General features: G+C 39.6%; 1 protein-coding gene across 3 annotated transcripts; it reads right to left on the reverse strand.

The window, feature by feature from the left end:
• Nucleotides 1-21,187: 21,187 nt before the first annotated feature.
• MKX (mohawk homeobox) lies at nt 21,188-87,143 on the reverse strand. 3 transcript variants are annotated; one of them, XM_032847125.1, is made up of 7 exons: nt 86,843-87,143; nt 84,383-84,649; nt 82,469-82,628; nt 74,667-74,820; nt 73,904-74,242; nt 23,355-23,388; nt 21,188-23,248 (listed from the first exon to the last, which is right to left on the reverse strand). In XM_032847125.1, exons 2-7 carry the CDS (start codon nt 84,568-84,570, stop codon nt 23,062-23,064), a joined length of 1,062 nt encoding a protein of 353 aa, XP_032703016.1. In that variant the 5' UTR covers nt 84,571-84,649; nt 86,843-87,143; the 3' UTR covers nt 21,188-23,061. The 3 variants fall into 3 exon arrangements, with proteins under 3 accessions (XP_032703016.1, XP_032703017.1, XP_032703015.1); XM_032847126.1 differs by lacking the exon at nt 86,843-87,143 and adding an exon at nt 85,955-86,130; XM_032847124.1 differs by lacking the exon at nt 86,843-87,143 and adding an exon at nt 85,622-85,766.
• Between the last annotated feature and the right edge of the window lie 57,036 nt (nt 87,144-144,179).

Here is a 144,179-nt window from a genome sequence, read left to right on the forward strand (position 1 = left end):
TATTGCCACTGTATATGTTCTCTAGTGAAATGTCTCTTTATTTTTTGTTCATTATGTTCTACTCAGATTACTTTATTAATGTTAAGTTCTGAGAGTTCTTTATTCTGGATATCCTTAATTGAATATGCAGTATGCAAGTATTTCTCCCTCTCTGTAAGTTGTTTCTTTATCCTTTTAGTAGGGTCTGTCATAGAATTAGGTTTTAATTTTGATGAGGTTCACTTTATCAATGTTTTCTTTTATGGGTTTTTGTTTTTAAAATTTTTTTTCCGTATTTATTTTTTTTAATCTTATTTTTTCAGTGTTCCAAGTTTTATTATTTATGTACCACACACAGTGTTCCTGTTTATTTTAGAGAGAAAGAGAGTGCATGGGGAAGGGAGGGGCAGAGGGAAAGGGAAAGAGTCTCAAGCAGACTCTGCGCTGAGTATGGAGCCCAATGTGGGGCTCGATCCCATGACCCTGAGGTCACGACTTGGGCCGAGACCAAGAGTTGGATGCTTAATTGACTAAGCCACCCAGGTACCCCTTTATTTACTAGAGATGGATTTCTGGAGATTCCTACTCTACCCTCTTCCCTGACTTCATTCCTCCACCATCAGGTTTTGTACCATTTCCAGCAATATCATCACAAAATCAGGCTTGATTACTGTATGACTGAGCAAAGAAATCACTCACATCATTATGTTGGTTGATATTTTTATTTATTTTGGTTAAGAAGAAAGTGAAGGAACATAGAAGTATGGTGGAACATCACTTGTTGGGTAACGATGTGAAAGATTTCTTTGTTGGATTGGATAATAGTTTCCAAATACTGCAAAAATATTTCCTCATTTTTTGTACTATTCATAATGTAACTCTAAGAGACACAACACTCTTAATTTTAATGTTTAAGAATCTGCATTCTTAACATTTCCTTCTCATTTTCCTAAATCTAGACCAGATCAGAAAACTATTTCTGTAAAGAACCACATAGTAAATATTTCTGCTTTGCAAGCCATACTCTCTCTGCTGTAATGACTCAACTTTGACAACATAGCACAAATTAGTGATAGATAATACATAAACATGGCTACATTCTAATACAACTTCATTTATGGGTGGTAAAATTTGAAATTTTTTATAATTTTCACATATCATGAATATCACTCTCTTCCATGAAATGTATGAACTAAACATTCCTGACTACTCTTCTAATTGCATGCCTTGCCCCAACTCCTAACATTCTTCCATAAACCCACTGTTCATAGTTCTTCATACTGCTCAGCTCAAACTGAAATTATTTTGTTCATTTCTATGCTTTCTTGTTTACTCTCTTTCTGTCCACATAGAATGTGAGCTTGAGAACAGAGACCTTATCATTCAGCTTCTCATCTTCAGCACCTATAAAGGTGCCTGGTGTCTAGTAAGTCCTTATAAAATTCTTTTTTTTTTTTTTTTAAGAAAGAGTGAGATTCAATAGTAAATTCATGTTCACCTCACCATCACTTTTGTTCTGGTATGTATTTTTATGTAACAGAGCCAAAGAATATTTCACATTACAAATGATGTGGAGAATTCCCACTCTATTTTTCTCCTAGAAAAGCTGTAAAGAGCCATGCCCTGAGAGCATGCTCATCTCTGCAGGAGGTCCTATAGCTCCTCATAGAACGAAAGCAGTGTTTCAGTCAGGGCAGCTGTATAAGGCCATGCTCTGTTGGAAGCTGGTTAAAAAATATTTGTGAGAAATGTTTTCCTTAGTGTTCACAGCTTAATGGAAAGTTGTTATTTTAAAGGTGCTGTACGAAGCTAGTCATGTTCCTCGAACGGGTTCTCTCTGAACCAGCTCTAAATGAGTTTCAGGCTCTCTGGGGACTTTTTTGATAGAGACCAAATTTCACAGTTCCTGACTTGGCCGTGTTTGCTCAGGGAGACAGTCTTGTTTGTCCTGCTCAGTAATTGTGAGGCAGGCCTTCCTGAGAAACCAGCCAGTTTCTACTGTGCATGTGGCTGATGCTTCTGCCCTCCTCTTCTCAATGCGTTTTAAATCTGTCTTGGCTCGAGGTGGACCTGCTGACCTGCAGAAACTCTGAATAGGTGTCACTACAAGACACACACTCTAATAAAAATTGCCATCTTTAAAACTGACCTGTGTTCCTGTCATGATCGTGGTGGAAACATCTGGAATCATATCCAAATGGCATATTTTCAGTATTCTTTGTCATTTGTATCATACTTTATAGAATTCATGGGGTAACACAGCCTTGTTAGTTGGAAAGCCAATGTTTCCTAGATGAACAAGCATTCTTAAAATCTGTAGGTAGAAACTGCACCCCAGAACCATTCTAGCTTAAGCAGATTTTCGACAAGTGTTTCAGACTCTTCAGGTTAGAAGAAGAGGGAGGAGAGGGAGGGGAAGAGGAGGAGAAATCATCAGATCTTCCTTCCCAATCCTGCTGACCTGGTTTCCATTCAGTGTCTACTACCACCTCTGTCTTCCTTTTATTCTTCCAGCCGCCCAAGTTAGCAGGGCCACAGTGCCGTTCCAGTGACCCCTCTCTGACATTCCACATCCAATAAGCACCGAGGGCTGTCATTTCTCTGGAACCATCCATCAGAAGGCTCCCCACACTGTTCAACTCTCTGCCCCTCTCCCCGCCCCACAGACCCGCCCTCACTCCGGCCTTTCTTCCAAGCTCAGGCCTCTGTTCCTGCTCTGCCTTTGCCCTCCTTCCCCTGGGAAGAGGAACTTCCCTACTAAGAAGTGCCCAGGCTACTTCCGTAGTAAGTACGGTCTCAGGTCTCCCCTCCACAGTCCCCACACGGGAACCTTCCCGCACCACCGCCACCCCAAGCCAGGCGAGGTGCCTCTCCTACCTGCACCTTCTGCAGCGCTGCCTGTCCCTGTTTAGCTCTTCCTCTTCCTCCTTGTTCTGTCCCCATTTTGTGTCCTTGGCGCTTCACGGAGACCCTGGGTGTGATGGCCTTGCAGAAAGTAAGCAGAGAGGATCTCAAACTCCATGAACACCGACTGAGTCCCAGGGCGAGGAGAGGCGGCCAGAGAAGGGGCAGCCTTGTCCCAGTGCTTTCGGCCGGCGTGAAGAAGTTCGGTCCCCAGCCCCAGACAAAGGCAGCCATACTGAGGGGCCTGGGGACCCGGACAGAAGCACTGGGGCAGGAGGCCACTGCAGAGGCAGTAAGGGTCTTCTGTCAACATGTACCTTTTAGGAGCTGGGTCAAGAGCAAGGGTGCGGCTCTGGGAGCCCTGCCAGGCCTTGGTCTGTGGCGGGCATTAGAAGGTTTCTCAGGCAGCAGCAGCAAGCACAAGGCCAAACAAAGAGTTTGCGGGCGCTGGGAGGCTGCGGGGGCGCCACAGCCTGGAGAGGCTGACCCAGGAGGAAGCTCCGCCTCCGGGAGCTGGGGAGCCGGAAGCGGGAGCCCCGCGGAGCAGCTTCCCGGAAGCAGACGCGCGTCCCTCGGCCAGGAGCGCCCCACATCCTGGCCGCAGCCCTTAGGGGCATGGAGCGTAGCATGGAAGACGCCCTGCGAGAGGAATGGCTTTGACACAAATACGAGGCCTGTATAGAAGGCTCCTGGTTCAAAAAACTGGACACAAAAGCAGCCCACGCGGTGCAGGTCCTTGCTGCCTGCTTGCTCTCAGATCCTTGCGCCAGAAGACCGCTGGGGATCCACCGTGTTCTTGCCGCTGCGGGGCGGGAGGAAGGCAGAAACCTGGCGGCTCCCCGGCGGCTTCACAGGGCCCCTCCGCAGTGGCCCCTGGGGCTCCAGTTCCCCCCGGACAGGTCGTCCTGTCCATCTGTGGCCCCAGCTCCCGATGCAGCCCCTGCCAAGTAGCCTGGCTCCGGGCTCCGCTAGCGCCTGCCATGGTTCCTCTAGTCCCCCACCCCTGCAGCCCGTTCCCTGTATGTAACTTCCCTGTTGAAAGGATCCAGGGTGTTCAGGCTTTCCGGCTTTCCAGATTGAACCCCGACTTATCCAGTCCTCGGAAGACATTCTCCAGCACAACAAGGGTATAGGACTCAAACGGTGGAGGGAACATAATTTTGTAAAAGATTTATTGCAGAAAAAGGAAGTCGTATTTAGGCAGGATCTGCTACGGACTCAATCAAATGTAAGAAAACATGGACTTTCTGAAATGGGACTGAAATCAGTCATCCAGCTAAAATTTTCTGTTTAAAGATTTTGTTTATTAAAAGAGTGAGTGAGAGCACCAGCGGGAAGAAAGAGCAGAGGGAGAGGGAGAAGCAGACACCCCACTGAGCAAGGAGCCCCATGTGTGACTGCATTCCAAGACCCTGAGATCATGACCTGAGCCAAAGGCAAACGGTTAACGGACTGGGAGCCACCCAGGTGCCCCAAGATTTCCTTGAAAAGATAAACTGGGGGGGGGGGTGAGGGAGGTGCCTGGGTGACTCAGTCGTTATTAAATAAATAAAATAAATAAAATCTTAAAAAAAAAAGAGAAAAGCTAAATGGGATAAGGAAGGAATGCTATACAAAATGCAATACAAAATGAAATAAAAGATCTGAATTGCTATCTTGGAATACCAACTTAGTAATATGGAAGAAAGGCTTTACAAAACACCCTCACAAACTCAAGAGAAAAGAAGGAAAAAATATTCTGATAGTAGAAAATTTTAGAAGCCATTTTTTGTAAACTTATTAAAGGTTTTATGTTTTCATAAATACGAGATGGATCATTAATTAGAAAGCCAAGTATTTTGGCTAAAATTTTTTAAAGATGAATTTTGAACAAAATATAAATGTGTGTCATAGTTTGTATCAAGAATTCTAAAAACCTATTGTAAATCAGATTCACCTGAGAACTGTTAAACAACAATTTATGAACCTTGTCCTTGGAACTTTATTGAGTAGGTCTGGAACAGAGCCTGAGAATCTGCAATTTAAAAAATTATCTCAGTTCCCTCTGACACATCTGGTCCTGACCAGGATTGTAAAATTATTGGTTTGAACAAAAAGTTATATTACAGTACCACCCGGCATCAGTAGACCCTGATTACGAATTTTGTGTGTTGGGAATGGTGGGGGTGCTTCCTGGCTAGAATAGGACCTGATTTCCTCTTCTTATTTCTCTTCTTCATCTTATATTTAAAGTTTGTTTGTTTGTTTGTTTGTTTGTTTGTTTGTTTTTAGTAACCTCTGCACCCAACGTGGGGCTCAAACCTTGACCCTGAGACCAAGAGTCCCACCCTCTTCCCACTCATCCAGCCAGGTGTGCCAGACGTGATTTGTTTTAACTGAATTAATTCTATTGAGCAAAATTTAGTAACTGGCTGTAAATGTGGGAAGGAAGGAGATTATTAAGGGAATTGGGCATGAAAGGACAAAAGAAGTACCAACTGCCATGATGAATTAAGGCAAAAATACTCTTCAGTTAGTGTTAGGATGGGACTCTGTTTTTTGAGAGAAATTCTAAGCCTGTCCTTGCCACAGATTCTCCTCTGCAGGGACATGCTAACCTCACGGACTCATTGAATCCTTAAAACACTCAGACCTAAACAACATCAAAGAGGTGTTTTCTTGACTCCCTGAGAATAATTCTTTAATCATGGACAGGTAGAGTGTGCAGCCCAAAAGTCACAGCCACTGGTGGATACCTGACTACCAAATCCAGCCTTGTTTTGAGACTTTCTTTTGTTGGTGTCAGTTTGAAAAGCCACATTTAACAACCACCATTCAGGAGTGGGCTCCCTGTCCCCCACAGATGTTAGACTCTGTGATGTCCAGACCAAGAAAAGCTGAACTCTATTTCACACCTACCTAGGTCCATGCTCTTGGTTCCAATTTCCTTTTTGAAGCTCAAGCTTCTTTCCTAAAAAAGCTGGCCAAGGAATCACTCCATCTTTCCAGTGAGACTCGCCTACACGAGGGTGCCATCCAGCCCTTGTAGAATTAGCAGTAAAACTGTGTTAAAACGCGATACAACCATGCATTTTCACTCAACAAGATACCCAAAAACCATAAAGAGTTGTTTTCACAACAGGGGTGGTGGTGGTGGTGGTGGTGGTGTGTGTATATTAGGTTTGTTTTTAGTATCAGAACTCTCACTTCAACTCAGAGACACAAATTACCAAGTAGCTACATAAGGAAAAAAAGAGGAGAGAGAAAGGGAAAAGAATGAATTAGAGAGGGGCTAGAAAGTTTAAAAAAAAAAAAAAAGTGTGAGGCCCAGTTAGAGAGAAATCATGTTCTTGTCTCATATATTTCTGAGGACAACAATGGCAGAAGAGTGAAATGTAATTCCAGCTACACTTTGAGCTAAGCATGCAGTGCAGGAAGCAGCTCCGTTCTGGTTTAACATGATCAGGAGCCTTCTCTCTGGGATGAGATGCTAAATCCACTGGCTCCTTTCTGAAAGGTCTTAATGAGCCAGCTCCAAGCCGAGGCTGTGTCTCCATTGGTCAATAGCAGAAGTATGGAAAATTCCAGACAGTGGGTAAACAAAGACCTTCCAATGTATTTGGCTTTTGGGGGTGCGTGATATACGACGGTAGAGTTTTCGGTAGCAGATTTCCTTCCTAATGATGTTTTTCTTAGGCTAACAAGGCTGTCCGCCTCTATGCGCCAGCACATTTGCAGCCATACCAGCCTGCACAACATCAGAAGCTGTGCCACTCTGGTTTTTGCCTCTGTCACCTGCTCATGTGCAAATTCGTCTGATGATTCTTAACACATATAAGCAGATCAGTGCAGTTAAGCTCTGTGTCTCATGTTCCCTGGAACCTGGACTTGTCTGTTTGTTTTTTTCTTTTTTTTAAAGATTTTATTTATTTATTTGACAGAGATCACAAGTAGGCTGAGAGGCAGGCAGAGAGAGGTGGAAGCAGGCTCCCCACTGAGGAGAGAGCCCGATGCGGGGCTCAATCCCAGGACCCTGGGATCATGACCTGAGCCGAAAATAGAGGCTTTAACCCATTGAGCCACCCAGGCGCCCCGGACTTGTCTGTTTTGACTGGGTAAAATCACTTAAATATTTGGTGTATGTTATCTTTCTCTCTTGCTTGTGTCTATGTGATGAGTACTATTTTCTGAGAAATCTGGAAACAAGCTTTATATGAACCAGCATCAGTTCTAACTGGGAGTCATTGGGTAGAGATTCCCATGACCTGAAGGCAAATTCATTAAACATCCATTCACTTGGTGACCCATTTCCTCAACGAGTGAGGATTCTCCCCAAGTTTGGTTTTGCTTTGTCTTCTCTGCAGGTCTCTGACCCTGCCCACCTCTGTCCTTGTCCCTGCCATTTTTGTATACCAATGGGTGGCTTTTGGGTAACTACACGAGACTCTTTCTGTCTTCTACACCAATAGATTTTGTCTCTGGCTTGGTTTTTGCATTTTCAGCAGGATCTGTCCCTGCCTCTATGGTGTTTTAGAAAGAGAGGCGATCCTTCCCTAAACACTGTTTAGGGCCTTCTCCATTTTTGCTGACTTGGCCATGCAGCTAGCTGCTCTTGAGGCCCTGCTCTTGCCAGGTGCCTGTCCCTGTCCCCTGCCTATGGCAGTGAACTGATCACCTGGTGTGAGGGATGAGGGCAGGGCAGTGGTGACATTGTCCAAAGCCCACTAGGTAATTTGGAACCCTGGTTCCATGCTTCATAGCCTGCCGCCTGCCTAGGCTACTGCTTTTCCTGGTCATGGTTGCTCCATGTGCCATTTCAGAAGGGGCTGCAGTGGGACATGAGCTCCTGCGGTGCCTGCCCAGGCCTTGGTGCCTGCACAGAACTGGGAGCGTGCTTTTGTTAAATCTCAGTTGGTGTTGGTGGGAATTGTCACACCCACCTTCCACCACAGGGAGGACTGCTGAAGGGGGTGTCACAGACTGCAAGTCAGGCAGAGGGACCTGGGGTCAACTGTTCTGAGAGGGGGAGTGTGGGAGAGAGAAGGCAAGGTGGCTCCTCTGGGAGAGAGGCCCAAGATTGGAGGAACGAGGAGCCGGGTGGCGAGGGATCCTCTTGGACATAATCAAAGGGCCTCCCAATCTTCATGAGTAGAGAGGATCCCGGGACAGGACCCTAAGGTTGTGTGTTTACTCAAGTTCGCTCAGAAGAAGGTAGAAGGCCTGAGGTTACTTTCTGATCTCTTTTTTAAAAAGTAATATATCTTTTTTAAAAAGCCACATAAATGTCATTTTTAAGGGTACAATTAAACAGGATTAAGTACATTCACAATGTCATACAACCATCATCCCCCCTAGATCCCGCATCTCATTACTCCCACAAAGAAACTGTACCCATTAAGCAATAACTGTCCACTGACCCTTCCCCAGCCCCTGCTAACCTTTAATCTACATTCTATCTCTGTGAATTCATCTATTCTAGGTACCTCAGTTAGGTGGAATCATACAATTTTTATCCTGGCGTTTGGCTTCTGTCACTTAACATAATGTCTTCAAGTTTCTATGTCTTCAAGTGTCTATGCTGTAGCATGTGTCAAAATTTCATTCCGCTTTACAGCCGAATAATATTTGATGTCTCTTTTTTAAACACTGGATTTCTCCCACTTCGCAAAAACAGAGTGTTCCATGGTATATATGAAGCCATGCATCTCACTGAAGGATTTATCTTAAAAAAAGATACCAGGGCTGGTGGAGAAGTAGTCCCTGGCAGTTTAGGCTGGGGAAGAAAAGAGATGCCATTTTAATGAATCCACGCTTTCCTTCCACAGACGTCTCCTCCCCATTGAGAACTGACCACATTTGACCTTTCTGAGTTGGGCAGACTTGGAAGAATGACCCGGCAAGGAGTTAAATATATGGAGAAAAATGATTCAGAATCCATTTTAATCTTTGCCTACACCTTAAAGGAATAGAAGTGTTCCTAATTTGTGGTTATTTACAGCACTGTAAATCAAGCAAATGCCATGAAGTGCCAATAAAAATTTTTAAAAATCAGCCTTAAATAGCTAAACTCTCAACAGCAGCTCATAAAGTGAGGTTTGGCAGTTGTTAGGTAGTTATGGTTAAATTGACAGTCCTTTGGGGAGTTAAGATATCCAAAAAGCAGAGGTAGTTAAGACTATAGTGATAAATGGTTGGGCTTGTTGGTTGAAGAGATTTTATAGCTCACATTTAAGCTTAACCGCCTGTGAGAAGGTGAACAGGAAATCGAGGTTATCACTTCTTCGTAGCTCCTCTGTTCATTGCGGACCTCAGGGAGTCTTGGGGCGCAACGGGAAAGGCAAGACGGAGGCTATTGAAAGGAGGAAATCATTTCTAGGTAATATGATCTTGTCAAGCAGAGAGGGATAGGGAGGGAGAGAGAGAGTGAGTGGTGCAAATCTAGTAAAGGTACCAAAAAAAAAAAAAGGAAGTAAAAAAAAAAATCACAAAAGGAATGTTGAAGACCACAATAAAGAAAAAAAACAAGAATGTAATTTCCTCTGAGGCTTCTGACAGAAGATGGTGGTACAAAGTTATAGTTACTTTGCCAGAGCCTCCCCCAAGTACCAACAAGAAGAGAAGCAGAGGGCAAAGTTCCATATTTGATGAAACAGCTCGGGCTCAAGCACAGAATATGATGAAGATCTAGTGTAGGCAGTGGCATTCTGACCAAAGGAGTTCTGCCTCTCAGGCAGGGTATAGATTACTCTCCAAGTAAGTGAAACAAAATCTGAAAATAGCCAGCCGACAATCCCTTACTTAGAAAGACAAGGACTTGGTTCATGAGCAGACCACAGGACAAGGGGTAAACCCGGACGGGCATTTATTTTCTTAACATAGACCTAGAAGGGGGAGAGGGTTGCAAGTCTTATTTTCTCCTATCCAGAAATGGATTAGAAGTGAGACAGACCTGGAAAAAAAAAAAAAAAGACAGAAAACATGATCTGGTTTGCAATTGCTGACCTGAGTCAGTTGAACAAAGAAGTCATCGGTGAGAGCTGCTGTATTTCACTCTGCACCTTTTCAAGTCCTGCCTGGGAGACATGCTCATCCCGGAGAGGGGAATTATGCCCTCACATAGATACAGAGCAGATTTGTTGAGAAACAAGAGCAGGGTGTTGTTTTGAAGCAATACCTGGACTGAAGTTGCCAGGGACACTGTGGCCTCCCCTGTTCCACAACCATTTTTGAGCAAAGAGTAGCAGTAAATATAAAGGACAAAAAGTGGGACCTGAATGTTATTTTCAAAAAGGACAAGATCAAATACCAACAAGCAAAAAGCAAATGAAGAATCTATATGAAAAGGAAGTTTTCCAGGAAAAGAAGAATACTTATGACGGAATCCTACTCTATCTAGACACTAAAATGGAAATAGATTTTGAAATGCAGTCTCTAAGAGGACATAAATGATTTAACTATCACAGCAGAGAGAATAATAAAGACATGAAAAGTGAGCCTCCTAAGGGCAAGAAATGCAAGATAATTTAAAAAACAAAACAGAACACAGAGATGTGAAAACAACAATGCGAAAACCTGATGCCACTAAATTTAGGTATGAAAGACCAGCAGAGGACATTTACTTGGAATTCTGCTCTACTCTGCTAGTACATGTTACTGACGCTCAACACCTGGCAGAGTGTCTGGTGTAGGACAGGTTTATAGTTGAATAAGGAAAATAAGATAAATGGCAATTCTGAAGAAGCAAACAGAAAAGGGAACTTAAGAAATAATTTAGACATAATTTTTTTCCTGAAATAAATTAAATTTCAGTCTGTAGATCCAGAAGACATGGAATGCTCCATAATGCTTCAAATACATTCTGAACATTAAGTATAAACAAAGACTTGTGTGGGCATTCAGGCAAAAAATAAAAGCACATAGCGTACTGGGGGGACTATAAGGCTGCATCAGAGTTTCCCACAGCAATATCTAATTAGTTAATTCGTAGTGGAGGAGTAACAAGAGTTCCAAGCATGAAAGTAAGACCCAGACTTGTATGTTTTTCTAGATATTATGAATGTATGAAGGACAGCTTCAACCTCAGGGAATGCAACAGTCATGGCTCATCTAAAAAAAAAAATAAAGTCTATTCAATCAAAAAGTAAACCTGAATAGAGAACTCAGAAAGGGGAAGCAGCAAATGAAAGGACTCACAGTAAGCATTAAACCCATTTCTGCAACAGTGGGAGTTAAGATTTCAGAGAATAATTTAAGTAGCACAAATATCGACAATGCAGAATTAATTAGAAAATTGTTTAAATGACATGTGAGAATGAAAGGAAATATACAAATTTTAGCATTTCTTCATACCAAGGATTCAACATCTTTCATATTGAAGACTCAGCAAATAGTACTTAAAGTGTGTAGCTCGAGCAAGATATAGAGATGGGGAAATGGCAGTCCATATGTGTATCTCAGCTGCCCGACCGTTCCTGCCCATTCCTATTCAATGCCTCAAGAAGCTGCTCTTAAGTCATTAGGCAGAACCTGTGGAGTTAAGGGGACAGAGAGAGAGAGAGGGGGAGGGGGAGTGCAAGGAGGAGAGGAAGAGAAGAAAGAAAACCAAGAAAGAGTAGGAAGGGGAGTAGAGAAGGAAGGGTGGAGGGAGATTATTTATTTGTTTGCTTTTGTGCAGACTAGAACCTGGAGAGCGCCAAGGTCTTCCTACTTTTTGCAGTTCTGCAGGTCTGGAAGAGAAGAGATGACTATAGGTGCCTTAACAGGGGATTACAGCTTGCCAGCTGGTCTGTCTCCTGATCAAGAGGACTGATAGTGTCTGCTCCACCCTCTCCCTATTCATAAGCTTTTTACTGCCTAAGGTGACCTTGGGCTTCATGTTGAAGAAAATCTTGAGCACACAATGAAAATGGTGATTGAGCAGCCAGAGAAAGAATAACAAACAATAAACAGAACAGGCAGTTTGTACTGAAATGATGGATAGGAGAACTATAATAAACAAACAGACAATGCATTTAAAGAGATTCAAGCATAGTATTTACAAGATATTTTCTGGAAAATACATGCTACACACACACACACACACACACACACGAGCACAGACACGTATGCATCTGATAAAGGATTCACATCCAGAATGTATTAGGAAATACTTTGAAATCAAGAAGAAAAGAACAGAAAACCCAATACAACAATGGGCAAAAAAGTTGAACAGGATCTCCACAATATCCAAATGGTATATACATATTAAGACCACAAATTACATATTAATTAAATTTAATATTAAATAACACTAATATTAAATATGAATATATTTAGTATTACTTTGTTTTAATGTTAAAAACACAAATAAAAACCGCAATGAGATGCTTCTGTGAATCTACCATAATGGCTAAAACATTAAAAACTGCCAAGTTTGCATAATGATTTGAAGGGGCACCTGTACCCCAATGTCCACAATAACCAAATTATGGAAAGAGCCTACATGTCCATCAATAGATGAATGGATAAAGATGATGTGGTATATATATACAATGGGATACTATGCAGCCATCAAAAGAAATAAAATCTTGCCATTTGTGACAACGTGAATGGAACTAGAGGGTATTATGCTTAGCAAAATAAGTCGATCAGAGAAAGACAATTATCATATGATCTCCCTGATTTGAGGAAGTTGAAAGGCAACGTGGGGGATTTGGGGGTAGGAAAAGAAGAAATGAAACAAGATGGGATCGGGAGGGAGATAAACCATAAGAGACTCTTAATCTCACGAAACAAACTGAGGGTTGCCGGGGGGAGGGGGATAGGAAGAGAGAGGTGGGGATATGGACACTGGGGAGGGTATGTGCTATGGTGAGTGCTGTGAAGTGTGTAAACCTGGCGATTCACAGACCTGTACCTCTGGGGCTAATAATACATTATATGTTAATAAAAAAATAAAAAATTAAAAAAATAGCACTAATATTAAATAATATGTATATATTTAGTATTATTTGTTTTAATGTTAAAAACAGCGAGATGCCTCTGCGAATCTACCATAATGGCTAAAACATTAAAAACTGCCAAGGTTGCATAGTCATTTGAAGGGGCACCTGTACCCCAATGTCCACAATAACCAAATTATGGAAAAAGACACGATATCCATCGACAGATGAATGGACAAAGAAGATAGGTATATAGACTGGAATACTACTCAGCCATTTTCAAAAAGAATGAAATCTTGCCATTTGCAACATGACATGGATGGAACCAGAGGGTACTATGCTAAGTGAAATAAGTCAATCAGAAAAAGACAATCATCATATGATTTTATTCATATGTGGAATTTAAGAAACAAAGCAGATGATCATAGGGAAAGAGGGAAAAGTAAAATAAGACAAAATTAGAGAGGGAGACAAACCATAAGAAATTCTTAACAGAATGGAACAAACTGAGGGTTTCTGGAGGGGAGCTGGGTGCAGGGATGAGGTAACTAGGTGATAGGCCTTATGGAGAACACTTAATGTAATGAGCACTGGGTGTTGTATGAAACTGATGAATCACTAAATGCTACCTCTGAAACCAATAATATACTATATGTTAAGTAACTGAATTTAAATAAAATAATAATAATAAATATATAAAAATTTTTTTTAAAGGATCACATATCCTGCTTGTGGAGGTGTAACCTGGTAATCACTGTGATGGAAAATTGTTTGATAATATTCACTAAAACTAAAATATAACTCAAAAAGTCCACTTCTACCTAGTAGAAATACATACATAAATTTATCAAAAGAAACGCACAAGAATGTGTTTATAGTAGCATTATTTGTCATTGCTTCTCAAATGGGAAACAATCCAAATGTCCATCAAGAGTAGGATGTATTAATAACTTGTGGTATATCCATATAATGATGTAGTGGTATATAGCAATAAAAAAGAATGAAATGCTGCTGTATGCAATGAGACTAATGAATCTCACCAGTCTAGTATTGAGCAAAAGAAGATAAGAGTATAACTTTATAACTTCATTTATTTAAATTTCAAAAGTAGGCAGAAGTCAGAAAAATGTTTACCTGTAGGGGGATTTCTAGAATACTTCTATTGTTTTTTATCTTTATCTCTGTGTTGGTTATACAATTATATTCCCTTTGTAAAAGTTTAATTATACATCTGTGATTTGTGAAGTTTTCTGTTATAATTTAATTAAAATGTTTAGAAAAAAATCAACATGTTTATAATAAAATCTTTAAGTAAATCAAGAATGAAAGAATATTGTTTTAAAATATAAAAAAGATAACACCTCAAATCAACATCTTTTATTATATATAATATTTGAATACTAGAGGTGAGACCATTAATGTAAGCAAAAAATACAAGAAATTACCTCTATCATTAAAAAATTATTCTGGAAATGTTAGTCAATGCCACAAGGTAAGAGAAATAGAGTATAAATATTGGAAAGGGGGCAGTAAATTTCATCATTTAGAAATAATATGATTGTATGACTGGAAATCCAAATTATACATTTGGAAAAATAATTCAAAGAATAGAATCCTAACTGAGGTGGTTGGCTAAGAAAAACATTTAAATATCGATAGTTTGCCTATAAAAATGATAATTAAGATTATAAAAAATGGAAAAATCTCATTCACAATGTAATGCAAAAATAAATACCAATGAATAAAAATTAAGATACATGAAGGAAAATAAAACTGTTGAGATCAAATGAAAGAAGAAAATTAGACAATAAAACTATTGCACCGCGTCAATTGACCTATATATTCATGCAATCCACAAATGCCCACACAATTTTGGGGGCAGTGGGCGTCTGGTAAAATAATTTATCATGTATATCTTTACAAGTTAAGATGAGGAAAGAGCCAGGAAAATTGTGAGAAGGAATAATAGAAATGAAGGACTCTATACTCACTGCCATAATTAGAAACTGAATAAAGTGTTCAAAAGCAACTATTTAGATCAGTGGATTATCTAGCAAATACTTTTGAGACACGAGTTATGTTTCCTTTTGCAGGATGGAGGCAGGGTGTTCAGTGAAGAACCAGATAACTAGTTCACTTTTTCTTTTTTTTTTTTTAAAGATTTTATTTATTTTTTTGAGAGAGAGTGAGAGAGAGCATGAGACGAGAGAAGGTCAGAGGGAGAAGCAGAGTCCCCACAGGGCTGGGCTCGACGTGATCCCGGAACTCTGGGATCATGAACTGAGCGGAAGGCAGTGGCTTAACCAACAGAGCCACCCAGACACCCCACTAGTTCACTTTTTAAAATTAAAAAATTTTTATTTGGACCCTTTATTTATTTATTTATTTTAAAGATTTTATTTATTTGACAGTGAGAGAGACACAGAGAGAGAGAGAGCACAAGCAAGCGGGAGTGGCAGGTGGAGGCAGAGGGAGAAGCAGCTTCCCTGTGGGTCTCTATCCCAGGACCCTAGGATCATGACCAGCAGATAGTTAAATGACTGAGCCACCCAGGTGCCCCATAAGCTTTATCTTAGAGCAGTTTTAAGTCCACAGCAAAACTGAGGGGAAGGTACAGAGATTTCCCATTCGCTCCATGTCCCTATACATGAATATCTCCCTTCATGTTCAACAACCTCTACCAGAATGGTATAGTTGTTACAACTGATGAACTGGCATTGAACCAATCATTACACCCAAAGTCCATAGTTTACACCACTCTGGGTTGGACAAATGTGCAATGACACCTGCCCATCATTATGGCATCACGCAGAGTATATTAACTGCTCTGAAACTCTCTGCACACTGCCTACATCCCTCTTCAACCCCAACTCCTGAAAACCACTGATCTTTCTGCTGTCTCTGTAATGTCACCTATTCTAGAATATCATATTCCTGGAATCATATGGTATGTAGCCTTTTTTAGATTGGTTTCTTTCACTTAGTAATATGCATTTAAGTTTCCTCCATGTCTTTTCATGTCTTCATAGTTTGTTGCTTTTTAGCACCGAATCACTCCACTGTTTGTACCACAGGTTACTTAGCCATTCACCTACTGAAGAATATTGGTTGCTTCCAAGTTTGGACAATTATGAATAAAGCTTCACCTTTATGTGTACGTTTTTTGTGGACATAAGTTTTCAACTCATTTAGGTAAATAAGAAGGAGCACGATTACTTGTTCACATGGTATGCTTAGTTTTAAAAGAAACTGTCAAACTTTCTTCTGCAGTAGCTATTACCATTTTGCATTTCCACAAGCCATGAATGAGACTTCCTGTTGCTCCACAGTCTTGCCAGCATTGGGTGTGGTCAACATTCTGGACATGAGCCATTCTAATAGGTGTATAGTGGTATCTATTGTTGTTTTAATCTGAACTTCCTGATGACATATGATGGGGTGCGTGTTTCCCCATGTTTATTTGCCATGTGGGTATCTTCTTTGATGAGTTTTCTATGAAGGCCTTTGGCCCATTTAAAAACAGATCAAGTTTTCTCATTGTTAAGTTTTAAGAGTTCATTGTATACTTTGGATAACAGTCATTTTTCAGATGTGTCTTTTGCAAATATTTTCTTCCAGTCTGTGGTTTGTCTTCTCATTCTCTTGGCATTGTCTTTCCAAACTTTTTAATTTTAATGACGTACAGTTTACCTTTTGTTTCATGTATCATGTCTTTGGTGTTGTATTTAAAATGCCATTGTCATCCCCAAGGTCATCTAGATTTCCTATGTCATCTTCTAAGAGTTTTATAGTTTTGCATTTTACATTTAGGTCTGTGGTCCATTTTGAATTACTTTTTGTGAAAGATGTAAAGTTTGTGTCTAGATTTATTTTTTTTTTTTGCATGTGGATATCCAGTTGTTCCAGTAATTACATTTTTGAATTTTATCTTTTCTTTTAAAAATTATTTTTAAATTTTACCATTTTATCTTTTCTCCATTGTATTACCTTTGATACTTTGTTAAGTATCAGTTGTCTGTATATGTGTGGGCCCATTTCTGGGCTCTGAATTCTGCTTCATCATTGAATTTGTATGCTCTTTTACCAATACTATGCTGCTTTGATTACCGTAGCCTTAGAGTAGGTCTTGAAATTGCATATCAGTTCTCTAACTTTGTTGTTCTTCTTCATTGTTATATTGACTGTTTCGGGTCTTTTGTCTCTCCATATAAACTTTAGAATCAGATTGTGGATATCCACAAAATAACTTGCTGGGATTTTGAGTGGGATTGCATTGAATCTACAGATCAAGTTGGGAAGAACTGACATCTGAGTAGTATTGAGTCTTTCCATGCATGAACATAGACTATCTCTCCATTTACTTAGTTTTTTAATTTCACTAACCAGAGTTTTGTCATTTTCCTCATATGGATCTTGTGCATATTCTGTTAGGTTTATACATAAAGATTTCATTTTGGGTGGCTGCCTAGCTCATTTTTTATAAATAAATTGAAAATAGATAAGATTTAAACATGTAAAAATAAACCATAATACTAACAGCAGAAAAAATGGATTTTTTTTATGATCTTGGCACTAAATACAAGGTAATATGATTATAAGTGCTTTATATATAATAACTAATTTAAGCCTCACAACACTACCAAGTAATTATTATAATCCATATTTTATAGATGAGGAAACTGAGACTAAATAGGTTAAATGTCTTGTTCAAGATTGTAGAACTAGTAAGCAGGAGAGATAAGATTTGAATCTCAGAAGTTAGCTCCAGAGTTTGTGTTCTGAACTACTATACTATAAATATATCCAGTACTCTCTTTGACATTCTATGCATATGTACAGATTACATTTAAGCTTCTGAACTCAAAAATACTATAAGTGAGGAAAATATATATAAAAACATTCTTGGAAAATATTTACAGCATATATTGTAGACAGAATAGAAGAGAATTTTAAAATATACAAATAATGTACAAATCACTAACAAATGGATGAAAGGAAGGTAAGAATGAAAAAGAAATGAAGAAACAACAACAAAAAAGACACAAACAAGCAGTTCATTGAAAACAAATACATGACCAATAAACTTATGTGTGCCACTCATCTTGAGAAAGTTGCAGTTAAAGCAATGACAAAATATCACTTTTGCCTACCACATTGTCTAGTATGGAAAAGCTTAATAATACTCAATGTTTTGAACAAGTTGAAGAAAAACAGACATTCACTTTCTACTGTTAACAGTGTAAATTGGTAGACCTTTTACTTGGAAAATTGGCAGCATCCATCACAAAATTAAATTTACCTATCATTTGACCAATGAATTCCACTTTCAGGTATTTATTCCATAGACATACAAGTGGCTGAAGTCACATATATACAAGAATGTTCGCTGCATCAGTATTTATATCAGTGATGTTGAAATATGGTCTGTTTGATGATGACAATTCATCAATTGTTGGTTATTAGTCTGGGAGGAGATAAGGGGTCAGAATATAAATCAACTAAGAGCTCTGTGAGTTCAGGTGACAATTTTTATTCATAGAAGTTTTTCTTGCAGTATGCTAATTTATATTCTGGGGTAAGCTCCTTATCTCAATGTAAAACAGCACTTTGAGTAGCACTAGTTTATAATAACCAAAAATAGGAAAAAATCCAGAAGTCCACCAAGGAGGTATTTGCTAAGTAAATTATAAAAGATCCAAAATAAAATCCTGTGCATTCATTTAAATAATGAAATCTACATAAATATAGATATGAAACATGTATACACATACACATGATGGAATGGAAAAAATATTACAGGATCGTATGAATACGGTAAGAAGTGCAAGATGAAAAAGTACAAGTTTGTATAAGCATAGAGTTTCTGGAAATAGACACAAGACATTGTTAAGCATGGTTATCTTTGGGATGTGGGATTGGGATCATGGAGAGATAGGGTATGGGTTTTTGTTTTTTATTTTAATCTTATGTCCTCCTACACTGCTTAAATGTTTCTACAGCTAGCATAAGTTATGTTTATACTTTTACAAAACATGAATTAAAATTTTAAATTTTGTTTAAAAGTCATGAATACAAGTCAGATTAGACTCACTACTGATCAAATTTCCAGAAGCTGGCTTTGGGCTGAAATTTATTTCAGAAGACTTACTGAGACAAACTTTACATGATTTTCCATGGAGTCATTCGTGTAAAGATGTAAAAAGCACATCAGCTTGTTTGTCCAAACTTAGAAACTGGTTTTTCTCACCTTAAAAAAAAAAGAGTTTATTATGGGCAATACATACACTTCTGCAACCAAATTTTTAGTCCATCTCTAAGATGTATCTCCAGCCTAGGAAGTGATAAAGTTAGGATTCTGTCCCTGCAATATGACAATCAGTCACCTAATTCTGATCATAACTGTTAAAAAAAAAAAAGGTGAAAAATAAAAACAAAACAAAACAAACAAAAAACAAACAAAAGAAGTAGAAGACCAGAAGACTTTGCTCAAGACGGCCCAAAGATGGTAGATCACAATATGAACTTGACAAAATCTGGTGGTCTTCTATGCTTCATGGAAACCACAGTTTATATTGCCAAAAATTATAGGATATTAAGTGTTTCAGAGTCATCTGGAACACATTAATAATCATTAACATTTGTACAGTACATGCAGTTTGCAAAGTACTTTTATATTCACTGCCTTATTTGATCTTCACAAGAGATCTTCAGAGTAGGTAAATTTCATAGATCAAATTTTATAGATGCAAACACTGGGTACACAAGGCTTATGCTTATTCCCCAAAGACACCAAGCAGTGAGGAAGCAAAGCCAGGTTATGCCAGTCCAAGTCCTTACCACCACACCACACTGCTTTCCAAGGCATGGCCGACCTAAGCCGCCCCAGACAGAAGAGTCTGGGTGGCTTGCTTACTCTCTGTGTTTATTTGCATGATGTTATGCTGTTGAGCTGGATGAGTTTAAAAGCAGACCATGGCTGTTGCCCCTGTTTGTTAAACACTGCTACTTGGAGCAGGCAGGGATACAGAGAGCAGCTTGAGTTCTTCGTCATCTTGAACAAGATCAAGCAGGATGAAGAGAGGGAAAAGCAATTCTAGCCGATATGGATGAAGGAAGCTCTCCCACATGCTATGTTTTCTATTGGCATTTCTGTTCTTTCCTACATTTGTTATACTTTATTCTTTACTCTGGGAAGTTCAAGGTAGTAATCATAAAATGATCTTTCTTGAAGGTCTCTCTAACTCTGATCCCAACTATTATTATTCCCCAGCAGTCTTTCATGTCAGACCTCTTTCCTTTCCCAACGCTCCTCATGCAACTCTCCGTATCCCAATACACTGTGTGTATTGCTACTTTCTTGCACACAAACCCTATATAGAGGAATTATAATTATGTGATAATACCTTCCATTTATTAAGCACCTATTAAATGCCAGGCACTGTGGTAGGCACTTAGAACACTTTATGTGATCTCTAAACCTTGTAGCCAGTCTACAAGCTATGACTCATTCCTTTCACTTTGCAGATGAAGAAAGCCAAGTCCAGAATGACTGAATCTGAATCTTATATAGTGGGTGACGGAACTGAGATACATAGATCTGTCTAACTTCAAAGCCAAGATTCTCTCCAGTACATAGCACACAGTGATAATGCTTATTGTATTAGCTATTCAAAGAAAGTATTTAGTGCAAATGTTCATTTTAAATTTATGTATGTATTTTAACAGTTAGCATCATACTCTCTTTTTCTCGGCTCTTAAAAGGTAGGTTGGTGGTCTAAGGTGATGAAAAGCAAACCTAATACAAATGCAGTGCTCCCATATCATATCCCTTACCAACCTAAAGAGACTTACGGCATATAATGGACCCTTCTGTTCTACTTCTTTCTCCACCTGGTCAACTCTCAAAGGAAAACAAAATTCATATGATCATTGAAGTCTAGAAATTAACTTTTATTTTCAATCTGTCAAGAACTCCTGGCAGTTATTAATTTTATTAAAATGATTACATATGGCAAAACAAAGAATAGAGGTAATTCTATTTCTCTACAACATAAATTATGAGTTAGATTCTTAGCTGCTGGCTCAGCATTGTTCAAGATTCTTTTAAGGATTGGGGGGAACTTTAATTTCCAGAAAATGTTAAAGCAGCAAAAGAAAAAATAAATTAAAAGTAATTGCAATTGGAGATATTGCCAAGGATATGATAATTATAAAATCTTCTTGATGTGTTTATAGGCCAGATTCCAAGCTTTGGTATTTAAAAATAAAAATTATGTGAAAGCTCTCCTATAATGCCTTGTCATCCATAGTTTATAACACAGAACGAATTTGCTGATTCTTTTTAAAAGGATGGCAAAAATGAATTATGACTAATTCAAATAAAAAACAACCAGCATCCATTCATCTAACTGAAATATGTCAAAACAAAGTCAATTTTATTAAAATATTTAATACCAGAATAACTTATAATAGTATGAAAAAGAGTGAAGTACTTGTCCTTAGCTTTCTTTGACATGATCACATTATGACAAAATTAACTGGTAAAGATTCGAAAGTTTTTGTCAAGGATCTGTAACTATTTAAGGATGTAAACCAAATGAACTCATACTTCATCTGATCATACAGTCATAACTTAACATATCCTGCTTTGCACTTACTGTTACTGCAAACAGCAATTTAGAAAACAAAGTAAAAATATATATACAAAATATTTTTATATCAAATTATTTTCATTACACTAAATAAACCCAAACCCCAAATACTATGTTACATGAAAAAGTGTCCTACGATTTATATCAAGATTGATATTGTCCACATATCAACTAGAGCAGCCTTTGGTTTGAAAAACATTTTGCAAAATAAAGAAAAATATCACCACATGGCTGCACTAATGGCTCTCATTCACACTCACAAAAAAGCTTTCCAGTTAAAAAAAAAAAAATTACAAAATAGATTACATACCCAGAAAAAACATCCCACCATAAAAGAGTCAAATCCTTTTTACTTCTCTGTAGCACATATTCTCTCTTATATTTGGCATCTCCACTGTTTATTCAAGTTTCAAGTCTCCCCCAGCTGATTAGAATATTATTGTTTGGTTGAAAACTATATTCTTCTTTCCTGATACTGATTATTCTCACTCAGTGATAGTCTAATTTAAAAACGAAACGTTCCTTCTTTTAATGCATGAGTTCACTTAATTTTTACTTTAATGTCCTGCTTGGCAAAATGCAAAGACTGTCAATGTTTGTTTTCCATATGTTTTAAATTTAAAAACCAGTTTTATGAGTGTATATGTATATTCACATAAAGATACATTTCTTTCATTGTCTTGTTCTCGTTGCAATACAAATTGTCCATCAGCAATTATAATTTGAAATGAACCAACTAAAAGGTTTTTTAACCATTCCACATGAAAAGCTTTCCATCACAAAAAGCACTGAACTTTAACGCAAACAGGATTATGTGTTAAAACTAAACTATAGGTTTAGTTCTACACGGCAACATTTTGAGTAATTTATATAATAAAATTTTTAAGAACTTCAGCGAAATTTAAGAAAAAGAAAATCCAAATGAATTCTAAAAGGGCATTGTGGTATTTTCCAGCAATGCTTGGAAAAAGTTCTTCAGATCACAATGTATTCACTGGATTCTTTTTACGTGTACATGTTATGTGATCACCGCTCCTTTCCTTTTGGAACTTTGTAGTGTGTCTGATAGGCAGGCAAGATACATGCATGAAATTCTCACTGTCACTCTGAAAAGCATGCTCAACAATTTTAAATGCTGCAGAAGTTGTTTTTTTAAGAGGAACGTTTCATTTGGGCTGAATAGATGTCCAAGTTGTAACACGTGAATTACTGAATACATTGTGAGGCCTTTCAGCGCGTGTGGTTTCAGTCCTGGAATGGTCAGAGGCCCGTCTGGAGTGACACACAGACGAACAAGCATGGCGGTGTTGTCATTTGAGGCATAGCTGCTCCACTACGCCCACGTTGCTGCTGATTTTTGGGAAGCAAGGCACTTACTGTAACGGCAATGCAGACACCTGATGCATAGTTTGAGTAATATAAAATAAGTTACTATTTTTGATTAAAGTGAGGTTTTTATAATTTATATGTCTTTTATAGAAGCAACTAAATGATATAGTTAGGATAATTAAAAATAAAAAGAGGTTTGAAAGGGAGTCATTTCCACTTCTGCTTCGGCTCGTAGGAGGAGGCTTTATGGGAAAACACTGACGTGAAGAACAGCCATTGGTCTGAAAAGCAACAAACCCTTAAAACTGGTGGACCAGTGGCACTTTGACGGTCTTGACTTCTGCTATATGTGACGACTTCTGGATGATGCAGCTGGTGGTTCCCTGCAGTGTGTCTTTGCCCTGTGCAAGATTTGTTAAGGCCATAGCGGCATTAATCTCCTTCCAGTATGTGTCATCCTTGCTTGGTCCCTTCCTGTGGGCTGCACTGGATTTAAGCAAGAAAAGAAAGATAATGATCAAACCCACTGCAGTGTACACAGAATATGCCATCAGTGAAAAGCACAAATGGCGGATAAAAACATATTTCTCACCTGTCACCCTTATTGGATCCATTTTCCAGAGCGTCTGTAAAGACAAGCAAAAACTCAATTATTTTTCTTTCCTTGTTTCTTTCTGTTTTAATCTCTGGAGTTGTCTCATTAATGACCAGGAATAGAAGCTCATCAGGAAATATGGTTGAAAATCAGTTAATTTTTTGTTTAACAAAGATAAAGTAGTTTAAGATACTAAAGAAATCTCTCTGCAAAGAAGCAGGAATAAGATGAGAACAGGTAATAAAAAATGCAAAATAGCTTTCATAAATATACAAAAATCTGACATTGATTTATTCCAAGAAATTGGATTTTTTAATGAGGAGGCAAACAGTAGAGGGACAAGAACCCTAACTCCTCCTGCGGCCAGGTTCTGATCTCACTCCCCCACTCACCTGCTGTACCTTCGGACAGGCTACAATGCTCCCACAAAGTCTGGGATGCAATTTCCTCAACTATAAAATAAGAGAGCTCTTAGAACTTCAGGGTGCCTCTGGTTCAACCTTCTATGACTTCGTGGGAATCAAACCGTGATTTCAGAAAACAGATTGACAAATAGTTCCCTCTGGCTAACTAGCAAATGAGTGGCAGATTCAGTGCAACAGCACAGGGCTTCTGGCCCTATTAGAATAAGCAGGCACCAGTCTTCTAGCTGCAAAGGAATCCTTCCCACTGCAGGAAATGAGCATTATGGGGTGAGCTTTGCTTATGCACTCTCTCTTTTGGTGTATATTTCCTCCCTCTCTTAGGCACTAATGTCTACCAGTGCAAACATCAATATCAAGAAAGATGAAATGGGCTACTAATCTTGATTAATTCTCCCTAGGTAGCTTTTAGGGTAAAAGAATATGGTACTGGGAACCCAAAAATAGAAATGCTGGAGGGAAAGATATACAGAGGGTAAAGAGGATCTGCTAGCATGGCATGGGAAATGGGGACAAAGGAACAGGGTTGAGACTCCCCATCAGCCTATGAGATTTCAAAACTAAGTTAAGTTACGACCACCATCACTACCACCACCATCATCATCATCAACAACAACAAATAACAACAACAACAACAATAAATAACAACAACAACAATAAATATTACCAAGTAGTTATGAAATGAGGCACTTTGCCCTATACAGGAAACATGAAAACCGGGGTATTTACTCAAGACCTCCTTCCAGTTGTATGGCTTTGGAAAGCTGTATTTTCCCGCCCTCCCTCCTCTCCCTTTGTTTTACCTCTCTCAACCCAATATTTTTTGAAGACATTTTTTTCCCCTCTGCAAGGCTCAAGGCTAGTAAGGCGAGGCAGCATAATTTTCCAGTTCTGGGCTCTAAGACAGTAATGGGACTTGAGAATAAGAGCATCAACATGACCATAATACAGTGTGACCAGGGTAAAATTTTCCAAGGAAGATATGTTCAGGAGAAAAATGATTATATGTCCATGGAGAGGAGGCAGCTAAAGTCCTGTGTCCTCTAGGAAGGAAAAGAATTAGGAAAGCCTGTTAGTGCATCCTGAGTCAGGCCTCCTGGTGTGGACCTGGGGGAAATAAAGGGTCACTATGGGCTCTTTGTAGAATCCTTCCTAGGGTCCCAGGGAGCTTTAAAAAAAAAAAAAAAGGCAAGCCAACAAAACAAAAACACTTAGTGCATAAATAACAAGGTTCTTACGAGGAATAAATGAGATGCTATGTGTCTGGCCCAAAACAGAACAACAAACATTAGTCCCTTTCTTTGATCTCCTTTCATTTAGGAGTCCTTTGGGGAAATAGCTCAATCTGTGAGCAGCTGGATGGTCACCGACTGTATCTTCTGGTCCCTACTAGGTTGGCCTGGATGGTTAGCTATATTTCGGTTGCTTTTGATATTTTTGTAACTATGCAATTACTTATGTAATTGAAGAAAGAGAATGACAATTTTTAATTCATAGAACTCCAATAATCCCAGTTTACAGATCCCTTCCTCTGTGCCAGGCACTATTCTAAGCACTTTGTGTCTTAGCTTATTGTGTATTAGTGCCTCTGTACATGGATAGCATGTCTCTGTTATGTCTGTTAAGTCACTCTTTGTTTCGTACTATTATCTGTAAATCTTTACTCAGGAATGACAGAGACAACGTACTACAAAAACAGAGAACAAGTCAAGGTCTTTGTTTAGGAGGAGGAAAGCCAGCAACACTGGATATTTTACAGAGGAAAAAAGAAAGAGTTAAGCCTTTGCTCAATTTTGCCCACAAATTGCAACAATTCTGTTGCCAAAGTGAAGCAATAGGTTATGGAGATATTTATTCAATGGAAAGACTTGGCAAAAGCAGAATAAGTTCCATGAAGCTTAAATAACATTAGGGAAATAACAAAACATAATTTAGAAAAGACCATGTAACTGATGCTCTGGCTTACAAACAAAGCAGTCTCACATATTCAAAGGGGACCAGAGGCGAATTCCCTACCTGAATGATCAACCCAAGAGTGATTACCGCACAGACGACAAGAAGGAAGCCTGTGGCCATCAAATATGTAATGGGTTACAGAACCCAGAAATGCCATAAGTGAGTGGAGCCTACATGTGAATTCACCGTTCAGGTCCATGGAGAGATTCTGTTTAAGAGGAAGAGTGAACGCATACGTCGTGCAGCGCGGTCAGCAGCTGGATGCTGGTAGCACTGCGGCTAGTCTCCCTGAAGTCCTTCCACCGAGAAACAAGTTTACTACAGCCAACTGCGAAATTATAAAATTCTGCTTACTCTCCGGGTGTATGAGTTTTACAGCTCAGTGCCTATGAAAATACCTTTGAAGTGTAAAACCTAGATTCCAATCCCTGTTCGGGTATTCTTAATTAGTTTCACGATTTCAACAAGGTCCCCCAGCAACATTCAAAAGACTGCCTCCTGTGTTTCATTTCTAAAGCTGACGGGTATGTTCAGTGTCATTAGGTATGGATTCAGGTTCTTTTCCCAGCAATAGAAGAAAGGTCTTCATAAAAAGTAAGGAACAGAAGAGACATTTTGCATCTCTAGCAAGAGCAACGCGAAAACAGGGTGTAACAAAGCTCAGTGTCAAACATTTCAAACCAACAAGAAAGAGGTGACTACTACTATTTGGGGCGGAGGGGGGTGGGGAGAGTCTCTGTGTCCAGGGTGCTTCTGGTTCAAAACATAAATTGGTGTTAGAAGGGCGTGCTTTCCCTGTTGCTGTTATTGGTGGGTTGCCCAGTGTCACTAGGATATTCTGCGTCCAAGAGCCACCTCCTGCAGAGTAGTGTGTTCTAGTTCCCAGAAGAGCTAGCAGAAGCAAGATAGCAAACAGGGGTCCTTTTACTCTGAAACATTTGTGCTCTTGCAGGAAAGCAAAGGGCAATAAAGATCTGCTGGTTAGGGAAGATTGTTTTTCCAGTCCTTATTCTGAGATGAAATCTGGGGAAATACCCCAGCTATTTTAGAGAACTGACATCATTGAGGGGAACTCAGAAAAGGTACCCTCTACTCCTTACATTAAATAACTCCATTAATTGTGAAGATGCTTTTTTCTTATGCTTTTTTCTTTTGAAGTGTAAACTAGCTGGCTTTTATCTGATTCAAGTGTTTTGCTTCTTTTCAGCCAATAGATACGTGCTCGGTGGGGGGGGCTCAAGCCACTTCTACACACAGCAGACAGGTGGTCTCCCTGGCTCCTGTCCAGAAGTGGCATCCAGTCACAGTCTGCCAGGAGAGGGAAGGATTCTGAATGCCGCTGGAAAGAGAGAAATCCGAAGTCTGAGCCAGAGCAGACGTTTCCCTGCTGTTAATGAGCATGCACAGACTTGGGGTCTGACTGCCCTACATTCAGCTCAGCTGTATCTCTCACTCTGCAAGTAGCTTGGCTCGGCCTATCCGAAGTCTGGGCTAAAATGCCTTTTTAGATTCTAAGTTTCCAAAAATCAGCTACGCTGTCAATTACCATAAAAGCAACTGGTTGGCAGGAACAACTTATTGAACCAGCCAAAAGAGCGTGTTTTAAGACCAAAAAAGAAAAGGAAAGAAAAAAAAAAAAGAGGTGCGTAGTTAGGAAAATCTTGGATGCCGTAAAACCCAAACCATGCTGAAACTTAAAGTGGGGCTATCCTCAGTTTGGACATGTGTTTCCTTATAAAGTTATGTAGAGAAACAATTACACTGAAAACCACTTCTATTGCCATTCGAGATGTGGAAGCACCAAGCTCTGTAGGCAGAGTCCACTCGACTTTGATAAACGCAATCTAGAAACATATTAATTCTGATATATATTCCTGAAGTAAGAGTTATGGTCATAAAAAGAGATAAAAATATGGTCAAATCTCTGAGTTTTTTTTTTTTTTCAAATTGAATCAATAAGCCCTTAGATTAGGAATGTTTAAAAAGATTCCACAAATGTGGAGCAGAAACTCACATCACTTAGGTGTAGATAAAAAATATGAGGATTTTAAAAAATTAAATAATTTAAAAATCATGCACTACGTATTTCCCTAAATGGAGATGGAGTGATTCAGAGATGCAGATGCTTGACCACCGCTCCCCCTCGCAACTGTGTCCGTTTTGGGGCCATCACTGGGGACAGCTGATGTGGACAGCCAGGGTTTGGTGTGTTTCTGATCTCAGAGGTCCCAAGAGCCCCCAGGACACCAGATCAGTTTCTGGAGTTATTTACATACTTGGAACAGTTGAGATAAAGAGCAAGGCTCTGGCAAACCGGACAGATGGAAAACCTTCCTGAAGATTACGAAATGCCGACGGCTCTAAATCTACAGGACCTTACCCCAAACGGACGGGGCCATCCCTGAGGCTCCCTGCTCCCACCTCCATAGTCTCTATCTTTACTTCCCCACATACTGGATCCAGGCGGGGGTCACACACACACCTAAAGATTGGTTCCACTATAACTCTATACTGTCCTTTTAAAAACAGCATATGCTGTGTTTTTTTTTTTTTTTAAGATTTTATTTATTTATTTGACACAGAGAGAGAGAGATCACAAGTAGGCAGACAGGCAGGCAGAGGGAGAGGGGGGAAGCAGGCTCCCTGCTGAGCAGAGCTCGATGCAGGGCTCGATCCCAGGACCCTGGGATCATGACCTGAGCGGAAGGCAGAGGCTTTAACCCACTGAGCCACCCAGGCGCCCCTATGCTGTGTTTTTCTAATACGAAAGTCATATAGGTTCACTGCAGAAAATCTAGGAAAAAGGTATAAAAGAGAAAATACAGGAAGTTTAGGGATAACTAATATAATATTTGAATATATGGTTTTCCAAGCAAGTTTATATACATTTTAAAAAATGGGGTCATTCTGTACATGTTTGCTTTTTTCACTGAACTTCGACTTTTGCCTTATGGTAATCTCTTTAATAAATAAGATAGTAATCTACCATGTGGCCTTCCCTGATGTGGCAGTGGTTTTGGCCTGTGAAATAGAAACAGATTGAAAGAATTCACAATCCAGCTTCATCCAGTTCAAACTTGAATATTGAGAGACTCCAATGTTACGAGAAGGGGTTATCTTTAAAGTAACAATTACTAATATTGATTGGAAGGTTATTCTTGTGCCAGGCGCTATGCCAGGGGCTCTAAAATGTTATTTGGCTAAATGCTGATAATAACCCTGTGAAATAGCACCATGGGCCTTATTTCCAAATGACACTGGAGCTTAGAAGGGTCCAGACACTCGCAAAGGACTCATTTTGGCAACGGGGGTGGTGAGTCTCAGCTCCACGTCAGCCGACTCTGAAGGTCATGTTTTTAACTACTGCATTCAATTACTCGAGTGGTCTTCCATCGATAAAGCTACCTTCGAAGACCATGACAAGGCTTAATGCACTGTTTACACAGGAAGCCTGTTGAATGACAACTTAATAAAAATCAGTTAAACACCTTTTCTGTTCTTTTTTTAAAAAAGTATTTTAGACCACAGAGATGCAAAAAGAGACTTTTTTCTGCTTATGATTTAATCTAAAATATAAAAAAAAACCCTGCCCAAATCACAGAATAGGGACTCTGAGGTCTCTTGAGTTCTCTCCCAGGCTTTAATTGGATTGACGTTTTAATAGACATGATATCCTTATAATCACTCTTCTATTGCCCAGAGTGAATTACTGCTAAATAACTCCTAGACAGCTGTGGCTGCATCACTTTTAGAGGAAATTTTTGTGGTTAGCCTCTCTTTGGGGTAGTCAGAGCTTCCGAATGAGTAACGATAAATCATTCTAAGTGATGTTTGCCCCAGCAGGAAGGAAAAAATACCCAACACACTGCAACACGTATCTGGATGACAGAGCTGCTTCTTCCAGGCCCACTATAACCCGAGGGGAGTTCTTTAAAACTCCAGCATGGCGGGAAGAGACTGCATCTGAGCCTGGTGAGTACCAAGGATGCTGCTCCCAGAAAAGCAGTGGAGCCTGAGTTTTGAGGGCCTTGAGAGGGGTGGTGGGGCAAGAGTTTGGCAACCTTTCTGAATAGTTGAGAATTATAAATGAAACCCACCTCTTCTTCATGGATAGCGTTTATAATTTTTTTTTCCTTTTTGCAATATACTAGCACAATTATTTATCCTGAGGCCTTAAAGAATGAGTGGCTTCCAAAATCACTTCAGGGTTTGAAGAAAAATCTTTTCCAAAAATTAAGCCAGTGTTTCCTCCAGCCATGACTTCGAACATCTGGCCAAAGATTCTTTTCCTTCCTGCTGCCTCTCATGTGGGCTGGCCCCTCACTATGGCTAATGATGCCCAGATGTCCCGGATCCTCAGGATCCCCACCTTCGGCTGCCTCTCTGTCAATGCATCGTCTCCTCTAACGCCTCCGGGAAATAAAAATGAGAAACCACACCCCTCTCTTCCGGACCAATAGCGAAGAGCTCCTCCGTCTGGGTGGGGGTAAGCTGACGTCGCAAAACTTTCGGGATAGGTTATATCTCCATTAACAACAACAAGATCTTCGTTATTCCAGCAGTACCCATGTGTGTGTGCAAACCCGGGAATCAGTCAGGGAGTGGTGGCCTTGTGGCCTTCCTTAGTGGGCTGAGAATAAGAACTTGAGACTAATGGCTCCTTATCAATTCCAAGTGGAACTGTTACTGTAAAACGCACCGGTGTTCCCGACTTCAATCTAAGCCGGACGACTGAAGTTGTAGGAAGCGGGATTTAACAATTTGAAAGTAACTTTTCAAATAAGCCGAGTACGACCCAGTTATAACGCCTCCACTTCACTTTCAATCTTTTTCGCTAAATACATTAAATATTCTTGATGCTAAGTTGTTCTGCATGAGCCCATCTACCAAGATTGCTCCTCTGTGATCTCAAAGGCTCCACCTTTCCAAAGCCAAAAACTTTCAGCCTGAAACTTCACTTTGAAAATTAGAAAGCAATCTGTGGGGAGGAAATTGTTGGTGAATGACCAGAAAGGGGGTCTGGAAATGTTAAATATTCTCATTTCTGTTCTGAGCTCATCGTTATTAACTACTAGGGTGGTCTGAAATGAGGCACAGAGGCAGCCTAGTGCAGTGGTTGGAGCCCAGACCCTGGAATCAGACAGCAGGAGCTGGATCCCTGCTCTACCACCTACTGTCTGTTTGACAGCAGACCAGCTGCTCAACTTCAACTTTCTCACCTATATAATGGGGCTAACAGTACTATGATAATATGCTTCTTCTGAGGACCACGATCGAATATTTTCTAAAACAGAAGAGTGCTTGATCACGTATACCAAGCACCAAAGGAACCTCGTAAAATGAAAAAAAAAAAAAAATTAACCTCCTCTCTCTACTTTTTACATCTAGAATATGGGGTTGAATGTAGACACCAGAAAAATTGGTATTGTTCAGAGATTTAATAAGAAAGCCATTATGTAAGAACAGAATGTTTTAACTCTGGGCAAAGCCCATCAGCTCAGATTAATGGATTAAGTGTGCAGAATCTATCATCTTCAGGGACAAAATGGTTTTTCTGATGCTATTTTGTGCCAAACTATCACAACATGCCAAGACAAAGAATACTGGATCCACATGAAACAAGAGCTGCGAACTTTAAGTGTCTAATGGATTTCGTTACTTCATTTTTCTCAAGGGGAATATTGGAGATGTTACCCAAAATGTTTCATCCATGAAAGCTAGGTTTCTAGCCAAAGTCTCAGAAAATGACTTCCTAACTATGCATGAATAACTTCTGTGTGTGTCTGTGTGTTGCAAGGAGCATTAATTGTTTATAAAAGCACTCCTTTTGCATGCCAGTTGGGCTACTAGTTTTGGAAACTGGATGGACTTACCAGTTCTTAGCTAAATCTTAATTTTGGCCCAAAGTTGATATTGATATTCATCCTCTAAGTTCTCCAACAGCACCAGCACTCTTTCTCCCGAGATCAATTTTATAGCTGCTACCCTGCAATTCTAGAAGGTTGACTTAATGAACATGTATCTATATGATGTCAGGTTATGAAGTATTAATATGTCTTTCTTCAGCAAAAAGAAATGGAAGAGTATGCATTTGTAATAGTCTAGAAACTGGCTGGAGAGTCTGGCTCCGTCTATGTATTTTCAAGTTCTTGAGTATCTCTGAAAAACCATCGACAAGTATTTTTGCTTTGATATATGAACCGTAGTGTATCTTTAAATTGGCTCACATTTTTGCCATGCTTTGCAAATTCCTCAAATTGCCATCTCCAGAAATGGCACTTGAGACGAGGAGACCTAGCTGTTAAACCTGTCTGAATGCATTAACACCAGAAATGACACAAGAAGGGAGATGACGCTCGCAAACTTCTTGGATCTTTCCGAGGAGTGGCAAATGACAGCTTCTTTACTCACAGTTCATCTGCTGTATTTATTAATAGAAAAGAAACATATTTTAGACATAAGATGAACAGGATTACCAGGCCTTCTACTTTTCAAATACATCTCAATGTTCTTAATAAACTTAAAATGTTACAACTGTACTTGGCATGTCAGTGTTCTATGTTCGCACATTTCTACATTTAAAGGTTCTGTGATTTTCATTTCAGACACAGTCATTTGAAGTCTGAAGTAGGGTGGGGAAGGGCTTTGAAATGAAGACTCGGAAGATTTTTGCTGATGATACTGAAGGGCATTAGAATTTAAACAAGGAACTAGGTGTAAAGGGAGATAAAATGCCTTCTGGGGGTCAGAAGGGCCCCAGAGTACTCCTAGTATAAAGGTCTTCTGATGACCCGTTTGATCAAGGGCATACCAAATCCCACCTCCTCCCCACACCCCCCCCTTTTAAATCTTGCCAGGAGTATCCACTCAAGATTTTGTCTAGGCATTTATATCCCACAGCATTTGTTGAATTCCAATAGTATACAGATCCTAATCCACTAGTATCACTTACATTTAGAATACAACAGATTTCTAGGAAAAAAATGGAGAACAAATTGCTGAAGAGTAACAAGTTGATTTGTTGGGAGGGAAAGCAAAAACATTTTATAGATCAAAAACCATCTTTTTGTACCATAATTTGTAGAAGTGCAGGAAGTGTGGAAAAGAGCTGACTCACTAGGTATGCGACCTTGGGCAAGTTATTTATGCACATGGTGTCTGAGTGTCTTCCCCTACAGAATGGGGACAACAGTAATGCCCACTTCTCTGGGCTGCTGTGAGGGTTAAACAAGGTCATGAGTGTTGAACTTCTGGAACAATGCCTGGCCCATAGCAAAGGCTAAGGCATCATGATTCCTGAAGTAGAGAAACAATGCTGTCAGTCACCCTTCACCAGTCACAGGGGTTGCGGAGCTGTCAGCCTCATGTGCAGTTTCCACTATCACACCCTAGCCTCTAACCCATCTTCTTCTTTTCTTTTACTTTTTAAAAATTTTAATTTTTTTTATTAACATATATTATTTGCTTCAGGGGTACAGTTCTGTCAATCATCAGTCTTACACAATTCACAGCACTCAGCATAGCACATACCCTCCCCGATGTCCAGAACCCAGCCACCCATCCCTCCCCCCACCTCCCCTCCAGCAACCCTCAGTTTGTTTCCTGAGATTAAGAGTCTCTTATGGTTTGTCTCCCTCTCTGGTTTTGCTTTGTTCCATTTTGCCCTCCCTTCCCCCATGATTCTCTTTTTTCTCAAATTCCTCATATCACTGAGATCATACAATACTTGTCTTTCTCTGATTGACTTATGTCGCTTAGCATAATACCATCTAGCTCCATCCACGTCATTGCAAATGGCAAGATTTCACATTTTTTGGTGGCTGCGTAATATTCTATTGTGTGTGTGTGTGTGTGTGTGTGTGTGTGTGTGTATACACCACATTTTCTTTATCCATCAACTGTTGATGGACATCTGGGCTCTTTCCATAGTTTGGCTATTGTGGACATTGCTTCCATATACATTGGGGTGCACATGCCCCTTCAGATCACTACATTTATATCTTTAGGGTAAATACCCAGTAGTGTGATTGCTCGGTCATAGCGCAGCTCTATTTTCAGCTTTTTGAGGAACCTCCATACTGTTTTCCCGAGTGACTGCCAGCTTGCATTCCCACCAATAGTGTAGGAGGGTTCCCTTTTCTCTGTACCCTCACCAACACCTGTTGTTTCCTGACTTGTTAACTTCAGCCATTCTGACTGGTGTGAGGTGGCATCTCACTGTTCTAACCCATCTTCTTGAAATGCTGTAGAGAGGAGAATAACATACACAGGGGAACTTCTCAAAAGGGCAGGGGCACCTGGGTGGCTCAGTGGGTTAAAGCCTCTGCCTTTGGCTCAGGTCATGATCCCAGGGTCCTGGGATCGAGCCCCACATCGGGCTCTGTGCTCAGCGGGGAGCCTGCTTCCTCCTCTCTCTCTGCTTGCCTCTCTGCCTACTTGTGGTCTCTTTCTTTCAAATAAATAAATAAAAATCTTTAAAAAAAAAAAAAAGGGCAGGCTCCGGGCTACAATTCTATAGGTCACAGAGATGTTAAGGAACATGCCTCTGAATGAGCTCCCCAGGTGCTCTAATGTAGATGGGAAAGGGCAGCCTCTCAGGAGAAAAAGTGCTGTGGAGCATAAGAAGTGGCTGTGTTTAGTGATGGAATTCCTGGGGATTCTCTCCAGGGTAGCAGCATAAGGCAGCGTTTCTTTAGTATTTTTCAAAAATCATTCTGGATTCTTAGTATTCCAACAAGGGTCAAATAACAAGGCTGTATTTAACAAACCAAGTTCTTGAGTCTACCTTCACGTGAATAGGAGATATAACATTATTGTTGGAAAACACTGTTCAGAAATGGGCTTCAGAGATACTTTTCATTGTGTCTGTTTTTGCTGAAACATGAATATAATACCGCTAAAAATGTTTTTTTGGGGAGGCGATAAAACATTTCACTTTACTTGTATTGCTTTTCCCCCAGTTATTATAATTTCTAATATACTATGGCATATAATTCAGGGACAGTCATTACAAATACAAACTGGAGAATAAAGAAACCCAAGATTTTCACTGTAATATATTACAGAATACTTCAGAATAATCAAATCATCCTCCTTCTTCTAATTGGAACAGTGATGGAAATAATATACTGTTATAAGATCTGTGTTTTCTGTTTTGAAAATAAACATGTTGGCCCGGCTCTATATTGCTGTGATGGTGGGGCTTTTATTTTTGAAACTCTTGTATTTTTTTAATCTTTCCTTTGGGAAAATAGGGGACAGACAGTAATCCACATGGGGTCATCAAAAACTAATTATTCAACCTAACATAGAATTTTTTCTTTCTAGGGTAGGATAACAAGCTTTTTCAAACTAAAGTAAACTTAGTTTCTGCTGCCCTTAGTAGAATGTTTTATTCAGGCCTGCCTCAAAAAGAACAGAGCATTGTTTTTTTATACATCAACAGAGTGATGAGGTTTTACAAACAGTTTTTGGTTATTTTTAATGTTATTTTTACCACAGCTCTGAGATGTAGCTGGAGCTATATGATCTCTAAAGAGGAACAAGGATAAGGAGTACAGAACAACCATGCAAAAAGCAGGCCACCACTAAGGTCAAATCACTAAAATTGAATGTAGTGGTCATGATGTTGAATACGGTTGTGAAGAAGGATTGAGAGGATCCTGTCGAGACCTGCCAATGGCTTTGCTCTTAAACAATGGCGGAATGTCAGAGCACTTTGGAGCAAAGGACTGAAGAGAACCAAAGTTCTAATAATGGTGGTCATTTCAAATCCATGTAATGGTGGATAGGCAGGCTGAAAACTGAGAACAGCTCTTGGCTGGGTGTCCACAGGAGGGTGAGCTGAGAATGTTCTTTCCCTAGAGCACACAGAATCATCCTATGCTGAGACCACCATTGCCAATGGCTTACCAAAATTCGACATAGCAAGTCTAAAATAATAAGGTTCCACACCAAGGCTTAAGAAATGTAATGTTTAGGAAGAGTACTTCTGTGAGCATCACAAGGTATTAAAAATATAGTACTCACACATGGAAACAAAGAAATGATAAAGAGAAAGCAAGCACCCTTATGATCACATACATCAAACAAAACAAAGCAAAACAAAATGAAACACCAGAGCTCAAGGACTACCAGGAAAGAGGGAGAGAACAAGTGTAGTATAGAGAAAAATTCTTGCAAAGCCATTTCATGAACATGTAAATACAAAAGAATGGCAGGTTTCATGATTTAAATATATTTAAATGCAAGCAGCTGCCATAAATACTGTCTTACAAAGGTCACATGCTGTTATAAGTAAATATGGAACCTTTAAAACAAAAAAGAAAACATTTATTTTAGTCATTAAAAATTATTTGATTTAGAGAGAGGAACAATGAACTTAATACTTTTCTCCAGGCTAAAAGTAATTCTCTCCTATTCCTTATATTTTCTACCTTTTCCCGGACTTTTTGAAACTTTAGAGAGAAATGTATGTTTTGACAATCAATAATATAAACCAACTTTAAACAGAAGAGAGAAAGGGAGAGAAAAGGCAGAGGGCTGTGCAAAAGGGAAAAGACAGCAAAAGTCACATGTCCAGAACAAACTAGATCCACTTATCCACATTTTTGTTTCTGGTGATGGAATACACTATACATTCTCAAAAATATTTTAAAAATTAAATTCTCTAATTCTAAATTCTCTCCAGACATCCAGAAATATGGTGAATCAGCAATGAGAAAAAGAGTTATTGCCTTGAATCAAAGGATTATATGATAGAACTTGGCTCACATATATAAGAGAAAACAAACTATGTATTTTCATCATGAAGGCACCAAAAATTACTTTTGGGGGGTGGGGGTAGGGAAGGCTAATAACAGCCATTCCTTGTAAGATTCCCAAGATCTTGTAGGTAAGTCACTCTCTCTCCTTCCTAATAGGATGTGGTAGTTCTAGTCACTTTTCCACACTCAGGAGGTGGAAGCCAGAGGGGTTGGTATTCAAAGGCAGACTAGTTTTTCACAAGAAACCAAGAGTCATGAAGGCCCCTGACCCTAGGAAAGTGCCACAGCACCACTGTTCATGACATCTTCTAGTATTTCAGATGTCTGTCTACTTGGAAGCACACTCAGTTAATGCCCAGCACTAGTGTACCACTCTCTGTTATGCACAGAGTTCACACGTAGGTAGAAAGCCAAGGGAGCTTAGGATATCTACTGAGCATAGGAGGAACAACCATGCTTCCCAGGATACCCACAAAGGAAGTTGAACACAAGACATTACAGAACACACATGAAGAAGTGAGTCATTGTTTCAGGCTTCAGTTCAGTGGTTAATTATACAGCCCTTAGCATAAGGTGAAAATAGGAGGGAAGAAGGTGAAGTTGGCCAGCAAGATTTTTTAGAAAAAGTATTTCTCTTCTTTTCCAAACTTGAAGCAGCTGGATACTTCATCCAGTTGATTTTCAGCCTACATTAGGAGGTTTATAAAAGCCATTCTATAAGATAGTTTATTAGACAACATAATATATTGATCTTAGTTGGACAAGAAGATGGCCAATCATATTCTCAAAGTGAAAGAAGCAAGAAATCTGTATTTGAATTGACTTATAGGAGGTCCTGGGAGAAGAATAACGAAATGAAAGATGAGCAGTGATAATGAGCCCTAGGTGAAAAGGCACTTAGTTAATTATTCACACGACGAATCCTTGTAATAATAAAAACTGGCAGGGCTAGAAAAGCAGAAAGTGGGCCCAGAAATAGAAAAGAGATTGTTTTTACACTGAAGAAAAGAGGAAGTAATGGGAGTTGCATGGGGCAAGTGTTGGAAACATCTATCAAAAGGTTGCTTTAGAAATGGGAGCCAGAGTTTATGATTAATTGAAGAATTTTTCAAATAGAATTCCAAGCTAATTTTAGCAGTCTTTGAGGCACAGAGAGAATAAACAATTAGTTACTCAATTTCTCCAGCTGCTTTTAATGGGATTTGTGTCTTTGTTTTGGTTTATCATGAATCGAGTACACCTGTTCTCTGCTAATCAGTGCAAATTTTGAAGGGTACCTTCACTTAACCACACTTGATTCCCCCAACAGTAAGGTACAGTGGAAAGGGAGTAGATTTGGAAGCAAAGAGCTTGGGGTCTGAATCCCAGTTCTGCTACATATTAGCATGTGGTGTGGAGCAAGCTACATAATCTCTCTGAGCCTCATTTTTTTTCCCTCTGTAAACTAGATACAAAAAATATTGAACAATGAGGACTATTGTAGAAATTAGAAATAATCACTGTAAGACACAAGGCTCCCAGTAATACACAATACATAACAGCTACAATTATTCCACAGTTGGAAATACTCTGTAGTGGCAGCAACCCTTGATGAATGTGGGAAGTTTTACCTTGAAGTGGAGCAGATAACAAGTAACACAACAATTCAAAATAGCTTCTGTATTCGAATTATCTAAGCTAGGTCAAGGGCAGCCATGTTATGTCTATGATGCTTGAGTGTGGAGAATTCTCACAGGAGCAGGACCACATATTATGAAGGCTTCAGTGTTGCAAGGGCTCGGAGAATATCGCTTCAGTTGCTTGGTAGCCATAACATGCAAAACATGAGGATGGAATCTTTGGTGAGAGCGAGAATGAGCATACCAAGGCAAATTCCAGGATTATGTCAGCGACTGGTCTTCTGCTGCTCATTCTGGGGCTGGCACATGTAACTGCTACAGGACCAGTGGCTTACACGTGTTACCCATGCAATCAGATAGGTATGTTGTAGTGTTTACTCTTAAATGCCAGGAGAAAGTTTTACATGGGACGGCCCTTACTTAAATATAGCACTTGAATTTGGGGAAACAGCTTTGGAAATTCCCTATTTTTATAAGCTACTTCCCCAGTATTTGTTATGAAGAATTTTCTATGACGATCTAACTAACTGGTATACCCGTCCTTTTCACAAGGAATAAAATAACGACTTAAATCATACTTAAAAGACCTTAATCATATCAGGGCTTCATCTTAAACAACCGTACCTGATATTCTTAAATTCCTGATTGACTGAAGGAAGAATGTATAGAGTATTTTAAATATTCCTGATATTTTACAGAGAGACTGAAAATTATTAAACAGTTCTTCCCGGTGCACAACAGAATGGGAGAAGTACTTGGTTTCTCTTGAAAAAAATTATTCCCCTCTTCGGAGGGCTGGCACTTTGATAGAGAATGTACCACTACATTACAGTGAATCTGAACTTATCAAGTAAAAACCAAATTATCTTTTTGTATCAAATGGAAAATTATACTTTATACATATCATTTCATCCTCCCAAATCCTCTCTGCCTTTTTGGGGCATATAATTAAGGGCTAGGTCAAGTTAACACAATTCAGGTGATGATAATATTTATTGAACACTTGCAAGTCATAAGTGAGCAATTGGTCTCATTTCTTTTCTGTGTACACTTATCATTTCCCCCATTTTACAGTATGGAAATTGAGACTGAGAAAAAATGAGAGGTCCAAGGTCAAATTGTTAGTAAACAATAGAGCCAGGACTAGAAGCCAGATCTTTTAATTTTAGGTGCAGCAGATTTTTCTCCAAGTTGTCTTTATTTACTTATTCATGAGTCCATGGGTCCCACAGCAAACATTTACTGAATGCATGTTACAGACCAGACACTGTGGTAGGGCCTAGAAATACAAGTCACAAATGGATCTCATCCCTAAGTAACTCACACTTCGAGAGAGAAATGACAACAGCTCCTTGTGGGAAGTGCTGTGGGAGGGAGCAAAGGCAAAGGCAGGGAGTGGGGGTCCTGAAAGGAGAAGAAAACCTTGGGCAGCAGGCAGGGGCCCTGGGCAGTTGTTTGCAGCTGCAAGGAGCCTCCTGCATTCATGCTAGCAGGCCCAGCCAATGTCATCACTATCTGAGTGCCTAGTCCTGGAAAAGATGGGGAAGCACAGGCCTGGGGTAAAGAGGAGCAGGAGTTACTCAGATGAAGACGACGGGGAGAAGCATTTCAAGGAAGGGGAAAGGCTGACTGTGTGAAAGCACAGTGTCATGACACGGTACAGCTCCTTTGGGAAACTCTTTTTGGCATTGCTGAAATGAATGAGGTGTGTGACAGGGCAGCAGAGAACCAAGCCAAGAGAGATTTGCAGAAGCTAGGCGCTGCGGGGTTTATGGTTTTGTGTGCAAGATAAGGAGTGTGAACATGATCCTGAAAGGTATGGGAAGCGAGTAAAGATATTGAACAGTGGTATGATCAGAAGTGGATCTTAGAAAGCTCCCTCTTGCCCTACTGGAAGACCAGATGGGAGGAGCCAGGCGGGATCACGGCAGAGACCTAAGGCATAAGTGAGGAGTCCTGGGATTAAGGAGCGAACAGTGGGGATGGCAAGCCAAGATCTGAGAGATAAGGGGGCAGACAAGTTCAATGACTAGATGGGTGTAGGGATGGGAGGCAGGAGTCTGAGATGCCCCTTAAATTTCTGTCTGGGATGACCGGGGTGGGGGGGTGGGGGAACAGTGATGACATTATCTGAGTGAGGGAAGAATGGAAGAAAAGCAAATTTCCCTTTGGAGGAGGCAGGCCACAGAAAGCGATTCTGACATATTAAGAGTATGTGGTGCTTCGAGGACCTTCAAGTGTACATGTTGATGTACTGTTAAGGATGGATGCATGCCGCCACCCTTAACACAAAGAGAAAGCTGTTTCTGGATTACATCTAGAAATTTTTTGATATTTGCTACTGAAAGCAATTTATTTTAACATGGAATTCATCAGCATATAGGAAAAGCAGGTATACAAATAAATAAGGTTAGATCTTACATGAATCTAACTACAGAATAATATTTTAGCACATAGATCTAAATATTTTCCCATATGCTCTGTTAATATTATTCAACATGTGATTTAAAAAAAAAAGTGTAAAATACCAAACTCCTGAAAGATGAATTATTTAAAAATCTTTATTAGTCGCAGACCCTTAATACATACTGCATTTGCTCTGAGAAGGAAATGCACACCCGAAGGGTGAAGGGGAAAAAATAGCTTCCTTAAGTGAAGGAACGGGAAGAGCAGAGGATCTATCTGGCCGCTTGCCAGTCTGAGAATATTGAAAAACTAGATGTTTCAAGACAATTCTCCACTAATCCATCTTTTACCAAAATTCTTGCTTAAAGTCCACTTTTTGACATGAAATATTTAATAGGAACTTATTTTAGTCACAAAGTGCCCGTAAAAAAATGTAATATTGGCCTCCATACTAGGCTAAAAGAAGAAGGTATTAGGTGACTGAAAAGAAACTTGCATTTAAAAAATGGGGGGTGGGGAGGGGACTTGTGGAAGGCCTAAAGCAGTTAATGAGAGTTTCTACTGAAATCTGAAAGCTAATGACAACACAAAGGTTCTTTGCTATTGAGGACAGATGCTTTTTAAAGAATGGATAAATCAATAAAATTCATTTTCTAGTGGCATCTGGAACCACAACTTTAATCTGCTGAAATGGCAGAAGGACAACGAACAAAATACAAATAAGCACAAAAGGGTTTTCTTTTAGAGAAACACCATTTAATTGGCTTCCACCCTCGCTGTTTATATGCAGCTCCCAGACGGGGGTAACTTCTCCCCACCCCCGCCCGACCCCTCCCCTCCCACCCCGGCCCAAGGTAGCTTTTTGTTGGGTGCATGCATGATGTTCTTTCGTCTGGCATCTAAAAATTAGAACATAACAAGCTTCTAATCATCACTTGTTAATTCAAAACAAAAAGAATTCTTTTTTTTCCACTGAAAGCAGATTGTATTAAAAAAAAAAAAAAAAGCAGCCTTCTCCAAGGTCATATGCTGTTGGCAAAGCTTAAAAAAACCCTGTAGTCCAACTTGCTTATGTTCAGCTGTGTTTACTTAGACTTAACATGACAAAGTCTGCCTCTGATTATGCTGTGCAGTCATCTGCCCACAGATAAATAGATATTACACAAACTTTTGGAGAGAATGACATTTGGCCTCCATAATTTTGGAATAATTTACTATGTACCTTCAACTTAAAACACCAAAATGATCCACAATATGTTTTTGAGAATTAAACATAAATATTTCATTTTGCAAAGGGAACAGTCTCCATGACCTATACAGATTTTAGGTGATTTACTAACAGAGTATGGTACTGGTTTGGAAGGTGTGGGGTAGCTCTGCGACAGGCAGTTTGAGGCAACCTATATCTCAGTCTTTTCAATAACCATCAAGATTTCAAGGAATTTCTGTAAACAATCTGTCACTTAAAGAAAATAACTTTCCATCAATTTTTGCAACAAGTCTGGAGAACAGAACATGCATATAAAAATAAGAGTTAACTAAATTATTTCCAGACACTGCATCTTGGAGAAATGTTTACACTATTGGTAGAAAGCAAAAGCTCAATGTTTTACCACCATATCTTACACTAAATGCAAAATTTTGCTTTTGGAGTAATGTAAACCATTTCCGCAGCATACAGTCTGTTCCTGATTACCTAAGAATTGATTCTGGCCCATCATATTTACTTTGCTTGCTGTTTTATTTACATAATAAAAGATATACATACTTTCCTCTCCAAACGGAGATTGTTTCAAAGGTGGAAGTACTTATTCTATTCCCCAGCTATCAATCAATAAACCAATCAATCAACAGATCTTTAGTTCATTTTGCTAACAGCTGGTAACACAGTAGTGAACAAGAGGAAGATGATTCTGTCTTCTGAAAGTTATCTAATGAGAAAAATGACAAGTGGAACACATGCTGTCACTTTCTGGGTTGCTCAGTTTAATTTACAGAGTTACGAAGAGTTTTCCTCCATGAAAATGAATATATTTTCAACCCCGAGTCTGGCTTTATTATTGAATTAACTTAGGGGTGGGTCCCTGCACTTGGGGTGGTGGTGGTCTGTCAAGGGAACCATGAATGTTCTGCCGTGCCAGCTCCCTTTGCCAGTTCATGCACGTCTGTAAAACGGTTAGTATTTGACTGATTCATTTAATGCTTTCTAGGGTGGCCTTTATTCTAATTTACTAAATTTGCTTGGATAGGCGCTCCGTAAAGTGGACTAGCGTACAGGATGGCACTGCTGCTGTTCTAGCAACTGCCGCTTATATTCAATAAGCAAAGATTTCCAAAAAGCCTTTCCCTCTAAAGATCCGAATCAATCCGCGTACCTTATGCCATATTCCCCCATTGTTTTCTCTTACTGACTTTGAGATTCACAAAAGATGGTTCATATATATATATATATATATATATATGAATATGTTTTCAAATGTGAATGCCTTTAAGGTCAGCAAACAAATCCATAACATATGCTGGAGATTAACATCCTGCTCATACCAGTCTCTGCAAGAGCATACATGTAGGCCTCATTAGCTTTTATTTATTTTATTATTATTATTAAAGATTTTATTTATTTATTTGATAGAGAGAGGGAGATCACAAGTAGGTAGAGAGGCAGGCAGGGGCCGGTGGAGCAGGCTCCCTGCTGAGCAGAGAGCCCCGATGCAGGACTCTATCCCTGGATCCTATGATCATGACCTGAGATGAAAGGCAGAGGCTTAACCCACTGAACTACCCAGGCGTCCCATTTTATTTTTTTAAGGTTTTGTTTTTATTTATTTGACAGAGAGAGACAAAGCAAGAGAAGGAACACAAGTAGCGGGAGTGGGAGAGGGAGAAGCAGGCTTCCCACTGAGCGGGGAGCCTGATGTGGGGCTGGAGCCCAATGCAGGACTCCATCCCAGGACCCCAATGCAGGACTCCATCCCAGGACCCCAGGATAATGACCTGAGCTGAAGGCAGACGCTTAATGACTAAGGCACCCAGGTGTGCCTTTTTATTTTTTACTTTTTTTAAAAATTAGGTTATGTTAGTCACCATACAGTGCATCATTAGTTTTTGACGTAGTGTTCCATGATTCTTGTTTGTGTATAACACCCATACTCCATGGATTATGTGCCCTCCTCAGTATCCATAACCAGGCTCACCCATTCCCCCACACCTCCCCTCTAAAACCCTCAGTTTCTTGGAGTCCATAGTTTCTCATGGTTTGTCTTCCTCTCTGATCACCTCCCTCCTTCATTTTCCCCATCCTTCTCCTAATGTCTTCTGTGCTATTCCTTATGTTCCTTAAATAAGTGAAACCACATTCTTGAAAGAAATTGAAGAAGATAGAAAAAGATGGAAAAACATTCCATGCTTATGGATTGGACAAATAAATATTGTTAAAATGTCTATACTGCCCAGAACAATCTATACATTCAACATCATCCTGATCAAAATACCAAGGGCATTTTTCAAAGAGCTGGAACAAACAATCCTAAAACTTATATGGAACCAGAAAAGATCCTGAATCACCAAGGAAATGTTGAAAAGGAAAAACAAAGCTGGGGCCATCATGTTGCCTGACTTCAAGCTATATTACAAAGCTGTGATCACCAAGACAGCATGGTATTGGCACAAAAACAGACCATATATCAATGGAACAGAATAGAGAGCCCAGATATAGATTTTTTACTCTATGGTCAAATAATTTTTGACAAAGCAGGAAAAAAAAATCCAATGGAAAAAAGATAGTCTCTTCAATAAAAGGTGCTGGGAAAATTGGACAACTATATACAGAAGAATGAAATGCGACCATTCTCTTACACCATACCCAAAGATAAACTCAAAATGGATGAAAGACCTCAACGTGAGACAGGAAACCATCAAAATTCTAGAGGAGGACATAGGCAGTAAACTCTTTGACACTGGTCACAGCAACTTTTTTCAAGACTTGTCTCCAAAGGTGGGGGAAACAAAAGTGAAAATCAAGTTTTGGACTTCATCAAGATAAAAATCTTTGGCACAGCAAAGGAAACAGTCAATGAAATGAAGAGGCAACTCAAGGAATGGGAGAAGATATTTGCAAATGTCATTACACACAAAGGGCTGGTATCCAAGATCTATAAAGAACTTCTCAAACTCATTAGCTTTCAATGCAAAACTGCATTTGCAGTCATTCTATAAAGGGCAGGTTCCTTAGATTAAAAGTGTCATCAGAGAGCTGAATCCAGAAAAATGAGTGAGTATGAAATTCTCTTCTGAAGCCCAGCCACACAACCAAGCCACTGATGAAACAGCGAGCCCAGTGAGGAAGGCTGTTGCTGCTCAAAAGAAATTACTTTCACAGCTTGATTCCGAGTTCCTTTGAGAGCTGCCTCAAAGAGGAAAGTAAATGGTGTTAGAAAACATGGGGGACACAGATTACCATGCAGTTTACTTTCCGAGCATGGGGGCTGTGGGGCCAGTTGATATATTAAAGTAATGAAAACCCTTTTAAGTTATAGAGCTACTTGCTGGGAGATTTCTTACGAAGGAAAAGTGATTTTACCAGATTGGACCAAAACATAACACTGCACAAAAATTAGCACAGAAGCTCATTTTTAAAAAAAGAATAAGGAAATCCTATATGCACAAATTATCTGACAGGGCTATTCAGGCAGCAATGTTGTGTCTAAGAAAGGAATGACAGCCATCAGTATCTCCAGGCACGCAGTTCATGCTCTAAAACACAGAATTTAACACAGAGGAAAATGTTAGTTAGCAGATCACTTGACAGGAATTAGTTTGCAGAAGATGTGTAGTTGAACTGAACTTACATGGCTTTCTCATTGTTAACCAAAGTTGGAAGAAAAAAAAAAAAAAAAGGAAAGCTTTCACAACCAACAATCTTGAAAAATTTCCTCTATTTTTTGGTTTCATTTTTCCCAGAACTGAAACACCACAAAATAACACCATCTCAGTGCACTCAATTCCAGCTCAGTCAGGAAGTACTGAGGTACATAAACATTTTTTATTTCACTTTTTTTTTACAAGAAGGTGACCAACATTTTCTTAGCCTTCCAAAAAGCTTCAGGTTTGGAATACATTTTGGTTAAATGTCAGCGAAGGAATTTGCTCATCGTTCTAAAAGCACTTTTTCTTTCCAACCTTGGAATATATGTAGAAACTGTGTTGTGAATGGAATTACAAAAAATGCTTGGAGCCACAAAGGGAAATCCAGTTTTATAATTCCGAAAAGAGTTGCGGAGGGAAGCATTCTGAACAGGAGGAAACAGGAATAACAAGGGACATGCACATTGCACGGCTTGCCACCTGCTTTCACGACCATTAGCAACAGCGCTGGGAGGTAGGTGATTTCCTTTCCCTCATTTTACAGATACGGAAATAAATCAGAGAAGTTAGATGACTTATCTAACGTTTTTCAGTTAGTTAGTGGTAGAGAAAAAAATATCAGAACCCAGATCTTCAAAGTCTAAAGCCATAACTGGAAGGCAAGGATTGAAAACCAAAAGCCAGCATCATGCATAATGGGAAAGAACTGAAGTGTTGCCATAAACATCAGAAGCAAGATAAGAATGTGCACCATCATCACTATTATTTAACACTGTATGTGGAGGAGCAAGTCAATGCAATAAGCCAGGGAAAGAACTCATGGCAAAAATTTCAGCAGGAGGTAAAACCATCAACGTTTGCATGTCATGTAATTGTATTACTAGAAAACACAAGGAAGTCAACTAACAAACTGCCCATAATAATTTATGGTGGTAGCAGAGTATAACATTAACATACAGAAATCAATGGCATTCTCATATAAAAAACAACAACCAGTTAGAAAAATGTGATGGAAGAAAGGATTCTACTTACAGAAATAAAACAGCAAAAAGATAAAATACCTACAAATAAATTTAACAAGAAATATTTAAGACCTATTTAAAACATTTTAGAACCCTACTAATGGCCACAATGGAAGACATGGACAGACATACCAAGTTTTTGTATAAGATGATTCTACAACCTAACAATACGATTTTTCTGTAATTAATTTGTAAACATAACACAATTCCAATAAAACTAACAAAATGGTTTCTTTTAGTAGACAAAATTAATATGGAAAAATAATCAAGCAATAATAGCTAGAAAAAGTATGAGAAAAGAAGAATGAGAATAAACACAGCCAGATATTAAATATATTCTAAAGACTCACTAATTAAAACAGTGTGCAACTGTAACAAGAGGAAAAACAGGAGTCAGTAGAGAATAGAGAGATAAGATAGGCTCAGTTTAAAATGTGGTATACTTCCACCAGGAAAGGAGAAAGACCGACTGATGCTAAATGGTATTAGGATAACGGAGTAGCTTTAAGGACAAAAAAAACCTGAATATTTTTTTCACATAATATGATACCATATGTCAAACTCAAATGCATTCCAAATAGAGAAAAGATTTAAGGTAAAAATTGAGACCTACAGAAATATCAGAAGAAAACTTGTGACACCCTTTTTATAGTTGTGAAGTAAGGGGGTTCTATCACTTAAAATCTAGAAGGCATACAGAGAAAAAAATATTAAACATAATTACAGTTTTTTTTTAAAGACTACATGGGGAAATAAATCAAAAAGAAAATAAGAATATACATAGTTAATCAGGACAAAATATTTGTTATTCACAGGATCTCTCTACTCCATAAAATGTTCTTCAACTTAATAACATTGTCTATAAGAGAGTCCCACAGCAAAAAGAATATGAATATATACACACACACAGAGAATGAAATTTTGTGATTGTCTCATTTCACTTAAAATAATGTGTTCAAGGTTCATGCATTTTGTAGCGTGTGTCAGAGTTTCCTTCCTTCTTAAGGCTGAATACTATTCCGTTGTATGTATATACCACATTTTCTTTATCCGCTCATCTGTCAGCAGGCACTGGGTTGTTTCCAACTTTTGGCCATTGCAAATAATGCTACTATGAATGTGGGTGTTACAAACAGCTGGTTCAGTCCCTCTTTTCAGTTCTTTTGCATATATACCCAGGAGTGAAATTGCTGAATCATATGGTTAATTCTATTTTTGCTTTTCTGAGGAACTAGCATACTGTTTGCTATAGCGGCTGGACTATTTTATATTCCTATGCACAGTGTACAAGGGTTCCAATTTTTCCACATCTTTGCCAACACTTGTTAATTTGTTTTTTTTTTTTAATAGCCATCTAAATGGGTGTGAAGCAGTATCTCATTCTGGTTTTGATTTGCATTTCTCTAATGATTAGTAACGTTGAGCATCTCTTCATGTGTTTAACAGCCATTTGTGTATCTTCTATGGAGAAATATCTATTTTTAAGTCCTTTGCCCATTTTCTAATTGAGTTTTTTGTTGTTGTGGTTGAGTTGAATAGTCTAACTTTTATATAAAATAAGGAAAATAATAATGTACATATGCATTTGCTTTTAAATATTAAGGACCCTCTGTAGGGATACATTAAAAGTTAAATATTTAAAAATGTGTACTTAGATGGTATTTCTCTGTTACATATTTATAGGACCCTGTATTTCTTTGTAGTATTTGGCATACTTTGTTCAGTGCTTGTCTCCCACAATATGCTGTCTGCCGTGTTCATTGTTTTAGCTCCGATTCAGCGCAGAAAGGATTCTCGATGATTATTTCTTAACAGACTCACTACCGATGAAGAGAGAGTAATTTATCATGTTAGAACATTTTATGTTATTAGGAGGCTAGACTGTCAGATACAAAATAGTAGTCATGCTGGAAAGCAGAAAGAAGGACCTGAGGAAAATAAGTAGTAGGCTGAGGGCTGCATTAGGACTTCTGTGTACTCTAGGTACTTCTGTCTTTGCACACTCTTTCCTACATTAAAAAATGTTAAAATTGTATTTTATGACTACATCAACATATAGGTGTACATAATCCCTGTTTGCTATGTATTCACTGCGATTATGTTCATTTTTCTTTCGATTTTAAAAGAAATTAAGATGGAAGTATTTCCATGGGTCCTGGGAATTGTGCCACTGAGGGGAGTTGGCCCTCAGAGAGGGAACCAGAGAAAAAGTAGTGGATGTGAGGTATTTCTTAAAGAAGGCAGGCCTTGATGCCAAAGACCTGGTCCTGGGGGATGGAGAGGCAACACGAACATGCATGAACCCAGCATGCATGAAGAGAAGTAAAAGAAACATACAAATTCAACCATTTTGAGGCTCATCTTCTCCACTTCCACACCACCGTTTCTCTGCCCTCTCTGACAATTACTTGCCACAGTATTTGGCATCCACTGGCATTAAATAGGGGCTAATTCTGCAAAACTAACTATATTTTGAATTTCAAAGACAATGAAAGATAAAATAGAACTTTCTTCCGGCCCTACCTTAAAATGTTCCTCTAGATAGTTCACTTGAAATTTCAAAAGAAATGTATTAAGAAAAAAATGATCACTGGGAGGGTATGTGCTATGGTGAATGCTGTGAATTGTGTAAGACTGACGATTCACAGACCCGCACCATACCCACAGTGACTCATGTCATACACGTGCGGATTAAGTCAAACTGCCTTGTGAGTTATTCTATCAGAAATAAGCAGCAATAAACCACGGCCAACTTTGTACCCTTAGAAGGAATGGAAAAGTAGATAGTGCTAACTTTTGCAAATTTTCTAAATAATTTTCTCCTGCAATCTATCCATGAAGAGGGAAACTAACTCTCTTCATTGATTAAAATTTTTTTTAAAGATTTTATTTATTTATTTGACAGAGAGAGATCACAAGTAGGCAGAGAGGCAGGCAGAGAAAGAGAGAAGGGGAAGCAGGCTCCCTGCCGAGCAGAGAGCCCAATGCAGGACTCGATCGCAGGACCCTGAGATCATGACCTGAGCTGAAGGCAGAGGCTTAACCCACTGAGCCACCCAGGTGCCCCGATTTAAAGAATTTTTTTAACTTAATTCTTCCAACCAGAGAGTATTAAAGTATTTAACAGCTGGGATGGCATGTACACCAACCACTGAGAAAACAGCTTGGCTATAAAGATAGGGACCCCTGTGCACACTTTGTTGTAGAAAAAAACTTTGCTTCCAACTTCACATGCTTTTTCTCTGATTTGGCCCATTGACCATGGCAAGGTCTTTTTGATCCTTTTCCTGGACCTATATTTTTCTTGTGCACCATTCATTTATTTAGTAATTCATTCGCCTATGCATTTTCTTTATACCTTAACGCACACAAAAAATCAACTACAGACCAACTTTTGGGCGTGGGGATGAACAGTTGCACCTTCAGAATCTGTATTTTAAGAAAGTTGTACCCTAATGAGGGCAACAATCTAGTTCTTTCCTTCACACTGATTCCTGGCAGCTCTGGTGACAATAACAAAACAAAGGTGAGCTGATACAAATGTGGCTCTATGCCATAAGCATGAAGGGCCATGAAGATGGCAGGGTTTCCTTAAGAGTAGGATTCATTGCTCTTCCAGAATGGGACTGAGGGACTATCAGCCAGTTTTCAGCCGAATAGAGCTTTGACTTCCTTCTTCCTGATGCCTCTTCCTTGACATCAGCACGTTGTAATAAGAAGCTCTTTCCCTAACTTGTCTCTTACTACCACCACTAAGGCACTCTCGTCCAAAAGAATCACAATGTGAGCCACAGATGCAAACCACATAAGTGATTTTAAATTTTCTAGTAGACACAATCAAGAAAATAAAAAGTAAAAGATAAGATTATATATATATATGTATGTGTGTGTGTGTGTGTGTGTGTATATATATGTATGTATATATACATATGTATATGTATATATACATACATATATATATATAAAATTTTTGAGAGAGAGTACGTGCATTCAAGTGGGATGGGGTCAGGGGAGGTGCAGAAGGAAAGGGAGAGAGACTCCCAAGCAAGGCTTCACACCCACTGGGGACTGGATCCATCTTAAGACGCTGAGATCATGACCTGAGCTGAAATCAAGAGTCAGATGCTTAACTGACTGAGCCACCCAGGTACCCTATTTTATTTTATTTTTATTTTTTAAAAGGTTTTATTTATTTATTTGATAGACAGAGATCATAAGTAGGCAGAGAGGAAGGCAGAGAGAGGGTGGGGGAAGCAGGCTCCCTGCCAAGCAGAGAGCCTGATGTGGGGCTTGATACCAGGACCCTGGGATCATGACCTGAGCCAAAGGCAGAGGCTTTAACCCACTGAGCCACCCAGGTGCCCCCAAATGAAATTATTTTAATAAAATACTTTATCTCAATATAGCCAAAAATATTATTTCAACATCTAATCAATATAAAAATTGACAATATATTTTCCATACTTTTCCCCCCACACATTTAAACACATCTCAATTGGGACTAATCACATTTTCAGTGTTCAGTGACCTTATGGGACTAGAGGCTACCATATTGGATGGCACAGTTCTGAATGGGTCTAGATAAAACGCTCACATGACCACTCTCTGAGCCATTCCTTAACTCTCACAGTGATATAGTGAATTCTGAAGAATCTGTGAAAGTACTGACAATACCCATAGTTTCCCACAGCATTCCTGTGAAAGCAGAAACTTCAGGAATTGACTACAATGAAAAAGTTGAAGATAAGATAAGGTGTGACTGTGGCCATGTTATTTTGTTTTCCTTTCTTAATCTCTGGTTACAGAAATCTCTTATTCCAATTTACTACTAATCCCTCATGATGACCATTTCCCCCTTTTACCAGCTCATCTCCAGTTTCTGCATTAGCACGAGAAGGAAAGAATCCTTGATGTTGCTGAATCTGTGCACACTTTGACACAGTTTTTCTCCCTTAACAGTACCTTTTAATCTTATTTATGGGACACTGGGAGAAGACTGAGGCTTACAAAAAGCTTACACATAAGTCCCATAGTACTCAATAAACAAAAATGCCAGCTTAAAGACTCACCCCTTACTACTCAATACAGAATTCATAAATTCCTTAAGTGCCCATTCAGGCCTAATTTGTCAATAATCCCTGGTGGTTTTTTTTTTTTTTTTTTTTTTTTTTTTAATTCTCTGATTGTTTAGTGTGCAAAGCCTGATCTGAAAGTAAGATCCGGAAGTAAGAGTCATTCCTCTGTTCTATTCTGATTTTCCTTTCTTCCTCTAGCTCTCCTTTCTCAATCCAAATAATCTTTCAAATGTTCTTTTTCCCACATTACTACAAAGTGGGCTTTTTTTTTTTTTTGTTTCTCCTCTAGTTTTTCTTTGCTATTACACATTTCTCTATTTCTGATATCATTATTTCTTATACCTGGCATGTAATCATAGTTATTATTTCTCTTTCTAGATGATTCTGTCTTAAAGTCAGATTCTCTAGTTCTTTATCAAGACAGAACTATCTCATCCATAGTCAAATATTAAAACAGTCCTTCCTTCCCAGGAAAGAAATTTATATATAATTTACCCCAAGTGCCTAAGTTTAAATGATCAGTGGTTGAAAGAGAGGTGAGTGAAGTTACTTCTGACCCTGCCTGAGCCTTTTTATGATGGCAGAAAGGACCTGAAAAGAACAATCTAATCATGATGAGCTGGTTAAAGAAGGCAAAATGTGTCTGAAGTTGCTCCTTTGATTTAATATCCTCCTAGCCTTCCTCTGGTTGATAAATCAGAGTGAGCTAAGGACCAGGGACCACAGAAGGAACTCCAGTGCTGGAGGGAAGCATGGACAGGGCCTAATTTCCACTTTGAGGATTTCTTCAATCCTCCAAGGACCGCTTCAATACAACTTCAGAACTCTAGGGGTTATAATGACATTTCTGGTCTATCCCTAACTCCATACCTCTGCCAGGTTTTACCACTGTTTACAAGGGATATTTCTAAGTCATATAATGGGACTGGATGGGAAGCTTCCTTCAGAAATATGATAAACTATAGCCCAGCCATGTCACTGCTTTCAAGTGAGATGAAAATCTTTTTGTCCTGCTCAATCATTCTACATGCTAGAATGCCCTGGAAACGGAAATAGAATGAAAGCAGTAGTGATTTGAAATCACAGACCATCACCAAGGAGGGAAACTCTATCACCTCTCAGAATAATGTAGTTGCAAATTTCAATCAAATGGAAGAAATTACCTAATCAACTCCTTTTCCTAAAATCACTATCCACTTTTTTATACCAATTTCTATTCCTATATCATGTTCACTTTTTCCAATAATACACGTATCATTTTCTTAATAGAACATAAACATGAATGGAAGTATTTTCTGTTAGATTAATTGATTTGTTGTCTTTTTCCCCAGAAGCTTCAACGTGACCCGCAGTTTCCAGACTGGCCAGGAAGATGGAATGGGCAAATCCATTAGTATGGGCTCCTCAGCCCAGAAATGACCTCCACACCAGCTGTCCTGACCTAGATTCTGCCCTGCAGAGGTATGAGAGCACATTGTGCCTAGCTACCAACAAAGAAGAACCCCAAGAAAGTTCTAAATTCACAGTCCCAAGAAGACTAGAAACTCCAGAACTAACTCCAAACCTAGGGGGAATGATGGTTGGGTTTTAGGGAATCCTTGAAACCCCTAAAATTTTAAACACATATAACTGAAGAAAATAAGTTGCCATTTAATAGCGTAAGTATCTTATAAGGAAAATGAAGGTAATGAACCACAAGGCCCCATAGGTTTGCTTAGCATCTTGGTGGGTGGGTTTGAGCATGCAAAGGTAGGCCTGGAGGAGACTTTGGGAGCTGACACTGGAGACAGCTGGATTCTACTACACTGAGTGAAAAGAAGTTGGAGATTTTGAGACAACTGGGGAATTAGGGGGTGAATAAGAAAGGGTAGAAGGTGGAAACATGGAACTAGTGAGATGTTATGAGTTTGGGGGCCATGTCAGGCATAGCAGGAAGAGTCCCATTTGGGATGTCTAAAAGACACATAAGAACAAAGAAAAATAGTGTTCTCTATGAAGCTATGTGAACTGCTATGATATAAGGCCCTCCTCCGGCCCCTCCAAATTTTCCATAGTCTACTACACGCCTGCATCTTCTGAGTGGAAGGACACGCTGGCATTTGAGGAGGGAGTCATGTCATATCTGAATCAATGTGATGCAGACCAGGGACCACATATGTGAGATGGCAATGCAACCCATAAGCTGAACGCACTTTTGAAAGTACACAGTGACATATGCTTTTAAGATAGAACCCTCAGGCAGAGTCAGGAATCCTAAGAAGGGTCCAGCCTTCCACAGCATGAATAAAGTGTCCAAGACAATCCTATTTAGATCTGAAGAATCAAAGATACCCCTTCTGCCATCTGGGTTACACTAAAGTGTGGGGTGGGGAGAATGGATGCCTGTTCCTCTGGACAGGAATCTGAAGCTTTTTACCCAGTTTTCAAAGCAGCCCATGTATAAAAGGAGGAACAGCTCCAAATAAGTTAAGAGTCACTGTTTTGGAGAGTTCTACTCCATAAATGAGTTTTTTATTTTGAGTATACTTAACCAGGATGGAAAACACCGTAAAATCGAGCGGAAAAAGCCTGAACGAGGGAGCTGAGAGACTCAACTTCTCTTTCTGGCTCAGCCGTTAAGTAGCTGTACATCAGTGGGTCACTCCCTCCTGCCCTGCGAGAAAGCAGGAATAATTATCCTTATTTTTACCTTCTAGAGTTGTAATGACGATCAAATAAAATAACAGCTGTTCATGGACTTTCTAAAGTACGTAGAGCAACACAATATATTATTAGATCTAATCTGGCATTAGACTTGCTAACCTAATACCAGAATAGTAAGTACAAAAATGACCTTAGTAAAAATATTTTTACAATTCAATCATGGATATTATCCCCTTTTCTTGCCATAATAAACAATGGCATTCTGCTTTAAAGTGTATTTTATCGGCCGTCCAACTTTTGGAGGCTCACTGTGTTCTAGCCTCACTGTACAGCTTCTGTTTTGTGATTCTTCCTACCTACTGCCTTGCTCCTCTGGAGGTAAGCAAGTCAAACCTGGGGGGGGGCGGGCAGGAAGGGACTTTGCCTGCTTCTATGCATGGCAATGGGCATGACATTTGATCTTAACACAAGGATTAAGTCATTCATGAGTAGAGCCCAAAGAAGGGGGAACAGCTCCAAAAACACCAAGAGCCTTGCTGGTACTACAACATCCAGAAATTCACAGTCGCTTCTGCTACAGTTACAATTTGTAGTCTGTCTGGCACTGAGAATTCCAACTGTAGTCTCTGTGGTTTAAATAAAATGTATCTACAGCAGCTTGGAGCCATGTTTTAAAATGTTCCATGTTATTTTAGTTCAAGGACAAGCTTTTAAAATTAAAAGAAAACTTTGGCTTTAATTATAGATTAAAAGTGAGGCTTTTTTTTTTTTTTTAAGGAATGCTATTGAGTCCAACTTTTGGAGAAAGCACTTAAAATTAAAAAAAATTTTAATTCTTCCCCTAAAGTAACAATCTTCATTAATATAGGAAGAGCAAAAAATGGACAGCATACACTCACACACAAAGACAACATTTTTGTGGTTTTAAAACTATGATAGTCACAGTTCATCTATTCGGTATGATATTTTCCGGTAATTTCTGTTACATTTTATGACCAGGATGCAATGCTTTAATAGGTATTACTGCTGACACAATGACAGGCCTAATAAAAGGCAGTTAATATTGCTGTTTAACCGTAAATGTAAAAAAAAAAAAAGCAAAAAACACCAATATCTTAAATATAAACTTATGAAACACAAAAGTTGAGTTATATTGTTCACATAACCAAAAGATTCAATGCAGGGGTATTTGAAGACACCAAGTGCCTACACTGTCGTTAAAACTTGATTCAATTTAAATCTAATGCTCGTGGAATGTATCTATTCTGCAATTCAAGGCATGACTGTGTTTCCTGTGGATGTCTACAGAGAGGCTTGAAGCAGAAGCCTGAAGTCAAATACACAAGCAGGGGCTGTGCATGAAGCCTTAGACTCAGGCTCCAGGAAATGCCGGCTCCTGGCCGGCCCTCGGTGCTCTGGGGCCGCTGAGGACGCTACAGGAAGGAATCTCACTGTAGTCCTGCTATTTGTCTCAGTGGATTTGCTGCCCCTTCCAAGGGAACAGCTCTCCCTAATAAAGGGGTCCACCACCCTTGTTCCATGTGGTTGCTTTATCTATGCTCTCCCCATGTTTGGACTCCACAGCTGTCAGAAAGATTGCTTCAGGCAGACGCTTGCCTCCCTCTGGCCACTGTTGTGCCCCCTGGATTCCTTCTCCCTACAGAGATGCTCTGCGCTTCCTCCTGAAGTCTATGGCTTGTGGGCCATTGCCTATCCTACAGAGAAAGCTCTGTCCTAATGGCATCATCTCCAGCCTTGAGTGCTCATACTGGGACTCTGAAAGAAAAAGCCTGCAATACGACAAAGGAAGTGATGAAATATATTCTGGACTGAGGGTTGTAATCAAAGATGGAGGAGTCACAAGGCTGAGAACAATCTTCTGGAATGGGGAAACGATTAGGTTGGCCCAGAGTAGCCAAGGAGGCTCCTTTCATATTCTCACAGATTCAGTCATTTACAGACTTGCAAGTTCTGCTTTCAAAATACCGTGTGGGAAATGGGGATGATAATGGTACCTGCCTCACGGGGTTGTTATGAGGATTAAGTGAGAAAATGAGTGTTAAGTATTTGACAGAATGCCAGGCAACTGATAAATGCTCAATAATACCAGCTACTATTACTGCCATTAATGTGCCCTAAACTATCTTGACCACACTGCTTTTGTCCCCTCACAGGTACCAGCTGTCCTGAGATAAAGGCCTGCAGCTCCGGATCGAGAACCATTAACTCCGGAGGACTGAAGGGTAGACAGCGTACTTACTATGACAGGTGGGGGATTGAACACAGTGCAAGGACACAGGCTCCTTAGAAGCAAGAAGGGGGAAGAAAGCTTAGAAAAGGAGGTGGGAGGATCTCTCAAAAATAAACTACCATCTTTGTAACTTTTCCCACGTTTGGGAAAAAGTAAAAGATAGTGGTCCAGAGCAAGGTTTTAGAGTCACACAGATCTGAGCTTGAATCCTGGCTCTGCAACATCACAGCTTATGTGGGCAAATGTGACAGACCTCTGTTCTCTCATCCTCCAAAGAAGGGGAGTAAGAACAGCATGGAGTTATTGCAGGAGCTAAATAAATTAGCACGTTGAGGGTAAAGCACAGTGCCAGGCATGCAGTAAGTGTTCAATATAGGGCAGCCGTTGTTTCTACATGTAGCGAGTGTTCATCACCCCACAGCGAACCATCTAGGAATCTACATTAGAAATAACTTGTCAGTTCTCTGATGATTGCCTGCATGTTAAAATGCCAGCTTCAGGGCACCCAGATGGCTGGTAGATGAATGTCCAACTCGCAGTTTTGGCTCAGGTCATATCTCAGGGCGTCTGCTTGGGATTCTCTCTCGCTCGCTCTGCTCTCCTCCAGCTTGCATTCTCTCTTTCTCTCAAAATAAATAAATAAAATCTCTTAAAAAATGCCAGCCTCGTGTTATGAGACAGAATGTATATCGTTAAGGAAAGCAAGACTAACCAAATGTATAAAAAGAATATATAATGTATGATTTTTGTGCTCATATGTAACTAATTATGCAAATGTCATCTAATTTATTTAGACAAGATTTGATTTCCCAGTTTAAAGCCTATCCATATCAAAGCAATACTTTTTTATACTTTATAATTAAAAGATAACACTAATGATAATGCTTATTTTCTAAACTTTTGAGATTGAATGGGTAAAACCTTATCTAAATCCCCCAAGTGATCTCTGCTGGAATAGGCACTATTTTGCCCTCCTGACTTTTTCCCCATTCTTTGTGCATATGTTATATGTTTCAAATGGCATTGCAGGAATTAAGGTTGCCAATCAGTTGGCCTTAAAATATGGAGATTATCCTGGATTATGAGTGGGCACAATTTAATCATACGTGCCTTTAAACTCAGAGTTTTCTCCTGTGGGGGTGCAGGACAGAGAGATTCAAGTGTTAGAGGGAATCAGTGCGCTGTTGCTGGTTTGAAAATACAGGGGAAGAATGGGGCAGCCTCTAGAAGCTGAGAGGCAAGGAAGTGGGGACTTCAGTTCTACAATTATGAGGAAATGAGTTGTGCCAATGGCTTAAATAAACTTATGAGTGGGCTCTTCCCCAGTGCCCCCAGACAAGAGCCCAGTGTGACTGACACCTTGATGTCAGCTTAGTAAGACTCTGAGCAGGGAGTCCAGTCATGAGTGCCAGACTTCTGGCTTACAAAACTCAGAGATAATAATGGTGTTAGGTTGTTATTTGTGGTAATTCGTTATGCACCAATATAAAATGAATACATTGGCGTAAGAACTGTTTTTCACATTATAACCACAGCTGTCTCGTTCAGATCTGTCATGGTTAAGTAATTAAAAAATACTCCTTTTCTGACTGTGGCATATAAGCTGTCTGTCCCTGGCAACCTATGTGCCATGATCTCAAGCTGGCTTTCTGGCATTTCTCTTCTCCTTTTTAATTCAAGGCCTTCAGTTATCATTTTCTTAGAATCAGTTCTTGGATATACTGCTGCCCATTAGCATCTCCAACAGTGGGTCTGCAGGCTCACTGAAAAAGAAAGCCCTTTAAATCCCTATATTTCTGGGGTGCCTGGGTGGCTCAGTGGGTTAAAGCCTCTGCCTTCGGCTCAGGTCATGATCCCAGGGTACTGGGATCAAGCCCCGCATCCGGCTCTCTCCTCAGCGGGGAGCCTCCTTCCTCTTCTCTCTCTGCCTGCTCTCTGCCTACTTGTGATCTCTGTCTGTCAAATAAATAAATAAATAAAATCTTAAAGAAAAAAATAAATCCCTATATTCTAGGAAAACCCTTCTGAAGGGATCTGCTTCAATGTCTGCCTAAGAATTAGTTCTGATATTTACTGTTTATTCATTTTGCCCAACACCAGATCAACCAGTAATAATATGTAAAGCCCTTGGCCTCATCAGAATGATTCTAGCACTTCAAAGGATATACCATAGCATTTGATACATAATCCAGGGAAAGACCCACCCAGTATAACAGATACTGCGTTACACAATGACAATAAAGTCACCACAAGCAAAAGACTCTGGAAATTTAGGTGCTCCAAATAAAAGAAGGTGCTACTATAGGAGAGATATTAGGAACAGTGACCTATTTTAAATTAATTACTGTATAAATAGCACAGTTTCCACATGTTGACAGCTGGACAATCAAGCATATCCCTGAGGGATGAAAGAAAATTCATAGAAAAGGATTCTGTGGTCAGTCCACTACTGCCCAGAGACATGGGAATGTGGCGAAATAGTCAGCTTAGCCACAGTTGAACAAACTGAGGAAAAATCTGGATAGCAGAGCCCTGAACAAAGACCATGCGCTTTGGTGTTTAAAAAAGAGAGAGAGAGGGAGAGGGTGAGGAGAGAAGAAGGGAAGAAGGAGGGGAAGGGAAAGGAATGAAGGAGGAAGGGAAGGGAAGGGAGGAAGGAAAGAAGGAACACAGAAAAAGATACTAGAGAAAGCAAAGATATTCTGACATTTTCAAAATAAATTATGCAAATTTTAATATGCAATTTATTAATGTGATATTCTTGAAATGTGATAATCCTTTCCCTCCCATGGTATCTCTTTATTTTGATGTATAACTTTAATCAGCTACATTTATAGCACTAGCTAAAAATTATTAAAGTAATCCAAGTACAAAAGGGTAAAAAAAAAAACCCTAACAATCTGAAGCACATGATTATTTAATGTCCCATTAATTGATAATTTTGCTTGAAGGAAAGATTGGAAAAAAAATGAATGGAATTCTTAGCTCCTTGTGTTTACTTAAAAATTCCCAATAGTAACCACTCAAACAAAGAACTTAAGTTTTCCACTGGAAGGGTGAAAAGAAAAGTCAGTTCTAGCATGCCCTGCCACATGCTTAACTACAAGGTAAAATAGTATGGATTCAGATTCTAATCACGTTTCAAAAGTGTAGTATTTATTAGGTCTATGACTGCCAAGCACTACTATATCATAATATAATTACAGGCAGTTTTTAATTTAAATTATATTTAGCTCTTTATTTCAAGCACTGCAGTTTGGAAAGTCTTACCATTATAATGTGTCATGTTTACGTACATGAAACCCAGCAGAATTTTCCAGGAGTTCCCATATTTCATTCTGTGTATAATTATTCTTTATTTATTATTCCTTTGATATTCAGAATTTGTACATAATTCTGAATGTGTGCAAATTCCCACTAAAAACTATCAGCAACAAACAGCTTTTGTGAGAAAATCATTTACTAACAACAGTCTATATTACAGAGTTCCCTTTCAGATGGTACACTGAATAAGCTTTATTTATTTCTCTCTCAAAAGCCCATTAAAATTACAGAATGTAAATTTAAAAACAAATCAGTGCCTAGCAATGCTCAAAAACAATAAAGGGTACCATGGTCAAATCAAAAAAGTTGAGAAATTCATGAAAGTTTAAATGCATGTGGCATTAAATTGACGATGAAATCTAAACAGAGAACCACAACTCAAAACAGGTGGAGACCAAGACCATGGCAGTATGTGAGCTGCTTCTCCCACCAAGGAAGACACCACGAGTCAGCAGTCCACAGAGAGTAAAGCAGGCCATGGGAAGAATCATGAAGGTTACCAGTTAAAGACAAGACATGGGAAGAGCTAGGCCATGCTTTTCCTTCCTGAGCCTAGAGAGTACCTCTAGGTCACCTGAACCCAGAGCACGGTTTCTATAAATGTTCTTCTTCTTTTTTTTTTTTTTTAAAGATTTTATTTATTTATTTGACAGAGAGAGAGAGAGAGATCACAAGAAGGCAGGCAGAGAGAGAGGCAGAAGCAGGCTCCCTGCAGAGCAGAGAGCCTGATGCGGGGCTCGATCCCAGGACCCTGAGATCATGACCTGAGCCGAAGGCAGAGGCTTAACCCACTGAGCCACCCAGGCGCCCCTCTATAAATGTTCTTTAAAAAGTTAGGGGACTTGTACAAAGACACTCCTAGCAAAGGCATTAGGCCATGAAGAGATGCAGAGTAGAGATTCAGGTAACTTCTGATCTCTATAGGGTCATGACTCTTATGAAAAAGGGAGTAAGAAAAAAAAAATGATGTTCTTAGAAAATGAAAACAAGATACCAAAATTGAAAGACTACAGTAGAAAGGTTGATCAATAGAATGGATAGGGCAAAGCTGAAGACTAAATGAGTTACCTGGAAAAGCTGAGATAACTGTTCACCACATGGAAGGGAAAGGTGAAGAATGTGAAAGGGAAAGTACAGAACCAAGGGATCCCAGGCCAAGATGATTTTAGAGGTGAACTCTTTCCAGTCCTCAAGATACAGAGAAAAGCCAATCCTTACATTGTTTAAACTTTTCCAGAGCAGAAAAAGATGGAGCATTTTCTAGCTCATTCCACAAGACCGGCGTAACACTAATATAAAAATTGTGCAAGGAGAGCATTAGGAAAAAAGAAAATTATAGACAAATCTCACTTGAAAATTTTGATATAAAATGGTTAAATGTTAATAAATCAAATCCAGAAATATATTAAAATAATGATATACTGTGATAGAGTAGAATTTTTCCCAAGAATTCAAGGAAAGTTAAACACTATGAAATTTACTCTGTACAAGTAAATTAAAGGAGGACAAAATTGTCTTAAAAATTGTAGAATTAGCATCTGATAATTATAATACCCTATTCAGTTATGTGTGCATTCTGGGAGTAGGGAGAATCTTTTATTAAATAATCTAGGAATGGAAAGAGAATCCCTCACCTTGATAAAGTGATTATATCAGAAATTTTCTGCAAACATTATACTTAATAGTAAAATATAAGAAAAATTCTCCCCCCCTTTTTAAGAGATATTTTATTTATTTATTTGCCAGAGAGAGAAAGCACAAGCAGGGGAAGTGGCAGGCAGAGGGAGAGAGAGAAGCAGGCTTCCTGCTGAAGAGGGAGCCGGATGCAGGACTTGATCCCAAGACCCTGGGATCATGACCTGAGCTGAAGGCAGATGCTTAATGACTGAGCCACCCAGGCATCCCAAGAAAAATTCTCTTTAATGCCTGCCATCACTACCTTATTCAACATTGTTTTGGAAAATTTGGTCAATGGAATGTAATAACTAGAGAGAGGGAGGAAAAGAAAGAGAGAAAAGAGGAGAATAAATACATAAAACTCTTACTATGTGAAGGTTGTATGCTTGTGTGTACTCTGACAATCCAACTTGAGAAAATACAAGACAATATAAGAAAAATACAGAAAACCCAACAGATCTCCTATTTATCAGTGATGACTATTATCATATCTAGTAAATAGGAACTCATCCACAATGGGAACAATAAGAATGACAAAATGAAACAGCTAATAATCTAATGAGAAGTATGCAAACCTTATGTAAAGAAAACTACAAAAATTCATTGAATGTCCTGAAAAATAATCAGAATAAATGGAAAAATATACTATATTCCTGAATGTAAAGACTTGATAAAAGCAGGATAAAAATATTTCCCAAGTTAACATATAAATTCAGTGTCATCCCAAATGAATTTCCAAGGAAATTTTTTTAAAATGACATTTGTCAATCTCATCCAAAGTTCAACTGGAAAAGCAAATTCAAGGTCTGATGAGAATATTTAGAAAAAACTGAGAGTAGACATGCTCTACCATATGTCAAAATGCACAATAAAGCTACAGTCATGAAAAAAGTATGCTACTGATGTAGGAGTATTTTAAAAGTTTGATGGAATACATTATAGTCTAGGAATAGACATATAGAAAGGAAGGTAGAGTACAATAAAGGTAGCAATTCAAGTCAGTAAGGAAACGTGGAAGCACTCGATAAACTGTGTTGGGACAAATGGTGTTGGGGAAAAAACAGAAGTCAGATCATTACTTCATATAATTAACCAAAAAAAATCTTACGTCCATTGTCAGTATATAAATGTACAATTAAAATAAGAACAGTACTAGAGGAAAAAGTAAAAGTGAACTTTTCTAATCTTGGAATGGGTCTTCCTAAACATGACGAAAGGCATAAAGAACACATCGATATATTTAATCATAATCTCTCTCCCCTCTTGGCCTCCTTACCTCTCCTTAGGGCCCAACACCCTCCCTGGGCAAAGTCCTTTACCTGCCACCATAGGGGGCTTTCTGTTGCCATATTTGCTGTAGCTCCTTTGAAATGTTCCTGAGCTCAGAGCCCAAGTTGGGAGTGATAAAATGGTAGGCACTTAACTATGACTTTCTGTCAACTGCAGGCTTCCTTCTCTCCCTATACTTATGCACACCCATTTTACAGGCGAAGGAACCAAGGCCCTGGTTAATAAAGGGACTTGCCTTGGAACACGGACCTAACTGCTAACAGTTCCAGCTGAATATGGTACTTCCGGTTTCAAAGGCAATGCTTTCTGCACTTCCCACCTTATAACTTCATGTGGTCTAATCTGCAAGGGGGTAATTTCAGTTCAGGTAAGGAGGCTCACTACAGGGAAAATGTGAACCCAGCAAAGTCATTTTCCAAACCACACTTGAAACAGTAGGAATTTCACTATAGTCAAAATAAAGATCAAACTCATATTGCTTCCACAGAGTCCCTACTTAGACCTTTACACCATCATTTTAGTTAAAGCACCTGAGAGACAGGATGAAGTCAAATAGAATATAGATAGATCATTTGCCTCTATCTTTCTGTTCTGAGCTTCCTATTAGCATTTCACTGAGTGTGTATGTCAGAGGGTGGGGATTAGGGACGGTATTTGGGGGTTGGTAATATGTCATGAAATCATAAAGTTGAGGTTTTTTATATTTTCCTAATGAGAGGAAAGTTATTGTAACCATAAACTAAATTTTACTGCTTCAATCATAGTAACCGTGAAATAGTCCTCAAACACCTTTCAAGATAGTTGAAAATTACTATTCCAGATGATTTATGTTTATACTTTTAAAAACACATTTTAAGAAAAAAATATAAATAAAAAAGTCTTCGGAAGGAAAAAAAGTACACAGGTTAGACAAACTGGAGGCCCCATGGGTTATGAGTAAAACTGAATTGGTGCCATATTTCTGAAAAGGTCTAAAATAAAGGAACCCAGGAGACCCAGTAAAAACTAAGACAAGACCAATTGCACTTCTGACAAGGTTGTGAAAAAACTCCTTGATCCAGCTGGATAGACTTAGCAGCTCAGAAAGAATTAAAGAGGGGGGAGGGGGAGGAGGGGAACAAAAACAACAACAACAAAAAAAACAAGACAGAAAAAATGTGGATAAGACAAGGATAAAAGAAAATGCGAAACAACAATGGCACTGGAGCTCAGCCGCAAACTAGCAAAAGCTGTGTGGGTTCTCAAGCAGCAACAATATTGCAACCATCTAGCACTGAACTCAGCGAAGACATCACACCAAAGGCACTTGGCACCAAGTAACTTCTGGCCAGGGATTTTTTACATTTAGAAATGTAAGACCCGGTAACATTTAAGGAATTCTCCCTCTTGCCAGATAGCCATCTTCTGGCCCCGAAGCCATGTGACAAATGATCCTGAATACCACGTTGCCTTTTATGCATCTGTTGTCTAAATCAGTGTAGAAACTGGAAGGAGAGACTGAATTCTGGCCCTTAGCAAAAGGGTACATTTTAGTGTCATAATGACTGTCTTGGCAGAACAGGGCATTCTTACTTGAAATGTCTCTGCCATACTGAGAGCTTTGTCTACCATAACCTGAGTCTGGCTCAGTTGAAGGGACTATCAGTTCTAAGTTTTTAATACACAAGCAACTATGTGAAAATTTCAAGAGCAAATTGTTTCTTGGAAATCCCACTTCATCAATGATTGTCTCTGACCACCTTTCAACACTTGAAAAGGTTTCATTTTTGTTTGTGTTATTGTCTGTTTTAATTTTATATTACCAAAATAGTCCTCTCAAAATCACCATTTAAAACTTTTCTGTTCTCTTTATTTAATGACACATGATCAAAGGCAAAATTGCTTTTGTGTACTATGTGGTGGGTGGTGTGTGTGTATAGAATGGCACCAAAAAGGAAACACATTCTTTTTATCAAAGATGTTCACCTTGGTCACTGTATCCAAGATACTCTAAAGGACAGAAGCGGGTGGGCAAGAGACTGTATCCTTACTTGCAGGTCAGGGATAGTGGCAGACACAACATGCGATTGTGAGTGTCCTAGCCACAGAGCCATCACTATGGGCTGCCCGGATCTGTGAGACAGCTTTAGTTTTGTTTTTTTCTAGGTACATCTAGCGGTGTGCCTGGATCGAGGAAATGCTGAAAGTGAATTTGTCTCTGCAGGGCCTCAGCATATCTCGTACCACGGTGTCCTACTTGCCTGAGAAAAAGAATTGATGGCTTGTTTTTCAGACTGGGAAGACCTAAAATTGTTGAAAGTGGATGAGCAATGTTACTGCTTAAACCTGAGACTAGTCTATCTTCCCCAGTGATTTTCCATTTGGGCTATTATTATCACTCAAGTTTTTTTTTTTCTTTTTCTTTTTCTTTTTTAAAGATTTTATTTATTTATTTGGCAGAGGGCAAGACAGAAAGAGAGAGAGCTCAAGCAGCGGAAGCAGCAAAAAGAGGGAGAAGCGGGCTTCCCACTGAGCAGAGAACCTGATGTGGGGCTCGATCCCAGAATCCTGGGATCATGACCTGAGCCGAAGGCAGGCCCTTAACAACTGAGCCACCCAGACACCCCTTAAGTTTTTTTCTGACCACTAACAGGAAAGGACTCAATGTCTCCAGTGTTCACACAAGGAAGAGGGACGATACCATTGGTCAGTTTCAAAAGCTACCTTATTTTCCTAACTACACTCAATTTCTATTAGAACTATGACTACACACACATGTAGAGACACACACAAACCAGCAGTATTAACCTTTAGACATTTTCTGGAAACGATTCATGTTTCCCTTAGTAACCAAAGGATGACCCCTAGGTAACGATGCCTGTTACAACCTGCAGTCCATAAACCAACGTGAGGAACTTTCCACTGCAGCCATTGAAATACAGAGAATTTTTAAAATGCACACATACCTAGCCTAAGTTCTCAAAAGTTTAACCTAATGGTTTAAGTATGTACTTTCATTTTAGAGTGAAAGTCAATTAAGTACCTGAAATTGCCCAAAGCAATTAGACTTATTGTGCCAAGGATCTGGATCATATCTCCAAGCAACCAAGCAACGTGTACCCAAAAAAACTAACAATTTCAATGCCTAGGATACAGCCTAAAGCAATTTTCTAACCTGTTAGAGGATCCTTTAAAGCTCACTGTTGGATTTATAAAAATCCTTGACTATTTCCTTCTTTAGCACAATGAAAATGAGAGAAATTGGGTGACAAAGTTGTTAAAGGAAAAAAGGGACATTATGCCGCTGTACCTTAAAGGTGCCATCCTTCACCTAAACTGAAAACTAAGAGAAAACTCAGATTTTGCAAAAGAACTATTTCTTTTGTGAGTGAACAAAATTGTTAACTGTTTTTGCTTCCTCAAAACTCACAATTATAAATGATATAATTTCTGGTGGAAAACAAGTACAGAAGCTTCCAAAATTTAAAAGTACCCAAATTCTGTTCTGGAAGAAAACACATATTTATTCTGAGTAAAAATTCTGTTACATCAACAAGACACATTTTGACATAGAAAAATACCTGTTTAATTTTAGAAACAACATAGGGAGGCAAAAGGGAAAAACTCACTGCAGCTAACCAAAAAAGAAAGAAAGGAAAGAAACCACTTCCATATTCATTAAATAGAATGTCTTGTTATTTTCACAGACAGTAAAAACTTTTTGACATCCTTTTTCGTCCCAGACTGGAGAGGTGTCAATGGATCTTTTTTGGTCTCTTCAGTGTGTAAAGAGTTTACAAACCTAACCAAATTTAGAATTAGTGGGAGTTATGCACTTATGTTTCTTATACATAAGAGAAGAAAAAAAGGCCCCTTTATGCCAGCTTTGAGCTAGGCTTGAATTTTTATGACTTATTTAGAAGCCCTAGGGAATGAAAAAAAAAAAAGTCTCTTAATGGAAATACTGACACAGGCTTAAATATAGTGACATGAACAAGCACTTCTATGAAACAGTACCAGGATGTGACTGACCACACCAGCAAGTCTGAAATGCAGACAGTTTCAGACAATCAATGACAACTGACTGAATGCCAGGAAAAAAGTAATGGCAAGCTAGAGAATCAAAATTTCGGGTTGATAAATTTGTTTTTAACAGGAAAAGATGTAAAAATGTATGGGATCTTTACTCCAATATATGGAAGAGAAAGAAAATGTAAAATGTAAAATTTCTGCTAGACTTTCTCCAGTTCTGTTACAGGACTAAAAAAAGTCATTCTTAAAAAGTCAAATCTGTCCTATCAATCCTGAGAGATGTGGCAGAGGAGTTGAAATCAGTGGATCTAAATCTGTGCTTTGTTTCTCAGATCTTACTCACAAGGCTATGTGCTAGATAGAGAAAACAAATACTTGTTTTTATCTATCTGCTACAGTTTTTATTCTTTGGCAGATTTTTAAAAACTAGCTAACCCTTTCCATGTACCATCCTTGCATTTTCCTGAAAGTCACTTTTCTTACTTGAAAATCGGGTTAGTTTCATTTTATACTTTCTAAGTTATTATTTTGAATCTCTTAAACATCTCATAGTTTTCAGCTACATCTTGTTTAATATTTTCCTCTGGCTTTAACTTTTTCGCAATTGCCTTTTTTTAAAGCCGTATAAACTGTTCCGAGATCATTTTCTTTCTCTTGTCATGTTCACGGACACAGACCAACATATATCTGTGTACAATAAAATGTCTTTTACGGTTTGGAAGGCAAGCAGACCAAATCATTAAAACACTAACTCATTTAAGAAACAGTTATGGGGCCAATATGGGAAAGACGCTAAGTGCTAAGGGGGCTATAAAATGAATACAACGCCACTTCAGGGCCTCAAAGAACTTTTAATACACGTAAGGCAGTGAGCAGCAGCACAAAAGAGGGACAGAATGTAGCTGTAGTTCAGAAAAACAGCGTGTCTAACCGTCACACACAAGGGCTATTCGTGTTGTAATCATTCTTAGGTACCACGTGGAAGAAACATAATGTGAAAGGACAGAAAACATTAGGACCAAACACAGTCCTAAAAAATGTGTGCATTTTCTAAATCAAGCTGCCATATACTTTCGATTTGTTTGTGAGCCGGGCTGTAGGTCTCAGGATTTACATTCACCTTTTTCAGACTCTCATATGATACCAAATAACAAAGAAAAGTGAAGGAAAAGCTATCCCTGAAGGAGGCAGCAAACCACTCATACCAACAGTTGTTCTTTTTTTCTATTTTTGTTTGCCATTATTCTCCCAGTTTCTAACAGTAGATGGAACACTTAGGCAATTTCATTTAAATTTTGCAAGTGAATCCATAAGGGAAATTCAATGTTAACAATTGAGCTACTTTTAAATAGTCCATATGAACGTGTTTGGTCTTCATCACCACTGACAAACATTTAAAAATCTATGGTGTTTAGAATATCATGCTTAAGTTTTAATAATTCTAGAGTAACCCCACGCCTATCCAAGTCAGAACTTCCGTAGATCTCATTTGTAAGATTGCCGCTTTGGAATCAGTAATTAGGAAAGAATCCCTTCCAACACGCTATCAGAAAGACACCATTCCTTATTCAAAGGTGTGAGGGGCAGATTTGGGATTGTGGTTAATCCTAAAATTACTGATTTGAAAGGGTGGAATATCATAAAAAAAGCAACAGGAGGAGGTAGTTTAGAGAACAGACGATATTGAAGCATGAAGCAGACGATATTAAGCTGTGTTTAATATCCTAAGCTTAGGAGAGCAGAAAATTCTCTATTTCTAAAATCAGTACTTAACTTCTATTTGGAAATTTCACTTACGTGGAATACCTCATTCCCAGATGGTGTTTGATAGGTGAAGTATTATTGCACTAAGGATACAAGACAAGGAATTGGATAACCTTTCAAGTATCCTTTAAATGTCACTAACTGGGCTGGTTGATAGAGGGTTTTATTATTCTCTATTGGAGTACACCAGCAGTCATTTGCATGCCAGGAAAAGGATGTCTGGAATAATCTAAAAGGGCAAAGCTTAGTTCTTTCACTAAAAACAAGGAAGTGACAGGCACAAAAAGGGAAATAAAAGAAGATAAAAGTATCCAAAGCAGACTTACTGGTCAACAAAATCCCGTAGAGAAACTAGCACGTACACAGAAACACACACTATTTTAACAGCTGGCACCTGACAAAGCCTTCTCTTGACTACCAGGAGGCTTTCTTGAAGCTACCCACAAACACAAAACCTAAAACTGATGAAACATATAAATTAGTAATGATTATCCACTGTCCAAAAAGTTCTGCCAAGACAGCCCTTTAAATCTTTCTTCTGCTTCATTTAACTGTGGTTTCTTTGATGAGCAGCCTAACACAAAACACAGGGCTCCGGTGAGCCTAGAACAGGGCCTGTGCACAGTGGCTCTTAATAGACATTTCTGTATGTGGAGTGAATGCATGAAAGGGTACCGCTTATATAAGTGGACTGTATCCCAGAGATATACCTGTGAAGTCAGCTCTTAGAACGGAGAGTGCACTTCTCCCAAGAAGTCATGCTATAAATTAAGGTTAAATCCCAGGCTAATCCAGGGCTTTATGGAACTCATGGGCATACTTGGGTTTTACCACTGATAATGCCAGTTTAGATTCTAAAGTACATGTGTATGCAGGAAGAGAGAGAAAAAAGAACACCTCTCTTCTCCTGAGGGGGCATCGTTAGCCAAGAAAAAATGTTTGGAAATGGCATTTAGCCTCTGGCATCCTCCCAAATTTACTTTCTACTTCCTAGTTCCTCTTTCCTTAGTAACCAAAATCCTTAGTTCTGTCATTTTGCTCCAATGGCGGCAAGCCATCCAAATGGACTCTACGTTCCAAAGAATTCCATGCACCAAATAAGTGACTTCTTTCTTCTCTCATTCAAAATCTCCATTTCTTCAGGGATAGTCACCTCAGTCAAGTGGAGGGGAAGCTAATCTAATTAATTCACACTAACATAGAAAAGAGTTCTATCCACCTATATGTTTTTGCCCCACCAGATGTGTTTAATTAAGAGGGATTTTAGACAGTTTAACAAGATGAAGTTTCAGCCTGTGGGAGCCGGTTAAATTTATGAATTATATACTAGCAGAGCAATGGGGCTCAGAGAATAACCATTCGAATGTACTAGCCATTTGTAAGTTGATCATTTGTGAGCTGCAAAAAGAAAGAACATAACAGGGACTTGTCCTCAAGCCAAGCAAAAGAAGGAGGGGAAGTCCACACGTTTTATTTCAAGACTTGCCCGATTTTCCCCTCGTCAGTACACTTCTTAGAACCTTCCCCCTCTCTCCTTCGGTAAAGAAGGAAATTTGATAGGCTTTTGAGGGTAAATCAACCTGAATGCAAGTTAGGAAAGGCTCCACTCTGTAAGGTGGCCCAGATGGCAGATGGCTCCTTCACAGATGGGTCCCATCTGGAGAATATCGGTACTGATTCAACAGAAATGGAGGTAGATATTAAAGCTAGAGTCCTCATCCTGGTACCTTAGAGAGCAGACCCACCCAAGACTACAGGACTTGAGGTCAGTTTGTAATGGGAATTCGCACCATCAAATATCTGAAAATTGTCATCCATTAACCTAACATAATGAAAAGTACTGTAATTTTAATTTAGATATCTTAATTCAACAGACAACACTGAGTGACTAACTTTTCTCGAGTATTATTTAATTGTATTTAGAAGCAATAACCTTAAAAATTCTAATTAATTTTAATATTATAATTTCTATTGTCAGAAATGCTTTAGCCAATATTTATTGAAAGCCTAGTATGCCCCCTGAAAAGAGAGCTTTTTTTTTTTCTTTCTGCATGATGGGGAGACTGCAAATTACAGAGAAATATTTAATGTTTACATAAAATCAATAAAAACATGTTTGTATCTACTTTGATGCTTTCAATCAAGTGGAGAGGAAGCTAATATGATTAATTCATACTAACATAGAAAAGAGTTCTATTGCCTCTATGGTTCAATTAGGAGTACGACTTTATAATCTCGCAGGCTTCGCCCTCCTAGAATTTAACAAGAACAAGTAAATGAAATTCAGTGATACATTATCCTTACACACACCAACTCTTTCATTTGGTATCTGATCCCCTATCATTAATGAAATGCATCATAAGACAGCAAAAACAGGTGGAAAAACAGATACAGTTGTTTTTAGCATAGATGAACTAATAATTACATTTAAAGGTGATCTATTCTTGAAAAAGAATTTCAAAGATGAAATCTTTGCACTACTATAAAACTGGGGTGGGGGAGGGGAGTGGTGTTTAATAGCAGATTTAGAGGATTTCCATTTAGGTGAGGAAAGAAAGATATAACCAGAAGGAATTGAAGGAATTCAGCATAAGCCTGTATGCCAGAGAAAACCATAGCCGTTGCTCAGAAAGTATTTATTGAAATCCCCTGTTCTACTATTTATGCATGAGCGGTAACCCAGCTACAACTGTAGCAATGCTGTCGCTCGGTTCCCCCAGAAGACAGCCCTTTATTGTTTCAGGCTGAGATTTAGCAGACCAGTTTCAGACCACCAGTCTTTCTCAATTCTTTATCCACAAAACCAAAAAAATTTATTCTGTTCTTTTTAAAGTTTATACACACGCATGCAAAACCAGAAGTTTACGTGTCTAGGCTGCTTTCTCATCGCTTGCATAACTAAAAAATAGGTTTTTATTTAAAAATAGAACTTGGCACATGAATGGGCCATTGGATATTTTAATAAAAATAAATGGCCAAGATACTTAACTTCAAGAAGCATCAACTACCCAGGCATGCTATTCCCTCTTCGGTTTTCTATTTTATCACCTTTGAAAAGAGCATGAATTTTCAGGAGACTCATCACATTGGGTAAATTTCAAATTGTTTTTACTGTGCAGCATAAAGAAATTTATAAGAAATTTTTAAAAATAATAGACCTTCAATTATTCCATCTATTCAAAATTAATTTTCATTGTTTCCAAAAATCTTGTTTTTGTCTATACATACTTGTACTGTCATAACTGCATTCAGTGTCTCCAGTTCTAAATTGTTTTTCACTTAACCTTCTGTTACCAATATTTCTCATGCTGTTTCAAAGTCAGCATCAGTATCGTAAATAAAAATGTTGATTTTTATGCTATTCTAATCCGGTTTTGGATTAGGATAACATTTACATTTTTAAAACCTGACATACTTCCCGTATTTTTACATGTTCCAGAAAAATGCATAAAGCATGAGAGTTAATTATTTCTTCAAGGTTTGGGAAAAAATCCAATGACTCTATCAAATCATGTGTTTTGGGAATGGAGTTTACTAAAAACCTTGACTTTTGGGGTGCCTGGGTGGCTCAGTGGGTTAAGCCTCTGCCTTCGGCTCAGGTCATGGTCTCAGGGTCCTGGGATCGAGCCCCCCATTGGGCTCTCTGCTCAGTGGGGGGCCTGCTTCCCCCTCTCTCTCTGCCTTTCTCTCTGCCTACTTGTGATCTCTCTCTCTCTCTCTTAAATAAATAAATGTTTAAAAAAAAAAAACCTTGACTTTTCCTGAATTAGTGGTGTTTACAACTTTTCTCATTATAATTTTATAATTTAATTTGTGTGGGATAATACCAATTCATTTCATCTACACATTCGCATATAGTATATTGTCAAACAACTGTACATAGTACAGTACCATTTAAAAACTATTTTTAATGACTTGTATTGATTGCTGTACTTCTTCACTACCAATGCTAATCTGGGCCAATTTCTGCTTGTTTCTTTTAGTATTGCTTTCAAAGAGTCAACTGTTTATTTTTCAGCTTTCCATTGTAACTTTTTTGTTTTTATTCTTTTTCCAATTCTCTGTACTTGAATGACTTGATTTCCTATCCTTACCTATCTCTGTAAATAAAATTCATGAAGCTCTGAATTATCTCCAAGTTCTGCTCTGGTCACATTAGCTAGATGTTAGCATGTAGTTTTAAAATTTTGTTATTAGCTAAATAGTCTTCTATTTTATCTTTTACTTCTTCCTCGACCCAATTATTATCTACAAGACTAATTTTGTATCTCAGAGCTTTTGGAGTTGTTTTCATAATGGAAGCTGGAAATGCAAACAGTAAATGAGGTTAAGTCTTTAAAACTAGATTTTCTCTGAATCCTCACAGATAATATATCTTATAACCATTTGTGGACAGAAAAGTAAGATTTCTAATTAAATAATCTGGAATGTGTATTAAACAGACCAAATTTAAATTCTTTTATAAAGCTCTACTGTTCACATATCAAGCTTCCTACAAGGACTACCTATGACATCATTTGCGTAGTGTTTAGCAAAGGGCCAGCATATTGTAACTACTCCATGAATGAGCGGTGGCCATACACGTAGTCATCACTGGCTAGTAGTAGTTATATTGCCCCTACCCCTTATGCAGGCTAAGCTGCACTACTGATCTAGGAAGAGTAACTAGCTATGTGTTCTTGGTCTAGGTTTTCTTATCTATGATATAACATAGCTGGACCAGATACTTTCTGAAGTTATTTCCAGCTCTAACATTTCTAAATTTCCTTTGTTGGCATTTTCAGGACCTGGACTCTATCCACACCAGATGTAGGTCACACATATCCTTTGTTCTGAAGCAACTTGCTCAAAACTCTCTGAAAACTGAAGTGAAGATAGAAATTTTTACCGAACTTACTATTCCATCAGAAGGTTTTGGACAGGCAGAAATTGATTCATTATTTTTGGAATAAAAGTAAAAAATTCAAAGCTATTTATCAGCCCTACTTGTGCTTTCTAGGAATAAAAGTAAAATTTCCAAAGCAATGTAAGCCAGACCTACACTTTCCCTTCACAAGAGCCTTGGCACCCAGGTTAATTTGTGTTCATTTTCCACAGCTATTAGCAATCAAAGAATTTAAGAGAAAAGATGAAATACAAAGTGTTTGCATGGCTGGCTACAAGTCACGGTGTTCCTCCTCCAAGAATGTATGTATATCATTGAGATTAAAAATGAGTATTAAGGATGAAAATTCTCATCTTTATTTTTAAGGGTGAAAATCCCCAGTAGACCATCATCTACTAACAAGCACATCTGGTAATTAAAAACAAAAGCTTTCAAATTAAATCTTATGGGCTATCTGTGAATAATCTCATACAAAAGCAATAAAAAGTATGTCTTTATACCTGTTGAAATAGACCCCTTGCTGGGATTTTAGTTCTATTTCAAATAAGGTGTTACGAAAAGCACAGACTTACCTGTACGGTAGACAAAGTTGCCTTCGGTTTCTGATGATGAAGGAGACACCAATTCTTCCTCGAATTCATTGGAACTAAAAGATCCCGAATGGTTTCTTTGCCTTGTCTTTCCCATCATGGCAGCATTTGTGGCCATGACATGCCTCAAAGAGTCGTTAAGGTAACGATTCAATAAGCTGCTCTTGTATTTGGGGGGTGATACATAGTCCTCACTGGCCCGTGACTCTGGCCTGATCACTCCAGCTTTTATGACTGAGCTCTCACTTTTAATCACAGGATGGTGAACTGGATTATTATAGCCCCCTTCATTTATGTGGTTTCTTGGAGGATTTTCTCCATCTAAGGGAGAAAAATATCAGTAGGTAGTACTTACATATACTTTTCCCCAGCCACCAAACTCTTATAGTTAATCATTAAATATATACATAAAGAAGGAATATTTAAAAGTATATAAAATTATCTTTGATACCCAAGATTAATTTTTAGGCAAGGAAGCAGGAATCTATATAATCTCTCCCTATGGTATTTTATTTTTAATGAATTTCACAGAAAATGTTATTCTGACACATGATAAATCTATAAACAAGAGGAAATAGCCATAATTCTGTTGGTCATTTATAGTATTGTAAAAGTGAAGTTACCTCACGCAGTAAAAAAGAACCATTATGGCACCATGATGTTTTTGTGGAGTCGACCTTAAAAATGGCAATTGAGGTGAACTTCTTATTAACAGAGGTAAAGCAAAATAAAAATATTAACAAACCTTCAGAACATGAATCATCGCTGCTTACACTAAGCCGCTCAGCGTTTCCTTGAACATACTTGTTGTACAATTTTATTCTTAAAGCCCAGCTTAAATCTGGCTGTCGAACAGTGTTCTTAAGCCGACGTCGTGCATTAGCAAACCAATTTGACACCTAAAAAAGTTTTATTTTTCAATTAACAAAACATAAAATATTACCCGTCACATAATTACTTTCCCACAAGAACCTAAGCCTCTCTCAGTATCTCTGATCGTTAAATATTCTAGAATGTAATAGTACTAGACGTTCATTCCATTCACTCACTCATTCATTCAACAAATATGTGCACACTTACTACAGAGACTGAGCATATACTATATTCTGGGAATAAAAAAAAAGAACAGCTTTTGCCATCAAATGCTCAGTCTAGTAAGAGAGGAAGGAGAATGTACAAATAACTTTAATATAGGAAATATTGTGATGAATGGTTTAAGGGGCATTCAAATAAAATGATGCAGGAATCCAAAGGAAGAAAGGGTTACTTTCAAGACTTCATGAGGAATTAAGTGAAGCACTGAAGGAATGTGTCCAGTATAATGGGTAGGGAAGTGTGTTCCCAATAAAGAAGACATGGGAAAAAATGTAAGTCAAACTTGAGAGACACCGTGGTGAGTGAGGAAAAGGGAAAAGTTAAAGATGACCTTGAATCATCCCTGTGTAATCAAGAGAAGGATAGTGCCATTTTGAGAAAGAAAGGAGAACTGTTTAAGGGTGAAATGATGTGCTTGGTTTGGGGAGTGATTAATTTGAGGTACTAGAAGAGCATGCAGGTGAGATGTGCAGCAAGAAAATAAAACTGTTATATGAGACTTAAGGGAGAGGAAGAGCAGATGTGGGTCAAACACACAGAGGTGACAGCGGCAGCTTTGAGTAGGTAGAAAGAGAGATGATTGAAGACCAAACCTTGGAAACCTCCAGACATCAAAGGGGCAGGACTATAAAAGAGGAGCTAGCAGAACAATCCGACATAGAGCAATCAGACAAGTAGAGGGAGAAAAATGCCAATAACAGCCGGCTTTAAGTTGAAAGTCAAGTGCTTCCAAAGCAAATAGTTGAGGGCAAAGAAACAAACACTGCAAAACAAAGGGAAGTTACTTCATTGTTTTTAAAAGATGTTATTGGATTTCCAGAAGTTAAAATGGTACTTGAGATTTCCTTTAAAATATCAGGCTATCATCAGGAAAAAAAAATATGTAAATAACCTGAGGGGTCAATATTTGCTTTTAAAAGAAATGAAATATGGAAATGAAATGAAATATGGAAAGAGAATTAGTTATATCTTTCTGCCAGTTTATTCTAGAACATGACTCCACATTACTGTAATGGTTTATGTAGCAATGCTTGCATTGGAAGTTTCTTTTTTTCTTCATTTAGGTTGATAATATAAATATACAGTTTTTACACATTGCTCAAGAGCTATTTATTGAATGGACCTATGGTGAATCCTACTTTTAAGAACACAAAACCACAATTCTTTTCCTCTTTGTCTCCATGGGTTTTTAAAACATGGTAGTTTCCCCCAATTTATACACACACACACAATGTATATATACATACAAAGAAAATATATCATATATTATACATATATATATATATATATTCAGTATTCATTATCTCCTAGTGCCTTAATAACTGTCCTCTTAATTTTATGTGCATTGATGTAGTAACTCACCATGACATTGCAGAAAACTTAGTCTTTAACAATATCCTCTTCCTATCAAGTTGTGCTATTATAACTACGATTTTAATCTGGGTTCAAATTTTAAGTCTTCTCCAGCCTCTATAGACAGACAACCTCTGGGACTATTCAGTCAATAAACCTACATTGAGTAGTTCGTGTGCTCTAGCCATGACATGATGGTCAGTGCTAAAAATCTTTAAGTGTTAGGATAAACTTTGTCCCTGCCCACAGGGAAGGATTAGCACAGAACTACGTATTAACTGTAATACACTGGTGAACATTCAGTATGGAAGCACAAAATGCCTGGTCCAGTCCTCAAACCTCCCTCTATTCTCCAAGTCATGGCCAAAGTATTCATCCATGTCCTGGATAGTAGTAGTTACTGTCCCAGTAGATACTGGGAATTTTAGAACATTTTTTTTCTGAACTTCCTTATCTTCCATTCTATGCACTTGAATGAATCTTCACCACCACCATCATCAAATTCAAGTGTTGATATACCATTATGATTTAATTGCTTAACTTCTTCAAATCCTCATTAGTGTCCTATTACCTATAACTGGTATAATAGAAAGAGATCTGGTTTCCTGTTCTAAATTTGAGAAAAATGCGTGAATTTAGAGAAGTCACTCAACTTTTCTGAACTTCAAGCCCTTCATCTATAAAATGCATTAGGTGGTACCTAAATAACCTTGCCAACTCTAAAAACTAAGATCTGTGAATATAGTCTATGCTCTCCTACAAAATTACTAATTTATTCCCTTTATATAGCTGGTGCTAACCTACCTTCTGCTTTCCAGCAATCAAACATGTGTGTTTATGTCCCCTGACATGCAACCTCTCCTATGCCTATGTCACTTATATTTTTAGAATTCAACTTCAAAACACATTTACTACTTTCTTTACTAAATATCATATAATTCAGAGTATCCTTAAATCATAACTAACCATGAATTTTAGCACAACCATCACATAGTACAGTGTAAAATTCAATTCTTATGGAACCCTTCATATTTTATTAAAATGCAATAGCTTTCAAATTTCCAAAAACATTAACATACCATAATTGTAACTACAAAGATGGGGACCATTAAGTGTCATGGTGGGATTACAGTTTTACATATATAGGGGTCATATCCTTTTTCTTGTTTTATATACTCCGTTCTTACCACAGTATATTATTACAAATTAGAAAATTTTCCAGAAAGGTTTGCTGATATCTAACATGGGCTTTCTCTGACCTGATTTCAAAAGTTTGACTGCAAACAATCTGCTAATAGATTTACTCTGCCAGTATTTTATCACCAGAAACTTTCTGTACAATTTAAGGGCTGGATGTAGTCTACAGTGTTTAATATCTGCTTGCATTAAGTCATGTAAACAGCAAAGAGTTGGTTAACAAATTTGCATAAATACTGTTATGCAATTTTTTTTTGTCCTGATGAACTAATGCAAACTCCATCTGTCTCACAGAAGGTAAAAATACCAGTTCAGATTTTCTACCTTTAACTTACTATGGATTCCTTCAGGTTGTCATGCAAATCTCACTAAATTCTACTTCACATGAAACAGGCCTCCTTACCATGGTTAGGTTCTGCAACAGCATTTTGATGTCAAACTCAGAGCTCAAGAAACACTATATTTTATAGTGAAAACCTGGAGAACCAAATATCTAGAAGCTGGAAGAGAAAACAGTAATTTTCATCCCTACTCTAGCTGAGGTGTTTACATTCATCGTATTGACAGAGCAATCATTATAGTAAACCCAAAGGGATAAGCTGGCATCTGTCCACCTTTGAACATACAGAATTAACAAACTTATTCTGAGTTACTCAACTGAAATATTGAGAATCTCATTTCTATGCCACGTAGTATAACACTTGGAATAACATAGAAAGACCAATCTGAGATTTTGTTAAATATTTAAAGGTTGCTATAATCCTTGCAGTTAATAACTACATACCTATCTCAGCAGAAGCACTCACCCAGCAAAAACAGAGCTATGTTAATAGAGGGGGTAAAATCTTAAAACTAGCAGTTTTAACCAGCAGCATATGGACATTATCACAGGAATGTGAAACTTCTACAAGTAAAGGAAGTATTAACATCCAATCATTAAAGGTAATCTCAAACTCCTCACGCATTGCGCTCTGCATTGTGATCATGAAAGAAATCACCCCAAGGAGACATTTCGCTCTTTTAATCCAGAAAAAATATAAATATGTTAAAAAATATATACATGTGAACAATGGGGATCACTGGACCAGATATAACACCCATCTGCCCTTCTCTGAAAAACTTCTTCCAAAGACAATTATTCTGCAATAAGCTCTCTATATCCTACAATAATACAAAACCTCAATTGCATACCACCCTATATTATTCCACAATAAAGCTGTTCACATTTTGATAATACCAGAGTCTATTTTTTATAATGTTTAAGCAATGATCAGCCATAGAAATTAAGCACAGTGGAATATTTTGGTTGGTTAAAGTACACACACACACACGTTATTACCTGTTAATTTTAGGAAAATGTTTATATCTCATTAGGAAACTAATAATAAATAACTCTTTCTGCTCCATTTCTCAGGGATAAATAAAATGTAGGTGTGGATTAATGTCCTTAGAACTTCTATTTATCAGAAAAATTACCTTTTGTGGTCCTAAAAATATTTCCTCCAGTAAAATTTCAGTTCCTTCCTTCTAGGTTTAATGGAGATTGCAGACCAGGTTTTATGTCTTTCCTTATCAATTTAAGAGTAACAAAACAAGGCAAAAAAGTACATTTTATGAAAAGTTTAACAGTTTGACACACGGCCAAAGGAAAATGTTAAGTGTTAAAGAAATTCTCAAAATAAAAGATACTCTCATAGCTAAGGAATAAAAGTTATGATAACTGCTTATTAACATCAGTTACAAGAAAGATAGGCGGTACTGCAATAAACAGGAAATAGGACTTTAGAACCAGAAACGAGGGCACAGACATAAAAATATGTCACATTTCCAGCTATACTGAAGGTAATAAAATGAGTTATATTCATGCTGTGCTACAGAACCATCACATAACATTAAGGATAATGAGCTGCCCTCTGCGTATTCAATGGAATGGATTTTAAAACCAGAATATCTTAATCAGATTTCAACACGTTCTCTAGTTCTCAGGACGGTGTTTTGGAAAGCTGCATGGTGATTACAATGGTATTCCCCAATCAGAACCTGTTCACTTTGCAGACATGTACAAACAGTTTATGGAAAGCATGGTGCTGGGATATGGGGGTATGAAGATGAAAAAGACATGATCACACTTCCCAAGAAGCCTGACTCCACAGGAGAAATTTATTCACTGGGAGAACTTGACTCATTAAATAGGGGTCTAATTTGCAGAGATCAAAAGTTTTATTCAGCTCCTAGTTTTATATTTTTTCCTCCAGAAGTGTAAAGTATTTACACAACTCATTTGGCTTCCTATAGAGCCAGAATTTGCTTAGATGTTTAAGGTATGTCTGACTTTCAAAAACTCTCCCATATATATCAACATAAGTGCAGCTGACTCTTGAATAACACAGGTTTAAACTGCATGGGACCACTTACGTGGATTTTTTTCACCAAATACAGTACAATACTGTAAATGTATTTCTCTTCCTTATACTTTTCTTAATAACATTTTCATTTCTGTAGCTTACTTTATTGTAAGAGTATAGCTTATAATACGTGTAATATATAAAATATGTGTTAATTGACTGTTCATATTATGGGTGAGGCTTCCAGTCAACAATAGGCTATTAGTAGTTAAGTTTTGGGAAAAGTCAAAGTTCTATGTGGATTTTTGACTTGCAGGGAGGGTTGGCACCTCTAACCCTGTGTTGTTTGAGGGTCAGCTGCAGATAGATACGTATGCATACATATATACACACACACATATACATATATATTTATATCCTACATTGATATCCTATTATGCCTAAACGACAGTAAGTGGAGCCAAATTGGATTACTATGTTTAAAGTTCCTTGGCTATCCTATACATTTTGGTTTTTTTCCATTTATCACTATAACATTCCAGAAACCAACTTCATTTACCATAAAAATTTGGAAATCATTAAGCAGGTTTCTTATTATTACAAATAATTATCTTTACTCCATTTAAAAATTAAATAATTCTGTGCATTTTTATTTTCTGAGGACTAGAGTAAGAGAAAGAAAATATAATGAGAATATAAGATATAATTAGAAAATCGTAATAGTATTACCAAGATCTTAATGCAGAAAGAATGGCTATTTGTATTTGAACTATCGTTGTAGGTACGAAATAATTTGGTTCTGTATTAAAATTACAACTACTTGTATTGCATCTCAACAAAACTACTGTACCCCAAAATTTAAGTATCTCTGCTAATAACGATGTTACCTTTCATAATTAAAAAATGTTCTAAATATGTCATTTTTGTTTGCTTTCTGTATGAAAGAATGGCAAGCATTAAGTATGCAACTGTATGATATACCAAAATTAATCTAATGTTTTATTGCTGACATCACAGTGAAACACTCAAATAGCTCTATAAACTAGGGTATTTTCAAAATAAATAGCATACCTGTTTAAACTGAAATATGAACATATGCATTTATTTTCACAAGTCAAGTTTTTCTGACTGATATCACTGAAAATTCATAGTTTTATGTTAAACAGATATTAAGCCAAGAACACTAAATAAATTTTCCCCTCCAGTGCTGCAGCAAATCACTATTAATACTATTGCCTGTTAACATGAAGCAAAACAGATGTTTTTCTCTACAATTGTTTCTGAATATAAGCAGACAAATGCATATTATAGTTTTAATAAGCTTAAATACAAGTCAACTTTCATGCTTTGTCAAACTTTCCAGCAATTCCTAAAATGTCAACCTTAAATACTCTGGAAAGCAAGTTTTATTTTATCTAGTAGTTAAATATTATCTTTTATTTGGGGCCTCCCTCGCTATAAATTTAATGGAATGACCAAAACTTCACAAATGTAGTAATGTTGTGCTACTATAATATATGAAACTTCTCAGCTTATTTAGCTCCTCCTCCTCTTTCTGAATAAATTTGTTTGCACATATAAAAGCTCATGTCACCAAATTTATTAAAGTCTGTGGTGTGTTGGAAAGAGCGTTTGATCTGGAATTACATTATTTCCAGGCCTATCTCTACAGCCCTAATACTTAACTGCCACAGTGCCTTGGTCACATCATCTAGAAAATGCTCACTGCTGCTCTGCCTCACCACGTTTTTGTGAATACCAAATAAGACTGCGTAAGGAAAAAGCCAGTCAGATATAAAGGAAACGACCTTGCACCCTGTCTCTGCACCTAACAAAATAAACTAACCACTTGAACCTGGCCTCTTCTTAGACCCAGTAGAAAGGTATCAGCCGCAAAATTGTGTGGATTCCAGCTAATGCTCAGGATGCCTCTTCCTTAAAAATAAAAATAAAATCAAAACCCACTTGTCCTTCCACCCTATGTCCTAACTCTCTCAGTAAATGTAATTTTTAAGTTACCCTATACTTGATCTCTCATATGGGTGCCCAATGTAGAGTGCCTTTCTGCATGGTTCTCGAAGTTTCAGCCAGGGCCAGCAGCTGTAGGACCATCCCGGAGAACTTGTCAGAAATGCAGATTATTGACCCCACCCAAACCTCCCACCGAATCGGGATTCGGGCGCGGGGCCCAGCTGTGTGAGTTCGAACCCGTCCTCCAGGTGATTCTGATGCCCACTCAAGGCTGAGGATCAGCGCGGGGCGTCCCATCTGTACCCACCAATACAGACTCCCAAGACACCTTTTCATGACTCGAAGTTGACTTTCACTGGGCTCCGTAACAAAACACCACGCAATCCCTCCTGAGCCGAGAGCCCCGAATCCATAGACAAGACTGAGAGGAAACCCAGAAACGTCCTACAACCCCTCACATCCTCTGAGGCAGCGGCCGGAGCTCTGGGATCTGCCTCGAAGGGCCCCAGCCCTGCCCAGCGGGAGGCGCCGGGCGCAGATCCGCGCGCGCACCACGCGGGCCGGCTCCTCCCTCCGCCGCGGTTACCTGCACCAGCGTCATCTGCGAGCCGAGCGCCAGGAGGATCTTCTCGGTCTTGGTGGGGTACGGGTTGTCACGGTGCTTGTAAAGCCACTGCTTGAGGGGCCGCGCCATGTCTTGCAGAGCCTGCCGCTTGTGCCTCACCTTCCCGCCGTTCTGCCGGGCCCTGGACACCGGGAGAGGAGGAGACCCCGGTGAGCTGCGCGGCCGGGCCGCCGCCCCCGGGACCCCCTGCGACTGGGGACCTTTGCGCCCGCAGCCCCGCGCCCCCGCCCCCCCCCCCCCCCCCCCCACGGGGAAGGGCCGCCGCGCCCGCGTCCGGCTGCTCAGGACTTCCGGCTCGGACGCACTAGCCCGCCCCACGCCTCCAGGCTGAGGTGAGGCAAGGGTCCGGGCCACACGAGTTCTGAGCGCGAATATCCTTCCCGGGCATTTCTCTTTGAAATGGCCCGGTTGTCGCAGGGGGTCATGTGGCAGTAGCCAGGGGTTAGGGGTTTAAGCGACGACGGTGAAGTGATCTGAGGGGAAATGCGATTCAGGGTATATAGTTCGGCGCAGCAGGGCTGCCGTCCTCTCCACGCCCGCCCGCACCCGCGCCCTTGAGCGGCTCTGGCTTCCTGGGCAGGGTCAGGCTGCCGCCAGCTCTCGAACGTTCTTTTAGGGAACTCGTGCGTGCCGCTTGGGGTTTTCCTTCGCCCGTGGTCAGAGGAAAGGTCGCCCACCGGACGGCGGGCATAAAGCGAGGGATGATGGCCGTTCAGCCGCCCTGCTTCTTTCTCTTGGAGCTCTTTCCTTTCATCCTCTGGAAAAAGGGGAACTTTCCAAGAAAGTGTTTATGGAGTAAGGACGCAGAACCTTAAAAGAAAAAACCCACTCTAGGGGTCTTTTCCCGACCGAAGGAGAGTTTTTAAAGTGTGGAAAACTCCGTCGGTGAGGAGAAGCACCCTCAAAGGGGGAAGGGGTCCAAGTAGCCTGGAGCCGGACGCTACGCGCTGCGCTCCCGGGCGGCTCCGGGAGGTGTCGCCGCGCGGCCGCCCGCGCGCCCCGCCACTCGGGGAGGCTCGCGCGCCTGCGCCGCAGCCTCCAGGACTTTTGCCTCTTTAAACACTTTGAAATGCAACTCCATCCGAAAGGACTGGTAGTAACATTTTGACGAAACCTAATCTCTATTTTACTAACCAACAACGCCGCAGAACAAGCAGCTGATGCAATCGCTCAGGTGGAGACGGCCAAGGACGGCCGCCCCTCCCCCCGCGGGGCGCTCAGGGAGCCGCCGCGACGCCTCTGCAGCCAGAGCTGCTGGCCCACCCGCGCGTTCTCGCTCCCCAGCAGCCCCTCACCCGGCTAAACCGAAACCCGGCCCGGGAGACCCGCGGCCTCCCCCTCCGGGCTCGCAGCGGGCCCAGCCGAGCCGCGCGCGCGCGTCCAGGGCGCCCTGCGAAGAACCGACCTTGCCAACACCTTGGCGCGGGAGGTTCGAGGCCATGGCGAGGCCCTGTCGTCACATAAGAGGGGAAGCCCACGGGGCTGGCCTGACCTGGCAAGCCCGGACTGCTTGCCCTGTCCCGTTCCTAGGCATCTCGCTCAGTCCTTTCGGCCGCGCATCTGCACCCGTGCTCCGGGGAGGGGCAGGTAGCCCCCTGTCCTGAGGTCCAACTATCAGGGGACTGAGGGGCCGTTCCAGGCGTCCTCAGTTTCCAGCAAGCCTCTTTTGAGCTGTCCTGATGAGCCGATTCCCCTATATTTTGAGAAACTAATGCCTTAAAAGGACAATGCGCGAGACCAGGGGCGGAGACCTGCCCTCCCGGGAACTCTGGGCCCCTAACCCACGGGCCCGGGGTGCCACTTGCACGCCTGCGCCGCACCGCTCCCACCCCTCCGGGCTGCAGGCGGGCGGGGGTCCCGGGAAGGTGAGCGTACCCTGTTCTCCGGTGTCTCAGGCCGAGATTGTCCTTGAGGGGCGGGCCGTCCGGAATGCCCACCTCAGGGCGGGCGTGGGGACTGTCCAGGACGCCACCATAGGGCCGGCTGCCCCGTTCCCGTTCCGGAGCGCCGCGGTCCTCAAAAAGCACGGCGCCGCTGAGCTTGTTGAAGACGATGGTGTTCATGGTGCCGGCTGGCTGGGGCTCGCCGCGCGGCCGCAGCGCCTCGAGGCCTGGCCGCCGGGAGCTCCGCAGGGCTCGGGTTCTAGGAGAAAATGATGCATTACGTTACTCGCTCAACGCTCACATCTCCATAGGTCCTGAGCCCCGGACTTGGCCAAGGCTCTGGGCTGGGGAGCCGAGGGGAGCAGCGACACCAACGCACCTGGACACTGGAACCCTTGCCTCTCCCCACCTGATTACAACCCCCCCCCCCCCGCCCCCGTCCCCGTCCCCGCACGCTCCCGGGACAGGTCCCTACACTCCTCCTTGCCCTGGCGATCCAGTTCCCAAGGAACCTCAACCAAGAATAATTTACCTGTGTGGGCAAAGGAAAGTAATTCCTAAACGAGTTCTTTTCTTGGTTTAAATCTGGAAGTACTGCACTCGGGTTAGCGGAGCGGGATAGGCGCGGAGGGCGTGGGGGGGGGGAGGGATTCTTCAGTCACAACGGATGTCTAAGCACCTCCGAGCTCCCACTCGGGTTTTAAGGAGGGGTGGGAAGGACGGGAAATGTGGGGGCAATATGAACAACTGCATCTGCAAGTCCCGTTAATGAGTCCCAGGCCACACCGGGATTCCTGGGATTTTCATATTTTCTAGATTCTGGATGGTTTGGCTGAAACCCCGTGCGTTCTAACTCCGGTTAAGGTCCCTGGGTGAGGGCAGGGAAAGTTAGCTGACTCCGGAGCTAGAAAGTTAGGTGGCGTCAGGGACAAACGCACATTGTCTCCCTCCCCCGGAGTCTTCTACCATCCCCCAGCCCGCTCCAGGATGCGCTGGGTCCGGGCAGGTCAAAGGAGCCGGAGTCCCGGGCCTCCCGGGGCCCAATGTTAGTGCTGTCCTCTTCCAAAACGCGGGTGTGAGCCTTAGCTCGGAGCCCTTTCTCACCCGCCCCTTTCTGGGGTGTCGGGGAACCATTTGAGGTTGCATAGGTGTTAGAAGCGGAAGGAGGCATCACGGTCCGCGCACCACCGAGCCTGCGGCTGCCATCCTTTTACAAAGCTTTTCAGCTCACCTCCCGGGTCGCGGCGGCCGGGAGCCTCAGGCCGCAGAGCGTGGGCCTCAGGTTCAAGTCCGCACCGCCGCCGAGCAGTCGAGTTACCGCCCCCCATCACCCCGCCTCGCGCCTCGGGGTAGCTCCAGTTTCTTCCCCGCCGCCTCCGCCCTGCTGCCAGAGCCCCCTCACCCCGCCCCGCCCCGGCGCAGGCTGCCACACTAACACGTACAGATCTTCTGCCTCGAAGAGCGCCCACACTTGCCAACGCCCCCTGCCCCGCCCTCCAGCCACCGCAGCAGCTGCCACGCGCGACATTTAGGGCCGTGACCATAGCGATTAAGCGACAGGTACCGTCAGTATTCGTGGGGAGGCGAAGTCAGACTTCTGCAGGCTGCCCCGTGTGCCGTAAGGCTGAGTCCTCCCACGGAGACAGGTACGTGTCTGTAGTGTGCACACAGCCTCGGCGAAAAGTGTCAAAGCAAATTTCTGTGCTCGAAGCCCCTGTTCTAAGGTCAGGACTATCCTTGGTTCTTCTTCTTCTTCTTCTTCTTCTTCTTTTTTTAAATCAGTGCGCTTAGTGCTTTGCGTTCATGCTGCATTATTTGTAAAACACACCCTTTTTCAGTCCCACAGTGTTTCCCCACCCCAGTCTGGTCCTCCCATATTCAACGGCGAGTTTTTCTTAGCGACTCCGCTGAAAGGTGCCTTCCCGGTTGTCCCAAGCCCACACAGAGACCGCAACCACAGACACCCGGCGCGATCTGGGTCTGCAGGCATGCCGCAGGGGAGGTGGAAGAGGGCTGCAAAGGTCCGAAAGCTGAGTCCTGACCGGAAGGGGTGGTGGGGGGGGTGCGTGTGAAGCGCGGTTCCTGGCCTTCATCCGGGGCCCAGGCGCACTCCCCAGCGCTTCTTCTCTGCTCCTGTACTTCCCACTTACCCTTATCCTGTCTCGCTCCAAACTGTCGCTTGGGGAGCTCCCTCCCTGCGGAACTACCCCGCCCAACGCCCGCGAACAATTTTAAAGCCAAGGAAGAGCAGCCAGGTGGGCTCCCAGGCTCCTCGCAGACCCTCGGGCCAGCCTCGGCCATCACCGGGGCGCGTGCCCTCTGGACCTTGGAGGGGGGTGGGGGAAGGGCGGGGAGAGCGCCGAGGGCAGAGGGAACCAGCCGCTCGGGGAGCCAGAGCCAAGTCTTGCATCCCGAGGCCCGGGGCAGGGACGCCGAGACCCGAGGGCTGTACCTGTGGTGGTGGGGCCGGCGGCCGGTGGCAGGGCGGCTGGCTCTCCCGCGTTGAGGCTAGGCGCACTCCCATTCCCGCCGCATGTTTTCGGCGCGGGCTCCAGCGCGCTCACCGCAGCCACAGCCGTCGTCTCGGCTTTATTTACCCAGACGGGCGCGCGCGGCCCGGGAACAGGAATACCGAGGCCTTCTCATGTTTCTTGACTGCCCGGCCCAGCCGGCGAACATCCTGCGGGCGCGGTATCCACGTTCCCGGGCCGGCGAGAGGAAGCCTCAGCACCCTCCCGGCCGCGGGGACTTCTGTTAACCCTCGCAGACGAGCCGCCGCTGCTAGCGCCGCCGGGGAGCCCCCGGCCAGCCCCCGGCCCACCGGGTCCTCCCCAGCGGGGCCCGGCCCTCAGATCCGCCGGCCTCGCAGGCGCAGAGCAAAAGGGGTTATTTCCTTCGCACTTAGGGGAGAAATCCGAGAAGCCGCAAGTAGCGCCCGGCTCCGGCTCTGGGAGCTGAGAAGCTGCGGTGCAAATCCCGCGTCTTAGCTGGCCCGAGAGCCGGAAATTCAACCATGCGTGGCTAGGCACGAGAGAGCATTGCGACGCTCCCTTTATTTTCCTCGCGATTAGAGGGAGTGAAGTTAGAGCTCGGGTTTGTGCCTATAACGCGCGAGCACATTACAAGAGATGCTTGCATCCCGGGAGCTTCTTTTCTGGTGTCCCCGGGCTTCTGAGGTCTCGGCTGTCTCAAATCCAGGGACACGCCGAGGCCAGCGCTGGAGAGGCTGCGCTCGCCGCGGGTCATAAGGGTGGTGGGAGGCAAGGCTGGGGCGAGGCGAGCCCAGGTGCCCAACCCACTGTGACCCAGGTAGGGAAGAGAAGGGGAGCCCTGGGCCAGGAAGCTGCATGGATTAAGGAGGATGGGACTTGGAAGAATCCTGAGCTGGGACACAGTGCAAAGAGAGAGAATGCCTCTCAGATTCTCTTACTGATGATCGTTCCCTTTCCACCGTCACCCCAAAGAGGAGAGTAGCAAAAGCTGTGATTTGGGTGCAAGTGGAAGCTCAGTGCTCCTGGCAGCCGTGGAGATCCTCAAGGAGCTGAGCACCAAGCCGCCCGCGTTCTTGCCGTGGGCCTTGTCGCCACAGCGACACCTTCATCTTTTTATAAGAGCGAAAGTAGATTTTCCCAAACCTGAAAGTTATGGCATTATTTGTTCTTTTCTCCTTCAAGGTGGAAGGCGGGGGCCCACCTAAGCATCTTCCTTTTATGTGGCCTGGAAGTGGTTAAATATTTACATATATTAAAGCTATTATTTCCAAGACTAATCACACCTTCGAATTTTTCCATTATGTTATCTCCCAAAATGCGCGACGGTAAACCGGGCAGTGGCACAATCTAAAACAGAAAAGGGTGAAGGTTTAAGTTTTTGCGCATTAGGCAGACAAATATCATTTGAACACATTTCCCAATGTCCTTGTTTTCCTTTATGGTATAATTTGCGGTTGGAGCGTTCTCATTTTGTCATTGGCGCTGCACTTGACTTGCTTTAGTGTGAATTCAACATACACATCGGTCTACAGTCCTCGCTGTGGGATTTAAAGTCAGGGATACATCATAAAGTCTGAGCCTCAGACTTGCAGCCACTAAGTTTCACAACAACTGATAATTGATAATTCAGGGGAAGAAAGGCGGATGGTCTCTATAACTGATGGTAGTCACCAGACATTATAATGAAATCAGCTGTAAAACGCCCCTCTGACATATATTTTGATCAGCTGTGCTGGATAAAACCTACAGGCATGTAAGTAGTTGCTTGCAATTTCCTAGTACAATACTGACTCATGGAGCAGTATGCTATAATAGAAGCTAGTCTAGGACTGCATTTACACAATTTTAAAGAGCATTTTAAATTTTAAAAGCTTACCTGCATTTACACAATTTTAAAGAGCATTTGGGGATCTCTGACTTAAGATATATTTACATGTAAGATTTGTTTTCTTGAAATCTGATATAAAATACACAGCAAAATTTCTGTAAAACTTTTTAAAAATTTGATATAGGAATAATAAACAGATTAGTTTTAAGTCACTGAAAAAGTAATGCAGAATTACTTTATAGTTTATTAAAATCCATTTTAAAATGAAAAAAAAAACAGTGAAGGGTTAATTTTAAAATGAAGTAGTATGGAGAATCCCTATGTAATATACAAATGGGCATGTATTTTGTGATAGACCAAAATTTTATTTTTCCAAGTTTCATCCTCTCTGCAAGAGTGGAGTTTCTTCTTTATTTTAATCCACAGTTCAGACAGTTATCATTATCTTAAATTTCACCTTTTCTGAAGATAAATTTTACTGAGCTTCTAATGTTATATTCTAATCTCAGTGTGTGAAATGCTGTATTATAATCCTCAGAAATAAACCTTGAAGTTTTAGAAAACTTATCAGAAGATTTAATAGAGTGTGTAGTTTGTGGGATATAGCCATATGCAGGGAAAAGAAAAAATAGCTATAGGCCAGAAGTCAGAAAATTTGAGTCCTAATCTGAATTCTGGTTTATTTGATCTTGGTTTAGCCTGAATTTACTCAACTATCAAATGAAGATATTAAGTTTTCCACAAATTTGCCATATGCTATTATTAAGATTTTTTTTTTAATGTGAAAGTAACGTGTTGCTGTTGCTAAAGCTAGAAAAATATTAAGTAAGAACATTTGGCAGAAATCTTAATTCATTCTATTAGACCTGGAGTGTAGTTATAAATATAAGTAATTTTTACTTCCTAATTTTAAAAAAAGCCTTCATTTTAAGCATTTTGATATTTTACCAGGGAGCCTGACATTTCAGAACTAATATTGGTTAAAGTTTTTGAAAATAAGGGTTGCTTTTAAACTCTTTTCTAGTTATTACTTATAGGCAATGAAATAAATTATAAAGCCAGGGAATGACTGTCACTTTCCGTCCAAATGTTATAAAATAGTAAATTTATGAACAAATAGAAGGTTCACCTCACACTTGGCCAGTGTGACTTGTAGAGATACATGTTGAAATGCGTAAGTGGAACAACTGGACAAGTAGTGAAAGTCACAGCTGCAGAGACATTGTGGGCAAACCAGGAGAACCGGGGGGCCTCCCAATTTCTCACAAAACACTTGTGCTTTGATTGTAATTTAGCTTTAATTGCATGAATAATGCAGGAGAAATCCTCTCAGAGAGGGTCTTCTCCATAAATTCACTCATAATCAAAGGACAGAGTCTAAGTGAAAGTTCCTCTTCTGCCATCTTCACTCAATCACTTTCCTGGGAGGCAACCACCAAGAAGTGGCCACTGCTGGTTTGATGTGTAGACTTTGACTCTTGTTTCAGTGCGTTCACATAAGCGAATGCAAACAATACATTATAGTTTTGTTTTATGACCTTCTGAAATAGATGAGACCATACCTTGTACCCTTATATAGATGTACACACTCACAGACAGCCAGAATTAAACTAAAGCTTGCTTTGTCATTCAATTTCATAGAGAACTTTCATATTAGGACATACAGATGTAATACCATATTTTTAACTGTTACATAATGCTCCAATAATCCATTTAGTCATTCCCTATCCTCCTTACCGCCTTTTCAGTTTTCACTATTATAAACATTAAACACCTTGTTTAGGATTATTTCTGCACATGTGTAAACATTTTTTCCAGGAATAGCTACACAGACGTAGAATTGCTGGGTTGGAGACGTGATTTTAAAATTTTGATGGATATTTCCAAATTTCCTTCCAACCTGTACCCCCATTCGCTGACATGCTACACTGCATTTCTTATGTTTGGATTTCATAATGTTTGCCAGTCCGATGAGTAAAATAATGTCTTATTTTCATTTGTTTCACTTGTTTTCCTTTGTTTATGAGCCATTTGTATTTCTTAATTGAAGAAACATATCTTTATCAGATGCCTTGTTAATTTTATAAGGTCCTTTATAAATCATTTTTCCATTATATATATGCTTTATATATTGCAAATATGTTACCTGGTCTGATGTCTGCCTTCAGCCTATTTTGTTTTTGTCTTACAGAAGGTTTAAACTTAAATATAGGTCAATAGGTCTGCATTTTCCTTTATGAATTCTTGGTTTTGTGTCTTCCTTACAAAGGCTTTTTATAAAAAAAATTTTCTTACAATTCTTTTAAAAAATTGTTTTTACTTGGCTCTTTAGTCCTCCTGGAATTAACCTGTATATCTTGTGAGGTAGAAATGTAATTTGATTTTTTTCTTCTTCTTCAATTGAATAGCCAGTTATTCCTATGGTGTCTAATAAGGAGTTTTCTCCCCCATTGATTTGAAATTACTTTTCTCGTACACATGGCGAATTCCTTTCCATGTGTAGGTTGGTCTAAGAAGGCTTTAAGAGATGTTGCAAAACACCCAATAGACTGTAATAAATTTAATCTTCAAAATTTTAAAACCATCTTGCGCGCCAAAGACTTCCAATATTATTCTGTTTCTAATTTCAGAGCATGTCAAGTATCAAAATAGTAATATGTATGGCCTGGTTATGGTTCTAATTTAGAAGGCTAATTCAGTACTGTTCTAGGACAAAGTTGCCGTTTATTTTGTCGCCGTACTGCTCGAAGCAGGAGAGCAGTTTCAGGCAGCCATATTCTCCAGAGTGCAGTACAGGCTGCACAGAGTTTTGCAAACACATCACATAACCAAGTGGTAACTGGCCACGAGCAATGTAAGGTTATTTGTCAAAGTGATGAGTCCCTGCCACCCATGATTTGAAAAGTAAAATGCATCGTCTTTTTCTTGCTCAATTCTTTATGGAATGTGAATTACTTTTTTTCATAAAGCAACCAGTCAAGATGAGAACCTTCGATCTGATTGCATATTAGTCAATTTCACTCTGGACAAAAATGCAAATATTTTGTTGCCACTATTTCCTCAAAACATTAGCTACATAAAAGTACAGAACTTCAAATCATAAACAGTCAGTAGAGCTGAGATGGGGGGGGTTAATGTTTTTTTCTATTTCACAGAGCTGGACACAGGACCTGAAGTAACCTTGGGACACTAGTATGTCATCTTTTTGCTTGATTCCAAAATATCTCCAGTAGCCACCAATGATCCTGGAGTCTCTACTCCATTACACACATGAAAATATACTATGTACTGGGGTCCAGAGGGGAATCTGGAGAACATTTTGACCTCAAGTGGTACGTTAAAATATAAGAATTTCTCCCAGGAGACTATTCTATCTTGAAAATCAATTTGCTTGCACATCAAAACATGACCATTTGAATTAATACAGTGAAGACTTTTGATCACAAGCTAGTATGTATGACTTGCTGTTTGGAACCTAATGGACTTCAAGTACTCAACAGTTTTAAGATTTCATTACTATATGTACTTCATGGTGTATCAAGCTTTTGGCTGACCTCCCACCCCATCCATCCTTTCTGCTTTCATTTTTATCCTATTTTCATCTATGTGTAGGATATTTGAAAAAGTTCATCAGAGGAATGCCTGTGAGCAAAAGTGATGTGTTCAACTTCTGCTTAATGTGCTTAAAAAAGAAATCACTTGTCCTCCTCTTTAACTCTTCCCTGTTACCAAGGACTGGAACACGGATGTGGCAGTGACCCACATCCATTGATCAGATAACAACTCAAAGAACAGCAGAGCCACAAGATTTTGAAAGGAACCTGGGGCCTCAAATGGACCACACAGGCAAGAGCTTCTGGGCTTGGGCTCAGCTAACTCTTTCTAGAAAGGGCTGCACAGTAAATATTTTAGGTTTTGTGGGTCATAAGGTCTCTGTTCATTTCTGACACTGCAGTGCAAAAGCAGTCATAGATAATGCTTGACGATGCATGAGACAATGCTGTGTTTCAGTCAAACTATGTAATGGACACTGAAGATCGAATTTTATGTAATTTTCATGTGCCACACAATGTGCTTCCTCTGACTATTTTTTCTGCCATTTAAATATGTACAAATTGTTCTTACCTCGGAAACAGAAACAGCGGGCTAGATTTGTCTGGAAGTTGTATCTGCTGGCCCCCTGGACCTGGGCTACTCAGCTTTGGACTCTTATGAGAGAAAAGAGACTTCCCCTTCTTGAAGTCACTGAATTTTTGGGTTTCCTGGCCAAGTGAACTTTGCCTGTACCCTCCATAATGCACATGTACAAAGTTACCACAAATGGGCTTAAGCAAAGTGCTTTTTAGATGACCAGAGACTTCCACAAACAAAGAGAACTGGAAAGGGGATGTAAAGAAAGCGTGCTTTCTCCCCTCTCTTCCTGACAATGCATTACATGTGTTTAGAGAATTAGCCTAATTATTTTTACAATGGTTTTGATGCTGTTCTTTTTTTATTTTAACCCCTCTTAAAAAAAAGGGTATTGACATGCCTTTGGGCACGGTATTGGTGTTTGGGTTTTGATGCTTATGTTTTTTTATGTCACGGAAAACGGTGTTTAATGTATAAGGATTACTGTTTTCTGGCTTACTTCCTCCTGCCTCTCCCCAAAACCCCACAAAGTTCATACTATTTTTTTCATTGTTTTCTTTTTTAAAATAATCAACAGTAAATATTTATGGGACACCTGCATGCAAACTGCAGTGCCAAGATCTGCATCGAATGTGATTTAAAAGACATGATCCTTGCCTAGCTTACAAACTTGTTAAGAAAGCCCCAGAAAACAAACATACCTCATCTAAAATGTTCAAAGGTGTCTGATATAAAGATTGCTTGAATCCAGTAAATCTGTAAATCATCTGTAGAAATGCATGAGGGAGCTTGAAGACGAAAGAAGGGCCATTTTATGTGTCTGCTAAAAATTTTGTGACCATATTACCAACATCCTTCCCGAAAACATGCAAAAAGATCATTATTTCAGAAATTTGAGCCTGATTGAAAAACAGCATTTTCACCTCTTACATCAGACTTTTTCAGGTTTTATGCCAAAAACTTCTGCGTTTCAAGAGAGATTTTTAGGGCTTCCATTGAAAAAAAACTATATGGGAAGAGTAAACACACGGGTTAGCTCATGATCTTTCCTTCCTTCTTCCCTCGTCCAGGACTTCCTGCAACCTGCCTCTGGCCCTCCACCTTTACATGCCTTTGGAAAACTGTTGAAGGGAGAGGGGGATTGGAGGAGAGAAGTTTTGTGAATAAACTTGTCTTATGTGGCAGTGAGGTAATTCTTGAGGCTTAGAGAGAGAAGCCCCCACCACTCCTTAGCTTGAGGAGACTAATTCTTGCCCAAGTATCTGGGCCCCAAAGCCCCCCTTCCCCAAGAAACTGTTTTTGGGACGCAGTCAGGTCTACATCTAGAACCATGCAGCGATCCTAAGTAACTGATTAGCCATCGTTTGTTTTGATATTCATTGATCTTTGCTAAGTGTACTTTGATGCTGTCGGCTACCACAAATCCTGTTAAGAAAGGAGTGTGGACTACACAAGAAAGGGAAAAGGAATAAAAAGGTGTGTATGCCGGTGAATTGTGCAATTTAAATAGCCCGAAGTCTAGGATAAGAGAAGCCTTGCAATATCCAAATGTCACAGTTTTTTCCTTGGATGTGCGGTAGCAGTCAGCTCAAAACGGACTGTCCTAATGCAGCTCTTCTGGACTCTTGTAACTGGGAACATAATTATGGATTTTTAAAAAAAATTACATAATGTGCACACAACACTTACTACACACCCATGTACTATTCTAGGCACTTATGTAATTCTCACAGGCACCCTTTGTAGTAGGCACCCATTGGTGCCCATTTGGTAGAAAAGGACAGGTGGGGATAGAATTGCCCTAAGTCAGAGAGTCCGGATTTGAATGCAGTCAGACATGGGTCAGAGCCTGTTTGCTCAATCACCTAACTATAACTAGCTGCCTCTCTGCTGGTACGTGGGGAGGGTAGGGAGAAAGCACTTTCAGTACTTGACTGCGTAATTGTAGGCACAAGTAAACACGTGGTTGCACACTTTTGGCTCCAGCAGGAAATTGGATGTCAATGTGTTTGCTTTTCTTTCTGTAGGGGACTTTCTTCCTAGGTGGGGAGCAGGTGGGATCTCAATGTCACCTAGGCTGTGACGACTTCGCATGGCTCCGACATCATGGTAAAAGGCTGTACTTCCTATTCATCTTCATGTGTGGGTTCACACTCAAAAGCCGTAAGTGCTGACTCTTCTGTGGGTTCTCTAAATCTGGAGAACATCCTTCCTACCAGGCAGGAAAGTGATTCAGCAATGAAAAAAAAATTGCTTTGGAATAGCCCCAGCAATTTGGAAATGTTGCTTTGTTACGGGAGTAGACACAGCACGATTATAAGTGGTGTATCTCTAATGAGGTCAAAACCAGTAGCTTTGACTGCAAAGCCTACAGAGATGATAGTGGCTCCTACGACGTCATGAGCTTCTTGTTGTTTTGTCTCTGTTTTTTTTTGTTTTGTCTTGTTTTCATTTGTGACAGTTTTTAGGCCTGCCTCTAACGTTTGTGTAGTCCAAGGCAAGAGTACAAATGAACGCCTACACACTATATGTCTAAATATTTAGAAGCTACAAATCAAGCTAAACCACTGTTAAATAAAATATATCACATCCCTCTGCCTTGACAACTATACTATCATAAGGAAAAATTGGAAACTATGTAAAGTTATGATTTTTGTTGGGGAAATATCAAAGTAAGTTGGTTTAATTGTTACTGCACTTGACTGAATGTTTTGTTGTTGGACTGGCAATGTTGGATGAGTAATAAAATGAAAGAGACATGATTTGTAATTTATTGTGTATTTATTTAATCAAATTTATTTTTCTGGTCTTCATTTCAATCAAAATCACTGTGTTATTGTAATCAATATTCTCTCAAAATTTGTGCCCTGAAAGAATTCAAATAAAATGTAATTTTATGAAAAGTGTCCAAAATGTATCAAATATATGAAATATAGGAATATATTTTCATCAAGAATGTACATTAAAACAAATACAATTTTAAGTTTATTTTAATATATATAATTATGAAGCGCTATTTTTATTCTAAACTACCTTGTATATGACATCCAAATAGAAAAGAAAGCTTCATAATTAATATAGGATTTTAAATAAAGCTGAAATTTTATTTAATATTTTGAAAAATTAAGAACATTTTATATAAATAAATTATTTGTTAATGTTAGTGTTTAAGGCATAGCTGGCTGTCAATGTAAAGCATGGTATCCGATTTTGTGAATGATTTGTGTAGATCTACACACTTACCAATCTTTGAGTGATAGGAATTGTTTAATATTGCAAAATGTCCTTTCACTGCCAGGTTGCAATCATTGAAGAGACTGGCTAAACATTGAATACCCATGGAAGCATGATTGGAGAAGCAAGAAAATTATGGCCAGCCTTCCTGGAAAACAAGTACCGCATGAGGTAAGTCTAGATTGCATTCGTGGGATTTGTTGCGGTGATCAATTTGTCTTTTCTCCCTGCTCTTGGAAGCAATGCTCACCTCCAGTATTCTTAGCAGGATAACCCAAACCTTTACAATTTTTGGATGGGATCACTTTTTCTTTGAGGACACACAATAAAGGGGGTGTAGAAGCATTTCTATGGGCCCCGAATGGTGTTGGTCACAATGGCAGATTTTTGGGTTTAAAGTTGCGCTTTTCAGTTTTTACATAATTGTTTAGTTACATACTTATTTACTGATCTTTTTCTACTTTATTAAACTTGAGCCCTCTGATGAATCCAAAAGAAATCACACTTACCAAAACCTTTCCATCAGTGTATCCTCCAATGATCCTACAATGATTAACCCATAGCACAACACCTGAAATGACATTTTTAGGATTGTAAATGGATGCCAGGGAAACACATTTTTTAATGGGCAATTATTACAGAGCTATCCTTTCAGACATAATGTCATCCCCGAGGATCAGAGGATTATACACTTGAGCGAAGTCAGCTTTGCAAAATATTCCCCTTAAGATGAACGAGGAGACAGCTGATTATGGGCACTGCATCTGGCTACCACTTACTTGCCTTATTCATAGGCAATCATGAGCTCCACAAAATGCTTTTTATTTCCTTCAACACCGTGTTTTTCAACATGTAGACTATGAACTGCCTTCAGGAAGGGTACTGGTTAAAAATGCGCATTCCAGATCCCAACTATACATGATGAAAATCAGGTTTTCTGGGCTTAGGCCCCATGGTGATGCTGACAACGGTGTTTCTCAAACCATGCTTTGAGAAAAAAAAATTGATCTAAGACAACGGCACTTTAGCTTTTTGAATTATATACACTGATTAGTAAAAATATTGTGGGCTGGTATCTCTAATATATAATCATTTATTTGTAAATTGTGTATGTGCACTATTGTGCTATTATATCATGTAAACTGTAAAACACAAATTTTTTTAAAAGGAAAAGTAAACAGTATTTTAAAATAACTGTTTTATCTCTCAGTGTTACAAAAATATTTTTTGTTTCTAGCAAAATATAGTTGTTAGTGAAAAATATATATTAATGTGATCACCAGGCTATTTTTAGTGAAAGGAATATAATTTGAATTGCTTCATACTTTAAAAAATCTTGGCTTGGGGCGCTTGGGTGGCTCAGTTGTTGAGCATTTACCTTCCGCTCAGGTCATGATCCCAGGGTCCTGGGATTGAGCCCCGCATCGGGCTCCCTGCTCAATAGGAGCCTGCTTCTTCCTTTCCCACTTCTTTTGCTTGTGTTCCCTCTCTCACTGTGTCTCTCTCTGTCAAATAAATAAATAAAATCTTAAAAAAAATTAAAAAATAAAAAATCTTGGTTTGATAATAATTTAAAGATTGGGACTCAAGCTTGGGTTAATCGGAGCCTTGTTTTTCATGTCATCTCTAAAAAAGATACTTCAAGACAAGACAGGTTCACACAGGACAGGTTGATTTCTGGCTATATTTACCATTTGTTCTCAGCCCATCCACAAATTACAGAAGGAGTTTGCTTAAAATTATGCTTACAGGTCTTCCCTGATATCAACCAGTTCTTGTAAATTAATCACAATGTGTTACATTTTAATTTTAAAAAACTTTTATTAATTCACTGAAACTCTGAGAGATTTTAAAATAGATATGAAAATTCTGTTTCCAACTTTTTGAAGTATGATAGGAGTTTCAGTAGGCAATACAAGTCGCTTTTAGGAACAAAAATCACACACTGATGGGTACATTTCTAAATCATGAGTGTCTTTTGGAAAGCAGTTACTTTCTCAATTATTGTTAAATGTCATCTTTACCTGAAGGGGGCAGATGAAGAGTGTTTTATGTTTTTTTGTTTTTAAATAACAGTAAGGTAGATTCCCACTGAAAGTCACATCCTCAAGAAGATAAACAAGTGACCGTGGCTTAAAGCTAAAGTTTCGGAAGTGTAAAGGAAATCGTGAAAATCATGAGCCTGCTAAGAAGTGGGCGGAGGCTAGATATTGGGAGGCCTGTATTTTATGCCCACTGCTTTCATTTGTATTCCCTAAAAATGGAGCAGTCATAAATGCTAATTGCCCACGTGGCCAGTTTCCTGTGGGAGGGGCAGGGAGGCCTCTGGGATGCACCTCAGCCTTGAGTAACTAGGGGCGTAGTGGAACCCTTCACTGAGAGAAAGAATAGTAACAAGAGCTGATAATTACGGAAATTTGGGTGCCAGGCACTGTGCAGGGTGAACCACTTTATTTCTTACTCACACAATGTTATGGGCACAGTCCTAGTATCAGGCTTTTATGGACAAGAAATCTCCATTCAAGGTCATATAGCTACTAAATAATGGAGCCAAGAATCTGGCAAGTTTAGGGACTTTGTTTGCAGACCTGAGGAGTTGAAATGCAGGTCTGGCCCTGGACCTACGATTATGACTCAACTCTGGCTTCCCAATAAGATGGAAGAGATACTAGAGGGGGTCTGGGGGCTGCATGCCACACACCCAGGAAGCAGACCTCCCTCCCGCTGCAGGTGCCATCTGCAATCTTAAGTCTACAAACAGAGCAGAGGCTACAATATCTGAAATCATCTGCTGATCCCATGGAACACTGATTTCCTGACCTCTACAGCCTTCTTGACAGGAATTCTCTCTCTGGTTGTTTTGGATATCATCAACTTCAGAATGTGTTTCTTTAATTTCTGTGATGTATAGAGATGTAGTAGTAGTGGCTATAGGGCACTTTCTAATATTATAAATATTAGTTTGTGTTTTCTTGGAGCATTTCTTCTGAATGAGTCGACATATATGCATCCATTCTATTCCAGGGCTTGTGCTAGATTCTTGAGTTTCAGTGGTTTCAAAAACCAGCCCCTTACTCTCAGTCTAGGGAGAAAGAGGTGAGTGGGTAGGTAATTGAAATTGTTTATAGGGCTAAAACGGCTGTGCTCAGACCTGAGAAGACAGAAGTTAGCAGGTGGGGGGGTAGGGACCGTTGATGAGGCTCCATTCATGGGTGTATCATAGTACTTGAAAATAGATACCATGTGTTTCCTCTTTCATTTCTCATGTCTGTCCTTCTCTGTTCCCTTCTTCACAAATTTCCTTTCATTGCCTTTCTGTTTTTTCTTTTTTTTTTTAAAGATTTTATTTATTTATTTATTAGAGAGAGAGAGCATGAGAGGAGAGAGGTCAGCAGGAGAAGTAGACGACCTGCCGAGCAGGGAGCCTGATGTGGGACTCAATCCCAGGACTCCAGGATCATGACCTGAGCCAAAGGCAGTCGCTCAACCAACTGAGCCACCCAGGCACCCTGCCTTTCTGTTTTTTTCTTAATTCTTTCCTTCCTTTAAAACAAAATCACTGTCTTATATTTAGAAGACATATTATTAGCAATAAACAAAAGGAGGATCAGCAAGTCTTCTCTAATAATCCTTACCAGGGATTAAAAGTTCTCTGTTTGAAGTCATCAAAAATTGTTGCAGTAATCACTGCTAGGTACTAGAACGGTCTAAAACTCTAAGGGCATTGAATCATGACAATCCCACTCTCACTGTGTAATTCTTACAGTTTTTTTTTATAAAGAAATGTCTTATTGTTCCAAATACTGTATAAGCACCTTGAGAAAGCTAGAAAATTAGATAAGCAAAAATTAAGAGAAGAAAAGCTCTATATTCCTACTGGTGGAGATTATCTTTAATATCCTTTTGATTTGCTTTCAGATACTTTATACTTATGGATGTATTTTTGTTAAAATGAGATAATACTTTGCAAGTTGTTTTTTGTATCCTGGGTTTCTAATGGTCTTTCCCTTTATGAGTCAAAATTTTAATCTTATGTAATAGTCTATCCCCAGTCAGATTTCTCAGTTATCCTCATAATACCCTTTAGAGCTAGTGAGTCCTACCTATTGAATCTAGTTTTTATGGTTCTCAGATTTCTTTTACTCTAGCATCAGCCTTAGTTTTTTTCCCGTTATACACTGACTTGTTGAATACGCTAGACCAACGATCTTAGCAGAATGATTCATCTTAATCTTGTCTGGCTGCCTTCTGGTGCTGTCACCGAACTCCCTCCATTCACGCTATTTTCTTATGCTGAAAGTTAGGTCTAAACTTTGGCTGGACTCTTGGCAAACATTTTGGCTAGGAAAATGCCATAGGTGACGGTTTGTAGTTCGTTGTGTCACATCAGGAGATTTGATGGCTCCGCCATTCACGGGGCTAAATTTGCACACCGGATTCGGGTGATGAAAATCCGTACACTTATGTTTTTCTCCTGCGACTAGAAAGAAATCTTTGTGGTATTACTTTGGCGCTCTGCGAAAGTCAGATTCCCCATAAATCATGCACTTAATGCTTTTAACACTACTTGACAGTCCTTGCCTGGGTCAATAATTTCATTAGGGATCAACCATGATTAAAATCTAATTCAGTCCTTCCTTTTCTCTTAGTCGATGACATTCTTCTATGAGATAAAGCTTTTCCTCATCAAGTGGGGTTGTTTTGGTTACTCTGTAATAGAGTCTAACTGGAGTGGCGGAATAAATATTTAATATTCCCTCTTAGATACATGTTTTCAAAGGAAAAAGCTTACTTAGTAACTGCCTCAAATGATGGCATCTGATTGCGGGGGGGCCAGGGGAAGAGGGCTTTTTCTTTTTTAAGTATCATTCTCAATTCATGGATTTTCATTGATTCAATCAATGTTTCTATGCCCTTGAAACATTTTTTTGGTCTAAAAATTTTAAGTTGAGTAATTCAGCATCAGTTGCTTTACACTGCCGTGCTATTTAAAAGAAACAGATACAGCCAATTCTACCATTTTATGAATATTTTGAAAAAATGAGATTGACAAGATGGTGAAAATCCTTTCATTACACATGACGAGCCACCTGGCTCAGAGTACGCCCTCCGCCCATTGCAGTGTGTGAATTTCAGTCTGTCAGCCTTGCAAGATGAAAATGAATTCACTCTTGGAAAAATGGATTTACCAAGGCCAAAAGGGAAGCACCATTTCAATAACTGTTCACTTGTACCATAGTCAAGATAAGATGTCTCTATTTGGGGGATCTTTCCTTCTTTCTTTCTTTCTTTTCTTTTCTTCTTCTTTTTTTTTTTTTTTTTTTGCAATACTGATATTGATCATCAGATTTTTTTTCTTATCCTTTAAAAAAAATAAATTGATAAACAGCTAACTACCGGCTTAATGGCACAGTTCATTCCATAGCCCGTACCTTGAAAAGAGGCATGTATTTATTTGCTTGTTTTTCTGTCTTCTAAAGTGAAGTTAAATCTAGAAGAACATGAAAATTATGTGTACGGATAAGCACAGGTGGGTGTGCACGCAAGCACACATGCACACACACACACACACACACACACAGAGAGAAAGATGTATTATTAAATTTCAGAGTTACCCATAGTCTTGACTTCAGCACTGGAAGTCTCTCCAGTCCCAGGAAAACGGGAGGGTTGGTCACCGCAGTTGCTGTGTAGAGATCACATGGGATTCAGCAAAAGGTGAACCAAATGAATCTTCCTGTTCTTGACTGAGACATTTAATAAGGCTTTAAATTCAGGCATAAACTGATATGTCAAATGGGCAGGAAAAGAATTTATTACGTACATTAGAATATGAATTCAAAGAAGTATCAGAAATGTACTCCAAGTCTTTAAAACTGCCAGTATGAAAGGGATCAAGAATCTTGCTACTTATTTCTTCTTCAGAAGGAGTAATATAACTGCAAGTATTTCTGAGTACTTCAGCCAAAGCTTAGAAAATGGAATGGTGGAAGGTACAAGGGGCTTGAGCTGATTTTCACTATGGAATTTTATTTATGCAGAGACTATTCAATGGATGTTAAGTTGAAAAAGACCTTGAGGAGTCATAGAATCTATCTTTCCCCATCTAGTCAAGGCCACAATTAGATCAGGATGGGATTCTACCCAATATATTTTTAAATACCCTTAAAGAAAGAGATATTCCATTATTAATTTTGTGCCTTACCTGAAACTCTCATCCTTTATATGGAACTATTTTTTTTTTTTTCTGGTTGATGCTGGAGATTGCGAACAGCCAGAAACCATTCTTTGACAGAGGTTAGATTATTTTTCAATTTCCTTTAGGTATTCTAATTCTAGAAGCTTTTAACTTTTCTTCAGAGTTTGTACTTTTAAACCTTAGGTCACATCCGTACTCTCCTCCGAATCCCTAAAGCATACATTTGGGTGTGTTAATCATCATAAAAAAAGACACGAGTTTTTATATTCTTTCACTTATAGTACCATGAAACTGAAATATTTGTAGTGAGAATAGTATAATATAATAGCCTTTGTATCAGGCTCTTAATAAATTGATGTTTCAAGAAATAAAACCACCAGTTTTACTTATCACAGTTTAATAGACTCTGTAGGATCTCCAAATAGCTTTACAGATATGGCATCTTATCATTAAGGATTTATGACTAAAATCTCATTCTTCATCCTCAAGACTTGAGATGAGCCTATTATCTTTCCTACTAAAAAGAAGTGCTTTGAGATCACAAAAGGGAAAGAATCTGATCCTATGAGACATATATGCTAATTTTAGTTCTTTTTCTGGCTTCCTGATATTTGACCTTGGTTATTGTGTTTGGTGGGTAGTTTAGGAATACAGAAGTATTTCACTTAGGTTGTTGGGTTTTTCTGAGATTGAAAAAGCTAACAAAGTTAAAGGATATTTGCTACTGAATGTCAGTACAGAAGAATTAAAAAGCAGTATTTCAATCTTGAACATGCATACAAAGTCACTTGTGTGATCTTATTAAAAATCAGCTTACGATGCAGTGTGGCCCAAGATTCTGCATTCCTAACTAGCTCCTAGGTAGTGCCAATGGTCCAAGGACCATACTCTTGCTTGCTTGCTTTAATTGAAGTATAGTTGATACACAATGTTACCTTAGTTTCAGGTGTACAGCATAGTGATTCTGCAACTCGATATGTTACCCTTCCTCACCACAAGAGTAACTATCATCTGTCACCATACAGCACTATTACAATACCACTGACTATATTCTCTATGCTGTAACTCTCATACCTGTGATTTATTCATTCTGTAACTGGAGGCCTATACCTCCCTCTCCCCTTCATCCATTTTGCCCATCCCTCGCTGCCCTCCCCTCTGGCAACTAGTTTGTTTTCCATACTTATGGGTCTACTTTTGCCCTTTTGTTTGTTTGCTTTTGTGTTTTTTTTTTTTTAAGGACCATACATTGAAAAGCAAGGTTGTAAAGAGTTTAGCTAGAGCTTACTTCCTAATTTTTTTTCTTAACCTAGAAAGACAAATAGTACCCAATGAGATACTCCCTTTATAGGGAGCGTTGGGGAGATGGATAGAGATGGGAAAACTATTTTAATGGTATTACTGGTATAGAGAAGTATTTGTAAAAACTAAGAAAGCTATTTCTGTAGCATAGTGACTAAACTGTGATATAAATATGAATACTATATATAATGGAGCCTTATCCTGTAACTGGTGAATATTTTAGTTATGAACTTTTAATTCTCACTCTATAACTAGATTTAGACTTGTTTTACTTCCTTTTGATGTAATTAATTTTTCTCTATTTCATATCATGAATAAATGAAATTACTTTCTACAAGAAAGTTCATATACAGAAATGTGGTATTGCAAATACCAGAAACCAAGTACATTTTTACATTTTGTAATTAAAATTAACATTTAGATCAGGGTGCCTGGGTGGCTCAGTCGGTTGAGCACCCGACTCTTGATTTTGGCTCAGGTCATGATCTTTGGGCTGTGGCTGAGCCCCTTGTTGGTCTCCACCTTGAGCATGGAGTCTGCTTGGATTCTCTCTCTCCCTCCAGCCAGCCCCCCTCCCCCAATTCCCACCCTATGTGCCTGAGCTCACTCCCTTTCTCAAAAAAAAAAAAAAAGGGGGGGGGGGGGGCGGGAGGTTGACATTTAGATCATTTGCGCCAACCCCTGATAGCCTCATTTCATGTAGTGCTGATTTCAATTCATGGCCATTTAGTATTTCAGTAAAAATCATTTGTTGAGCAGCTCCTTATTTACTTACTGTGCTTTTTGAATTCTTGCTTGATCTGTTAGGATTGTTTGTGATTAACAGAAAAATAACACAAAGTGATTTAAACTAGATAATAGTTTACTTCTTTCTTATATATTCAAGCGTCTGCCTGACATTCCCAGATGTCAAGGATCTAGTCACCTTCTGTCTTGTTACTTCTCTAAGGCACGTCTTTCTGTCCTGAGATTACTACCTCATCCAAGATGGCTGCTGGAGTTTTCAGCACTGTGACCACATTCCAGTCAGCAGAAAGGGAGAAAAGGAGACAGAAATGCATGCTTCTTCCGCCCCCAAACTACTTTTTGTAGGCCTTACATCACATTTAATCACATGACCACACTTAGCTGCAAGCGGGCTGAGAAGTGCAGTCTTCATTCCAAGTGGCCATGGTGCCCATCTATAAAATTTAGGATATTATTACTGTGGAAGAAGGATTGGCAAACTATGACCTGCCAGCCAAATCTGGCCACTGCCTATTTTTGTAAATAAAGTTTTATTAGGCCATAACCACACCCGTTCATTTACATAATGTCTGTTGTTACTTTTACACTACAACGGCAGAGCTGAGTAGTTGTGAAAGAGAGCATATGGGCCACAAAACCAGAAATATTTTCTGTCTGGTCACTTGCAGAAAATGTTTGCTGATCCCTGCTATGAAAAAAAAAAAAAAGAAGGATAACCTGCAGCTTCTGTTACCTTTTTTAGGACCCTTATTCAATTTTTAGCTCATTTATTAAGATTTTATTTGAGAGACAGACAGCAGGAGCGGAGGGGGAGAGGCAGAGGAGGAGGTAAGAGAGGTGAGGGGCAAGGGGAGAGGCAAGGGGGTGAAGCAGAGGGGGAGAGGCAGAGGGAAATGCAGGGGGTGTGGGGGGGTGAAAGGGAGGGAGAGGTAGAGGAAGAGAGACAGAGATGGAGAGGCAGAGGGAGAAGCAGACTCCCCGCAGAGCTAGGAACCCTACATGGGCCTTGAACCCAGGACTTAGAGATCACGACGTGAGTTAAAGGCAGATGCTTGACCATCTGAGCCACCCAGGTGCCCCAATTTTTAGCTCATTTATAAAAACCTATAGTGCCTACAAAATGCTAAGAAAATAGGGTTTGAATGAGAAATGTACATATCCTAGTACAAGATATTGGGGAGACCATTTGAGTAAGTTACTAAAAATGACCCCACGTGGTACTTTTTCTTTATTTCATCAAGACAAGATTTATAACTGTTCCACATTTGGGTCTTGTATCAGTCAGGACCTAATTGATGTAAACAGAATCGACTCTAGCTGGTTTAATCAGGAAGGAATTAAATGACAGAAAATCATTAAGAGCTTAAGAGTGGGCAGGAGAGGGGCTCAATAAGTAAATTCTGGGTTGAATTTTAAGAAAACAGCTCTCTAAGTTCACTGCAAAGCAGGACCACCAAAAGAGCTTCCATCTCGTCCCTGATCAGGAAGCTACTAGCTCCAGACCACCACCAGCCCTGTGTTGTAGTCAGGAATCGCCGTAATTAAAAAGCCACCATGCTTCTAGCTCCAGAACTGTGATTCACTCAACAGCATCTGTGTCGTCCACTGTGTCTCTGGACACAGCGGACCCATGGAACTTGTGTGTGGACGCTTGGAACATCTGCTGAGAAAGGCATGATAAACTTCAGCTGTCTCTGGGAGGAGGTCTACAGGAAGACATGGCACCACTGCCAAGGCAAGGCCTCCACCTTACTTCCAAATGCCCAATCCCACGCAGAGCGCATGTGATTTGTCAAATCTAGATCGCATTCAGAGTCCAAACTGCAAGGTACGTCTGGAGAACGTAGGTCTTAAGTGTCTAGTCTCAGTAGCCTGAGAAGGCCAACTAGGAAAAGGATGGAATGAATGGCGGGCACCAAAGCTTTATGCCCTGTTCTGGAACTACTGTTCTAGAATGAAAGCTCAGCCTCTGTAGGGGATGATGTCCTTGTTTGTTGATTCTGACAAGTCAGTATATCAGTCTATCCACAGTCTTCCTGAACTTGGTCAAACCATAAAAGTTTTCTGTTCTCAGAAGCATACCAGAATGAGGCAATCTTAGATTTGAAATAAGCATTTTTATTTTTTGGATCAGTGTCTGCATGTATTTTTTTTAGCCAGAAAATGTGTTCTTCCGGTAAAATATCCCTTGGAAACATTATGCATGAGTAAATAGATAAACTGCTTCTCTCATCAAAGCAGTGGTAGGGCCAGAAAGAGTTTGTGCTCCTTGTCTATTTCAGGCGCTTGCCTCTGTCTTCCAGATTCCCTCAAAGTTAGGTTGCGACCATGTAACGGCATTCCTGCCGAGGATATGTGTCACTTAGCTGGCCCTAAAAGCCCCGTGGACCCTCATTTCTTTCTTCCCATTGCAGCAGCAGTGGAGTCCAAAGATTGATACAGTAGCATCATGCCATGATGATGGCTGGACCCCAGACTTACCAGATGGAAGAGAAGGCCTGCAGTGGTGTTTGTGGGGAGTGAAATAAACTTTGCGGCATGCTGCCACTGAGATCATAGGCCGTCACAGCATAGCCTGTCTCTCTTGACCGAGATGGGCCTGAAGTCCTGCTGCCGCCACCTCTTATTCCTTCAATGCCAGCCTCTATGCCTCTCCTTTTCTCTCCACTTTCTACCCACCTCCCCAGGCAACTCCACATAGCGATTTCTGGGGGCACAGTTTATAAACCGTTACTCTGGGCTTTTCACGTACCCTCTCCTCTGGTTTTGGAGTGGAAACAACTGTGTAAAAAATGAGTATATTGCTTTACAGGTAAATGGGAGTGGGGAAGGCAGGTGTTGATCTCTCATTGCCCTTCACTGAGAACAGCCCCGAGTTTATGTTTTACACGTAGAACTTGCACTACTCAGAAAGAGTGTAAAAACCAGCATTTTCAGGTTTTGGAATTATTATATATGGAATCCAGCCTTTCTGGAAACGGCATTGTTTGTCCAAGTGATACAATTTGGTATCATTTGAATCTGACTTTTCAATAGAAATGATGTTAAAATAGGCACAAATGGGCCTGATTGAAAGCCCGATTTCTGATAGGGCACCTAGGAGGCTCAGTCATTAGGCGTCTGTGTTCGGCTCAGGTCATGATCTCAGGGTCCTGGGATGGAGCCCCACGTCTGGCTCTCTGCTCAGTGGGGAGCCTGCTTCTCCCTCTCCTACTTTCCCTGCTCATGTTCCCTTTCTCTCTCTCTGTCCAATAAATAAAATAAAGCCTAATTTCTGAAATAAAAATTACTACAGACACTGTATTTAACCAGTCTGGAAATAGAATATTTGATTAGCAATAGAAATAAAATTATATTATTTAAATAAATGGGAGCTGTATTAACCAATCACAGAACATTTCATTTAATAAAGAGCATTATGATAGTACACTGTAACTAATTAATCAGCTCATGAAAAGCAATCTCAACAAACAGTTCACAAAATTCAGAGGATCTTCTCTGAAAGATTGACAGGTTTTGAGGGGAAGAGACCTATGGCATGCTTCATCCAGGAATTTAATGACTTTCTTTTTTCCCCACCAGACGTTTCCCTGTAATAATCTTAGGCATCAGAGACCAAGCAGTTGGCCTTACAGATACATTGAGGGTCAGACTGTTTCTGTCAGCTTCTCTCTGGGAACTTTGGTGTCCATGCATGTCTAGAAAGTCAGGAAGAAAAATGCGAGTGGACTGAATATGGATCCTTCTGCTTTTACAGAGCGAACTTCTAGTCCCTGCAGTCCTCAGCTCAGATGCTTCCTCTCTGGGAGATCTTCCCTGACCACTGTATCTGAAATAGCAATTACCTTCCTCTCCCATTACTTTCCGGGCCTTGCTTTACCTTATTTTCCTCCTACCACTTATCACTATTTGAATTATGTTGCTTATTGTCCTTTGTCTTCACTAGCATATAAGCTCTGTGAAGGGAGGGGGTGCCTGGGTGGCTCAGTCGACTGAGTTTCCAGTCTTTTTTTTGTTTTTTTTTGCAAAGAGTCACCATTTATTATAGCAGATGTGAAGAGTCAACTACAGAGTTGGTTATTCCTTCAAAGAGTTGGATCAACTATCCAATAAGGCTAATTTCAACATTGATTCATGGTTTTCTAATATGATTTCTTTTTCTTTTTTATTAACATATAATGTATTATTCGTCCTAGGGGTACAGGTCTGTGAATCATCAGGCTAATGCATTTCACAGCACTCACCACAGCACATACCCTCCCTAATGTCCATCACCCAGCTCCCCCAACCCGCCCCCCCACCTCCCAGCAACCCTCGGTTTGTTTCCTGAGATTAAGAGTCTCTTATGGTTTATCTCCTTCCCAATCCAGTCTTGTTTTATTTTCCTCCCCCATCCCCATGACTCCCCCACCCTGCCTCTGAAATTCTTCGTATCAGAGAGATCATATGATAATTGTCTTTCTCTGATTGACTTATTTCGCTCAGCATAATACCCTCTAGTTCCATCCACATTGTTGCAAATGGCGAGATTTCATTTCACTTGATGGCTGCATAGTATTCCATTGCATGAACTTCCACTCTTGGTTTCAGCTCAGGTCATGATCTCAGGGTCATGAGATGGAGCCCTGCAATGGGCTCCACACTCAGCACAGAATTTGCTTGAGATTCTCTCCCTCTCCCTCCCCATCAGCCCTTCCTCTTGCTTGAGCACTCTCTCTTTCTTTCAATACATTAAAAAAAAAAAAAAAAGCCCCCCAATGGAGAGCTTCTGTTTAATACCACTGTAACTCCAACAAATACATTGCCTGGTACATTACATAGTAAGCATTCAATATTTTTTCGGTTCCTCTGCCAGACACAAGAGGGCAATTTTCTCTGATATTTGCTGTGAGAACATGGTAGGGCTCTTGGAGGTAAAGCTCATAAAAGTGCCTCCCACCTTCCCAAGGCCAGATCCTACTCTGGAGATTTAATTCTCAAACTTGTTGACCCAGAGCCTCCAGGAATTTGTCAATTACAACTTAGGTTTCCTACCCTATTGCTAGGTTCCCAGGAAGTTTTTCTCAGTGGGATTCACCTGTCTCTATAATTTTGGGGACAGAGGTTTGCCCTGTGACCTCAGTTCTTGAATGGATCCCAGAATTGTTGTTGATTTCAGCTCATTCACCTTTTTTAGGGGGTGGATAGGAGAGATGATTCCCAAGCTCCTTATGAGCTTGACTTGGAACTGGAAACTATTCAATGTTTTTAATAAATAAGTGAATAAACGCTGTAAGAATTTATAGCTATCAGCAGGCTCGCTATAATTGTTTACTCTAGTTTTGTAAAACTGAACTTTATTGTAATCAATTACAACATAATTGTACAGGAATTCATACCAGTGAATGGCACTCTTCTGATGATTGAACTTTTTTACGACATGGGATTGTTTGCATACAGAGAGTGGTATATAAAAGTTACAGTACAAAAAAAAGTTACAGTACATTAACCAATAATTCCTTAAACTGAAAGCAACGTATTCTAAATGTATTGATTATGGTATAGGCCAAGCTGCAATAACAGATTCTATAAATCATTGGTTCAACCATAATAGAAGTATATTTCTCTCTCACACAGATTGGAAGGAGGTGGTGGCCTGGGTTGGGTGGGCAAAAGATCAGGTACAGACCCAGACTGAGTTTAAAGAGAATATGTAATCTGGATGCTGGCTGTTTAGGAAGGATTACGTATGATCCAAATATAAAGTGTGTATATGTGTGTATATATGGGGTTCAGATGAATCAATTTAAGCATAGCATTTCATTTGAAGAAATATATCTCCAGCAGCCCAACATAAATAAAAAGACATTTTAATATTTTATGTGCATTTCTCAAGAACTGTTAAGGAGATCTGTGCCATAGCCCACAACAATACTTTCAAAAATATCATCTCTCCTCCACGCTTCTTTCATACTCCATATTTGTTCCAGAGTCTCCTTACAATCCCCCATTTCCCCTGACACCCACCTTTTATGGCTTTTTCTGTCTTCTTCCTCCTGCCTCCACCTCAAGCTCTTTCTTATTTAATTCAATTCAATTCAATTTAGAATTGTACTTCTTTTTATGGTTTCATTTCTGCTTTGCTCATTACCTGGATTCTCCACAAGAAAGAACTCAGGGCTGACCCAGAAAGCAAATATCCTTTCCCTTTTCTTCACGCAGCTCTGGCCCAATTGCTCTCCCCGGCTTCTAATTCTGCATTACAAAAACACCAAGACCGAGACTGGCAAAGAAAGACCTGCTTAAGGTGGTGGGGGAGCAGTAGAATCTGCAGGGACAGGAATGGGGAGGCAATGAATGCTTACACGTTAAAACGTCTTGTTTCCATCACACATATATCATTAAGGGCTCAAGTGAGGATAATGTGGACTGCTATAACTCTGAAACACATGGAAAATATCTCAGGTTAAAAATATTCACAAAGCTGGATTTATGCAGATGTTCCACCTGAAGGCAGAGCTGAACAAATTAATGCTCACAGCGGACTATGAAAGTCTAATCTATAAAGTGAAAAGGGAAGGGAAGGAAACTGAAAATTACTGAGCACTTACTCAGTATTGTGTTAAGCTCTTTAAACAATGTCGAGTCATTTAAAACCCACCGTAACCCTTCAGATCAGTGTTCTCAGCTTGGGGCTCCGCAGACCATATTCTCAGTAGTATGTGAGTGCTGAGATTGAAAAATGCTTGTGTTTTTCTACCAAAAATAACATGAAAATGTTTAACACGATATCCTGACATTAGCTTTTTTGATTGTTTTGTAAGTGCTTGACATTAAGCTTTTTGATTGCTGGGGGATCCATTTCAAATATGTCCATCTCGAATAAACATATTGCCAGCTGTATGACACAGCTACTAGCTAAACAACTAAGGTAAGGAGTGAGGTTGCCCCGACCTGCGAAGGTCCCTTTTCAGAAAGCCCTGATTCACCTAGATAACTGACTGCTTGAGTCACCCTGCTCTTTCATTCCTACTCCCTAGTCACGCCCTTGTGTTCTAAATTCACCAATAAAGAGTGAACCCAAGACACTAGGTACCTACACTCGAACACCAATAAAGTCAAATCCCCAGGTCCACATTCCCTCCCTCTCTACCTATGACCTCACTATGTGTGGCCTCTGGATATGCTGTGTACTCTCCAGGGAACCCCAAAGTCCCCTTATGTTTGTTACTGAGGTGCATCTTTCAATTGTAAAAACACAATGGCTGGTACAGCCGCAAACATTGGCTCTGGCCAGAGAAAACGTCTCGGGGAACTTGCGATAAGTAGTATGGGCCCAGGTAATTGGCCTTGGGCATTTCTAGCCCAACTCATTATTAACGATTGGCTGAAGCTGGCAGAAACATAAGAGCATGTTCTAGATCATCAGAAAGATCATCTTTTTTTTTTTTTAAGATTTTTATTTATTTATTTGACAGAGAGAGATCACAAGTAGGCAGAGAGGCAGGCAGAGAGAGAGGAAGGGAAGCAGGCTCCCTGCTGAGCAGAGAGCCCGACGCGGGGCTCGATCCCAGGACCCCGGGATCACGACCCGAGCCTAAGGCAGAGGCTTAACCCACTGAGCCACCCAGGCGCCCCAGAAGGATCATCTTTTAACCAAATAATTATAACCAGAGATTCACACCGTATCTCATTGCTACCCTAATTGAGGTAGTCTAATGAGAAAGGCACAAAGTCAGACTTGATTCGTAAATGACATGTGTCTACCAAGTAGAGGCCAAAAGACCTCATACTGTATGACATGAGTGATGACTTTGCAAAACTTCAAATTCAGAATGGGTCTAAGAGATTTGAGTCATCATCTGGCATATGGATGTAAAGTCATATTCTAAAGAACATGCATCAGAGCAGTATTAACATTTGAGCTGTGATTTGGTATAAACAAGAAAATGTTATCACAGCTAATGCTGCTCCCTTGAGTTTTGTTGTTTTTATGAGTATTTGAACAAATTTACAAATATGTGTTGATTTATATCAGTGTGGTAAATTGAATTATTCTTCCCAGTTTTTCACTCTTTTACTATTCTACCATCATATAGCCAAGATTGTGTCCTGTGACTCTGAAGCACTTCTTGCTAGAAAAGGCAGAATGTCATAGGAGGCTGGAAAAAAGGCAGCCTGTTTATGTGGCAGCAAAACATTTGGTGAGACGGTTGCTTTCAATAGCACAAAGGCAAAAAAAAAAAAAAAAAAAAAAAAAAAAATGTACCCAGCAAACCTGTGGCATTGAACAGGCTGCAGTTTGCAGCATAAGAAAATATACAATAGGAAAGTGATGAGCTCAGGAACACTGGCCAGTTTATAGACAAAATTGAGAGAGTGTAGAGAACCTAGAAATTCCAGAAGCTGTAGGGTTGATAAATAAAATTGTTTCTCATTTCCTTTCAGTGAAAGATAATATTGAAAAATACCTTGTGTTTGAAAGACCTACTAAAATAGCCTCATGGAAATGACAGAATCCAGGTACAACCTTGTTAAGACAAACCTTAAGGCCATGTCTGGCAGTAGATACTTTCACCTGCACAAAATGACTTTGGGAAAAATGGTTATGAACCCAAAGTACTTGTAATTAAGTCTAGAGAGAGAAGCCTCACAAAAATTACAGTGTGGATTTTGGCACATGGATTGGCTGTCATTAACTGTATCAAAAATCCAACAGGTTTTTGAGAGCCGTGTTTGCAAACATACCACTGTGCTGGATTAAGAGGCTGACTTTGAGATGGATAAAAGAGCTCTGGGCTGCCAACTTTCTACAGGTAGCGAGTAGGTGAGAGAGCTGCTTATATTCTGTGATATGATTTTAGATGTGGCCCAGAAGGGTGGAAAAGAAAGGTCATGCTTGAGGCAGAGCATGGCCATGGAGAACAATGGACAGGGGCATTTTTCCCAGGGAGCAGAGCCAGGGCCTAATAAAGGACTTTCCCTACCCTAGTGGAGAAAGTGGCTAATACCTTCCTGCTTCAGAGTGTCAAAGGACCAGCTGACCCCTATATGCCTCCCAATCTTCCTCTTTTCAAATAGGACCAAACTTGGGACCATCCACTAATAAGGCTGATACCAACATTAAATTGTGCTGCCTGAAAAAAAGAGCATCCTTCAGAATTAGATGAGGGATGAGAGGCCACTGGGGAATAAGAATGCAGATTACGAAACATTCTACAAAAGTAGAATCTTCTAGTGTTCGGAAGAGATTTTCTTGTTGAAGTTTTCCTCACTAGACCGTAAATTGAGTAGCTTCAGACCTTAATCACATCATGGAGGGGTGAAACCATTCCCACCCCCCAGAGATTTATGTTTTTACATGGCTCATTGTTAACAAGCCTTTTTATACGTGGAAGAAACGTGAAAACTCCTTGGGGGTTTGCACAAACTGTCCATAAGATGGGCCATTCGGAAGCCCATGGTCAGTCACACCATGATGAAAGCCCTTGATTCCTTAAGTCACTGTCTCCTTTGGGTGAGCAGAGACCAAAAGGCCACAGACCCAGAGCAGCTCCAGTGCCTCCCTATCTGTCTAGACTGCTACATGGGTGCTGTCACACAGGCAAGCAGATCACAAGAATGTGTTGTTTATGAGGATTACTTACTCAAGGAGTGTTGTGGGGATACTAAAGCGGTAAAAAGAAGAAAAGGAAAAACTAATAAGGAAAGGAGGTTAAATCCTCTACCTTCAGCCATCAATAGTCAATTTTCTCACTTTAGAAAACTTCATTTCTGAAAGCCCTCAAAACATGCCCACTTCTGAATTCACTGGCCATCTCTTGGGAAAAGAACTCACCTCCTTCACATGACATGCTGGGACACAGTTGCTCCGGGAGCCGTTTGGAATCAGAGAAGAATGGTTATTCCATAAATGCAGGGTCTCTTTCAGGAAATAACGCAGAGTGGTTCAGGTTCAACAGGGGACACTTCTTAGAAAGGTCGCTCTTAAAAACTCATGGTACTGGGAAGGTCACTCTGGTTTGGAGGTTCTCAGCAGGTGCTGAGAATCCTGTGTCCAGGATTCTTTGCCATTGATGGCCTTGGGGACAAAGAGAGCAGCTCTTTAGCAAGATCAAACTCTGGTCTGTAACAGTGTGAGGAAAATACTACTTCAGACAATTAAATTTGCATCAAAAAAAATTCACAGATTTTTCATCAAATGTAGACTTGCACGGTTATCTTTATTGCCTCTTTCCATGATCATAGGTTAGACCAGTTTATTTCCACCTTTTCCTTTTCTACACTCCCTCCAGCTCCTTTTTTTGGGGGGGTGCTAATCCAATTCTTTGTGTTGTAGGGTGGACATGGAAAAGGAAGGTGGTTACAATTTTGGAAGGAGTGGGGGTATGGATCTTATTCTCAATGCAGTTTTTGCAGTAGTTTTTCTTAAAAAAACCACATTGAGCTAAGATGTTCAAGACAAATTGATATGAGCAAGATGGCTGTAAACACTGATTTTGCCAATTTTTAAAAATATTTGAATTTATCAATTAAATGAAAATCAAAATACTCTCAAAGGCCTGAAGTGACATGTCTAATTTTTTAAATTGAATTAGACTTTTTGTTCTCTCTAATCCTAAAGTTAAATGTGAATTGATTATAGTGACTGTTAGATACCTGACAAGATGTGACAAATTACTAATAAATAAATCTGAAATTAGATATAGTTATGTCTTATATAGACTACTGTACATATCCTTAATCTTTAGTAATTCTTTTTATTTTAAAATTCTTTTTAAATCAGGAAAATGAATCTATTTTAATAAATTTATTTTTCAAAAAATAAAACTTTCTAAATAAAACATAGGCAGTAATTTGACATTGGCCATAGATACAATTTTCTAGATGAAACAAAAGCAAAAATAAACTAATGGGACTACATCAAAATAAAAACTTTGGCACAGTGAAGGAAACCATCAACAAAACAAGGCAACATACTGAATAGGAGAAGATACTCGCAAATGATATGTCCAATAAAGGGTTAACATCCAAAAATACGAAGAAGTTATACAATTTATCACCAGAAAACCCACAAATAATCTCATTAAAATGGGCAAAATACTTGAATAGACACTTTTCCAAGGAAGACATACAAATTGCCAAAAGACACATGACAAGAAACTCTAAATCACTAATCATCAGGGAAATGCAAATCAAAACTACAAAGAGATTTCACCTTAATACCCGTCAGAATGGCTAAAATCAAAAAGACAAACAGTAAGTGTTGACAAAGATATGGAGACAAAGGAACCCTCTTACACTGTTGGTGGGAATGCAAATTGGGCAGCCACTGTGGAAAACAGTGTGGAGGTTCCTCAAAAAATTAGGAAGGGAAGTACCATATGATCTAGTAATTCCACTACTGGGTTTTTCCCAAAGAAAACGAAAGCATTCATCTGAAAAGGTATATGTATCCCCATGTTTACTGAAGCATTATCTATGATAGCCAAGATATGGATACAACCTACATGTCTATCCATAGATGAATGGATAAAGAAGATGTGTGTGTGTGTGTGTGTGTGTGTGTGTGTGTGTGTATGGAATATTACTCAACCACAAAAAAGAAAGAATCTTGCCATTTGCAACAACATGGAAGGACCTAGAGGGTATTACACTAAGTGAAATAAGTCAGAGAAAGACAAATACCATATGACTTTGCTCATATGTAGAATTTAAGAAATAAATGAATAAAGAAAGAAAACAGAAAAAAAAATCAAAACAGACTCTTAAATATAAAGAACAAATTGGTGTTGCCAGAGTGGAAGTGGGTGAGGGAAAGGAGATTGAGAATATAGACATATTGTGATGGGCACTGAGAAATGTATAAAACTGGTGAATCAATATATTGTACACCTGAAACTAATATGATATTATATGTTAATTATACCTCAATAAAATTTTTAAAATAAAACTTTTTTATTGAAATATTTCAAATTATTTAGTGGTACATAAAAAATATCCAGTCTCTCTGATAACAGTTTAAAACTTTGATGTATGTTCTCCCAGACATTACACACACCTCCAAATATAAATGGACTTTTTTAAAGACTTGATTTATTTGAGAGATATATATGTGTGTGTGTGTGTGTATATATATATATATATAGAGAGAGAGAGAGAGAGAGAGAGCGCGCACATGCATGTTCATGAATAGGGGGAGAGGCAGAACGAGAAGGAGAAGCAGACTCTCCACAGACCTCGGATTCAGGGTTTGATCCCAGGACTCTGGGATCAAAACCTGAGCCAAAGACAAATGCACCCCCATAACTGACTGAGTCACCCAGGCGCCCCCATAAATGTACTTTTAACAAGTTTTCTCCCCCTACTTTTCATTGACATTGTTTCCAAAACAGTTTATGAAATTCAATTAATTATTCTAAAAATTATATAGTATTATATATACTAGAATTTATTTAACCGTTCCTCTATCAACTGGGCTCTTGCAGAAACCAGTATCAAAAAAGTTGTGGACATATTTCAAAACCATCACAATTACCATCAGAGAAGAGTGAATAAAGGTGGAAGTTCTTTAAGGAGGGAAGAAATGAGGGTGACAGATGGGGAGACAAATTATTTTTTCTACCTTCCATTCTTGGTTTGCTATGTTCTTAAAAATGATGTACACTTGAATTTCATCAAATATCATTTCAATTATAGAAACAAATGTAACTTTTTTCTCCTTCAATGAGTTGGATTACATTCCTAGGTTTTTCTAATTCTCACACACATTGTTATTAGTAGGATACATCTTTACTGTTATTCTAGATTATTATTTTTTTTATACATTGCTTATTTGATTTTGTACCTGTGTTCAGAGGTGAGATGGATTTCTTCCTTATTCTTCTATTGTCTTGCCTAGCTCTGGTATTAAAGATGCTCACCTCATAAAATGATTTGGGTAGCCTTTCCTCTTTTCTGTTTTCCAAAAAGTAAGCTATGTCTAGCTGTCTCTCTTGCTCTCCTTTTTGCTCTCCTTGCTCAGCCCTTTTTGGCCCATGATGTCTCTTCATTTGAAAATTTGTGTTTCTTAAGTGTGTGGTGTTTTCTACCCCTGCTTCCCCCCCCCAATAGTCATATTTAGCCTCTGGCTCTACAAGGAGCCCACAGTTACAGTCCCTCTGATTTATTTAGGGAATGGTTTTTCAGGCTTTATTCTGCTGAAAATGCCACAGTTTCTGTGGAGCACTAGCCTAGTACATCCTCAAAGTTTTAAGTAGGCATTCGTCTACCAATGCATGATGCTCTTTGGCCCCATGGGTTTACTGACTCTACCCTAGGTGGCTGAGAGGGTTCTTGCTGGAAAGATAGTGATGTGATTCTCTGGCAGTCTTCTCTTGGACTTAAGGGGCACTCGCTTGGCGCTGGTTTCTTCATAAATCCGACCTCATTTCTTTTGTACTATAAAACCTCATCACAGTATCTGCTTTACTGGTGAAACCAGTCCTTGGTTTCCAGCACTTAATGGATTTATTTTATTTTTATTTTTTTATTATTATGTTCAATTAGCCAACATATATTACATCATTAGTTTTTGATATAGTGTTCAAGGATTCATTAGTTGCATATAACACCCAGTGCTCATCACAGTGTGTGGGATTTATTTCTTTTACTCTTCATCTCCTTGGAAATTTCAATGAGACTTTGGGAGGAAGAGTTATAAAACTTCCTTCAGTCTGTTCAGCTACCATTTTAGTCTGTTGCTACTATGCATTGTGCGCATAGAACTTGACCCCTGCACAAGCACGTCCACAACTGCGGAATTTAGAAACCATTATCTTTTAAGATATACATTATAAAAATATCAGATGCATACTATAGAAACCCTGGAAAATGCAAAAACATGAAAAGAAGGAAGAAAGAGCCATTGCCCAAACACCTCAAAACAATTAGCTTTATCAGACCTGGGTATTTTCTTGTAATTCTATTAAGTATTTGTAATCATGTATATATTTATGTATCTTTTTGTTTTGTTTTGTTTTTTGAGAGAGAGAGAGGAAGACAGAGCATGGGGTGGGGGGCAGTGCAGGAGCAGAGGGAAAGGGACAAGCAGGCTCCCCAATGAGTGCAGAGCCCAACCTGAGGCTAGCTCCCACGACCCTGACATCATGATCTGAGCCGAAATCAAGAGTCAGAGGCTTAACAGACTGACCCACCCAGGTGACCCTGTGTATCTTTTTTATTTAGCATTATACCAGAATTCTTTTTTTTGTGTTATTGCTTGCTTTGTAATAATGGTAGTGTCATTTTTTAAGTCATAATTTTCATGATTCTAAAATCTAATTTTTTTAGTCTGATATGACCTTCGATGTTGTTTATAGCATACCATTTTTCTGTTTTTATGGGGTTTTCTACTAGTCCTTGGATTGGGCCTCCTTTATTTGGGGAGGGGGGCTTGTGCTTTCCATAAGCAACGATTGCTCACCTTTTATCTTTGCACGATCTTTTCCACTATGTTCTTTGCTGCAGTTTAATTATTTATCCTCGCTATGTTATCTTATTACTGTAGGCAGCTCTACCAAGGTGTTCTCTCTCATCTGAATGTGAGTAAATCGTCTTGATTTCCTTCTCATTTATCTGAAACCTCAGAATTCAAGGGCAGGGTGCTGAGGTTCCAAATGCTTTTGGAAGCCTGGTTCTGATCTTTAGTGAATGAGTCCCGATCTTTCTTCTATAATTTCAAGCCCTGTGATGGGATTCATTACAACCAGGCGTGGCATTTCTTACTCCCTTAGGTAATTTCTTTTTTTTTTTTCTTGTTTTTCTTTTTTTTTTTTTTAATTTCTTTTCAGCGTAACAGTATTCATTGTTTTTGCACCACACCCAGTGCTCCATGCAATCCGTGCCCTCTCTAATACCCACCACCTGGTTCCCCCAACCTCCCACCCCCCCGCCCCTTCAAAACCCTCAGATTGTTTTTCAGAGTCCATAGTCTCTCATGGTTCACTTCCCCTTCCAATTTCCCCCAACTCCCTTCTCCTCTCCATCTCCCCTTGTCCTCCATGCTATTTGTTATGCTCCACAAATAAGTGAAACCATATGATAATTGACTCTCTCTGCTTGACTTATTTCACTCAGCATCATCTCTTCCAGTCCCGTCCATGTTGCTACAAAGTTGGGTATTCATCCTCTCTGATGGAGGCATAATACTCCATAGTGCATATGGACCACATCTTCCTTATCCATTCGTCCGTTGAAGGGCATCTTGGTTCTTTAAGCTTCACATTGTTCCCTCAACTCAAGCTGTAACACTTCAGCAAAGAGTCGCTTCTTTCACTTCCCTCAGTTCTCCCCAGCAGCAATTTACATTCTTCTCTGGCTTCTTTTTTTAAATAATAGGTTTTTTTTTTTTTAAGATAAAATTTACATACATGAAATTCTTTGTTTGAAAGCACACAATTCGGTGTTTTTGGTGTATTCCCAGTGCTGTGGAACCATCAGCACTATCTAATTTTAGCACATTTTCATTACCCCCCAAAAGAAACCCCCTACCCATTAGCAGTCCTTCTTCATTGTTGTCTTCCTCCCCAGTCCCCTAAGTTTCCTGGGAAGTGCCAGTCTACTTTCTATGGATTTGCCTATTCCGGACATTGACTATACATGGCATCATACTGTATGGGACCTCTTGTCACTTAGCACGGTATTTTCAAGGTTCATCCATGTAGTATATGAGAGAGAGAGAGAGAGAGAGTTGAGAAGGAGCAGAAGGAGAGGGGGAGACAGAGGCTTGAGTAGGGGCTACCATCAATGTGGAGCCCACATGGAGTTTGATCTCACGACCCCAAGATCCTTACCTGAGCCAAAATCAAGAGTTGGACACTTAACTGACTGAGCCACCCGCCCGGGTGCTCCTATCCATATACTTTTTAAAAATCATGGTAAGAATACTTACTATGAGAGCTACAGCCTTAACAAAATTCTAAGTGTACAATATGGCTTTGTTGTCTATAGACATGAGTCTGTAGAGCAGATCTCTAGAACTTATTCATCTTCCACAATTGAAAATTTATACACAGTGATTAGCAACTTCCCATTTCCCCCTCCCCCAGCCCCTGGCACCCACCATTCTATTCCTCGTTTCTATGAATTCCATTATGTTAGATTCTTCATAGAAATGGGGTCATGCAACATTTGTCCTTCTGTGACTGGCTTATTGAACTTAGCATAATGTCCTTAAGTTTCATCCATTTTATCACGTATTACAGGATTCTCCTCTTTGTTAAGGCGGAATAATACTCCATTGTACTTATATGCCACATTTTCTTTATTCAAGTTGTTTCTTTATTCTGTTGTATGGGTCAGCCACATTTTGCATGATCAGTTAATAAACACTTGGATTATTCCTACTTTTTGGCTATTACGTCTCAGGGGTTTTAAGAGGGGGAACATCCCACAGATTTTGATGCAGGCAGTCTTGGTTTGGGGTATGGGAGGGAAGGGTTGTGGGACTTTCCTTAGACCTCCGTGCCCCATGCTCTCACTCAAACAATGGATTTACCTTCTTTCTCCTTTGATTTCTTTCTTTCTTTCCCTCCCTCACTCCCTTCCTTCTTCTTCCTTCCTTCCTCCCTTCCATTCCTCCCTTTTCCTCCCTTTTTTTTTTTAGAGAGACAGTGCTAGAGAGAGAGAGAGAGAGAGAGAGAGAGAGAGAACACAAAGTGGGGGTAGGGGCTGAGGGAGAGGGAGAGAGAGAATCTTAAGCAGGCTCCATGCCCAGCACAGAGCCTGATGTGGGGCTCGATCTCACAACCCTGAGATCATGACCTGAGCTGAAATCAAGAATCAGAGCTTAACCAACTGAGCCACCTAGGTGCCACTCTCCTTTGCTTTCTGTTCCAGCAAGTCTTTGTTTATCACTGGGCTATTTGTCTGTGCCTCACAAGGGACTGCTCTGCAGACCCCTCTATGTTTCTAATCAAAAAGAACAGGAATGGTGAGCCACCATTTTTGTTATGGGAGAGACACAGGCTTGGGCAAAAGTATTCTCCCTTCTACAAGAATCTGCTGCTTTTCTTCTTCCATACTGCTTCCCTCTGTCCCAAATAAGCCTCTCCCCAAACTGCGTAGGAGCCACAAGAATATTTAGGATTTCATGTACTCACCTTCTTCCTCCCTCTCACTTCCCACTGTTCTAGAATGGAAACTTAGGAGCTCATCCAAATGACATAATTTACTGGTCTCTTTCTTGCCCCGACTGCCACTTTTCAAGCATTATTATATGAAGTTGGCCTTCTCTCTGAGCATTGCTTTTTTCCTTCTATTTGTAGCCTATTTTTGTTCATTTTATTAGTTTTAAGGGGAGGGACATTTTGTGATTTGGCTTTGTTTTCTCAGAAACTCTTCAGGTGATTCTCCAAAAACTGTTACAAACTGTTTCCTTAATTGCTATTTAATAGTCCATGGAGCGAATGGAACATGATTTGTTCCAAAATTCCCTTCTATTTGGACATTACGTTTGTTTCCCTTTTTGGCTATTATAAATAATGCTCAGAAGAGAAATTTTTGCATAAATCTTTTTGTTTTGAGATCATTTTCTTAAGTGAAACCGCCAGATATGCAATTATCTGACCAAAAAATACGTTGTTTTTTAAGGCCCTTGAAACATCTATGCCAAATTTTGTCCCCAGAAGATTATTCTCACTTTCACTCCCGGCAGCATGGGAGTGTGCCTCTCTGATTAGATTTTTGCTCTTATTTAAGCAAAACAAACAACAAAACACATAACTAACTTCTTCTTGTTAGAATTTATAGCACTATGAGTTAGAAACAGCATAAAATTAATTGCAATGGCCTTGAAAGGCATAAAGGTGTGACAAAGCTATTGTTACTTTATTTTGTATATCTGTGTACTTTTTGATGATTACTGTTTACATTTCACTGAAAAGAGTAGAAAGATGCATGTTGGATCAATGTGATCTAGCAAGTTTGGGTATACTTCAGTAGATTTTTCAGAATCTTTTCAGCTGGGTCTCTTTTTGTTCTCAACAGTTTTACCGAGGTAGACATATATACTGAAACATATAGCATACTGCATTTTTTAAAGTGCACAATTTGCTAAATTTGACATATGTATATGCCCATAAAATCATCAGCACAATGAAGATAAAGAATATTTCCATTACTTCTAAGCTTCTTCTTGGCCTTTGTATTCTTTCCAGATCCTTCCGGCACTCCCACCCCCATCTGGTTTTTTTTGTCACTGAAGATTATTTTGAATTCTGTAGAGTTATGAAATTAAATCATAAATCACATACTCTTTTTTTGTTTGGCTCTTTCAGTCAGTGTGACTATTTTGAAAGTCATCTATATTGTTGTGTTTCCAGTTTGAGGCCATTACCAAAGGGTTGCTATGAACATTCATGAACAAGACCTTGCATAGACACAGGCTTTCTCTTCTTTAGGGTAAATACCTAGAAGTGAAAAGTCATATGCTTAACTTCTAAAAAAATGGCCAAACTGTTATCCCAAGTGTCTGTACCATGTCCCGTCCTACCAGCAGGGTATGAGAGCTCCATTTCCTCCACACCATCACCAGCACTTGGTATGGTCAGTTTTTTTGAGTTCAGACATTGTGATTCTAATGGATATGTAGTGGCATCCCACTGTGGTTTTAACTTGCATTTCCAACAGTGCTACTTTGGTGTTCTAAGAATGCACAGTGATATGGTGGAATTGTTGTGTCCCTTTATGTAGTTTTGTGATGCTGGATAAATTATTTAATCTCTCTGTGCATTGGTTAACTCATCAAAAAAAAAAAAGATGAAAACTATACTATACACTTCAATAAAGTTGTTATTAAAATTCATGGACATCGTGAATGTAAAATGCTTTGTAAACTATATAAGTAATAGTTATTATCATGATGATGGTTAAATTGCTGTATGATTTTGGGCAAATCGCTTCAACTTATTTGAGGATTACTTTCCAGTTCTGTAAATTGAGGCTAAATAAGTTGCCCTCTAAATTTCCTTCAAGTACAAAAATGTTCTTGTCTAGAATATGTACTGATGTTCCAATACCATGTATATGTATATAAAACACATTTATAGAAAAATACTCCTTAGTGTGGGAAAATGATAGCTAAACATTACAAAACCATACATACTTTATAATTTCTTATTATCTTAGCTATGCCAAATTTTAAAATTTTAGTACAGATTTCTATTTTTTAGTGTCTTATGTGGAGGTGGTTACTACTAAGTCCCTCCTTTGTTTCTGTGATTGCTCTGATCCAAAGAGAATGAGGTTTAAGCATTTATATGTAAGTTCATCTTCTGTATTCTAAATCTTCAAAATAATATGATCATTTCACCAAATATCATGCAGTCAGTTAAGGCTTTTTGTAAAGTTTAAAAAACTCTCTCTGCTTATTCAGATCAAGTGCCAGGCCAAATTTGGGGATCATAAAAGGTCTAGGAACCACTTCTGTTTGGATTTGTATATAAATGAAATCATTTAAAGGAATACCTAATTAGAATTGAGAAAATCAAGGGAACTGTGGTTTGGGGGTGTTGGAAGATTCCAGTCTCCCTGTTTTAATAATGTTTTGCCAAACATCTGTTTTATTGCTTAAAATCAGGTAAACAAATAATAAGAAATTTGATAGGAAAGCATCTCAAAATTGATTTTCAAGTTATTAATAGATTTAAGGATATGGCTTGTTGTACCTAATTAATGTATTTCTTAGCAGTTGACTCAAACATAGTTATTCCCTGATAATTTTAGTGACTTCATTGATATATTTTGATGCAGTTTAACTGCTTGGTTTGAAATATACTCAGAGTGACATGTTTTTTTATTCAAGTTTTCTTAAATACATTATAATTTGTCCATATTCCATAGAGTCTAATAGCCATCTCTTAGTTTGGAGAGAAACAGCAGCAAGCAGGAGCCAATTCCTTCCTTCATATTCTCTGGTATTTAGCAGATTGCAAGCTGACAAGGTTACACGACTGGTCTCCCATTTCTGCTTAAAAATTCTGTTTTTCCAATATTTTATTGCATCATTTCACCATCTTTCTTTAGTTCCAGTACTCAGTTGCAGGGCTTGATCTCATTGGATCTGTATTTCCAACAGTTGTAGAATTACAGTGATGGCCCCAGTTCTGTCTCCCTGCCTGTCTTCACACCCTTGGCCATCTCACTGCAAGTGAGTGGAGTGAATGCCCCCATGCTTCAATGCCGGGCTCAGCCAGCTGACTCGCTTTGGCTAATGGGATGTCAGCTGGCCTGACACAAGCCAAGTCTTGAAAAGGGTGTCTGTGGCTTGTTCTTTGACACCTTGGACATCACCATGAGAATATCTTTGAGTTAGCCTGCTGGAGGATATGAGAAATGTGGGCAGAGCCAGAGTCACCCTGGTCATGTCCAGTCATCTGGATCAGGCAATGGACAGCTGATCCCCAGTTTTCTGAACTGGGCCAGCGAAGATCAGCAGAACTGCTAAGCCAGTCCTCAAGTCACCCACAGATACGTGAGCAGTGAACACAGCATTCTCTGTCAGTGACAGTCTGTGACTGCTGTGCAAGTTATTGCCACAACAGATAAGGACACACTAACTAAGTCCTGTTTCTGAGCAACTTCCCTTCACGTACACAACTTTTTTTTTTTAAACTAAACAGACTATAAAGTTAGAATGGTCTAGAACAAAAAGATACGGACAAAATTAGCCAAATTTTGCAAGTATGCCAGGAATCTCCTGTGCTGTTGATAGTGAATAAGAAAAAGTTTGATACTTACATTGTTTGACAAGATGGATTGAATAATACCACCGGAACTTTTTTTAGGGTAAAAAGGTTAAAAGCCAGAGACAGGGGGTAATGCTTTTCTGACTTGAATCAATTCAGGTAGGCGTCTTAAAGAAACATGGAGTTTCATCGTTAGTTTGCAGTGCAGTTCGGTGATACAGTTATAAAGCAGGGGTTCTCAGCCCTGGCTGCATCAGAAGCATGGGGAGGAGAGAGTTCCAAACATGCCCATGCTCAGGCCAATCCCAGACCAACTGCATTGCCATTTCTGGGAACGAGGACCAAGTTTATATGTTGTTTAACAGCTCTCTGGGTTTTCGAATGTGTAGCCCAGGCTGGCAGAATTAGCCTAAGAGGAATGATTACATTATATGGGAGATAATGCTAAACATCTCAGTCTGACCTCAAAAAGTGGGCTCCTTAAAAAAAGGTAGTGCTCGGCCAATTCTATGGTGACGAGGTGCAGAGCAAAATGGGTGTAAAACATGAAACATATGGACACTGACTGGAAGGCCTCTGCTTCCAGCATAGGAGGGAGCTCACAACTTGTGAACATTGTTGGCACGTGGGGTCTTAAAAAAAGTTTTTATTTAAATTCCAGTTAGTTAACATACAGTGTAATACTAGAGTCAGGTATAGAATATAGTGATTCCACAATTCCACACATCACCTGGTGCTCATCTCAAGTGCCCTCCTTAATGCCCATTACCTGTTTCACTCATCCCCCCCCCATCCATCCCCCATCCATCAGTGTGTTCTCTATAGTGAAGAGTGTGTTTCTTGCTTGACCTCTCTCTCTCTCTCTCTCTTATTTTTTCCACAAACGAGTGAAATCATAGGGCATATGTCTTTCTCTGACTGACTTATTTCACTTAGCATAATACTCTCTAGCTCCACCAACATCACTAGAAAGGGCAAGGTTTCATTCTTTTTTAAGGCTGAGTAATATTCCATTGGGGGGGTGTTCAGTTTTATAACTTCTTTATATGTTTTGCATACTAAACCTTTGTCAGATAGGTCATTTGCAAATATTTTATCCCATTCTCTAGGCTGCCTTTTAGTTTGGTTGATTATTTCCTTCAGTGTGCAGAAGATTTTTATTTTGATGATGTCCCAATAGTTTATTTTTGCTTTTGTTTCTCTTGCCTCAGGAGACATAACTAGAAATAAGTTGTTATGGCCAATGTCAAAGATGTTACCTCCTGTGTTCTCCGCTAGGATTTTTGATGATTTCCTATCTCATGCTTAGGTCTTTAATCCATTTTGAATTTATTTTTGTGTGTGGCGTAAGAAGGTGGTCCAGTTCATTCTTCTGCATATTGCTGTCCAGTTTTCCCAACACTGTTTGTTGAAGAGACTTTTTCCCATTGGATATTTTTTTCCTGCTTTGTCAAGGATTAACTGACCATAGAGTTGTGGGTTCATTTCTGGGTTTTCTATTTTGTTCCATTGACCGATGTGTCTGTTTTTGTGCCAGTCACATACTGGCTTGATCACTATGGCTTTGTAATATAACTTGAAGCCTGGAATTGTCATGTCACCAGCTTTGCTTTTCTTTTTCAAGGTTTTGTTTTGTTTTGTTTTTTGGCTATTCAAGGGTCCTTTAGGGTTCCATACACATTTTAGGACTGTTTATTCTAGCTCCATGAAAAATGCTGTTGGTATTTGATAGAGATTACTTTAAATGTATAGATTGCTTTGGCTAGGATATTTGTTCTTCCAACCCATGAATGTGGAATGTCTTTCCATTTCTTTGCATCATCTTGAATTTCTTTCATCAGTGTTTTATAGGTTTCAGGGTAAAGGTCTTTCTTTCTCCTCTGTGGTTAGGTTGATTCCTAGGTATCTTACGGTTTTTGGTGCAACTATGAATGGGATCGATTCCTTAATTTCTTTTTCTGCTGTCAGCATGTGTTTTGATTGAACAATTTCTGCCTGTCTTATTTAGTAGAGCACACAGTTCAACAATCTCTTAACTTTCCAAAGCCTTTCATTAAAAATTGATCCTTGAGCCCCGTAGTCTGCTTCCCCTAAGAAGGTACTAACCTGAGCTGGAAAAGGAAAGTATAGTGCCTCTAGAAATTAAGAACTGCAACAAAGATTTTAGGCTTGGAAAATGGCAATTCTGATTTCTACCCCCATAGCAGGTTGAGCTCCTGTTTGAATAATTTTAATGGTAGCATTGCTTGCTAGAATAAGAATTCTAGCTCTAAATTCAGATAGGCCTGGATTCAATATCTGGTTTTATCACTTACTAATTTTAGTTTCATCATTTTAAAAATGGAGATGGTAATGGTCACTTGCTCAAGAAGTTGTTGGGTGCATTAAATAACATGATGCAGAAAAGTGTCCCTTACAGTTCTTGGCACATGGAGGTACTCAATAAACATTGCCTATAATAATGATAATGGTTGTTTTAATTACTATTATAAGGTAGTTGATTCTATTTTATACTGTTGGGCAGCTCTGTATGATATTTAAGCCATTATATATTTTCTCAGAACTTCCAATGACTACAGTCATATTCTGAAATATTGGGGGTTAGGACTTCAACCTATGAATTTGGGGCAGGAGCACCATTAAGCCTATAACAAAAAGCTTCAGAATCTTCTCCCAGAGTTGAATCCAGAGCACAGTGACCAAGGCCAGAACACGGCACGAGCTGGTTCACTATGACAGTGTGTGTTGGAGGGTCTTTCCATTAGTACCCAGGGCTGCCCTGACTTGACTTCTGTCCTTCATGAGACCCTGTCCTTTGCTTTCTCTTCTTTTCTATGAGCAACTCCCATTTCATTGTGATACATTCCTTTTTCTTCCCTTGAAGCCAGCCAGAGTCAATTTCTATTGTTTACAATACAAAAAACCAAAAACCAAAAGCCAGAAAAACCTCTAACTGACACATATCTCTATGTCTATTCCCCAAGTGTGGACTCTAGACAATTTGTGCTGAAAGCTAGCATCATCCTTTTGGAAGTCTTTGCTACCAGAACCAACAAATTCCGAATTTGAGTTGGACTGAAAGAAAATTCCCTAATTGTTTATGTGTGCCTGCAGATAGTTTGCTATACAAGTGAATTAAATTACTTATATGCTTAATAGTAATCTGTTTAAAGAATATGTGCTGTGACAACCTCTTTGACCTCAGCCACAGCAACTTCTTCCTAGAAACATCCCCAAAGTCAAGTGAAGCAAGGGAAAAAAATGAACTATTGAGACTTCATCAAGATCAAAAGCTTTTGCACAACAAAGGAAATAGTCAACACAACCAAAAGACAACTGACAGAATGAGAGAAGATATTTACCAATGACATATCAGATAAAGGGCTAATATTCAAAATCTGTAAAGAACTTATCAAAGTCAACACCCAAAGAACAAATAACCCAATCAGGGAACGGGCAGAAGACATGAACAGACATTCCTTCAAAGAAGACATCAGATGTCCAACAGACACATGACAAAGTGCTCAACATCACTTGGCATCAGGGAAATACAAATCAAAACCACAGTGAGATACCACCTCACACCATTTAGTCAGAATGGCTAAAATTAACAAGTCAGGAAATGACAGGTCTTGGCAAGGATGCGGAGAAAGGGGAACCTTCCTACACAGTTGGTGGGAATGCAAGCTGGTGTAGCCACTCTGGAAAACAGTATGGAGGTTCCTCAAAAAGTTGAAATAGAGCTAACCTAGGGCCCAGTAATTGCACTACTGGGTATTTACCCCAAAGATAGTAATCCGTGATCTGAAGGGGCCCATGTACCCCAATGTTTATAGCAACAATGTCCACAATAGTCAAACTATGGAAAGAACCTAGATGTCCATAACAGATGAATGGATAAAGAAGTTTTGGCACATATATACAATGGAATATTATGCAGCCATCAAAAAACACAAAATCTTGCCACTTGCAACAATGTGGGTGGAACTAGAAGGTATTATGCTAAGCAAAATAATAATCAGAGAAAGACAATTATCATATGATCTCACTGATATGAGAAATTTGAGAAACAAGACAGGATCATAGGGGAAGGGAGGGAAAAATGAAATAAGGTGAAACCAGAGAAGGAGACAAACCATAAGAGACTCTTAATCTCAGGAAACAAACTGAGGGTTGCTGGAGTGGAAGGGGTTGGGAGGGATGGGATGGCTGTGTGTTGGACATTGGGGAGGGTATGCTATGGTGAGCTCTGTGAATTGTGTTAAGACTGATAAATCACAGACTTGTACCCCTGAAACAAATAATACATTATACATTAATTTTAAAAATTAAAATAAAAGGAAAAAGGGAATATGTGCCATGAAAGGATTAGGAGAAAGTATTCATTTTTTTGAAGAAATTCCATTTATCATTGAAAACCCTTAATTTTTTTTTTAGTTTAGTTAACAATTGTGAAAGCTCCCATCATGAAGACAAGGAAAAAAGTTGGGTTATGGAAAAGTTGAGTTAATCTGATGGAGCTCAATTTCTGTATGTAAGAGAAGTGGTGAAAAGATTTCAACTGAAAGTCAAATCCATAATGCTTGACTCACCGGGTAGTGACTCTTGACAGAGACTGCAATTTATACTCAATGTCCATCCCCTCTCCCCTTTATATAGCATTGGATTATTTTAGCTGTACATGTGGCCACCCGGAATAAAGGCAACATTTTCTGGCCTATCTTGCCGTCAAGTGTGGCCATAGACTACAAGCAATTAGACGTGATAAATTTAGAGTGATATGGGCAGCTTTTAACGTTTGTACCCTGCCCTTCCCTTTTATTCCTTGCCATTGCTAATGATGGATCTAGTGAGCTCTCTTAGATGGTGTAGACAGGGGCAACACTCCAGAATAGCACTATGCCAAAAGAGAAGGAACATAGCCAATTGCTAATTTTATGAGACAGACCCTTGGTATCCTTGTGTGATGGAGAAAAATAAGTTTCTCTCTTGTTCTAAACCCTATATTTGATTTAACCTACAGCAGTACTTATGTCCTATCTGACATAGTGGCCATGAAAATGTTTTCTATTCTTGATTAAGTATGGGGGTAATAGTGGAAAATTGAAATATAACCAGATTAGAACTGCTGTTAATGAGTTGTATTCAGTGTGCTCAGTGAACAATGAATGTGTATGATACTCAGTTTTGTCACACATTGAAAGTGAGAGGAAGGCTCTCAACTTCAGTAAAAAATGTTATATATTTCAAGTTCTCTTTAAAAATGCCAATAAAGAACATTTCCATGATTTCAAGAGGTTTGCCAAAGTAGCTTGTATTGCAGTCGAGTGAGTTTTGTTAATGGCTGGATCCTATTGCTTCAGAGCCAAAAACAACTTAATTTTTTAATGTTCAAGAGAAGAAAAGAGAATTTCTTAAGAAAATCAAACTCTGGTGCAAACAGCTCTATCATGGTATATATAACTCTTTTCAAACATCAAATACTCAATTTTTTTCCATCTTCAGAGGAAAAAAAATAATGACATCATATTGGGCGCATTATAAAACCACATACATATGCTGTAACAGAAGTGGGAATGCTTTCCAGAGTCAAATGGAACCAAAGAATGGAAACCATTTGCCTCTAACTTCCAACTCGAAGCATACAACTGTCCAGCTCTTGAGTGTGGTATGTTCCTTGATTTAGTCTTTGACAGAATGCTGAAAGTTGTCCTCAATTGGAGGTTTCTCCATATTTTCAATCCAAATATCCAGGGCCATTTGTCAGAGCCATAAAATATTTTCTGCCAGTTCTGATGACCTATAAATCGTGGTTAGAATTTTCTTATCTGGTATAATAAAGAATGAAAAATAAAACCATTTGAACTTGGAACCTAATCTAATACTTTAGCTATCCATTTTTGAGGTTGATGAAGATTTTTGGTGAAAAGATGGCAAATGTTAAAATCTTTCCAACACTTTCATATTTTCTCTTTAATAGTCTCATGAATGCTTTTAAAAAAAATTACCTAAAATGGATGGCCCTTATGTCCATCCAGTGTCTAATAAGAGGAACTTGTGTTCCAAAAGTTAAAGAAAAACGACTTCTTTTCTCAAGAGTCTACATTTCCAGATTCCTTAGGGTTAAGATTCTTAACTGGGGTCCATGAGTGAATTTATGAGTCTATGAGTTCACTCGCTGAAATGAAGTTCAAAATTTTGGAGGATTCAGATCCGTAGTTTTCATCAGGTGCACACAAGCATCCCAACCCCAACATAGATTAAGAGCCTATAAGGTATTGGATAATAGATGCTAAATAAGAGTTTAATACAACCTGGCTCTATACTATTAAAAGATTAAAACAGCTTAATTCTTTTGGAATGACAAAAGCAGAATATCTGTTGCAACAGCCCACGGTTTTCAAAACCTTGTTATTTTTTGCCTCAGTCGTACAAATTTGCGCTTGCTCTCTGTGATACTGAAGCCAGATCCTTGCAGTGGCTGCTTAATGGAGAGTAAAACTCAAGACTGGAATAAGAGCTTGATGTTTACTGCATCAGTTTCGAAGTCCAGCTGTAAATATACTATAGTTGAGAATATAATGAGAGCAATATAATCTTTTCAAGTTTGAAAAAACAGTCATGCAAAGCCAAAGGCTTTGAACTGTTTGCTTGTTTAAGAAGAAATCTATTTCAAGATTTGATTACCACTAACTCAGACAACTTTTTCATCACTAAGTCCTTTCAATTCCATATCATGTGTTTCAAATTTTGTCTGCATAACTTATTTTTGTTCTACTTCTCTGTCAAAAACAATGTGGAAATCCCAGGTTATATAATTGAGGACTTGGAGAGGCAATATACATCTAGCCAACCAAAATAAAATGAAAGCTATTATCATGAAACATGCTTAAGGAAGTCTATCCTTTGTTCCGGTAAGAGTGCCAACACTAGTGATCTTAGACTGAAGTCGAAGGAAACTAAAATGGGTTTTCCTTAATGCAGCCATGTGCAAAATCACTCTTTACCATACAGATGATCCGTAAAAAGATTTGTGCATTTTTAGATTCCCATGAGAACAAGTCAATTTTAAGTAAAATAGTAATGTATTATTTTTATGATATACCTGGAAGCTGAAATCATTCATCTTCCTTATTTGGGTTTATTATCATACTCATTTGAGAAGTCAAGTGAAACTGTCTTTGCACACTCTCTCTGTGTAGAATGCACACACAGAAGTGCTGATTTCTTTCTTCCTCCTTCCTGGTATCAGCTTGATCATGTAATTCATTTGAGTTACTGTTAGAAGGGAAAATGTTGCATGGCTTTGAACTAATGTCTCTCCTGTCTATAGTGTTTTAAATTCATGTTCAGGGGTTCTAGGAGGAGGAGGTTACCAATGTGCAGAGTTGTGAAGGGTCCACAAGGAGATAAGGCAATTTCAGTTTCTTTGTGGAGGGGACAAGAGAGGAGTAGGACACTCTTTTGATAGCCACTGGATAGAATTAGGAAAACATTCCTCTGTGGGGTGGCAGTGCAGAAAGGCTGACCATTACTGGATTGGCCATTGTATAAAATTGCCACAAAAATGCTTAATAAAGAGAAAATGAACAGCATATGGACTCCGGTTGAGGCTTCATGAAAGCACTCAGGGAAGAAAAGAACAAAGGGGAGTCTTTCCAATGTATATGGAAGAAGTAAGATGTTTTTCTAAATTTTTCTATCACTGTCAGCATTTTGGATGGAAATATGCTGTAGGAAAAAGATTAGCTCCAGTTTGCTCAGAAAGAATTTCCCCTGAAAATAATCCTGTGTGTTTTTAATATGTTGGGTTACATTGCCAATCAGTTCTATGTGGTAATTTTCAATATGATTTCTTTTTAAACCATGAACTATTTAGAAGTGGGTTTTAAAATTTCTGGATTTATCGATGTCTTGGCTCTCTTTAGCTATTGATTGCATTTGTAATTTGAGTGCATTGTTTTTTGTTGAGTTGTGCTTTGTGGTCAAGGGTTGATCCATTTTTGAAAATGTTCAATGTGTGCTTGAAATTTATACGTATATACCATATTTATTTGCAGGACTGTATACATATGCGATGTATATACACATGTTTGTATCAGTTATGCCAAGCTTAATAATTCTATTGTCAGATTTTTCTGGATTTCTACTTAATTTTTATCTACTCAATCTGTCTCTGGGAAAGGTGTTTAACCCTTTTCCACTATGATCTATATGACTTTCCACTATGATCCATTCACCTCATTGCCTGCCTTGCCTTGTTTTTCTGCTTGTTTTTTGCTGCATATATTTTGAGGTTATGTTTTCAGGTGGATACAGAATCAGAATAATTGTGTCTTCCTGGTAAATTTATCACTCTGTAGCTCTTGATCCTTAATAATGCTGTTTTGTGTTTAAATCTCTTCAGTCTGTATGAGCTTTTCTTTGGTTCATATTTATCTGGTGTCGTGATCATCACTGGTTGCTCAACCAGCATCTCTTTACCCCTCTTCTGGTAGAAGCGGGGCCTCTGTCTTGTTCAGGTATACCTCTTTCTCACACAGCTGAGTGTCTCGGGTGAAGGTCTGATTGGCTTAAGGGTGAGTCCATTGTGTTTTCCAGTTGATTGATTATTGGGCATAAGATCCAATGCTGGCCAAAATGAAGCGTGTGGGTAGGCAGGGAGCCTTTGGGAAAGTGTCTTTCTTCTGAACAAGAGCCATGGTCTCTTATTTCTACCTGGATGTTGCTGTTTCTGGTATGACACCCAGAATTGCTGCGATCATCTAGTTTACAAGCCTATAAACCAACACGGGGATGTCAGACCTGAGAGGCAGAAAGCACCCAGGTCTTTCATGCAATCATTTGCCTAATGTCTTTTTGTATATCCTTTTAATTTTTTAGAAGATTTTATTTATTGGGGCACCTGGGTGGCTCAGTGGGTTAAAGCCTCTGTTTTTGGCTCAGGTCATGATCTCAGGGTCCTGGGATCGAGCCCCTCATTGGGCTCTCTGCTCAGCAGGGAGTCTGCTTTCCTCTCTCTGCCTACTTGTGATCTCTGTCTGTCAAATAAATAAAATTAAAAAAAAAAAAGATTTTATTTATTTATTTATTTGACACAGAGAGAGAGAGAGAGAGAGCAAGTGCACAAGCAAGGGGAATGGGAGAGGGAGAAGCAGGCTTCCTGCTGAGCAGGGACCCCAGTGCAGGGCTCGACTTCAGGACTCTAGGATCATGACCTGAGCCAAAGGCAGATGCTTAACTGACTGAGCCTCCCAGGTACCCTTATCCTTTTAATTTTTATGTGTAACTTTCCTTGTAGTGCCTTATATAACCTCAGTAAAGTTGAGTTGCTTCAGACCTGAACACAGGTTTTTTCTTAACCTCTGAAGAGGTACATTCGTCCATATACATTCATTTAATAATATACTTGTACATGTTGTGATGAGCACTGGGTGTTATACACAACTAATGAGTGGTTGAACACTACATCAAAAACTAATGATGTATGATATGTTGACTAACAGCATAATAATATATATATATATTTGCTCATCTGTCATCTTATTTTGTTGTTTTCAATTTCTTTGCAATTTCTTTTGCTTTCTAATCTTTTGTCATATGTATTAGGTTTTATTTACTTTTTTCTTGATAATTTTTGAAAATTACAATTAGTTTTTCATTCTGCAAGCAGGGGTCTTTAAAAATAAGGAAAATTCTTGATGTTCAATGCCAGTTTTGTAAAAGAAAAAATTGATACATTTAAATGGTAGCAAGAGTGAAATAAATCATTACGTATACACATAATAAGGTGTTTATGAGTAATTGAAGTGGTAATATTGATATCCACCTGAAAAAAATTTTAAGACATAGTGATAAAAACAGTTTATAAAACTCTATGTACAGTCGACCTTCTGTGACTTCCTATAGTTTGTTCCCATTCCCTTTATATTTTAGCAGAAATTCTGCTATATTCCTGGTATGTAAATGCCACTTTTCCTAGTTTCTGCAACTAGTTCAGGCTTTCTTCTATTTTTATATTCCTTTGGTTCTATCATTTGCCTGAGTGGTAGTGTAAGAATTAACGTTTCTACATTTACTGTAAGTTTTTTTTTCTTTAGTGTTGTGTTTCATTCCTTCCTTCCTTCAATAAATATTAGTGACTACTTACTAAATGTCAGGTTTTTGAGTCTAATTGTAAGGTTAAATATTTAAGCTTAACTGTAAGATTATATAATCTATATACTAAAAACAAAAGAGGCCGGAAGACAGGGGGTCCTGGATGGCTCAGTCGTTAAGCAACTGCCTTCACCTGGGGTCATGATCCCAGGGTCCTGGGATCAAGCCCCACATAAGGCTCCCTGCTCCACACGAAGCCTGCTTCTCCCACTCCCCCTGCCTGTGTTCCTGCTCTCACAATCTCTCTCTCTGCCAAATAAATAAATAAAATCTTAAAAAAAAAAAAGAGGCTGGAAGATAGAAGGGTTAGAAAATAAAAGCCCTATAGGGTAGCTTTGACCATGAATGACTAGGAGAATCTCTCATTCATATATTTGCTATGTTTCAACGAATAAGTTGGGTAGAAGAAGAGAATTCAAGGAAAATAAAAGAGTAGTAAATCTGAAGTTTTTTTTTTTTTTCAAGATTTCTTAGAGAGAGAGAGAGAGAGAAGCAATAGTGAGTGGGGGGAGGGGCAGAGGGAGAGAATCCAGAGCAGACTCCCTGCTGAGCCCAGAAGTCCAACGCAGGGCTCAGTCTCATGACCCATGAGATCATGACCTTAGTTGCAATCACCAGCCCAATGCTTGACTGACTGAGCCACCCAAGTGCCCCAGTCTGAAGTTATTTTTAAGGTGTGAATCTTACTCTATAACTTACCAGGAAAATCCTGCCATGTCAATACCTCAGAAAACCAATAGCCCTATTTATTATCTATGCCTCAGTTTCCTCTGTAAAATGGGCTAAAAAAATAATACCGACCCTTCTAGGTCTAGACTAAGGACGGAGTAAACACTTGAGTAAACACAGGTAAAATGGGGTAATAATGACAGTACTATTGTATATTATAATGATATTTATATTACTAAATGATATTAATAAATTATATTATATAATGATATTACATTAATATGCCAGGCACTGTTGTACTTACTTTTCGTATGTCAGCTCCTTAATCCTCATGTTATCCTACAACATCAGTGTGATCATTATTTGCTGATGAGCTTTAGAGGCTTACTCTAAACATTTTCCTTTTTTTTTTTTTTAAAGATTTTATTTATTTATTTGACAGACAAGAGATCACAAGTAGACAGAGAGGTAGGCAGAGAGAGAGGGGGAAGCAGGCTCCCTGCTGAGCAGAGAGCCCGACGTGGGGCTTGATCCCAGGACTCCGGGATCATGACCCGAGCTGAAGGCAGAGGCTTTAACCCACTGAGCCACCCAGGAGCCCCTAAACATTTTCCTTAAGAAATAAATTTTTTTCTCCCAGCAATCTCAAAGATATCAAGTCTAGTAATTATAGGAAAAAACTGAAGTTATGTTTTTTATAGAACCAAAGTTACTGTTAATATAAGAAAAAAATGTACCACACGTTTATCCTCACCAATTACATTTCACTGAAATGAAAATAGAATTTAGTGAGATGATAACTGCCTACAGGACAACTATTTGCATTGAAATGTTTTCAGTTTTATTTTTAACTGAGCTGGAAGCACAAGAACATTTGACCCTCTCAAAGACCCATGGTGAGGGGGGGTATTCACACACCTCCACATTTAGTGGTACAATAACTGAGAAGAGTAGAAGACTGCGTAATACCTATTACACTTTCTAATATACAGAACTGTTGCTCTTCTTTAAGGCAGAAGTGGGAAAGATCCAGGCTGAGGTTTACCCACTGTGTTCTCTAACCTGCCATGGTTGTTACATTATAGCCTTGTTTCTTACTATTTGTCTACTTAGTCACCCAAACCAGAACATACCAGTAAAGGACAATCTATTCCGGCTACCCTCCTGTCACCTGCACTACCCGAGGTGGGGATCTTACTGGCTCCTTCCACTGCACACTTCCCTACTACGTGGGGTAGATGCAATGGAGCCCCCATGTTGTAGTTTCCATAGGACCCAAGGAAATCAGCATAAAACCATCTCCTTACATAGCTCCTCAGGGACGCATGCAGCTGGGTCTAAGGCAATCTCTGGTGTCATTACCTGAGCCAGTTCCATCAGCGGGAAGCCCAGACAATCTACTCAGTGGCTTGAGGAAGTGAAACTCTTCTGAATGGAGTGGTATGAGGATATGACCTTCAGAACCGCTGAAGCTGTTTTGTAGCCATGAGGGAACCCTGCTGACAATAAAGCCAACATATAGGAAAGGGATAGCCAACATAATTTCAGACAATAAAATTCAAACCCAGATGAAAGTTTACGTGAAGATCATTCTACCTTTGGACTTTTGGTTACATGGCCCAATAAATTCCCTTTATTTTAAATGCCATTTTGAGTTAGGGTTTCTGCTCCACAACTGAATGCACCTTAGTCAGTGCTGACTGTGGTGTCAGGCAACAGGCTTGCAGAGAAATACATGAAATCCAGAACTGGTTATTTAGCCACATGGTAACATAGTCAATAATAACTTGGTTTTTATTATTGCAGCTGATTAACTGCTTCCTGATCTCTTTTGTGTCTACCCTACATTGTATTATCTTTCTCACTTTTGATGTGGTCCCCTACCCATTTGTGCTCCTTCTTTTTGTTCATCCTTGGTGATCTGGATGGACATCTTTCCTTGGTTCTCTAAATTGCCTTTCAGAACTTTGCACAGTTCTGCTTTGCCAATTTGGCAAGCTGTTCCCTGTCCTGCCCTTCCCATATAGTTTGTTCACCTGCCAAAAGTGTTTGTTTAAAGACCATCCAGCTCTTCTGGACTCCTTTCTTCCCATCAGGTCTTTTTTTTTTTTTTTCCTCTCATCAGTGCCCTATACTTGTTGAAATTTGCTTTCCCAGAACTGATTATTTTTCCCTCATCAGCTTCTTTCCTTTTCCTTAGGAAAGAAAATTTTTTTTTATTACTTTCACAGAAGTTTCAATTCTCTTAGGTCTTTATTAACCCTGCCATTATTGAAAATTGAATTAAAAAGGATTTGCCTGTGATTCATTTTTTAACAAGTATTTATCTCCAGGGTATTTTAAATCTATTTTGCAATTTGTGGTTGACCCATTTTCTACAGCAAATATCAGGGAAGTTAGAAACCTGTCTGATCACCACACTGGGATATTAGGATTCCTGTACTCATATAATTCTTGTGACGGGTAAAATAGAGCAGTTGTAAATATATGTTTATATTGTTTGCTTATCTTAAAGTCACTCTAGCAACACATTTTGAAAAATAAAAATTAATTACCATAATCCCAAGAGCCAAAGCAATGACTTTTATTTTTTACACATCTTCCCCCTACCCCCCACCCATACACACACACTCACACACTGACATTATTTCTCTGTGTTCCTGGGGAGGGGGTGGAAACCCAGCTGTTTAAGCGGTGGCTGCAAAATTCTTCTGAGGAGAGAGAAATGTCTTTTTACTAAAAACAATTTAAGGATCACATTGATTGTAGAAAGATAGTCCTTAGGATTTGTACTGGATGGGTTCAGACTGAGGCACAGAGAATTAAATGGCTCTATATAAGAGAAACAAGAAATTGTAAATTATCTGCTAAAATAGCTATAATTAATCCCTACCCCATCCCTTGCCTACCATATGCTTACCTCTTTGCAACGTGACTTTGTTGCTCACTCTGTCAAGTGAAGACTTGCTTTGCAGCAGAGGAGATGGTGTACTAGTTGTTCTAGGGTTCAAGAAGCCTGGTGTACATGTGCTTGTGCTCTTAGAACCCAGCCCAACCTCCATGTGCACAAACACTAGCTAATTTACTGGAGGATGAGAGACTGCATGGAAGATTTAAATCAGCCCATTTGTCCCACTGAGGCCCTACACATGAGAGAGCCCAACTACTAAAAAGCAGAGCTAACCTCCTTCTGACAGTAGAGGCATGAGGGTACCCAGCTGGGTCCAGCCCAAATTGCTGACCAGCAGAATCACTAGCTAAATAAATGATGGTTCAGAATGGTTTGTTAAACAGCAAAAGCTAATCGATATAGAAATATCTAAATCTCTGAGGATAGCATCATGCGAGGAGGTGCTGGGAATGGGGAGAAGCTATGGGAAAGGAAAATCAGTGGGGAGGAAAAAAGAGCCCAACAGGGCAGGCAATGTCAGTGAGAGGTTGACTGTGAGAATGTCTGGGAAGCAGAGCTGAAATTGGTATTACAGAGTAAGCTTTCTTTAGTCCTGCCTTAACCCCAGAATCTTCCGCAAATGACTCCTACTCATGTTTGCCTTGGATGAGTAGTATTTTTCAGAATCAAAGAAAACGGGTTGTATTTCATATCTGTGATCACAAGCGTATGAAGGGAGGAAAGAAAGGGGAGTCGTTGTCAGAAGTGAGACTTGGGTGAGCGGAACATCCAGAGGGACCAAGCAATGACGAGAATCATGCAGTAATTTGGAAAGATATGTCGCACCCAAGAATTCTTGGAAATATTGAATGGGTTGAGGTTTTGTTTTTGTTTTTGTTTTTGCTCTATGTCAGATCAAATCAATTTTATTTAATTAGTGCATAAGATCATCCCCACAAACCAGAGAACCTTCAGCCACCAAGAGCCATCAGGTTATACATAGTTTGTGTCTACCACACATAATAATATTGCATCGTTTGTTTCAAAAGTGTAAGGTGGCTGCCAAAAAATTGTATGGCACACTAATTCAGTCTGGCATGGGTAGAAAGTCATTTTTATTGGTTCATTGCTAATTTTTCTTTTAATACATCTGGAATCAAAAGAGAAATCTGCTCATCAACCCCTGTAAAAAGCTAGGTGACAACAAAACAAGTGTGAAGTTAAAACTGAATTCCTGGATATATTTGAGGTAAAGGGAACAATGCAGGCAAGATGCAGAGGCAGGACAGTCCCGCATATTTGGGGGAAGAAAAGCAGTTTAGTTTGGCTGACTACAGTGGCCAGTTGTTTGAAATACCATATGATGTGTTTTTCCTCCCTATTATTTCCAGAGTCGGGTTTTTTTTTTTTTATTTGTTTGTTCGGTCAGTTGGTTGTTTTGAAAACCCTGCAGCCTTCCCTCCATTAAATGAAGAAGCTGAAGATAATTTTTTACAGGGAAAGGGATACTGAACAGTATCCAGAACAAAGTCTTTGCTTAGCTTTGGGTTTCAAACTAGATTTTCAAAATAAAGTCTGTAGATAAATAATAGTCTCAAAAAATTTAGACTTTCAAATACTCTGCAGTGCTAGAAAGTCAAAAGACTGGTGGCTTTTGTGCAGTGACTGAGACGAGGTCTGAAAGGGACTTCTGAGGTGCTGTTGATGCCCGTTCATTAATCTGTGTGGTCTTGATCTTATATGCATGTGTTTGCTATGAGAACATTCATTGAGCTATGCAGTTTTGTTTGTATAAATAAATAACTGAATGAATAATCAAGAGAAAAAAAATGGACTTTCAAGCAGTAGAAGCATGTTTTCTCAAACTTCTTGGAGCAGAGTTTTTATCTAAAGAACCAATGTTTGGAGAGGTGACCTCAGAAAAAGATGAAGAATATCATTAGAAAAAGTGCCCACCCTACCGAGGAGAATGGAGCCCCTCTACTTTGGGAGGAGATGCCTGAAAATGCAAGGAAGAGACGGAGGAGAGGTTGTCTGTGAACTTTTGGCCCACTTGGGATTTTGAAGGAAACAAGAAATATTAGAGATAGCCTGGATGGGGGCATGTCTTGGAGAATTTCCAGTGTCAGCAAAGCACATTAGGAAGATGCCCCAGCACACCTGTCTGTTGGGGGGCGGGGGGGTGTCAGGGCAGCCTCGCAAGAATCCCCTCCCAGCTCTGTGTGCTGGTAAAGTCTCCAGCACATCCCAGGCCTCTGGGAGGGCCTAGCAGTGGGGTAACAGGGCTGCCACAAGAGGCCAGGCGTCCTCAAGAGAAGCTCTGAGATGGTGGCCTCTTGGCCAGGATCCATGGAGGACTCCAGGCATCAGCACAGTTGTCAGCACAACACCCCAAATCCCAGTCACATGTCAGCAGCCACCAAAACAAGATGCTCAGTGGCTGTGATGGCCCCAGCTCCCTGCAGTGTGCATGGAGGCAGTCTGGTGATGAGACAAATAGAGCAACATAAATTACCTCGAGGCTCCTGACCTGCTGCCTCCCAGGAGTCCCCTGCCTACAAGGTACCAATGAGGGAGGGAGGTGAGAAAGGCAGGGAGCACTCAAGAAGGGGACAAAGCCTGAAAAATGGAGCAGCTATTCTAAATCAGGAGAGGCTGGACCCTTTCAAGTGGCAAAGTCAAGTTTTTCAACCATCAGTAGAAAAATATGTAAAAATCAAAGGAGGTTACATAAATTTTTGCACATCTGAATCAACATATGTGAATTTTTTTTGGACCAGAGTACATATAGAATATATTTGAAAGAGAATAGTGGGAGAGAAGACTGGGGAGATAAGTTGAAATTAGATTCTTTAAGGGAAGGGAAATCAAAGACATTTATGTCAGTTTCCCTAATATCTGAGCAGAAGGGCCAGGACTACATTGGATAATCTAAGAATATTTATTTAGAAGGTTATTATTAAGAAAGTTTTTTCCTGGAGGACATTATGCTAAGTGAAGTAAGCCAGTCACAGAAGGACAAAGTGACGTTTTTCCATGACTATTCTAAAACAGTCAAACTCACAGAAGCAGAAAAACCAAGAGTAGTTGCCAGGCGATGGGGCTGGGAGGAAATGGGGAGATGGTCAGTGGGTATAAAATTTCAGTTATACTACATGAATAAAATCTAGAAACTGCTATACAACATATCACTTATAGTTAACAATAGTGTAACGCACAATTCAAATTTGTTAAGAGAGTAGGTCTCATGTTAAGAGTTCTTATCGTACACACACACCCCAACATGACACAAGGAAACTTTGGAAGGTGTTGGTTATGTTTTATTACCTTGACCGTGGTGCTGGTATCATGAGTGTTTGCATATGTCCAAACTCATCAAATTGCACACATTTGCATATTAATTAAAACTCAAGTTGTTTTTTAAAAAAAAGAATAAAGTGAGGGCTTCCCAGTGTTCATAAGGGATTCCTCATTTCTTCTTTGGAACATCAGTCCTCTGCCTAAAGGGCATAAAGAGAAATATTCTTTCTCAGGAAATTATTCACAGTATTATCCAAAAATGAAAATCTCACACAGCTACAGTCCAGGGCAAGCCCGTTTGAGCTCCGTTGGGCTCACAAGCAGAATCTGCCCAGCTCTGAGAAGATGGACCGCAAATCTTGGCAGGACCACATCTGTCTTGCACATTTGTCTGACGCATTCATTGGCAGAGAAGAAAAGAGTCTCCTTTACACCTTCAAGTTTATTGTTTTAGCTCATAATTAGTTCAGATTAAGAGAACAACCCAAATAAATTGACCTCAGAGATTACAGTGCATTGGCTTCTCTTCTGTTTTAAATCAGCGTTCACTGCTTCAACAAGATGGTATAACTAAGATGATCCCTTTATGTTTTGCACCGTGCAAATGAAGTTTGTAAACAGCTTTAAAAAAGCTTTAAAAAGCTTTAAAAAGCGACACATTTCCTTCAAGGGAAAACCTGGGTCTAGTTGTGAAATCCTCCTGATGTGTGCGCGACAGGCCAGCAAGACAAGGTTTGGCTACAGTGGCCCTGCAGCAGAGGGGCATAAAGCGGGAGTGAAGTGGGAGCAGATGCAGATAGCGGTATTTGCAAGCAGTCAGGAAACCGGTTTCACCGTCTTTACAGGCCTATTTGTTTCTAAATTTGGATTGCGTCCACAATGCAAATTGCACAAATTCTCATGGCGGCGCCCACTGAAGAAAGAGTTCTGAGAGCTCCAGCATTAAGTTTTCAGAGGCCTTCAGCCTCTTTTTCTCTCTACAAGTGCGGTATTGTATACGGTGGTTGCAGAAAAGACACATTTGCCTTTTAGCACAACCTAAACATCACACAGTGGAACTTATGAGAGTTACGTTCATATTTTTAAGGCCATTTTGATACTATTAGTGGCACAGTTGCAAGGCCTTACTATTTTTCCAAAAGTATGACTATACCTTCTTAAATGCCTAATTTGCACTCACTGAATCACACACTGGGAGAACTTGGCTCATTCAGAATTTAAAATATACTAAACCTACTGAAGCAGCTTGAGGGGATTCTTTGTCTATGAGTCAGTGACCGTGAAGCTGTTGGAATGTTTAGGGAACAGAGGTCCTTCTAGAGAGACGGCATTAGTGTACATCAAGTCCACAGACACTGCTGGTAAGGGTGCCGCAAGCCACCATTTCTCACTGTAGATTTGAAGAGTTAGGTCTTCAAAATCACTGTATCCAGTTCAGCAATTCCACTCTTGTGTCTATACCCAAAAGGACTCAAAGCAAGGACTTGAACAGATATTTGTATACCTATGTTCAGAGCAGTAGCCAAATGATGGGAACCACCCAAATGCCCATCAGTGGGTGAGTATTCCGTTGTATACACCTACAATGGAATAGTAATCATCCATGAAATAGAAGGAAATTCTGACACCTGCCACAACATGGATTAAACTTAAAGACAGGCTGAGTGTGATAAACCAAACACAGCACACCAAATACTGCATGGTTCCACTTCTGTGACGTTCGTAGAGCTGTCAGATTCATAGAGACAGGGAGTAGAATGGCGATTCCCAGGGGCTGGGGGAGGGAGGAGGAGGACAAGTTGCTGTTTAATGGGGCTAGCATTTCACTTTGGGTTTCTGGAGATGGATGGTGGTGATGGTCACACAACAATGTGAATGAACTTAATGCCAGGGGACTGTACGTTGAACATGGCTACACTGGTACATTTTATGTCATGTATATTTTATCACAATAAAAAAACACTTAAAAATAACTGTACCTGTGGCATCTGTGTGGTTCAGTGGGTTTAGCATCTGCCTTTGGTCAGGTCCTGATGCCAGGGTCCTGGAATTGAGTCCCACGTCGGGCTCCCCGCTCAGCGGAGAGTCTTCTCCCTCTCCCTCTGCCCCTCTATTCCCCCCCGCAAGCTCTCTC

This window comes from Lontra canadensis, unplaced genomic scaffold (genome assembly GCF_010015895.1).
Source record: "Lontra canadensis isolate GAN:19392208 unplaced genomic scaffold, GSC_riverotter_1.0 scaffold185, whole genome shotgun sequence".
In the NCBI taxonomy this organism is placed as follows: Eukaryota; Metazoa; Chordata; class Mammalia; order Carnivora; family Mustelidae; genus Lontra; species Lontra canadensis.

Bases quoted from the DNA above. Each gene is read 5' to 3' on its own strand.
- MKX (XM_032847125.1), bottom strand. From the start codon at position 84,570: ATGAACACCATCGTCTTCAACAAGCTCAGCGGCGCCGTGCTTTTTGAG. The intron at 74,821-82,468 runs GTAACCGCGGCG...AAACTTTTTTAG, and splicing joins CGCAGATGACGCTGGTGCAG to GTGTCAAATTGGTTTGCTAA. The intron at 23,249-23,354 runs GTGAGAAATATG...GCTTAAATCCAG, and splicing joins GGATCCAATAAGGGTGACAG to TGCAGCCCACAGGAAGGGAC.